We start from the raw sequence: 121,896 nt of genomic DNA, 5'->3' as shown, positions 1-121,896 counted from the left end.
GCAGTATAGATCTCCTTACCCATTTTAGGGATCTATGCGCTCTTTGGGGTGCAAACTCTCCCTTACCGTCTTAAATCTGGGACCCGAATAGAGGACATTCAGTGGGACTCCCACTTCTGTGTGCCCGAGGTGGGCCTTGGAAGGGGGCAGTGGGTGCTAGGAAGGCATCCCTACTCTTGCGGCTTCGCGCAGTCCCGAGCAACCGAAAAACGGAGGCCGAGGCCCAAGGGACCAGCCTAGCCGGGATGTCGGGGGCGGGGCAGGCTTAGCCCAAACTGGCGGCTTAACCCGGCTCCGACTTCTCGCTCCACAGTCTGGGACAGAGAGAGCCAGGAGGAGCCCGAACCGAGCTCCGACTCCCGCCTTGGCCTGGGCCCGGCTCCCTCTAGTGCCACTACACCTCCCTCCCTTCCTGGCCCGGCCCCTAGCCCAGACTCTGCCCTGGCCCGGCCCAGACCCGGCCCTCTGCGGCTCCTCTGGGCTCCAGGTTGGCGCAAACAAAGCCCTGATTGATTGCCCGGAGGGGCGGGCCTCGTTGCGGAGCCGCCTCCTCTCCTTTCGGCCCCGCCAGGGATTTGCCGGGAAGGGCGGGGGTAGGGGGATACGGGGGGTGGGGTGCGTGTAGGTCAGTGGGGGGCCAAGACCTGGGGCTCGAGAAGATTGTGCCCACCCTCTGTCCGAAGCCCAGGCTGTCCCCTCTGGGTCGCCCCCTCAAGCCCAACTGGGGACATAGGGACTCCTGAAGGCAGGGTGGGGTCCCTCACGGGCTAGCTGTCGTCTTGGGCTCCCCAGGCACCCCAATTGCAGGCTGCTAGTGAGGAAGAGGGAAGGGCAGGCAGGGTCTTTTCTGGGAGACTCGGGGTTGATCAGTGCGGGTTCTGGAACCTGAGGGGAGAAGAGGGCAGAGAAGCAGAATAGTTTGTGCTCTTTTTTTTTTTTCTTTCCCTTTTTAAATTCTTCCTCTACTGGGCATCTGGACAAGGAGAACAGGATTCAGTAGTTTGGAAGGGGAGTTTAGGAGAAGCAGCGACGGCTAGAGTAGGTAGGCGAGTAAGAGGAGGAGGAAGGGCTGGGGAGAAGAGCGAGGCTGTAGCGGCTGCCTGTTGAGGGAGGAAGAGGTGGGGGGAGGAGGAGGGGGAGGAGAGAGAGATGACATGGGGAGAGGAGGAGGGGGGTTGGACCGGGGCGGAGGAGGAGGAGAGGGCTCGAGGGACCGTCTGTCGCGGGACGGGCTGGCCAGCTGGGGCGCGGAGCCTCGAGGAGGAGGAGGCAGAGGCAGAGGCAGTGGCAGCAGCAGTGCTAGGAGCAGCAGCAGTAGAAACAAGTACCAGCCACACAGAGGCTCCTCCGGCCCGAGAAGCCACAGTCCCCCGGCCGCGATGGCGAAGCAAATCCCAGCGAGCGAGGAAGCCAAGGGGCCCTGGCAGGAGACAGACCAGGAACAGCAGGAGCCGGTGGGTAGTCCGGAGCCGGAGCCCGAGCCTGAGCCTGAGCCCGAGCCCGAGCCGGTGCCAGTGCCTCCGCCCGAGCCCCAACCAGAGCCCCAGCCCCTACCGGACCCCGCACCCCTGCCGGAGCTGGAGTTTGAGCCGGAGCCGGTGCACGAACCCGAGCCCACGCCCACAGTGGAGACTCGCGGCACCGCGCGTGGCTTCCAGCCTCCCGAAGGCGGCTTCGGCTGGATGGTGGTATTCGCTGCCACCTGGTGCAACGGCTCCATCTTCGGCATCCATAACTCCGTTGGGATCCTCTACTCCATGCTGCTAGAGGAGGAAAAAGAGAAAAATCGCCAGGTGGAGTTCCAAGCAGGTGAGTAGCCCCATGCGCCCCACTTGGCATTCTAGGCAAGAGTGTGTACTCCTGCTTCCACCTCCATACCTCCTGGTACGAGGCGCCCCTCCAAAGCGCCGCTGCTACTCCTTCCCTTGTTCTGCCCATGGCCCTGCTGAGACGCGGGTTGCCGGGCTCTGGGCAGCCTCAGCTGTGGAGACTAGGTGCAAGACGTCCTGGGAGTGGGAACTGGGACATTCATTGATCACAGGCAAGCAATGAACTTTTTTTTGCCCTGGGACAAATCCAGACTCACCTTTTGGATTTGTTTAAAGTACTTTGCCCATGTGTGCTGGAAGAAAATATTTTCAGGAATTTTGGGGGGCAGAGGGGGCGAAGGCATGAAGACTGGAGAGAATTGGGAGGTGGGGTGGAGAGAATTGGGAGGTGGGAGAGAAGCACGATACCACGAATCTCCACAGCAGCCCTTGTTCCTTTGGAAGAGCGGAGGTGTTTTCTGTCAAAAACACTTCGGGAATCCTGGTGACTCTTTGCTGGGAGTCAAACACATGGAAGGCGTGTGTCTGTAGGAGGGAAAGGGAGGGAGGAGAGAGGGAGTGTGATTGGGGGTGTGTACGCGTTTCTGCCTGCCGTGGTTACGGCCCAGCCAGACCACGGCCATCCCAAGCAGCCCTGGGGGAACGAGCAGATTTCGGTGTCCTTTGAGCTGAGCCCCAAAGTTGGCAGGGAGGCGGTCTCCTGCCAGAGAGGCGTGAGACTTGAGGCTTGAGGCGCCGGCAGGCTGGGCCCTGTGGCTCACTTCGCACCACCCCCAACTTCAGCCATGCCCCTTCACCCCAACGCCGTGCCTCTTTGCTATGGCGGGGGTGGGCAGGGTGCCCTTTTCCATCTGAAGCCAGAATATTGGCCCTGCCACTCCCGCTGTGACTTGGGGCTGACTTGGTCTCCTTCCCTAAGATTAGCAGGATTGGGGGCATAGCCCTTTCTCTCCAGGCCAGTGGCTGCAAAGCTCGTGCAGGATCCTCACACTGTGGCCCCCTGTGAGCTTGGAACAGTCAAAGGAGCCATCTGCTTTGCCGGAGAAGCCCTTTAGGCAGTTCTTGTGAGACGTCTCCCATGAGTCGGGGGCTTGGAATACCCCCTAAGTTTCACTTCCTCTGGTGGCTCCAGGACAACTCTATATATGCCACCACCTCAAGTTTGCAGCTTGGAAAATGTGGATTTTCAGTGTTGGTTTGGAGCTGAAGCTTTCTCTGCTCTTGCCAATTCCCAGCATGTACTTCTGCTACCATCTGAGGGGGCTTGGAGACTATTAAGTGAACATAGAAACCTTGAATTCTGGGGCATCCACCTGTGGATTCCCCTTGGAGAGCTTCTCTCAATGCCCTCAACTGAGAACTTGTGTTTTTAGTTTGCAGCTTCTTTAGACTGCCCTGGCAGAAGGGGCTTTGGGGCTTTTGGTGCCCCAAATCTTGTGACTCATTGGCATAGCAACAGTGTGCAGGTCCCTCTTGAAGAAAGTCTGAGTCTATGTCAGTAGCTATCAAGGGCAGCTATCAAGGGCAGTCTCAGCACTACCCAGGCCACCTGATGCTGGAATGGAGGGGGTCCCTGGCCTATGTGGAACAACTTCTAGGGGGAAGGTCACAGCCACACTCATCCCTGGGACCACCTTTTTTTTTTTTTTTTTTTTTTTTGCTTTGATGTAGTTCAGGGGCTCTTAGGAAGGCAGCCAGGGTAGGGCCTCAGGCTGTTGCCTAGGTTATTGGGGGGTGTGTGTGTGGGTAGATGGGTGGAGGGACCTCCTGAATGTTGCCCTGTGATTGAGAGCAGACTGTTGGTCTTGGGGATTAGTGGCAAAGTTTGAGTGCAACTTGAAGAGAAGCAGCAGAGGCTGGACTGAAGCTAGGCCCTGGCATTTATGTGGTGTGAGCAGGCCTAGAGCTGGGGCCTTAGGAGTGTGTAATAAAACTTGGAAAAACCACTATTTTACCAGGAAGAGGTTCACTGCTGGGGAACAGACTTCAAAGTAGGTGATCATAGGGGACTCAGGGGGAGGGCTGGCTGGGACTTTCCGGTCAAGACCTCACGGCAGCTGGAGGGGGGCGGTGGTGCAGTGGTCTATGCAGAGGTGTGGCTAGTGTGTATTCTGACACAGACCAGGTCCACTGAGGAATTGAGGTTACTAGCTTAAATTATGGAGAGTAATAGGTCAGGAAGCGACAGAAAGGAATTTGGTATGTCCCCAGGGTCTCAGAGTACTTTGGCTTGGGTCCTTGCTGTGGTGTATCTTGAATTCACTAAAGTTATTTATGATACAAGAGCCTCTCAGGAATACCTCAGTTTTTATTTTGGAAAAGTCAGGAACACCCTACTACATTCCAGAAAATCTCATTCTCAACACTACCTTTCTTTATCTCCTCAGCTTTCTCAAGCCACCATTTAGATCCTGAGATTCCAAATGTCTCTGCCTGAACATACTGTCTGCAATTTACTCAAACTGTCCTGGCCACCTGTGCTACAGCCTTGGTGTCCCAAAAGGACACAAAGCCAAATAGAAGTTTGCTATCATTTTTATCAGCCAGTATTTGCCCAATAGCCATTATGGGGGTCACTCCAGGAGGTTGATGCATGGTCCATTTCTATTAATGTCTAACATGACTTCCATCTCTAAACATCTATGAAATTACTGTTTGGAGGCACTTCATAATCCAGATTGTTTTTGGTTAGGCTTAACATCATTACAACCCTAAAGCTGTCCTGATTGGTTTTGTAGATCTAAGATTCTACAGATGTGAGAGAATCCCAGAGAAAGTTAGTTTTGATGTTTGGGGAATAACTCCGCCTTAGGGGGCCTTTGGACATGGGCAAAGGCCACAGGAGGTAGGAGGGAAGTGGAATTCAGGACATACTAAAGCATACAATGTACAATCTTTGTGGACTCTATGATGTGCATGGTTCTGTAGTGTCAACAGAAGTATATGTAGTGTCCTGTCTTCACCTGTTTAGAGGCAGAGCCAATTTTTCCTGGGTTCTAGGCCTGGGAGGACTGGCAGGCAAAAGGTTTTCGAAAGTGAGGCAGGTAACCACGGTCTGGTTTAGGGAAGAAGCAGTAGAGATCAGGTAAGAAATGTGTCTATACTTTTGTAGAGACTGTGGGGAAATTTGGGAGTTCTCCAACCCAGATCAAGCCACAGATAGGATAGGAGGCAACCAGGCAATCTGTAGAAACTATAGGCCCAGAATGGTTTCCTGGGATGATAAGTGAGGCTTTTAGGGAAAGAGGAGCAAGGTGGCATAGGTTGCAGGCCTCAGCTCACTATCAAAATCCTAAATGGGGGTAGGGTTAGGGTTGGCGGCTCAGGATAAGGCAGAACAAGACAAAGTTGCTAACATTGGATCCAAACCAAAGTTTTTTTGAAAGTGCTCCAGAGTAAACCCATTACCCTGTATTTTCCACCTCAACTGTGAGTCTAGTACTGACTGGTAAAATATGATGAGAAGCGGTTTTTTTTATTGGGCAGTTTTTTTGGGGGGCATTTGACTATTGAACCACATCCCCAGCCCTATTTTTTTTTTTTTTTTTAGAGACAGGGTCTTACTGAGTGAGTTGCTTAGCATCTTGTTTTTTGCTGAGGCTGGCTTTCAACTTGCGATCCTCTCCTCCTGTCTCAGCCTCCAGAGCTGCTGGGATTATAGGCATGCACCACTGTGCCCGGCATTAGGCAGTTTATAAGCATGGCCCTTGCAAGCTCCTGAGTGAGGGTAGAGTAAGGTTCTCACTATTAGGGAAAGGGAAAATGGTCAAGAAGCTTCACTACTCAAGCTGCTGGATCACTCTGATGGAGACTGGATTTTCTAGGCATGGAGAAGAAGGGTCCACTCTGTCTTCAGGTGAACCCAGAGTACTCAAGATGGGTAGGGCTAGAGCAGAGTAGGCTATCTTTGTCTTTCCCATCTTAGGGGTTTTCATTGCTGACTTTGGGATTAAGGTATCATTTGAGCAAATCTGCCAATCTTTTTTAAAAAATATTTTTAAAAATATTTATTTATTATTTAGTTATAGGTGGACACAATATCTTTATTTTATTTTTATGTGGTGTTGAGGATCAAACCCAGTGCCTCACACATGCTAGGTGAGCTCTCTACCTCTGAGCCACAACCCCAGCCCAAATCCACCAATTGTTTGACTTTGGCTGAAGGCTACTGTCCAGCAGAGCTAGATCATGTTGACTCAGAGCCTACTGTGGAACTTCAGGTCACAGGGCCATCAGCCAAACATCTTTTGAGTTATTCCCCTGCCTCCTCTCCAAGAAAACTGGATCCCATACTACAACCTTGATTCATTGTAAAGGATGAGAAAGAGAGGTTGGGGTGTTTGGAAGCCAAATAAGAGGATGCTTGTTTGAGCTGGGTTAACTGGTTGAGGCTGTATCCCTGGTTCACTGAGCAGTGGCCTCAAATGCTTATTCTAAATCTTAAAAAGGAAGACTTCAGGCCAAATATGGACCCCCAAGAAGCTGGCAATCTCAGTGATATCAGCTAGTCAGTGACTAGGAGTTAGATAACTTGTGCCCTTAACTGTTCAGTGACTTTGAGCAGGCATTCTACCTCTCAATATCTCAGTTTATCTATCTGTAAAATGAAAAGATTTGACTATATGAACTTTCTAGCTCTTCCATCTATCCTTCTAGAATTGTGTGATATCTTATTCTTTACTACTTAACTACCATAAATGTTGACTTGTTCAGGCAAATGGAAATTTGTAAATCTTCCTGAATGGAGGAGGAAGGATTGGGAGGAGATTAGGAAAGCAAGGAAAAGCCATTTAGATATCATATTCCCATGCATATGGATATGGTTCATTTTCATTGATGTATGGAAGCTAACCCACAATAAAGGGGGAGAGGGGAAGAATAGATATTTAGTAAACTGGACAAAGGGAAATGAAGGGAAGGGAGGGGGAATAGGAAAAGGAAAGACAGTGGAATGAATCTGAAATAATTTTCTGATGTACATACACTGTAGCAAATCCCACCATTGTGTACATCCATAAGAATAGGGTCCTAATTAGAATAAGATATATTCCATGCTTGTATAATTATATCAAAATGAATTCTATTGTCATGTATAACTACAAAGAACCAATAAAAAAAGACCCATTCCTTTTTATTGAGTATATCAGGACAACTCTGAGCATATGGCTGCATCTCCCATAGTGCCTTGCTCAACAGAAAGCTGGGCCTCCAAGAGAAATCCCTCCACTTGGCCTGCTTCGGACTAGCAGGGTGGGTCTGTATGTTCCTGTTTCTCAGCATTTGAATCTCTTCTTTAAAAATATAAACTATAAGTATTTCCTCAGGCCTCAGTTTGGACTCCTCTTCTGAAATTTAGTTTCCCACAGCTTGCTCTCATTTCTCAGAAATGCATGGTCAGTGTGACCTTGGTTTGCTGTTACTGTAGGCTAGAAGAGTAAACCAAGATTCCTAAATGTGATACAGAGGTTCCCTGTAGAGGGGTTCAGACAGCACAGGGCGTCTTTATAGCTGGCTCAGGGCTGCTGCCTGGATCCCACTGTGGTGGGGGAGGGGAGGGCTGCTGCTTGTGTGATCTTAGAGAAGGCCCTCTTGGGTGTCCACAATCCCTGGTCAACTTCAGCTTCAGCTTAGCTGAAAGTATGCCTAAGGAAGTAGCATGCACAGAGCTCACTCATTTTCTTTAGATTTACATTTTGTTGTCATTGACAATATTTCCTCCAGCCCCATGAAGAGTAAACAAGCAGCTGAACTGTTGACAGTGGCAGAAGTACATAAAAGATGCTCACAACATTTGGAGTAGTCCAGTTTCCCAGGAGGATGCACTGTTTTTCCTACCAGCATCTTTTTGCTTTGTTGCATTTTGAAAAGAAAGAATCATTTACTCTTTCAGATTATGTGAATGATGAGGTGGGATTTACTGTGTTGAAAGAAGCTGTTTTACCTGGAATTGAATGAATAAATCTTAGAGAAAGGGTTTTGTTCTTAACACACACACACACTCACACACACATTCACACACGGATTATGACTATTCCATCTGTCTGTGGGTCAGGTTTAATGTAACAGGGGCTTCTAAAGAAGGTTCTGCAGGACTAGTGTAAAGGACCCAGCCTGGGAGACTTGCTAGGTGAGAATGATAGAATATGGGCAGCCTGGATTGTACTTCTTGACCTAGACCCACTTTCTACTCCACATGGGATTGGGAAACATTTATTGAAAGTTTCTTTCTATCTTCATCTTCCCCTATTCTTCATCCCTTTTAGTATTCAAAAGTTTCTGGGAAGAGGGTTTAGGCCCACCCCAGACCTCTCTGGTTTCAGAGATAACAGAGGACTAGCAAACCTAGGGTCATGTAACCACTTGCTCTGAAGGTGGGTGCTGTGGCTAATGTAAAATCACTTGGCATCTACTTGAGAGTGGGGAATGTGGCATGTTTGGGTGCTTTGAGGGAGTGCAGCCTCTTCACCCTGGTAGTCTTGCCCTCTTTTCGCTCTACTTTGCTCCAGTTTCAGGGTTGCTGAGAGCAAAGTATGAAATTAGCTTACCACCACATATTTTCTCAGCTTCTCCTATTTTTACAGTGCATTTTTATCATGTTTGCTGGATGTACCACCCTCTTTCCTCTCAATACTGTTCCCCTACCTCTCTTTCTACCACTCAGAAGAACATCTGGGGTTTACATGTTAAACAGGCCCAACTCCAGCTGGAGCCCCAGGCCAACCCCTATAGATCTCACAAACACTACTTCCCTTCCCCTTTTTGCCTTTCTCTCCACTTTTGCTCTCTACTTTCTGAATGAAGGATGACTTTCTGTGGAGTACTCAAGAGTATGGAAGTCATTAGCTCTGGATATTTGCAGTAAGATAACTGCTATAAAATCTTTTTGTCAGCTAGGAATACTGGTGCACTCCTGTAATCCTAGCAGCTCGTGAGGCTGAGGCAGGGGGATGGCAAGGTCAAAGCCAGCCTCAGACACTTAGCAGGGCCCTAAGCAACTCAGACCCTGTCTCTAAATAAAAGACAAAAAGGGCAGGGGATGTGGCTCAGTGGTTAAACGCCCCTGGGTTCAATCCCCAATACCAAAATCCAAACAAATAAATAAAACAAAATACATAAACCTTTTTTGTCATTTCCATACTTCCTCTTTTCACTGCCACAGGACTCCTGCCCAGAAGATAGTATTATAACTGGTTTGTACTCAGTAGTATTTAAAAAATGTCTTGGTCACTTGAGTCTCTTTATCTTCAAGTCCTCACTGTCATTGTTCCCCATCTCCTGGGCCAGTGGAACCTCTAGATTTCAGATTTTTTTTCTTGGTACCAGGGATTAAATCCAGGGGTGCTTAACCACTGAGCTATGTTCCCAATCCTTTTTATTTTTTATATTGAGACAGGGTCTCACTAAATTGCTTAGGGTCTTGCTAAGAGTCTCAGGCTGGTCTTGAACTTGCTATCCTCCTGCCTTCACCTCTGAGTTGCTGGGATTACAGGTGTGTAACACCATGCCCGGCTTCAGATTAGTTTTTGGTAACTTTGGAGGGTTCTGGTTATTATATTTTAAGCCTCTAGCATCTTTCTTTTTGCCAAAAAGGCCACAAAGTTGCTTGTAGAGGGGTCACTGAAGGTAGGACACAGATACTCAAGCACCTAACTTAAGTCAGAAGTGCCTTTAGGGAGGGTAGAGAATGGGGTAGTGAAGCACCCAGGTCAGATGCTCTCCAGCCTCTGTGCAGCTGAAGAGAAAAGGGGAAGGTAAGTGTTGTTAAATAAGCAGTCCCCACACAGACTCTTTGCTTACATTATCCTGGGATCTGACTGTCCACCCTCTCAACCAGGCTGGAAGGGTATGCACATGTACCCATGTGTCCAGATGTGTGTGTATGTGTGTATAACTGGTGTGTGGTGTGTGTCCCAGTCAATTAACACAATTGCTAAGATCATATTGCCTATGAGATTGAGGTCACAGGTTCAGCCACTTGTTTGGGTCACTGAGCTTCTCACAAACAAAAGAACTCTTCTTCTGTTCATGACCCATGCCCCTCATGCTGGATTGTCACTAATCCCAAGGGGAACTGGGTAGAAGAATGGAGATGACTTGTAAGACTTCCCTGATACTGAAGAAAAATGTGAAGCACTGAACTTGGTGATGGCTACCTCTGGAGCATTCCAAAATGAAATTTTTTGACATTTAGTTTCTTACTCCTATCAAACACCCTAGTAGTAGTAGTTGTAGTAGTAGTAACAATGTTTAATTAACACTTAGCAATGAAATGTGTAAGGCACGAAACACTTTCATGTACCAATCCATCTTAATTTTCAGCAACCCTATGAGGTAGGTACCATTACTTCATTCATCTTGTAGATAAAGAGAGGCATGGGAGTTATGTATCTTGTCCAAGTTCATATGCCAAATAATAGCAGACCCAGCGCTTGGACCCAGACAGTATGAATTTAGAACTCCTGCTTTTAGACATCATCTAATACATAGTGAAGATGTGGGGGGAGCTACCAAGGGAGACTGCTACAGAGTTTTTTCATTCCTATAGCCTCTGGACATCATTACGATTAAAAAATAAAAAGGAATGACCAAGAAGGGATTTAGTAAACAAAAAATAGACAATCTCATGATACAAGACATGATCTTCTAACTACCCATTTTACTTTACGTCTTTATGCAAAGGGTCATAATCCTTGAGTCCAAAAAGGACAAGGGAAACTGTCACTTCTTAGCTGTTTAGCCTGAATAAGTCACATAACCTTTCTGGGCTTTAGGATTCCCATTTATGAACCGAGACAAATAGTATCACTTTGATAGGACTGTAAAGGGTCAAATGAGATTATGTGTATATGAAAGATCTTTGTCAATTGTGAAATGAAATGGTTATTATTATTATACTTTTCCAGCCCCTAGAAATGGATTCATACTTGTTTCTAAATGTTTCCTCGCCATCTGTCGCCTCCTCCCCACTCCATCTCTTCCCCATCTCCCCTTGTATTCTTCTGCAATTTGACCCGGGTGTCCTGTAGCTAAGGACTGCCTGTGTTTTCTTTGTTCCTCAGCTCTCTGAGAGCCCAGAGAGAGAGAGAGGAGGGGCCAGATCCCAGGTCATATACATTCAAGGAAACAAGGCATGTTGAAATATTTACAGCACTTGGCAGGAGCTCACAAACCTCCCTAGTTTGTCAAGGACTAAGTTCTTTTAGTAGCAATTGCTAAGGATGGGGGGTGGATGGTGGGGTGGAGTTAGGGTGTCACTTCCTCCCGAGGGTCTCTAACAGAGCCTCTGTTCTCCTGCAGGTAGTAAGGAAGAAGGAAAGGGATATTTAGGGTCAGAAGGTCTGGGCCAGGGGACATTAAGTATAGAAGGAGTTTTGCTGCTTTGTACTCAGTTTTGGTGTAGGCCAGTTTCCTTGTGTTCTAAACAGGATAGCCCCAGAGAACAGAGGCCACAGAAGGATTGTGGACTTTACAAAGGAGGATTGCAATAGCAGTTTTGAGCAAGCATTTCAATGGCCACTTAAGGAGCCTCCATTAAGTATAACTAGTTGGCAAATCAGAATGGAAACGTTTTTCTTTTTTTGTTGCAAAAAGCAAAAACAAAATCTCCAAGCCCTTTTCTGAGACTACGATTTCAAATACACTAGGACTCTCTTGATTTTCAGGTTTTTAAATGTCTGCGCTGAAAGACATTTTAAAGATCACCTAATCCTATTCTCTGTGGTTCCTATCTTCCAGGTAAAGAACTGAGATCTGAAAAGAGGTGACCTTAATCACATTGTGGGTAGCTGCTTGTAGTGGAGGTTGGTTTTTAAGAGTGTTAGTAAATGGGTTCCAGGGGTGGACTTCTGGCATACTAAGCATTCCCCAATTTGATCCCCAGGTACTACTATGTGGAAAGAGATAGAAATAAAATTCAAAAGGTACAATGGTGAAAAGTGTCTTTCCCACTCCTGTTTTCCAGTGACTCTGTTTCCTTCCCCAGAGGCCACCAGTGTTATCTGGTGTCCTTTAAGAGATATTCCATATGTGTATAAGCAACTATGTATATATCTTGTTTTAATTTTTTAGTTGTAGATGGACACAATATCTTTATTTTATTTATCTATTTTTATGTGGTTCTAAGGATTGAACCCAGTGCCTCACATGTGCTAGGCAAGTACTCTACCACTGAGCCACAACCCCAGCCCTATATCCTGTTTTTAAAATACAAATGGTGGACTGTAATCCACATTATCTTCTACCTTGCTTTTTATACTTCAAAATCTATCTTGGGTATTGTTACACATCCAATCTATAAAGCCCTCATTCTTTTTTATAACTGTGCCATACTTAATCATAATTTATTTAATCAACACCTTACTAATGGACATTTGAGCTGTTAATCCATCTTTGACTATATGCTTTAGAATCAAACAGCACTACATTCAGATAGATGCCTTACCACATGGCTGTACTTGACAAGGTTTTTAACTTCTTAGAGTCTGAGTTTTCTCATATGTACAATAAGGGTAACAATAACATGTATTACTACTGATGTAGAGATTAAGTGAGATGACACATGTAAAATGTTTAACTTACAGCTTGGCTCCTACTAAGTGTTCAGTAAGTGTTAGTCTCTCTCCCTGCTCACAAGTCCTCCCCATACCTTCTCCCTCCAATTCAATTAATGTAGGTTCAGTTCTATTAAGTGCTGGGCTGACATTGGATGAGCCAGAGAAGGCCTTAAGAAGTTTATAATTTCTTTGAGAAGATATAACATTCCAAACAACCATAGATCACTGCTAAGTGTATTAAATTGAGTTTTTTACAGTTTTCATGTGGTGATATGGAAAAGGAGAGATGTATGTGAGTACCAGAGGAATCACAAATCTTGCTGGTCGAGTTGGAATTTGAAATGGGGTGGAAAATTGAGAAATGGTGGGATAGGAATTGAAAACTAGATAGTTTGGTTGTTGCTCAGATTCTGGGTCTTTGCCCTCTGGGAACCCAGTGAGTCACTGTTCCCCATCAAGCCCTATCCAACAGGTGGGGTGAGGTGGAGGGGCAGAAGGAGAGAAAAATACTAAGGACATTTGGAGAGAAGGGCACAGGGCAGGGGGATGTCTGGGCATAGAGCCACAGAATGAGATGCCTGTAAATGGCTTGTAGCACAGCCTGCCCAGCCCACACCACCTGCTCTTCCATGTCAGCAGCCCAGGAACTTTTTTCTAAGAGGTCTGAGAAGAGTATAACTAGAAGCAGCTCTTAATCCCTCACCCCGGATCCCAAATGGACCTCCAGATCCTGTGAACCCCAGAAGAGAGAAGTCTATTGAATGATACTGATCCCCTCTGTGTGTGGCACATTGTAGTTTACATCTTAGCTTTTGTTGATCCTTGCAACAGAGACAATTATGAAATAAAATAGCTGAATCCCATATTGTGCCATAATGTCTCATAATGTGACCATAGCACTTGGTCACATCAAGTGCTGTGTTGAAGGGGCTTAGAAAATGAAAAGACAACATGATTTGTTTTTATTAGGGTAGAGATTCATGTTCCTGTTTTATAGTGGCAGAAAATGGATAACAGACTGAGGGTAAGTGTGTGGCCTAAGGCCACACATTTAATATTCAGCAGAGCTGAGACTACAACCCAGGTCTTCCAATTTCATGTTCCATGGGGTCAGAAATGTAGGAGCTCCCAGAAAGCTGGGATAGATTTTTTTTCCTAAATTGGTAGCAGCCTGAAGTTTAAGGATAAAAAACAGTACATATAGTATGATGAAACACACAACTAGGAGTCACAAAGTTCAGGGGCATGGGAATTGGCGGGGAATGGAAAGGAGGATCTGGGCATAGTTAAATCTTGCTGCCTGGGATCAGGAAAAATGCTTTCCCTAGCTCAAAAAAAAAAAAAAGAAAAGAAAAGAAAAAGCATGGAAAGAAAGAACACTTGTGGACTGGGATTCAGGAGATCTGGGTTCTGGTTCTGGTTCTGGCTGTGTTACTGGCTGTCTTTGTGACCTTACCAAGCCCATCCCCCTTTCTGGACCTCAAGTTTCTCTATTTATGAAATAAGAAAATTGGACTTCCCTAGATACTTGGGCCAAGTTTGTGTAAATCAAAGAGGTCTTGTGAATTTACTAGCAAGGGCCTAATGAGGGTGATTGGGAGTGGTCGGGTGGTGAACAGAAGAGAACAACTTCTTTGATGAAAAAGGAAAGCAGATTCTCCCAGATCTAAGCAAAGATGACTTCTGAAAAGGTAACTATCCCATGATCTCTTATTATATCTCCTTGGAGAATTCCATGAAGAGGAGCAAAGAGAAAATGTGTTTGTAAGTGAGCAAATACCTCAATGCAAAAATGAGATTTGGTGGAATAGATTAAGATATACTGAATCAATATCTCTGGAAATTTCTGCTAAATAATCTTCGAGATCACTTTTCTAAGACCTTGATTTTGTTTTTCAAAAGGGCTTTATGTCTTATGGGTGGGGTACCACTGGGAGTCTTCCTCTCATGAAACCAGCTTGATGAGAAATGGCCTAGAACCAAACTATTTGAATAAATCCTGGCTCTACCATTCACTAGCTGTGTGTCCTTGGGCAAGGCACTTAACCTTTCTGTGCCTCATTTGTAAAAGGAAGATAACAAAAGTACTTACAACATAGGGTTGTTAAATGAGCTGATATCTGTGTCTCTCTCTACATAGCTAATAAGCTTAGAACAGTTTCTTGCACATGGTAAGTGCTATATATATGTTCACTGTTCTTATTATCTCCGTAGTAGGCTACAGCTGAGCCTTAGAGAGCAAGTGTGATCCCAGGTGAGCCTAAGGGAGCACAGTATTACCCATTCAGGAACTCTGGATGGTAGGGATGTCTCATGAAGGCACCATCTGGGCTGCTCTGATGTTGCTCATGCTCAAGATCCAGATTAAGACCTTTAAAGGCCCTAAGCACTATTTTTTTCCGGATGCTACATTTCAGAAAAAAAATTCATTAAATTTATACTTTTCTCATTTTGGAGTGGGCCTGCTTCGCTGGTATTCCATGCTCATGCTTAGTTCACATGTTGGGTGATCCTGCACTGGCTCCACCAGCGTGTAAACTCCTCTCTAAGTTCTGGAGGGAACCATTGACTGTAAGTGCTCTACACATTCACAAACAGTTCTGAACCCAAGCAGCTCCATCCACAACAGGCATCCCAGCTCCTAAGAGCTTATTCTGCTGAGCTGCATGAACTCACATCTATTACTCACATCTATTAGGACCTCACATCTATTACTTGGAATGATGGTTTATCTTCTGGGTGGGGGCAAGAAAGAAGAAAACCTGGAAGTCTCAATAAGGCACCTGGCAGTAAGCTCTAAACATTGGCAAGTTAAAGTTTTGGTAACAAGTTGGGATGACTGAGCATGCTCTTTATTGAGAAGAGGAATGGTGAGGCTTTTCTACTTCTAGATTATTAGGAGACTAAGGCCCTCCCCTGAGCCCTGACTCCTCCAAAGACTTTAAAGCAGTGATCCCAGAAACCTTGGTATCACTATCAGTATCTCCATTACTCTATGAAGTTGACCAGGTTCTAATCATGCAAATGGTGAACAATAGTTCTAAGAGTTAAAGGTTTTTTTTTTTTTTTGCCTTGACCTATATTTTGCCTATGGAAAGACTAGCCCAAAGCAAATTTTCCATAGATCTGTTGACTAAACAGCTGGACGGACCTGGTGTCTTGGGTAAGAGAGGTTAGCAGGACCCAGATGGATTCATTTGCTGCCTTGCCTGGGGATGGCACCACTCACATTCAGGCCTACTCTGGCCTGTCCTACCTGCCTTCTTCATAGAATGTCTCAAACATGGAAGGCTCAAGTGGAACCGGTCAGACCAGATGCTGGGAGCTTGTGGCTTTTAGGAAGAAAATGACACATCTACAGACAGCCAGAGGAGAGAATAAGGAGGAAACAAATTTATTATTTCAGCTTCTAGCTCCAGGAAACCCCCTCACTCCATGGGTTTCAGGGTATCACCAATGAATACCTGCTTAAGGAGGCCATAGCTCATCTGTGTCTTGTGAGTGGACTTGGCTAGTATCTCCAGGCAGGCCCAGCAACCTGAAGGGTATTTCTAGGTTGGCTTGACAAAGAATAGCACTGTCTTCTTTTTTATGGAATTTGTTTTAGCACTGATGGAAAATATGGCCTTGGGATGGGAAGTCATAAAGAAGACCCTAAAGTTCAGCTCTTCTTTGCCTCACTTCTCTTTGTGCTGTGTAGTATATGGTAGGCAAGTGCTCTACCACTGAGCCACAACCCCAGCCCCTGCTGTGTAGTATATGGTAAGGCACAGGATCTGACATCAGATAGGCCAGTGCAAGTCCTAGCTTTGCTATTTGCCTGATCTGCAATCTTGGCCAAGTCTGAGCCTCACTTTCCCTATCTGTAAAAAATGGCCAGTGATAGGATTATAATTCCTATCTCATTGCCTCTTGATGCAGTTCAAATGACAGAATGGATATGATAATCCTTTGAAAATTGCTTGGAACCTTCCATATGAATTATCCTCATGGTCACCACATTAATAAATTAATCTGTAGAGTTGCATATGTACCTTTGCATGTATAGGTGGGTTGAGATAACTCCCATTATATATATCTTCCCATATGTACAAAACTTCACATATATCTCTGACTTTAAGCCTGAACTCATGACATAGATAATTAAAAGCACAACCCCCACAGGCATACATACATGTTTATCCACATGGACAGATAGCCTCTTACTTTTTTTTTAACATTTATTTTTTAGTTGTAGTTGGACACAATACCTTTATTTTGTTTATTTATTTTTATGTGGTACTGAGGATTGAACCCAGCCTCGCACATGCTAGGCAAGTGCTCTACCGCTGAGCCACAACCCCAGCCCCCATATAGCCTCTTACTGTTTTTCTCACTAACACAAGCAGATGTGTATGTATCTGTGTATTTATGTGTATGCATGTGCGTGTATGTACAGCTTCATAGCTATAAAAGGGCATGCCATATCACCCAGATTTCCCCAAGACTGTCTAGTTTTCTAGGGGTCTGACACAGGCTCTATTTGTAAATTCCCCCATTTCATTCTGATAATGTCCGTTTTGCCCTTGCTGAGGCCTCTTCCCTGCCTCCATCTTGTTTGCACATTAGCACAGCTGCTGCTAAAATTCAAACTCCAGTATGTGTATCCACATGTCTGGAAAACACGGATCCCTGTCCAGTTGCTCTGTGAATAGCACTAGGACTCTATCCTGCACAATATATTTTTAGCCATGTTTGCAAAGAGCTGACAGCATTTTCACATTTTTTTTCAAAATACAGTTAATCCAGCCACGAAAATAGTCACTGGCCCACATGCCCTGAAGCTAAAAGAAATTAGGCAACAGGCCTAATGAAAATTAGTCACAGAGCCTAAAAGAAGTTGAATCTCTCTCTCTTTATTCCAAGGGTTTCTGAGTCTAGGGTGTGGCAGTGTGGTACCATGGAGTATATTTGCTTCAGAGAGAGCCTGGAGTCATCAAAGTTTTGGGAGAAAGGAAGGGGATAAAAGAAGGAGGAAGAAAAGGGTACTGAGGATTATAAGCAGCAGAGGGGAAGCTGAAGTATTAAGTGGAGGGGGAGACTGAGAGGAGGAGGGCTAATGTCCATTTTGAGGCCAACTAAAATTTTGGTGGCTGGATTACTTCTCAAATCAAATGGCAGAGTGTTCCAGCCTTCCCTCAATCTCTGGGACAGGGATCAGTAAATTGTTTTGCTTATTTGCAAGGTTAGATTACTAAAAAGCATCTCTAGTGATAGAGTTGAAAAGGAAAGCATGATTAGGGAACAAGATGGTTTCCAAGGAAGAGAGTAGTCCTGGGTCTAATATGATAGGCCCCATCATAGGTAACCCAACAATGGTCCTGGGTGAGGAGGGGTTTTGGTATGATTTATCATATCATTTATTATGCAAACTTGGATGCCTTTGAGGGTGAAAAAGGACACTGTTAACATTTTATTAAGACAACAGTTGGGGGCTGGGGTTGTAGCTTAGTGGTACAGTGCTTGCCCAGCATTTGTGAGGCACTGGGTTTGATCCTCAGCACTACATAAAAATAAACAAAAAAAGGTATTGTGTCTATCTACAACTAAAAGAAATTTTAAAAAAGACAACAGTCATAGGATTGTCAAATTAAAAAATTTAAAAAATAAAAAAAATAATCAAAGTATTTACTAAAAATTAGGATTGTCCTAGAAAACCAAGGTGTGTATTCATTCTAGGTTTAGGACATATTGTTCAAGTTTTCTGGGAAACGATCCTCACAAGATATACTGAAAAGTATGTGTATGATTGTGTGTTTGTGTGTTGTGGTTGGGCAGTGGAGAGTAGAGCAGAGAGATTTAGTCTTTTCAGCCTTAGGATTGGGGATCATTTACTCTGAGTATAAATTTCTTTTCTTGTACCTGTCCATAAATATATAACAGAGTGCCTTTTCAAGTGTGTTGATTTCTTGGTCAGCTTTAGAAGAGATGCTTTGTGTGTGTGTGTTTTTCAGTCAAACTTGTGAAAATATGTATGTATGAATGTGAATGGGTATTTGAGTATATCCAACCATGTGCAAGTACAGACATGTGTGTATATAGATGTGTGTCAGTGTAGATGTGGTGAGGATGCACAAGGGCATATTTGTACATATTCATGCACATGCAGGGTAGAGCCTGTGACCACTTGTTCATTGAGTTGTGGACTCAAATTCCAGATAGCCATCACATAGACCACCATCTCATTTTACATATGAGGAAACTGAGGCATGTGTCTTCAGACCGACACAGTTTTGTTATTTGCTTGGCAGTAGTAAAGGGTAGACTAGCAACAGTCACTATCATCCTGATTGGGAGCCAGCTGCCAATCCATGCATTGGTATAAAAGCCCAGCTACTTCTTTTAAGTTTTCACAAACAATAGTTGCTTGACAAGGCCAAGAAGAAGCTTCTTAAGGGTTACTTTGAGGTGCCTGCAAGGCCTAGACTTGAGTGCAAAGGGAAGATTTAACAGATGGGTGATTCCGCCTGACCTGAGTCTCTGAAGGATCCTATCAAGTGATGGAAGATTTCCAGGGCTTTGAATATCATTCAGTGCCCTCCTCTTCATCCCACAACCTACAGATGTGGTTTGCCTTGGAGACAAACCTTGATCTCCATTAGAGATCCACTAGAGGCCTTCAGAGCATACAGGCCAGACATAAGCCAAAAGTGTCCTTAGATCGTGCAGTAAGAGACAGGAAAGCCTCTCTCCCCCAGACCCTGAGCTCCTTGCTCTTGCCCTCTCACTTTGGGCTCTGACAGGGAAAATAGCTAGAGAGGTCTAGGAGTATCAGAATGGGAATGTGTGCCCTCAGAGAATGGTAGGTGGCTATCTCATTAGACTTGGTCTATTTTATCTGTGATTGAGGAATTGGTCATGCAAGTGAGGATAGTCCAGTACTAATAAAGTCCAAACCCCAAACTGTGGTTCAGTCTTCATCTGAGAAAATTCAGCTTACTTGAGCCTGTTTAGGCTGTATCCATTTTTCTGACACGTCACACAAAGGATGAGGCAAGAGTTTGGGGTGCTGTAGCACAATCCTGGGAAAACATTCCAGGTCTTAGGGGCTAGGGCTATAGCTCAGTGGTAGAGCCCTTGCCCAGTATGTGTGAGGCCCTGGGTTTGACCCTCAGCACCACATAAAAATAAATAAATAAAGATATTGTGTCCATCTACAACTAAAAAATATTTACAAAAAAACATTCTAGGTCTTATGGATAGTGACACCCAATTTAGACTCAGGCAATATTTATTGAGTATTTACTGTGTGTTTAGCATCATACTAGATTTGCATTATTTCACTGAGTCTTCACAAAAACCATGTGAAGTAGGATTAGTCCCATTAAGACACTCTAAGAGGTAGAACAGTTTGCTCCAAGTAAAATAGCTAGTAATGAGGGAATAAGAATTCAACCACCACTGTGCTTGACTACTGAGAACCTACTGCATGCCAGGCATTATGCTAAAATTTTTCTATGGATTATCTCACTTAATCCTCAAAATACCTTTATGGGGGGGGATACTTTTCCCACCTTTTTTTCATATAAGGAACAGAAATATTAGGTAAGTTATCCAAGGTCAAGTGCTAGTACTCACAGTAGAGCCAGGATTCAAATACAGGCCTGTTGATTCCCAAGCCTAGGGCCATCTCTCCCCTGCTTCTCTGTGGATATCATATTCCATATCCAAATGATTCCCAAGCCCCTTCCAACTCTGATATCTTAGAGGTCAGCAACTCTATGGTAATCCTTTCCCATGCACTCAAGCAGCCTTGGGGTCACTTGGCTGTGGTCCACTTTCATTCTTCCTTGTCTAGGGTCTCTCTGTGTATTGTACAGGGGTAGAATGAGTGAGTGCTCCTGCCTCCCAGTCAGCTCATTTGGATTCAGTCTGGGACTCTGACTCAACTCCCTCACTCCTGGCCCCAGATCTTAGGTAAGATACTTTCTGTAACAACATTCAGAAGCTGTTCTGGGCTCTAAGCAGGCCTGTAACTCTTTCCCTCTGAAAAACAGGAAACATCTCCTTACATTGCAAAAGGGCCCCAGGGAAGTTGCCTCCATGCCTTCTGTAATTGTGCCTGTGCTCATATCAGTGTGTGTACTTCTTGGGGTGCATGATACAGTCAGAAGAAATTACAGACAGAGGTCAACCTTGATTTTGCATTGTCCATAGCCCTCCTTGATGGGCTGAGATGAATATTTCCTTCCCTGCCCATCTCATCAGCCTTTTCCTATGGGAAGCTGATGATGGGTTTTCCATCCCCTTCTGAATATTGAGCAGAAGAGGAAGGCAGTTTGGCTCATAGAGTGATATTGGCCAGGGTCAGGTACTTGGTGCACATATGCATGTGTGTCTGGGGTAGGGGCAGGGAAAGGTGATGATTTTTGTTTGGCTTCAGTAGAGCATTACCCAAGTGTGCCCAGTGGCGAGGATCTGGGAAGAGCCAGGTTGCTTCTGGAGGCAACATCTGGGAGAGAGGTGTTTCCTGGAAGAACCCTAAGAGGCCCTTAGAAAATTACTAAAATTTCTAAAATGTCTCGGGGAGGGGTTATGGTTCAGATGCCAGACCCATTCACTCTTCACCATCCTTTGCCCTCACACTCTTTGTCTTCCCCTTCCATATTGCTTCCCTCTTCAATCTCTGCAGTCCTGGCACCATATCCTGCCACTTACACCACCCTTGTTATTTGGTACAGGGGGAGGAGCACACCACAAGGAATCAGAAAACATGGATTCTGTCACCCTCTGCAGACTTCACCACTATCCCATGTGACTTTGGGCAAAGTGATTTACTGCCCTGAACTTCAGTTTCCTCATTTATAAAAATCAGCCTGGTTTTAAAGATTTGACCCAAAGTTTAAATGTAAAAAAAAAGTAGGCAAAAACATCCAGATTTCTGTTGCTCGTCTTAAGAATCAAATGAGGGAATGATCTGGAAATACTTGGTGAGCCCTGAAGTCCCATTGGCACAGGAGAAGTTGCTGTTGTGAATATTCTGTGTTCCCTGGCTGCCCTTCCATACACACAAGAATTCAAATTTGCCCAGCCTGGCCAATGTCCTGTCCCCCTATCATGTTTGCTCTAAAGACTTGGTGGCTGTCTGCTTCTGCAGTCTTTGTGTCTATAACAGAGAATCACAGGCTTCCCACGAGGTCCCTTTCCCTCTCTTAGGGACAAACTTAGCTAGGCCTTTCTATACAGAAGAGCCTTACCATCTCACTCAAAGGAGCAATGACAACTTTGAGTTTATGCAAACCAGTAGGACAGGTCTATTTGGGAAAATGCAGCTTGTGTTGGGATGTTATTATTAGCCCATTATTGCAGATGAGGAAACTGAGCTCAGAGAAGTGAAGTAAAGGGCACATAGACAACAGGTGGCAGACTTGAAGTTGTGTGTGTATGTGTGCACATTGAAGTGGGTAGTAAGTTTATCTACAGGCATACAAAAGGTGAGGAATCTGGATTTGCTATTAAGATAACCATCAGTTTCCAGGAATCCAATAAAACCAGGCAGCAAGCCCAATAAAAATTAGGCAGTAGACCAAAAAGATACTGACTGTGTACTCTTTCTGCCTTTCTTTCTCTCTTTGGCTTGGGTTCCTGCAAGAAGATTCATTTCACTTCATAGATACAGCACATTTTGCTAAGTGCTATGATGGGAGAGAGTCAAGGAGAAACAGAGAATGAAGTCTATATGAACACACACACACACACACACACACACACACCATACTTGAATCAAGGTAGACCACGATGGATAACAATAAGAGGTTACCATTGAGTATAATGCATTATAAGGAGAAATAAAGTGATTCTGGCAGCTAACACAAGGCACTATAATGGTTTGTGCTTGACTAAAGTGTATTGAAATGAAATGAGGGAGAACACGATATGTTTGGGGAAAGGTTAATGCACTGTGGGCAAGAAGACCCACAATGGTTTGTGCCTCTCACTCCAGGCAGGCTAGACAAAGCCACGATCCACTGCTGACTTCTCAGCCCTTATTTGCAAGGCTACTTTTCAAGGTGTAATGTGTTTGGATTTGTTTTCCAAATCATTGTTTTTAGCAACCAAGGTCAGGGTTTTTGGTTTTTCCTTTGACTGCTGACCATACCTCTCTGCCTAAGAAATCCCACAGGAAGCCCCCAAGATTCACTTTGCTTCTGGACACTTGGAAAATGACTCTCCAATTTCCTTACCCTGTCTATGGACTCTAATTTTGAACTGTGGAGGCCAAGATTTTTTTCCTCCTCTTCTTCCACTGGGGCCAATCAGATTTCTGAATTCCGGAGTAAAGCCACACTCTCACCCATCCTCTGGCTGCAGTCTGGAATTACCAAGGCACCATGTGTTTCATCAGCATTCCAGGTGTAGCTAGACAGGAAAAATTTACATCTGTCATGTCCTTCCCTTGACAGCTTTACCTCCTTAGTCCTAGTTTCCAGATCTAACCTAAGTCAATTCTTTTAATTATTCCCCTTCAGGAGAAAAGCTGATTGGGGAGACAGGCTCCTCTCTTGCCAGCCCAGTGACACTTTGAGTGGGGCAGTCATTTAGCATCCTGAGTTCAAGTGAATTCTGTCACATAATTACCCAGGAAATGGCTATTTAAACTTGTCTACCTTTTACCCAAAGACCAGAGTACTGGTGAGGTTTGCTTGTAGCAGAAGAAAATAAACCTAGAGGAAAGAACTTCTCAACTTAGAATTCTAAGATGCTATGACATATAGTTCTCCCTAAGCCTTTGGGTTCAGCCTCTTGCCTCCAGTCATGCCAGAAAGATGGTCTTTGCCTATTCTCTTAGAGCAGGAAGTACAGATTTTGGTGCAAGGCCCTGGTGAAGATGAGATTGACAGAGTTACCTAACTGTTTGCAACAGAGAATGCATTCCTCCCCACCCATTCCTGCCCCAACATGTAATTGAATACCTCTCCCTTTGCCACCCCTCAGTGTGCTTTTGCCCTTCTCTTCCTTAATAAGGTTATTATTGACTTTCTTTTTCAAATAAAATGTCATCCAATATTCAAGAGACTTTAGGTATGTTCTTAAGGTCTGAATACATAATCAATTTCAATCTTTGTGAATTTTCAGAGGCTCACTAACTTCCTCTGTGAAATGCCCAGGTCTGAATCATATGGAGGTAATTGCATGATAAAAGCTTTTTCGATGATGATATTGATAACTGTGACAAAGTACTTGCTCACATCAGGGCTAGAAACTCCTCAGTGGTCATCCAGTTCAGTAAGCCATCTTGGGAAGGACTGGGAATGAAGCTCAGTGGTAGAGCACATACCTAGCATGCGCAAGGCACTGAGTTTGATCCCCAGCACTCCAAAAAAAAATTACCTAGGGAGTGTATTAAAAATATAACTTCTCTGGGGCTCATAATAAACTAACTGAATCAGAATCGCTGAAGAGGGGCTGTAATCTCTGCATTTAAAATAATATAATCAGGTAATTCCGACAATAAGACAATTTGGAAACCCTATGTTTGGTTGAATCCTTTGATTTTTTTTAAATGAGGAAACTGAGGCTCAAAGGGTCTGTAGCCTGTAGCAAAGTGCCAGACAGGAAAATAAGAGTAGAGCACCTGTACCTTGGTTCTCATTATCCCTCCTTTGCATAGAACACCCATATAATATTTCCTTATCTGCCTGATCAATTACTTGTCTTTCTATGTCTTCAGAATTGTGAGTACTTTGATGGTGGGATCATGTCAAGATCCATATCTGAGGATTCCAAGTCTTTCAACCTGATCCTTGAAGCCAGGATTCCATCTCTCTCTCTCTCTCTCTCGCTCTCTCGCTCTGGCTCTCTGACTTCTCTTTGCTGGGGATTGAACCCAGGGCCTCATGTATACTAGGTAAGCACTCTACCACCAAACTACACATCCCCCCCCCCAAAACCAGCCTCTTAACTTTTGGGGGCAGATGTACATTCTTAGACCCTACGCCTCCATTTTCCCAGAGACAAACGGTTGGGGCAGGAGCACAAAGCAGGGAAAACTGCAAAATTTAAAGTGTGTGTGCTGGTAGAGATCTGTCCAGAGCCACGTGGGAGCTAGAAGTCCAGTTCTTGTGCTAAGGGAGCCAGAATGTCTGGTGGCAACAGGTTACCTGAAGCTCAGGCTGGAGCTGAATGTCTGTTTGTTTATCTTGGGGAATTTTGGCCTCATTCCCGTTACACTATCGCCGGCGGCAGCCTTAAGTGCAAGGATAATGACATGTTTGAAAAATGCCTCAAACTTCAATTACCCGGCATTGAGACAACCCCTGGGAGTTGTTTCTTCATGTCCACATCTTTAGCTGTGCTTATCACTCTCACAGCACTGTGTTTCACCCTGCCTAAGTCTGCAAGGCTGCCCAGAGCCTTGGTCTGCTGTCTTCAGGGCCCGGGTAGAAAGTAGAATGGAACGATGGCTGGTGGAAGGCAAGGCAGGGCTAGTGGCATTTTTTGTGTGCATTGAGATGAGTTCAATGCCAAGTGCAAGAGAGGATTATGGAAGAAGTGCTATTATTAGACCTGAGCTCTAACATTACCACTGCCATGTTCACTTAACTGTGTGACTATAGACTAGGCTCTTACCCCTCTAAGCTTCAGTGTCTCTACCTGCACAATGAGCATAGACTTGGAGCCTTTCAGATATGACTGAGTGATGTTAATTCAATGATTCAAGTTATAAGGTCAGGGGGTGATGCTCATTCCCTGTCCTCACGGGTCCTGTTCGTCTCATATCCTGAGTTCACTCTTAGAGAAGATATATTATCCTCAAATGCTCAAGATATGACTTCTGAAGCAATTTGCATATGTTTGTAGCCCACCTTGGTTGACAGTGTTTCAGCTCAGGCTGGCTATACTGCACTCTGGATACTCTAACTTCTCAAAGGCAACATCTGAAGACTGTTTTTCTACCAGACCTGGGTTCCCGAGGATGTAGCTAACTTGACTTTTCAGGATCCCATCTGTGGTGCTCTCTTGCCCTGTTCTGCAACATCTGCTGGTCTTTTGAGCACATTGACTCCTTTAGCCACACACCCCTCTAACTAGGTCTCCTGCTGGCACCGGCTCAGTGCCAGCGGCCTGTGGTTTCTCTGACTGGAAAGGCCTTGATTCATCCTCTTGTGGGGAACTCTTAAATTTGGCAGCTGTTTTGCTCTGGGGATTTCTTCTCAGCCTAACCCTTCTCCTCCTAACAACCTATACTCCCTTCTCCTCCTACCCTCCAGGAATAAGGGGATGATCTTTGTCTTGAAATAGGGCACTATCAGAAAGATCTATCCTTCCTCCATCATCAGTGATAGCATCAAAGGCTAGCTTGGGAGAATTTTAGCATCCCCCAAAGCCATGACTAATAAATAGATAATCTAAGCAAAACTCATGCCAGCAAGCATTAAGACAAGTCCTCTAGTCACCTCCTTCCAACCAATTGCTTTCCCTAAGTCCTTCCTATTGAGAAATTATGGACCCCCCCATTATATGCTCCAGGGCCTAGCACAAAGCCTGGCAGGCACATAATAGATACTCAATAAATATTTGTTGAATGAATAATGACTGAAAAGATGAAGACTAAACAGACCTAAAGCCCAAAGGAAATAGTGCTAGCTGAGTCACGAGACTTGGGTCAGTCACCAATCTATCTTGTAACTTTGAGCATATTCTTTCCTTTCTTTGAGCCTGTGTCTCTCCCTCTAGAATTTTATGCTAAATTCAATGATCCCATAGGAGTTTTCTATCTCTGGTAGTTCATGACTTTGTGATCTATGCTCATGTGCCAAATACCACTTTACTCCCTCTTCTCCAAGAAGCAGAAGAAACATTAATCTAGTCATCAGATAGAATTGGGCTCATGATGATGGAAAGAAAGGGACAAAATTCTGGATTCAGGACCAAGCCAATTTCAGAGAGGTCAGTGCCTCCCACCATGCCAATGGGGTTGCTAACCAGGTTTTGCTTCCATGACTTAAAGGCCCCCTTTGCCTCCCTTACCGTGTCTTTTGATGTCCAATGAGAAGTATGTTGAATGATATATCCCTTGGGATTTGTTAGTGGTTGGAGTGGCAGGCTTATGGAGATCTGGGAATCCTGATCATGGCAGAAGAAAATACTTGTCCCCTGTTGCAAGCACATAGATTTTGAGTTTGAAAGTCTTGTCCATGAAATATGCATATGCCAATCTTCCTGGTGTTAAAGAAAACCAGGCAGAAACCCAGTAAAGGTAGAATCTATCTTAGTTTGCCTTTTTCTTCTTGTCTCTCTGGATTGAGTTTCCATGGGTTTTATGGGTAAAGCACATGAACTTTAGTTTTTTTTTTTTAAATTAAGGATGACCTATAACAGACCTCCCAATCCTGGAAATCTATGATTCTCTGATTCCAAATGTGTAACCAGTAGAAAGGTGGTTTGTTTTGTGTAAGTTATTTTATTGTGGTGAGTCAGGCTGGAGCTGGAATTGGGCAATGACTATGTGTATATGTGCTGAATTTCAGATGGGAGGTAGAGGCTGCTGTTTGAGGAAAAGAAAAGCATATTTATTTATCAGACAAATAGTATCAGAAGCCTAAAATGTGTAATCAATAACTTGAGAAGCTGATCTCTCACACCTTCCTCTTTCCCTCATATATGATTAGTCTCTATGATCAGATATCAGTTAAGCTAAATATTTTTTTTAAAGAGAGAGAGAGAATTTTAATATTTATTTTTTAGTCTTCAGTGGACACAACATCTTTGCTTTTTGTATGTGGTGCTGAGGATCGAACCCGGGCTGCACGCATGCCAGGCGAGTGTGCTACCGCTTGAGCCACATCCCCAGCCACCTAAATAATTTTTGAGGTTTGTTCCAGTTCTATTGGTCTTTCTCTGAATCTATGAAATTATTCAGACTTTCAGTGTGTTTTTCCAGGGACTTCCCTGTGGTTAGTTTCAACGTTTGATTCCAGGCAAAGAGCAAATGACTGTGAAATGGCTAAACTTAGGTGGGCTTGATCATAAAGTGAGATAGAAGGTTGATGATTAGTGATGAGTGATGGGGCATGCGCTATGAGGTAAGAGAAACTTTTGGATTCCCAGGGCCCAGTAACTAAAAAATAAGTCATAAAGGAAGTGTGTGGAAGAGTATAGGGAAAATCTGTTATAGGTATGTGCCAATTTATTTATTTTTATTATTTTTTTATTGGTTGTTCAAAACATTATATGCCAATTTATATTAAAATATCATTCCCTGGGGGTTCCTCCTCCACCTGTCATGGGACAAATGTCTCATGAGAATGTGACAGTAAATGTGTCACACTGATCAAATGTTTTTGGCTTACTTGAGCCTTCCTGGTGTTATAAATAGGAGGGATGAGCTTGAATTCAAATGTGTCATGCAGTCAGAAAGAGAAGTGATGTATTACTATTAAGGGGCTTGGAGGATTTCATAGTTGGGAAAGGGGCCAAAGGAGGCCCTCTATTTCAAGAAGGGAAAAGTTCAATGTCCCTGTCCGGGCACAATTTGAGCTAAGTGACTAGCAGCAGGTTGGTCCTTGACCCCCTTGGACCATAGTGAAATGACCAGAATAGAGTTGGCAAGCCCCCCAGGCATCCTCTGGACTGGACATGCATTGAGGTTGTGCCAGCCAGTTCCCGCCACTCCTCCAACTGCCAGTGTGCTCTCTCCTGGAGCATCACCACCACTGCACTCAGCAGTGGATTTGGTTACTGTCCTGTAGAGTGGCAGGCTTTCCCTCTTGTCCTGTTGGAAGCAGTTGTGTTGGCTTCCATTCTGGGAAAACAAGAAGGGACTTGCCCACAGTCCAGGTACCATTTTGAATTGGAGAGTAAAAAATGAGCAGCACAGAAGGGGAAGGCCTAGTGCATGTGGGGACCTCAAAGGTCTTCTGTAACAATGTTTTTTCAAAATCTGCATTATAACCCATTAGTGAGTCATAATATCAATTTAGAAAGACACAATTTATATTTGAAAAAACTAAAGTGCAATAGAAAATGTCAATTTGTCACATAGAGTAGGAATAATTACTGTTTTGTGAAATTTGCTTAAGGTGCATATAAATATCACATATATAATTTTAAATATGTATATATGATATACATGTGACACATATATTTCTATAATACATATACATATTATTACATATATGGTTATACACAGATATATAAATATACACAGGCCTCCCTTCACTAATGTTCACATAACACAGTTTCAAGTGTCTTCAGTCACAGTCTACTCTCCTCTGGACACACCCGAGTTGGTTATAAGATATGGGGCACCAGAACCAGGCAGCCTTGTAGATGTAGTGTGCTCAAAACAGAAGAATACACAGCTATTTCCTTTTTTATTCTGACTAGTACATTTTAAACGACTGAGTTCAAGATTTCCAATAAGGCAACACATTGCAGGTTGCTACCTAATGAAGTGACACTTGTCCAAAACCTTGAGGTGTCTCTTACACATGTCTCTGCTAAGCCCTATCTTTCTTATCCTACTTCTGTGCAGGTTGCTTTTTAATCCTACTATAGAAACTATCATTTATCTCTGTTACAGTTTACCTTTCACCTGACTCACCTTTTTTTAATCCACTTACACATCCCATCCCTGACTGTCTTCATGCATATTTAAATTTGGTTTCATTGGCTCAGAGAGAGCTGCATTTAAACCCTACATAGCTATTGCTCAGCAGGTCATATTTATTTTTTCCAGACCATTCATCTATCCTTTGTCTATCATGATGCCCCCACTCTAGCCAAACTAGTGCTATCATTACTTTCCTTTCTGTATCTCAAACATATTTCTACCTCTGGGCTTTTGACTAAACTAAGCCCTCACTTATGATACCTTCCCTGCTCTAATATATCTTTCATGACCCAATTTAAATCATTACATCTTACATGATATTTTATTTGATAGCTCTAGATAAAATTGATCTATCTCTGAATTGGTAAACTTTCATTGTATTTTTTGTATATTTTAAAGCACTTAATTTTATTTAAGAATTATATATGTGAATGTCTTATTGCATACATTGGAGATATGTGACTGAGTCATATAAGTGGTCACTCCAAAGCCAGACTACCTAGGTTCAAATCAAATTCTACAGTTCTGTAATTCACTAGTTGCATATCCTTGTGCAAATTATTTAATCTCTCTGTGTCTCTTAGTGTCCTCAAAAATCAGGATAATGAATCCTGATTGCAGAAGGTTGCATGGTGGTTTCAGCATATGTGTATGTGTGTGTGTGTGTGTGTGTGTGTGTATACATGTAAGTGTTCAATAACTATCAACTATCATTATGATTATATACTATATACTTTTACATATTTTATCTCATTTGATCTGGTAGGAAAAAGTTAGAGTGGGGCTTTTTATCCCTGTTTTAAAGATGAGTGATTAAAGCTTGAGGAGTTAAGTGACTTGTCTAGGATCATACAAGTGAGTTATTTTAGGGTTATTAGGGGATTAACTATAAAGTATAGTAGAAAATGCTAAAGGCCAAGATAGAGGGGGGAAAAAGGCCCCTGGGAATTTGGAAGATCTTCTTTTTTATTATAATCATTAATACATCTTAATCATACAAATTTATGAAATTTATTATGATGTTTTCATATGTGCATATTCTCATGCATTGATCATGTCCATCCACCCTTTTTCTGCCCTCTCCTCCTACCCTCTCCCTCCTCCTTGGCCCCTTTCCCATTCCCAAGAGTTCCTCTTCTGCTCTCAGGTTATCCTTCCTTCCTTCCTTCCTTCCTTCCTCTATCCCTCCATCCCTCCATCCCTCCATCCCTGCTTCCCTCCCTTCCTTCCTTCGTTTCTACTTTCCTTCCTTCCTTCCTTCCTTCCTTCCTTCCTTCCTTCCTTCTTTCCTTCCTTTTGGTACTGGGGATTGAATCCAGGGGTACTTAACTACTGAGCCACATACCCAGCCCTTTTAATATTTTATTTAGAGACAGGGTCTCACTAAGTTGCTGAGGCTGGCTTTGAACTTGTGATCCTCCTGCCTCAGCCTCCTGAACTGCTGGGATTATAGGCGTGTGCAACTGAGCCCAGCTCCTTCCTTCCTTCTTTTCTTTTAGTTGTGAAGTTCTTTTGGCTAGGGAGAATAGGGAAGGCTTGCTGATGGTGATAGGAAAGCAATGAGAAAGGGGTAGGATATGACTGACTTTGATAAGGGTCTGTCTAGCCATTCTAGGCAAGGGGGACCCAAGTGGGGTAATGGTTAGAGTGAGATGTGGCTCCTCCTGCATTTTATATCTGGTATAGAGGGTCAGAGGTAAAAGCAGAAGGAATCTGAAGTGGAAACACTAGAGCATGCATATGGGGAGCAGCCAGGAGTAGTTCTATGATATGGGCAGAGTATGCTCTGTGGGAGAGGGAGGAAAAGAACTTGCAGTGGTAAGCCAGTGTTTTGGACCTGGTGTTCCAAAATACCTTCTCATAAAATTCATGACTATTTGCTTACTGCATTGGGTTCTTATAATCCTTGATTGATAAGGCCTGGCATCTTTATCAGATGAACCAGCTGATCTCTTTGAATGGTACCCACTGTGTGCTCACTTCTGTGTTAGGCTGTGGGACACTGAGGAGAAGGGAGAAGCAAGGTGTCTTTTCCAAGAAGCTTCTAGTCTAGGTAATTGACTATGGTTGATTATGTGTGAGTTGTGGTTGTTCCATAGTGGAGTTGTTATTCATTGATTGTGTTCTGTAATTCATAAGCAGGACAGGGTTGGGGGGAGAGGAAAGAAATAGGTGGCAAAACTTCCAGGTAGCGCAAGGACATTGGCTGGGGAACAAAGTGCAGAGAATGGAGGTTAAGGGTTGGATTGGAGGTGGGAGAAGACACTTTGCACCCTTCCCAAATGGGCATTGAGCCAGTCTTAGAGTCCAATGTGTGGACCAAGAATCTTGGCCAGGCCTGGGCTTAGAAATTAGTGAATTAAAAACACAAGATTTTTATTTATTTATTTATTTATTTTTTTCCCCAACTGATTTAATAATTTATTTTTTTTGGTTTTGCTATGTATAGATTATATATATATATATATATATATATATATATATATATATATATATATATATATATATATATTTAATTTTTTATTGTTGGCTGTTCAAAACATTACATAGTTCTTGATATATCATATTTCACACTTTGACTCAAGTGGGTTATGAGCTCCCATTTTTACCCCATATACAGATTGCAGAATTACATCAGTTACACATCCATTGATTTACATATTGCCATACTAGTGTCTGTTGTGTTCTGCTGCCTTTCCTATCCTCTACTACCCCCCCTCCCCTCCCCTCCCCTCCCCTCCCCTCTTCTCTCTCTGCCCCCTCTACTGACATTCATTTGTCCCCCTTGTATTATTTTTCCCTTTCACTTCCTCTTGTATGTACTTTTGTATAACTCTGAGGGTCTCCTTCCATTTCCATGCAATTTCCCTTCTCTCTCCCTTTCCCTCCCACCTCTCATCCCTGTTTAATGTTAATCTTCTTCTCATGCTCTTCGACCCTACTCTGTTCTTAGTTACTCTCCTTATATCAAAGAAGACATTTGGCATTTGTTTTTTAGGGATTGGCTAGCTTCACTTAGCATAATCTGCTCTAATGCCATCCATTTCCCTGTAAATTCTATGATTTTGTCATTTTTTAATGCAGAGTAATACTCCATTGTGTATAAATGCCACATTTTTTTTTATCCATTCATCTATTGAAGGGCATCTAGGTTGGTTCCACAGTCTTGCTATTGTGAATTGTGCTGCTATGAACATCGATGTAGCAGTGTCCCTGTAGCATGCTCTTTTTAGGTCTTTAGGGAATAGACCGAGAAGGGGAATAGCTGGGTCAAATGGTGGCTCCATTCCCAGCTTTCCAAGAAATCTCCATACTGCTTTCCAAATTGGCTGCACCAATCTGCAGTCCCACCAGCAATGTACAAGTGTACCCTTTTCCCCACATCCTCGCCAGCACTTGTTGTTTGACTTCATAATGGCTGCCAATCTAACTGGAGTGAGATGGTATCTTAGGGTGGTTTTGATTTGCATTTCTCTGACTGCTAGAGATGGTGAGCATTTTTTCATGTACTTGTTGATTGATTGTATGTCCTCCTCTGAGAAGTGTCTGTTCAGGTCCTTGGCCCATTTGTTGATTGGGTTGTTTGTTCTCTTATTGTCTAATTTTTGGAGTTCTTTGTATACTCTGGATATTAGGGCTCTATCTGAAGTGTGAGGAGTAAAGATTTGTTCCCAGGATGTAGGCTCTCTATTTACCTCTCTTATTGTTTCTTTTGCTGAGAAAAAACTTTTTAGTTTGAGTAAGTCCCATTTGTTGATTCTAGTTATTAACTTTTGTGCTATGGGTGTCCTATTGAGGAATTTGGAGCCCGACCCCACAGTATGTAGATCATAGCCAACTTTTTCTTCTATCAGACGGCGTGTCTCTGATTTGATATCAAGCTCCTTGATCCATTTTGAATTAACTTTTGTGCATGGCAAGAGAAAGGGATTCAGTTTCATTTTGTTGCATATGGATTTCCAGTTTTCCCAGCACCATTTGTTGAAGATGCTATCCTTCCTCCATTGCATGCTTTTAGCCCCTTTATCAAATATAAGGTAGTTGTAGTTTTGTGGATTGGTTTCTGTGTCCTCTATTCTGTACCATTGGTCCACCCGCCTGTTTTGGTACCAGTACCATGCTGTTTTTGTTACTATTGCTCTGTAGTATAGTTTGAAGTCTGGTATCGCTATACCGCCTGATTCACACTTCCTGCTTAGAGTTGTTTTTGCTATTCTGGGTCGTTTATTTTTCCATATGAATTTCATGATTGCTTTCTCTATTTCTACAAGAAATGCCGTTGGGATTTTGATTGGCATTGCATTAAACCTATAGAGAACTTTTGGTAATATCGCCATTTTGATGATGTTAGTTCTGCCTATCCATGAACAGGGTATATTTTTCCATCTTCTAAGATCTTCTTCTATTTCTCTCTTTAGGGTTCTGTAGTTTTCATTGTATAAGTCTTTCACCTCTTTTAAAAAACACAAGATTTTAATGTACACTTTTACTTCACCTCCCTGGGCTTTCATTCCTCAGGGAGAGCGATGATAGGGATGAGAGAGAGAGGAGAGGAGAGGAGAGGGGAGGGGAGGGAGAGAGGGAGAGAGGGAGAGAGGGAGAGAGAGAGAGAGAGAGAGAGAGAGAGAGAGAGAGAGAGGGAGGAGAGAGAAGGAACATGTTTTCAGCTCCTGGGATGCTGCTGTAGACACATTTGAACTGTCATTATTATAGAATGGGAAAGTTAAATGTCAACTTAAGATCCTCATTACTGCTGCCATTACTACTACTACTACTACTACTACTACTACTACTACTACTACTACAACTAATACTACTCTACTATTTCTACTCCTATTACTACTACTAAATATAAGTAGTGTCACCACTGCTACCAGCATTCTAAAAAGCCTAAACCTGGGCACTGACCCTGCTTAGTGGGCTTACAATTGAGGAAACCCTGAAGACCATTTCTATGCCTTCTACTCTGGGCTCTTGGGAGGCACTTCCCTGGGACCAACAATTTCCAATGACTGGGTTGGAAGTGCTCTTTTGCATCTCTCTGCAGGCTAAGCCCATGCAGTGCCAACAAGGGTACCAGGTGTTTCTTCTACCTGGTAAATTCCTAGAATGTTGAGGAATTCAGAAAGACTCTGAGAGGCCATTGAGTCTGACCCCTTTATTTTAGTGGCAGAGAAGCTCAGAGAGAGACATGGACCTGACCAGGGTCACATAGTAAAGCAGTGACAGAAATGGCCTTAACCCATTTTCTCCTGGCTTATAGGCCAGCGTGTGCTTTCCACAGCATCCTTGTCTCTCTACTTTGTATCTCTCTACCTCCACCAACTTCCTGTCCCTTGATCTGTCCCCCAGTGTAGCCTCATACTGTGTCTATGGGCTTCCTTTAGAGCAGCAATTTTCAACCTCAGCAGACCATCAGAATCCCCTGGGGGGCATTAAAGAAATACTGACATCCTGGCCCTACCCCAGACCAATTTAATCTTCATCTCTGAGGGATGGTGTGATGTTTTAAAAAGCTCCCTAGGTGATTCTAATGTACAGGCAAGATAAAAAAAAATCATTGCTCTAGAGAAAACACATCTCACATCTGTGAGGAAACCTAAAGGACAGACTTCCAATGAAGCAGGCTTCCCAGCCATGGCTCCATGCAGTCCAGACTGCCCTTACCTCAACATAGCCCTGAACTCTGGTATGCGGAGGGCCTCGGAGTCTGGGAATAGGAGTTTCAGGGTCACTGGTGTTGTCCTGAGCCCCATTAACACTCTTGTCATTGCCTTTCCCCTCATCACATCTTATAAATGTTTCATTTCCAGCCTTCTTACTCTTTTTTTTTTTTGGTTCATCACAAAGGCCTCTGAAGAAACTGCCTGCCTCTAACAGGAAGCCCATAAACAATTTGCCCATGTTTCTGACTTTTCTTGGCATCCTCCATTTGAGTCATGCCATCTCCCTGAGTCTTCCAAAGGACTTGTGTTGAGTACCTGAAACCATCCAGCAGTCTTCACCCCTGTCTACTTCCTATTCTCACATATACAGCTTGCTTTTTAAGCACGAGACTATTAGGGAGACCCAGAACAGATCAGGGAGAAGGGAGACGCTGGGCCCTGGGATACTCAATGCCTGTTCATTTCTGCCTTATTGTCTTGCTGGCTCTGGACCAATAGTTATGTATGAGCTTGACTTGCCTGAGGATGATAAAGTACATATGTGTGCCTTTTCTACACTACCAATGGTTTTTCTTTGTTCAGAAAATAAGATTTACTGAAATATTCCACTAGTAAAATTAACCATTTGGTACTAAATAAAACATCTTCTTCAACATACTACATAAATCTTTCCTCAAATACTAAGGCTGAAGGGGGTTATTAATAGTGTTCATCAACATATAGTCACTTTGCTATTTTAAGTGGTCTTCTCCCCAGTTTTATTGAGGTATAATTGACAAATAAATATTGTATATATGTAAGTTTTACAATGTGATGATTTGATATATGTGTAAATTGTGAAATGGTTGCAACAATCAAATTAATTAACATATCCATCACTCATATAGTTATTCTTTTTTTCTTGCTGGTAAGAACACTTAAAATCTATATACTTAGCAAATTTCATTTATATAATATAGTATTATTAACTATAGTCTCTGTGCTTATTAATGTTGTAACTGAAATTTTATACTCTTTGACCAACACCTCCCTATTTCCCTCACCTCCCAGTCCCGGGTAACCATCATTCTACTTTTTGCTTCTGTAAGTTCAACTTTTTAGATTTCACAGACACTTGAAATGGTATAGTATTTGTCTTTCTATGTCTGTCATATTTCATGTAGCAGAATGTCCTCTAGGTTTATCCCATGTTGTCACAAATAGCAGGATTTCCTTTGTTTTTAAGCCTGAATAATATTCAATTGTGTATATGCCACATTTTCTTTACCCATTCATCCATTGAAAGACACTTAGGTTGTTTCCATATCTTGGCCATTTTGAATAATGCTGCAACAAACATGGGAGTGCAGATCTTTCCTTGAGATACTGATTTCAATTCCTTTGTATATATACTCAAGAATACGATAGTTAGATCATATAGCAATATTGTTTTTAATTTTTGGAAGAACCTCCATACTGTTTTCCATAGGCCACCATTGTACAATGGCTTATTCTTCTATTTAATGCAGTGGTCGTGAGTGGTCTGGAGAGTCCAGAAAGTCCAGCTGGCTCACCAACATCTCCCTGGATCCTCTCATGGTAGTTACAGACCTCTGCTCTGGCCTGTACTTGTAACAGTGTCCTGACCAGAGTCTTAATCAGGTTTTCCCTGCCTCCTATCAAGACCACAGGTGAAGGACCCCAATGGGCTGGAGCTGGGTTGAATCATGTCAGTCAGGAGACAGAAATGCTGATAGTGGTGGCCTGCAGTGGAAATTGCTTGCAGAGAGGACTGCAACCCTGCAAGTTCTTGGGATTTGGAAAGAAGAAACATTCACTGGAGGATGAAGTTTGTCCCCCCCTGACTGGGTTTCTGGTTCTTTGTGAAATTTGGGGCTCTTGTCACTACTGTGTGACTGTGGTGAAGTGTCTTACATGTATTCTCAGTTTTTCACCCATCAAGCATGTATATTAATACCTCTCAGTGTAGTTTTATGTGAAGTAAAGCAGGTAAAATACATAGAGGATGGAGGGTAGTGGGGCATAGATGAGCAGGCCTATAATTCCAGCTACTTGGGAGGCTAAGGCAGAAGGATCACAAGTTTGAGTCCAGCCTCAGCAATTTAGTGAGATTCTGTCTCAAAAAATAAAAAGGACTAGAGATGTAGCTCAGTTACCACTGGGTTCAATGCCATTGGGTTCAACCCTCAGTACCATTTTTTTCCCAAGAGAGGAAAGTGTCAACAAAATGTTAGTTTCCTAAACTTTCCCTACCATACCCACTGTTGGAAGAATTAATAGTTGCATCTGATGTTCTCCCAACTCCTGCCCCATTGACTTGGCCGTTATGCTTTGTTCTGTGTTCTCCAGACCTAGGTGATTAGGAGTGTAGGAAAAGGAAGGACAAGGGATGTCTGGAGCAGAAAAGGGCCTCTACATTCAGTGTACTTGGAAGGGCCATATGAATTGAATGGCTTTGCTCAACAACTAGCCTTGATAGTATGAATATGTTAGTCCACATCAGAGCAAGTACTGGGATGTCAGATGGAAAGAGCCAAGGTTCAAGGTGGCTCTAACTTCATGCTGCAGGTAAAGGCTTGCTGGTTCCCATTTTCCTCTGTTTTTGCCCTCTGTGGGTGTGTGGAAAAGACCCTCACAGCTGGGCAATGAAGGGGTATGATAGATACTAAAGGTGAAGCTCTGTGGCTGCCATGAGAATATGCCTTGCAGACCTCCAACTACAGAGAGCATGATTGACCAAAAGCTTGGTCCTCATGCTCTGAAATCTATCCCAGCATTTGCACTGAGGTCACTCTTGCTAGATGGCAGGAATACTTAGGAAGGCCCATTCCTAAGAAACGCAGAACTCCTCTGACTGATGACTGACCACCACCTCATGAATCCCTGACAGCCTTGCCAAACCTTCTTTATAGTTTAGGGGAAGCTAGGATGTTTCTACCCAACCTTCCCTCCCTCTCTCCTTCTCTCAGAGTCAGATTTACATTATGGTCTTAGGGCTATCCTGGCCTTCTCAGACTTCTTCCATATCTGCTCTCATTTCCCTTAATAAATTCTTATATGTTTAACCCCACTTTAATTAATTAATTAATTATGGTACCAGGGATTGATTAAGGGACACTTAACCTTAATCAATCCCTGCTACCATAATGATGTTGACAAATCATTGTCAAACCCAGCCCTTTTTATGTTTTATTTTGAGACAGGGTCTTGCTAAGTTGCTTAGGGCCTCACTAAATTGTTGAGGCTGGCTTTGAACTCACAATCCTCCTGCTTCAGCCTCCCAAATTGCTGGGATTACAGGTATGCACCATGTGCCCAGCTGTAACCCCATTTTATTTTTAAATTTTTATTTATTTATTTATTTATTTGTGGTGCTGGGCCTCAGTGTTCTATCACTGAGCCACATTCCTATCCCTGTTTAACCCCATTTTATTGTCTGCCTCTTTAAGGTCTCAGGTTAATACAAATTCTGACCAAGCTAAAATCAAATTGGCCTGAAATCAGGACCTTTACCCAGGATCCTGTGTAATGGGAAGCTTTGAGTCACATTTAGAAAAATGCAAGTTTCTAAACATTGAAGAAGTAGCTCTAAAGTTTAGAGAGATTTGTGAGGGATCCAAATTTATTACTTTACTTACTCCAAATCACTGTCTTAAAAATTATTTGTCTAAAAATTGTTCCAACTCAGTGTCCTATGTGCCTTGTTATGGAAGAAGATCTTTCTTTGGTTTGACTGTAGTATCACCTAAGAAGCACTCATTTCTTCCTATTCTTCATTCTGCACTGGGAATCAGGGAAATCATTGTCAAACCATGTTAACTTGGACTAGATCCCACACTCCCTATGTCTTCCCCTTTCCTGGTCTTAGCTCTCTTTCTTTCTTTTTTTGGTGACTATCACTCTCTCTTTCTGTTTTTACCCAACAGGGCCTTGTACATTCAAGGCAAGCACTCTACCAACTGAGCTGTATCCCCAGACCCAAACTACCTCTTTTTCTATTACCTCACTTGCATTCCTCAGAACTTGTAGAACTCAAGTTCTTCTAAAAGGCAGTGGCCTATTGGAAAGGGTGTGTAAGAGATGGTTGGGGAGGCAGGAGAGAGGGGCTAAAGAGGGAGAGAGCGAGCTCGGAAGTGAGACATCTTTGTGCAGTTTCTTTCCAGCTTTGCTTGGCGGTTCCCTCACATGCAGTGCTAGGCAACACACATGGTGACCTACTTTTGCAAGAAGGCTCTTCTCGGAGTTACAGTCTTCTTTACCTTGCTCCTTTGCCCAGGATGGGTCTGGCAGATACAAATGTAAGGAACAGAAGATCTGTGACTCTGGTATAATTACCAAATTAAAGAAATTTTAAGGTTGAAAGGCATTCCAGCTCTTAGCTTTGTGTTTCCAGAAACCACCCTAGAGATTTGAAACGTAATCACTTACAACTCCTCCTAGGAGGGATTCAGGCTTAATCCCATCTCCAGCTCCATCTGGAGAGGACAGGATGCTTTGTTCCAAGCCCCTGACTCCTCTAAATCTAACTCTGTCCCCTGAAGTGGCCTCCACTGTCTTCTGTCTCCTCACACAGAGAAGTGTCTCCTCCCAAGTCTGCCAGTTGGGGCCTTTAATAGGGGGCGTCTCCCCTGAACTCCCTCTTCCTGCCTTCTCTTCCCTCTAGTGACAGAAACCTTGCCTCTGTTGTTGGCCCAGTGTCTTTAAAGAGGGTCCTGAGGTGTCCTTCTAAATTTGGGTGGAGCCCTTTGCTGAGATGAGTCATGGTTGGTTGTGCTTTCTGGTTCCCAGCCTCTTTTAGGGGCCTGAGGCTCTCTTCATAGAGGTGGGTCTGAGGTATTTGTTTCCTGGGTAGCCTCCTGTCTACCAGTGTTTCACCCAGAGCTTTTAGTTCTAGTTTGGTGTTCTTATCCCAGCATCTCACAACTTCTTTTTTTAAAATTTTTAATTTATTCTTTAGTTTTCAGTGGACACAACATCTTTGTTTGTATGTGGTGCTGAGGATCGAACCTTGGCCCCATGCATGCTAGGCGAGCACACTACTGCTTGAGCCACATCCCCAGCCCCATATCACAACTTCTAATAGCAAGTCTGCAGCAGATCTGTGGAGAATGGGCTCCTCCAAAGGTAGGGGGAATGTTCATAGGCTTGGAAGACCATGACCGAAGAAAAACAAGAATGAGCATGGGACAGAAAAGTAGTTGTGCTTAGAACTAGGGTTATAGAAATTCTTTAGGGGCTCAAGACATCTGTGAAGAAACTGAAGCAAAAAAAATCTCATGAAATGAAAGGCCTTGAGAAATGCCACACACAGGCTCAACAAGAGGACCTGAGTCTGAGATACCTAAAACATTTGGGCCACCAACTTGAGCTTCTGTCTTGTAAGACCATGTGTAGGTCACCTCTTTACATCTTTGTGACTCACTTTGTATAAAACAGGACAGTTAGACTCTATCATCTTTTAGGATAGAAGTGAGATAGTAGCTAGCCTAAGAAAGAAGTGATCTGTATAACTCTAGAGATTGCTGAGAATTCCTTAGTGACTACTGCAGAGGGAGAGGATGGGTGGCGTGTTAGTCAGACTTTCCTCACTGTGAAAAACATCTGAGAAAAACAACTAAGAGGAGGAAAGATTTGTTTTGTTTTTGGTGCCAAGATTGAACTCAGGGGCATTCGACCACTGAGCCATATCCCCAGCCTTTATTAAAATATTTTATTTAGAAATAGGGTCTCGCTGAGTTGCTCAGCGCCTTGCTAAGTTGCTGGGGCTGGTGTTGAACTCATGTTCCTCCTGCCTCAGCCTCCCACTCCCAGTTGCTGGGATTAAAGGCGAGTGCCACTACACCCAGCTAGAGGAAGAAAGATTATTTGGCTTGTAGTTTCAGAGGTCTTGGTCCTCTGAAATTGGTTGGCTGGCTCTAAGGCAGAAACATCATGGCAGAAGGGCAAAGTGGAAGAAAGCTCATTGTCTCATGGCAGCCATAAAACCAAAAAAGAGAAAGGGAGGAAGGGGCTAGGGACAAGATATACCCTTCCAGGTGACCTACTTCCTCCAACTAGGCTCCACTTCCTAGTTTCTACCACCTTCCAATAATACCATCAAATTATTAATCCATAGGTGGATTAAACCACAGATGAAGTTAGAGCTCTCATGATCTAATCACTTCCCAAGAGCCTTGCTTCTGAACACTGCTGGTTTGTGGACCAAGCTTTCAACACATGAGTCTTTGGGAGACCTCCAAGATCCAAACCATAATAGGTATAGAGAAAGTAAATGAGAAAGTCAGTGGAGACTCCAGTAAGCTGAAAAGCACCCCCATCACACCAGAGCATTCCTGCTTTTCTATGATTTATATAATATACATCAGTGAAAGATTTCAGTTGGAAAAGAAAGAGGTTCCATTGATTTAGCTTTCTAACTCCTACTTGTTAGTGAGTCTGAAAAATAAGCATTTAATTTTGTAGCTTCTGTAACAGTGACAGAAATAAAGAGACTTGGAAATGGATATTTAGTCAGCTCAACAGTATGTATTAAAATTAATATTTCTGCTCTAAATCTATTTACCTTTTAACAGCTTATTAAGGTATAATTGATATATAATAACAGCAGATATTTAAGGCATATAATTTAGCAAAATTTGGCAAATCTACACACTTATGAAATCATTGCAATAATCTGGATAATGTCCATATCCATCATCATAGCCCAAAATTTCTTCATACTCTTTTTGCAGTCAGTTCTTCTCTGCACCTCTATCTCCAGGCAACCACTGATCTTCTTCTGTCACTATAAACTAGTTGGAATTTTTTAGAATTTTATATGAGCAGAATTATACAGTATGTACTATTTTTGTCTAGAGATTCTTTCACTCAGCATAATTATTTTGAAATTCAGAATAATGTGTGTACCAATATTTTTTCTTTTTTATTGCTGAATAGTATTCCATTGTGTGACCATACCACAGTTATTTTCCTCTATTTACCTGTAGATGGACATTTGTGTTGTTTCCTGTCTGGGTCTACTATAAATTAAGTTGTTCTGAACATTTATATATAAGTAATTTAATGCATTTTTAAATTTTAACTGATCATTGATCACTTCCATTAAAAATTTTTTTTAAGCAGAAGCTGACTTGGCATTGGTGTTTCTCTTTTGTACTGAAGGCTATTTTTGGCAGTTTTTGTTGTTGTTGATATTTTATATCCTTTGATGTTATCACACATCCTACAGTAGCACCTCCCTAAGCATTGTGAATGGATTTCTGAAAATCCATGAAGGAAGAATTTCAGTTGAAGAACTTAAGACTTTATGTATAAAGAGTTGTCTTAGGGGGAAAATGAGAAGCAAAGCCTGAATAAATATTTTTTATTTACTAAAACAAACCAATAGATTATAATAGCAAATACAGATGGTGTTAATTTCTTTTTAAATTCACTAACCTAAATAAAGGCTTGAGTGTTCTCCCAGTTAGCAGAGACTACAAGATCATGAGTGGACAAGTGACAATCTTAAGGTAGTTTCAGACCTATTGCTCCTCCAATGAGTCAGGAAATATGGAAGCACAGAGGACTCTGGACTACAGCCAGTAAAAGCTGTTGTTTTGGGAAAAGGGTTCAGAGAGAGATTGCATGGTGTAAACACTGTTAACAGAACAGGATATGGAATCCTTTCATGTTTTCCTTCCAGGCAAGCATCTCCAAGGAAATGGCCATACTTGTATTTCATTCTTATTTTATATTTCCTTAATAAAATTCAAAATGGCCCTAGGGGGCTATTTGGAGACCAAGGGTGACTTTGCAGGCCACAAGGAATGTGTGGCTTGAGGAGATTTTGCCATAGTGTGGAAATGGGCAGCCTAGAATAGGGAATCCAAGCACAAAAACTTTGCCTGGACTGTAGAATCCTTGCATGTGTCCTTTGTGTTGGGTGCAGAGCAGGCTGAACTGTGTTGTCTGCTGGGCAGGCTGAACAGATGTTGGCTGCAAGATAGCCCACGCACTCAAACCCCCCTCTATCTGGTCCTTTATCACCTGTTTGCCTCAAGTCTGAACATTCAACCCTGCTTAAGGCTGAACACTTAACCCCCCTTGGGCCAACAAGGCAGCTTGCAGGCCTAGAGGCCCTATTAGATTTGGGCTATAAAACTCCCTCCTGCCAGCCCCCCCCCCTTGCTCTTTCTCTCTTGCTCTTTCTCTCTTGCTCTTTCTCTCTTGCTCTCTCTCTCTCTTGCTCTTTATCTTTCTTACGCGCGCTCTCTGTCTCTCTCTTGCTCTTGCTCTCTCCCTGTTCATCTCTTCTCTTTTCTCTCTCTCTCTTTCCTTCTTTCCTTTCTCTTTGTTGCACTGCTGCAATAAAGATCTTTTGGTTGCTCCGAGTGTTGTGGTCACTTTCCTTTCACTTTGGAGAAAGAATTACTGCAGATAAAGGCAGAAACACATCCCTTTGAGAAGCACTGGCCCATCCGATTCTGTGACACCACAGTTTCTTGTGGCCCTTGCCCACTCTTCAGATTCTTTTTCTGGGACTAAGATAGGCCTGAGCAACATTTCACTGTCTGGACTGCCAGGGAGGATGGGGGTGGTGCTCAGGCAATTTTGTAGATTAGATAGCATTTGTGCAGCAGGGCAGTCCCCACTGGAAGGTAGAAAAGGGATGGACAGAGTTGGGTAGAAGCAGAGTGAGAAGCACATTGCAATTTTCTTTCCCAGCCAACCTCAGTACTGGGGTGACAATTCTGGAGAGGTGAAATACATTGTTGTTAGCTTGCAGCAAGTCTCTGGGCATTGAACAACAGAATTGAATGGCCAGTGAGGAAGCAGGGTAAAGATGGGGAGGGGACCGAGTGGGAGGTGGTGGAGGATATGGGGACCAGGAGCCCCTGGGGCTGCCCAAACCACTGACTGATCTGCTTACAATCATCAGAACTTCCCCTCTCAGGCCCTCCCAACCCCCGGGGAATGAAGACTGTTTTGCTCTCCTAGATCAGGAAGAACAAGACTTCCTTATCTGGTGGGAGAGGGTTGGTCAATACCACCTCTAAGGAGAGAGGAGAAGGGATCCAAGAGAGCCAAGAGTACCAGAAACCCAGCAGGTAGCACCATTCTTGGGGAAAGCCTAGGAATAAGAGGGCAGGCTCCATCCAAGGCCCCCAGGGTTCCAGGAGTCCGGATGGGCGGTGGATTCAGACTTCATACCCTCCCACCAATGCTTCAAAGCCTTGATGCTTGTGGCTGGTGTGGATTTTTTTTACTTTGTCTTTATGAGATTTTTCTAGACCTGGCTCCTAAAAAGCTTATGAAAGCCAAACAGCTACTCAAGCTCCAGCATTCTCTCATACCCTCCCCTGACTCCCTCCTTGCCATTCCTCTCACCTGGATATATTTTATTTGGGGTCTGCTGCAAACCCATGCTTCTCTCAGGACTTTCATTCTCTCTGCTTCTCCTTGTCATACATCAGTTGCTTCCTTGTATCTGGTAAAAACAAAGTTGCCCTTCTCTAATTTGCTTTAACAAGCTCTACCTGGGCCAGAGCCATACTGAGTACAAGTTTAGTGACGCTGGGGGCACAATAAAACACTTATCTGGTAAGAAGGATCGAAGAATTCTGGAACCTCTAGTTTGGGTTTAGACCAGGCTGCGGTCCTAACCTAAGTTAGGCTTGCCATGGTTTGGCATGGTCCAGAAGTCCATGGCTTTGTCGCAATGCTCACTGGTAAGAGACATGGCCCTAAAGGAGTTTTAGACGTTTTAGCCCAGTGCTATGGGACAAATATGGTCTGTCCCTTCCAAAATTCATGTTGAAATTTGATTCCCAATGCAATGGTGTTGAGAGGTGGTGGGAGAGATTAATACAACTCTTGCAAGGCTAGGTTAATTCTTATAGGACTGAGTTCTTGCTCTGATGACTGGATTAATTTTCATGAGAGCAGATTGTTATAAAGTGAGGCTGCCCCTCATATTTTGTCTCTTCCACATGTGCTCACTTGCCATTCCACTTTTCTACCATGAGATGAAGCAGCATCACCAAACACTGCTGCCATGCAGGTGGACTTCCCAGCCTCCAGAACTATGAGCCAAAATAAATTTCTTTCCTTTATAAATTATTCAGTTGCAGGTGTCTTGTTGTAGCAATAGAAAACAAAGACATCCAGATTCTGTTTTTTTAGTGCCATTCTGCCAAGCTAGATCACTTTAGGCCGTGGTTCAATCAAGTCAGACACTTTCCTGGCAAAACTGTTGAGTTTCATACAATTCAACAAAACTTTCCTGGGCATCTACATTATATTGTAGAGGAGCAGGCAGTTTTAGAATAGAGTGGAGTAGACAAAAAAGGGTTCTAGCTGATGGTTAAGTGATCTGGGCTTCAGTTTTGATGGGACCATTCACGATGTGACTCTGGACAAGTTACCTCTCCTCCTTGGATCTTGGTTTCTTCATGAGTAAAATGAAATGTATAGGTTCCATCAGCAGTTGCCAATTTTTTCCCCTTTTAAAATATTTCTCCTCCTGAGCCATGTATTTTTTAAAAGTTTGCTTACCAATAAATACATTGATTATACAATAATTTATGTCCTCACTTTACTAGCCAAAGATACAACTGCCAATTAGAACTCCTAATCAGCAGAAGATAATGACCATTACAACCAGAAAGAAATTGCAATTTAGTGAGCTTTTGCCACATGCCACCTCATCCTGGGTCAACCTAGAATTTCTTTGAGGGTTTTGGATTCACTTGAAGTCTTCTTTTTTTGTTTCCATTTCCACTTACCTTATACCATTCTTATTTAGAAGCTGCTAAAGTAGATGATCCCTAAGCTTCTGTTAGTTCTATGGGGCTCCAGGAGTCCCTGTGTCCTTTGCCTGTTCCACTTTGGTTGCTACCTCCAAACGTGTACTCCCTGTACTGCTGTACAGACCTCCTAAGCCATGGCTCCCTGTGCAAGTGGTAGGCCTTTTTCTCTGGGTCATTTCTCTGTATTAGTAGGCACTTTATGAAGTATGGACTAGAATCCAGAAACCCTTTTAAGAAAGGCAAGAGGGCCCAGGGTAAGGATCCTCATTGTAGTTCAGTCAAGCCCAAGTTCTAATGCCCTTTTGGTTCTACTTGCATTATTCAATGGATCATTCAGGTTGTTAATGAAGGACATGCTTTCCTAGCCTACCCAAAACAATATGCACTGCTGGGAAATATGCTCTCGTGAGATTTGGGGCTACAGAAAACAAAGGAAAATATGAAATGCATTTTGGATTGGAAAGTGGAAAATCTTAGGGCCGTAGGCCAATTTAAGGTAAGCATGCTTAGCTTGGGAACAGTCCCCACTCTTCTAAACTAGGTCACGTAAAACCAGATAGTTCTCAGCCAGAAAGAAAGATCTAAGGCCCATTAAGGGCTGACGCCTGTCTTCCATCTTCCTGTTTTTCTCCATCTTTCTGTCTCTCTGTCTGCTCAGGCTTAGCTCCATCTAAGTAAAGTTAAGCTATAAAGTGGTAAGGAACTTTAGAGATAATTTTTTTTTTTTAGAATCTTCATGATATAGACAAACCACACATCAGGTTAGTGGTAAAGCTTGGAATTGGGGTCTATGGCTAAGGGTAGAAGGGAAGCTTATAAAACAAAGAGGATATCCTAAATTAGTGTATGTATTAGGGGAAGGGGATGTAGAAAGCAGGTCAAGACCCATAACCTGGACTTTATAGCCCCATATAATGTTGGTTAGCCTGGTAGACTCTTGGCACTGACACACAAAGCATCTCTCAGAAATAGAAAATCTGCCTCTGGGTTAATTCTTTTGGAGCTTGAAGCCTTGCACATTTAATTTTCCTAAAATAAAATCCTACAATAGGCAAAGCCCTGTGGGAACAAGGCTAAGGGCAGGCCCTGAGGGAGGTAGCTCAGAGAAGACAATTAAGAAAGCCCCCATTAACAGACTTTGGAAACTATACAATTTACAAAATCCAGTTACAGTTTACAAAAGGTATTCTTGCCTCCTTCCATGTATTCTGCAGACTGATTGTTGTCAGACATGCTCCATGGCATAGAAATCTGACTTTGTTAGTCCCCCTCCCAGAAACCACCCAATAATCTCTAAAGGCTTGATGAGGTTAGACCCAAACTCCTGAGGACACCATTCAAGTTCCCAAGTGACATTCCCCGGTTCATTTTGTTCTACCCAACCCTACCTGAACCATCCACAGATATCGTTTTTACTCACATTCTATCATTCATATCTGAAGCCTCCAAAGTGTTGTACATACAAATCCACTGCTTGAAATACCTTTCTCTACATTTTTTCTTTTGGTACTGGAGAGGGTACTTAACCACTGAGCCACATCTCCATCCCTATTTTGTACTTTTTTTAGAGACAGGGTCTCACTGAGCTGCTCAGCACTTCACTAAGTTGCTGAGGTTGGCTCTGAACTCACAATCCTCCTGCCTCAGCCTCCCGAACTGCTAGGATTATAGGAGTGCACCACCACCACACCTGGCTTTTTCTCTACATTTTGATTACTTGATTATCATTCAGGATTTAACTCAAAGATACATTCTATTCTATTTGGCTTTTTTTTTTTTAAATATCAGCTTTACCAAGACAATATTCATGTTTCACTTAAAGTATAGTTCTATGATTTTTATTAAATTTACAGAATTGCAACCCCAACACAATCAATTTTAGAACATTATCACCCAAAAAGAAACCCATGTCCTTTAGCATCATCCTCCAATTTCTTCACTCTTCTGACCCAACCTTTAGCAAATAGTACTGTATTTTATGTCTCTATAAATTTGCATGTTCTGGACATTTCATGTAAATGAAATCATACAACATATGGTGCTTTTTGACTGTCTTCTTTCACTTAGAGTGCTTTCAAGTTTATTTTATATTCGGCATGTGTTAGTAATTCATTTTTTTGTGGCTGAATAATACCTTTTGTGTGGATGTATCATGTTTCATTTATTCATTCAACAATTCACAGATATTTAAGTTGTTTCTACTTTGGAGCTATTATGAATAATGTTGCTATGAACAGGTTTGTTGTAGATGTATGTTTTCACATATCTTGGGTGTATACCTAAGAGTAGAATTGTTGGGTTATATAGTAACTTTCTTTAACATTCTAAGGAACTGCCAAAATATTTTCTGAAGTGGCTAAAACATCTTGCATTCCTACCAGAAATGCCTGAAAATTTCAGTTTCTCTACATCCTCACCAACATTTGTTATTTTTTTAAATTAGTATCCTAGTGGGTATTAAGTGTTATCTCATTTTGGTTTTGATTTGTAGTTCCTTAATGACTAAAGATGTTAAGTATCTTTTCAGGTGCTCATTGGCCATTCCTATATCTTCTTTGGAGAATTCGCTATTCAAACCCTTGGCCTGTTTTTTAAAGACTATTTTTAGAGCAGTTTTAGGTTTGTAGCAAAGTTGAACAAAAGGTAGACACTTCCCATATACCTACTGTCCCCACACATTGTACAGCCTCCCCACTACTAACATCCTGCACCAGAATGGTATATTTGTTACAATCCAGAACCTATGGTGACACATCCTTATTGCCCCAAACTTTTTGTTTACACTAGATTCACTCTTGATGTTGTACATTCTGTACGTTTTGATAAATGTATAATGACATGCATCCATCATTAGAGTATCATACAGAATAGCCTCACTACCCAAAAAATCATCTGTACCTATCTAGTCATCTGTCCCTCTCTCTGAACCAGTGGCAATCACTAATCCTTCTACTATCTCCATAGTTTTACCTTTCCCAGAATATCATATAGTTGAAATCATACTGTATGTAGCCTTTTCATATTGGCTTCTTTCACTTAACAATATGTGTTTAAGATTCCTCTATACATTTTTATGACCTGATAGCTCATTTCTTTTTAGTGTTGAATAATACCCCATTGTCCGCATGAACCATAGTTTATTAATCTAATCATCTACTGAAGAATATTTTGATTGCTTTCAAGTTTTCACCATTGTGAATAAAATTGCTATAAACAAACAAGTGTAGATTTTTGTGTAGATATGTTTTTGACTCATTTGAATAAATACCAAGGAATGTGATTGCTGGATTTTATGGTAAGAGTATGTTTAGTTTTGTAATAAACTGCCAAACTGTCTCCCAAATTGGTTGTACCATTTTGCCTTCCCAACAGCAATGCATGAGTTTCTGTTGCTCCATGTCCTCTTTAGGCTTTGATGTTGCCAGTGTTTTGGATTTTGGCCATTCTCATAGGTTTGTAGTGGTATCTCATTTGTACTTGTCTAATGACATATGATATCATATGCTCATCTGCCATTTGCATATGTTCTTTGATGAGGTGCCTGTTTTTAAAATCTAGTTGTTCATTTTCTTTTTGTTGAGTTTTGAGAGTTCTTTGTATATTTTGGTTAATAGTCCTTTATCAGATGTGTCTTTTGCAAATAGATTTCCCCGTGACTTTTCTTCTCATTCACTCAACAGTGTTTTTCATCAACCAGGAAAAAAAGTTGTTAATTTTAATAAAGTCCGGTTTATCAATTCTTTCTTTTATGGATTGAAACTTTGGTGCTGTATCTTAAAAAGTCATCACTCAAGGTCATCTAAATTTTCTCCTATATTATCTCCTAGGAGTTTTAGTGTTTTACATTTAAGCATATGATTAATTTTGAGTGAATTTTTTGTGAAGGATATAAGGTCTGTGTCTACATTTATTTGTCTGCTTTTTCATGTATATATCCACTTGTTCCAGAGAGACTGTTGCTACATTGTATTGCCTTTGCTTCTTTGTCAAAGATCAATTGACTGTATTCATATGGGTCTATTTCTAGACTTTCTATTCTGTTCCATTAGACTATTTGTCTATTCTTTCAATAGTGTCATACTGTCCTGGTTACTGTAGCTTAATAGGAAGTCTTGAAGTCAGTTAGTGTCACTTTTCCAGGTTTGTTCTTCTCTTTCAATATTGTGTTATCTATTCTGGGTCTTTTGCCTTTCCAGACAAATATTAAAATCAGTTTCTCAGTATCCACAAAGTAACTTTCTGGGATTCTGATTGAGATTGCATTGAAGTTTAGGAAGAACTGACACCTTGACAACATCAAGTATTTCCATCCATGAACTTGGAATATCTCTACAATTACTTAGTTTCTTGATTTATTTCATTTGAATTTTATAATTTTCCTCACCTAGATCTTGTACATATTTTGTTATATTTATACCAAAGTATTTCATTTGGGGGAAGTAAAAATGTAAATTATATTATATAAAATTAAAATTATTCTTTTAATTTTAAATTCTACTTGTTCTTTACTGGTAGAAATGAAAACAATTTACTTTTGTATACTGAACTTGTATCCTACAACCTTGCTATAATAATCACTTATTAATTCCAGAAGTTCTTCTGTCTGTTATTTCTTTCAGATTTTCTACATAGACAATACTATCATCTGCAAAAAGGACAGTTTTGTTTCTTTGTTCCCAATTGGTACACATTTTATTTTATTTATTTTACAGTATCATTGGCTAGGATTTTCAGTACAATATTGTAAAGGAGTGGTAGGAAGGGGAATCCTTCCTTTGTTCTTCACTGTAGTGAGGAAGCATCCAGTTTTTCACCATTAAGTATGGTGTTAGCTGTCAGTTCTTTGTAAATGTTCTTTATCAAGTTGAGGAAGTTCCCTTCTATTTCAGGTTTGCTTGGAGTTTGTATCAGGAGTGGGTTTTGGATTTTGCCAAATGCTTTTCCTGCATCTATTGATACGATCACCTTTTCTTCTTTAATCTCTTGATGTGATGGATTACATTAATGATGTTTGAATGTTGAACCAGCCAAACATACCTGAGATAAATCTCACTTGGTCATGGTATATGATTCTTTTTGTACATTGTTGAATACAATTTGCCAATATTTTGTTGAGGACTTTTGCATGAATGTTCATGAGAGATACTGGTCATTTTTTTTGTAATGTCTTTATCTGGTTTTGATATTAGGGTAATGTTGGCCTCATGGAATGAGTTAGGAAAAAGTCCATCTACTTTTGTCTTCTGAAAGATAATGTAGAGAATTGGTATAATTTCTTCCTTCAGTGTTCGGTAGAATTCACCAGTGATCTCATCTGAGCCTGGGTTTGCTTTAGAAGTTTTAAAATTATTGATTTAATTTCCTTAATAAATATAAGGCTATTCAGGTTGCCTACTATGTCTAGTGTGACTTTTTACAGATTGCGTCTTTCAAAAAATTGGTCCTTCTCATCTAAGTATTAAATTTGTGGGCATTGAATTGTTTATAATGTTTCTTTATTATCCTTTTAATGTCTGTGGAATCTGTACTAATGTACTCTTTCACTTCTGATATTAGGAGTTTGTGTCTTCTCTCTCCTTTTTCATAGTTAGCCTGTCTAGAGGTTTATTGAACTTGCAGATCTTTTTAAAGAATTAGCTTTTGTTGTATTGGTTTTCTCTATTTCCTGCTTTTGATTTTATTATTTTCTGATCTAAATTTTGTTATTTCTTTTCTTCTGCTTACTTTGAATTTAATTAGTACTTTTTTCTAATTTCCTAAAGTGGAAGTTTTGATTATTAATTTTTAAATCTTTTTTCTAAAATATCAATTCAATGGTACAAGTTTCCCTGGATATACTGTTCTTATTGCATCCCACAAATTTTGATAAGTTGTATTTTCATTTACTTCAAAATATTTTTAAAATTTCTCTTAGTTTTTGGCCCATGTGTAATTTACCAGTGTGTTGTTTAATATCCAAATATTTGGAGATTTTCTAGCTAGCTTTCTTTTATTAATTTCTAGCTTAACTCCATTTTAGACTGAAGGCAGATGCTGTATGATTTTATTCTTTTAAATTTGTTAAGGTATATTTTAGAGTCCAGAATATGGTCTATCTTGGTCAATGTTTGGTGTGAGTTTGGAAAGGATGTCTTACTAATTTTCTGCCAGCTGGAGTGGTCCATTTCTAATAGAGGAGTGTTGAATTCTAAGCCTCCAACTATAATAGGTTTGCTTATTTATTTCTATAATTCTGATGGTTTTTACTTGTGTATTTTGACACTCTGTTGTTAGGCACATATACATTAAGGATGGTTATGTCTTCTTGGAAAATTGACACTTTTATCATTATATAGTACCCATCTTTATCTCAGATAACTCCTTACTCTGAAGTTTGCTCTGTATGAAATCTTTTAAAAATATTTTAATTTTAATTGAAACATAATACTTTTACATATTTATGGGGTACAGTGTGACATTTCCATATATGTATATAATGTGTTATGATCATATCAGGGTAATTGGCATATCTATTGCCTCAGACACATGTCATTTCTTTGCATTAGGAATATCCCCTCTAATAACTACTCAGAAACATTCAAGTAATTGCCGTCAACCATAATTATTGTGTTATAGAACATTAGAAGTTATTCTTAATATATAACTGCATTCCTCTACACCCATTAACCATCCTCTCTCCATCACTCTCCCTTCCACACACACCCCTCTTAGGCTCTGATAATCACTATTCTATTCTCTACTTCAAGATCAACTTTTTAGCTTCCACTTATGAGTAGAGGGGATGTTTCCCAGCACAAAGAAGTTATATGTGTCTCAGGTGATAGATATGCCAATTACCCTGATATGATCATTACACATTGTATAATGTATTTGCCTTTCTTCACCTGACATATCATTTGCATAATGTACTCTAAATTCACCCATGTTGCTATAAATTCTGTAATGACAGAAGTTTGTTCTTTTTATGGCCAAATGATATTCTATTTTATCTATATCTATACCACATCTTCTTCATTCATCCATTAATGGACATCTAGGTTGATTCCATATCTTGGCTATTGTGAACAGTGCTGTAATAAATGTATGAGTGCAGATGTGTCTTTGACATACTAATTTCAATACATACTCAGTAGGGGATTGATGGGTCATATGGTATCTCTATTTCTAGCTTATATAAAATGTAATATAATATAGTTGCTCAAGCTTTTTGATTAATGTTAATGTGGTGTATCTTTCTCTATCTCCTTACTTTTTTGTATTTTTGAAATTTGTTCTTTTTAGTTATACTCTGACAGTAGAATGTATTCTGACATATTATGCGTATATGGAGTATAACTTCCCATTCTTGTGGTTGTACATAATGTGGAGTTTCACTGGTTGTGTATTCATGTATGAGCACAGGGAAAGTTATGTCCAATTCATTCTTCTCTTTCCCATTCCCATCCTCCCTTCCTTCCCTTCATTCCCCTTTGTCTAATCCAAAGTACTTCTGTTCTTATCCCCTTACTTTTAATCTATGTGTGTTTATATTAAAAGTGAATTACTTAAAGAAAACATATATCTTGTCTTTTAATTCACCTTGACAAGCTCTTTTAATTAGGGTATTTACACTATTGATGTTTAAAGTGATTGTTGATATAGTTGAATTACATCTACCGTATTTGTTACTGTGTGCCATTTATTATCCTTGTTCTTTGTTTCAATTTTTGTATTTCATTTTTTTCTGCCTTTCATGGTTTTAATTTAGCATTTTATGATTCCATTTTCTCTCCCTTTGTTGTATATCAATTATATTTCATTTTTACTTTTTAATAGTTGCTCTAGAATTTGCAATATACAAATGTATATTATATACATTTAAAATTGATCTAAATCTAATTTCAGATAATAGTATATCACGTCAAGGGGTACTGCAAGTACTTCATAATAACTAAATAATCCCAATACCTCCTCCCATCACTTGTATCATTACTGTCATTCTTTACACTTACAAATAAGCCTATATCAAATACATCATTGATATTATTTGAATGAATAGGTATATGTTAAAACAATTAAGAACAAAAAGTTTTTATTTTACTTTCTCTTATACTTTTCTCCAATGCTGCTCCTTTCTCTATGTAGACCTGAACTTGTTTTTCACTTTTATGGTACTGGGGATTGAACCCAGGGCCTCACATATGCTAGTAAGTGCTTTACCACTGAACTACACCCTCAGTCCCTAGACTTGAAGTTTCTGATTTATATCATTTTCCTTTTCTATAACAAACTTTTTTTTTTTTTTTGTACCAGGGATTGAACTCAGGGGCACTCAACCACTGAGCCACACCCACAGCCCTATTTTGTATTTTATTTAGAGACAGGATCTCACTGAGTTGCTTAGGGCCTCGTTAAGTTGCTGAGGCTGGCTTTGAACTCATGATCCTCCTGAGCTGCTGGGATTACAGGCGTGCACCACCAAACTTCTAACATTTATTTTGTGGAAGTTCTACTGGCAACAAATTCCTTCATTTTTTTTTTCTGAGAAAGTTTTCTTTTTCACTTTTATGGGATAATTTTACAGAGTACAGAATTCTAGATTGGTCTTATTGTTGTTGGTTTCCCCCACCCCCCCGCCCCAGCTCTCTATTTTATTTATTTTGGTACTAGGGGTTGAACCCAGGGGTGCTTTAATACTAAGTTTCTGAGGCTGGTCTCAAACTTGAGATTCTCCTGTCTCAACATTCCTAGTTGCCGGGATTATAAATATGTATCACCATGTCCAGCTTTCTCAACACTTTGAATATTTTATCCCACTCTTTTTTGTTTGTTTGTTTGCATGTTTTCTTCCCAAAGAGAAGTCAGATGTAATTCTTACCTTTATTCCTTTATAGCTAAAGTGGGTTTTCTTCTGGCTCCTTTCAGTATTTTTTTCTTGTCTTTGATTTCTTCAGTTTAACTATGATATACCTGCATGTGATTTTTATTTGGGGGCATTTATCCTGATTTATGTTGTTTGAGTTTCCTGATCTGTGATTTGGTACCTGACATTAATTTGGGTGAAATTCTCACATATCATCACTTCAATTGTTTCTTCTGTTTCTTTGCCTTTTTTATCTTTTATATTCATTACTCATTATACCTTCAATAGTTGTCCCACCATTCTTGGACATTCTGCTTCATTTTTTTTCAATCTTATTTTTCTTTGCTTTTCCATATTAGAAGTTTTTATTGACTTATCCTCAAGCTCAGACATTCTTTCCTTAGCCATGTCCAGTTTACTAATGATCCTATCAGAAGCATTCTTCATTTCTGTTAACAGTGGTTTTTGTTTTGTTTTGTTTTGTAGTGCTGGGGATAAAACCCAAGAACTCACACATTCTAGGCAAGTACTCTGCCATGAGCTGCATCCCTAGCTGTTATAGTGTTTTTTTTTTTTTATTGCTGGTATTTCTTCTTGATTCTTAGAATTTCCATCTTTCTACTTACTTTGCCCATCTGTTCTTGCATGCTGTCTATTGTATCCATTAGCATATTTGTCATAATTGTGTTATCCTCAGTCTGATAATTCCAGCATCCCTGCCACAACTGAGTCTGGTTTTGATGTTTAGTCTAATTCTTCAAATTGCAGGGTTTTTTTTTGCCTTTTAGAATATGTCTGGAAAGTTTAAGTTGAAAGCTGAGCATGATGTACTGAGCAAAAGGAACTCTAGTAAATAGGCTAGGTAAATAGTGGTGTGGTAATAAGGTGTGGAGGGAGGCGAGAAACATTCTGTAGTCCTATGATTAAGCCTCAGTCTTTAGTGAACCTGTGCTCTTGGGCTGTCAACTTCACAAGTGCTTCTCAGTTCTTCTCATCCATGTGAAACAGGTTGGCTAGAGTGGGCTGGAGTTGAGTATTTCTCTTTCCCCAGGTCAGTTAAGCTCTGTTAAACCCAAGTAGTTTAAGCTCTGCTAAAATATTTTCTCTGGAGTACAGACAGGCCGTGTTAAGAAGAATACAATGCTCTAAAGTATTTAAAAATGGTTAATTTCTCCTTCTCTCTGCTGGAAACATAAGTTTTTTTCTTCCAATTTTCACTATGAGAACATGCTCCTAGTGGCAAAATTCAAAAAATGCGAGGTGGGGGGGAATCCTTCTATGATTAGGCACCCCCTGGAGTTTTTAGCTCTCTGACTTGTGTACACTGAACCTCCAGCAGTTTGTCAGTTACAGTTCGAATTGTACTACTCCAGTGGTGGTTCCCGTAGTTTTCTGCTCTGGTATTGTGATCTTTTGTATTCTCTTGTCTGTCTCAATTTTTTGGTGCATTTGTTTACCCTGTGAATTCATTTTCTCTGGTGACTCTAAGAACAATTATTTATTTTGTAAATGTTGGTGAGGATGTGGGGAAAAGGGTACTCATACATTATTGGTGGGATGGAAAATTGCTGCAACCACTCTGGAAGACAGTATGAGATTCTTCAGAAAACTTGGAATGGAACCACCATTTGACCCAGTTATCCCCCTCCTTGGTATATACTCAAAAGACTTGAAATCAGCATACTACAATGACACAGCCATGTCAATGTTTGTAGCAGCACAATTCAAAATGAGTAAGCTGTGGAACCAACATAGGTGCCCTTCAACAGATAAATGGATAAAGAAAATGTGGTGTATATACATGATGGAATATTACTCAGCCATAAAGAAGAATGACTTTCTGGCATTTGCCAGCAAATGGATGTAACTGGAGGCTATGATGCTAACTGAAATAAGACACTCCCAAAAGGTCAAAGGTCAAATGTTTTTGCTGATACACAGAAGCTAATCCAAAATAAGGTATGGAGGGATAAAAAAAACAAATAGAAGAAAGATCAGTGGAATAGACAAAGAGGAATAAAGGCAAGAAAGGACATATGGGACTGTGGAATGAATCTGAACTAACACATCTCTGTATATATATGAAATATCACAGTGAATCTCACCATCAATATACATCCACAAGATACTAATTAAAAAAAAAAACTATAATAGCAGAAAGATCAGTGGAGTAGAGGGAAGGGAACAGGGTTTGGAGGAAGACAGGGAAGGGGAAGTACTGGGGACTGAATTAGAACAAATTATATTTCATGCTTTTATACTTATGCCAGAATGAATTCTATTTTCATGTAATAGAACTAAAAAGAACAAATTAAAAAAGAAAAAATGTTTCAAATTCAAACTTAAAATATAATTTTAGAGTTATTTTCTTTGATTTTTACATTTGCTTCTCTTATAGTAAAATCTTAGTTCCTTGTTGAAATCAAAATAATTATCCATTTGTTTCATAATATATCTATGCATATATATATATATATATATATATATATATATATATAAAATGTATATGTATATCTATAAAACCATCAATATGGATTGAAGTTATAGCTCAGTGGCAGAGTCCTTGCCTAGCATGTGTGAGGCACTGGGTTCAATCTTTAGTACCTAATAAAAATAAATAAATAAAATAGAGGTATAAAGATATAACATTATAAATACATCATATGAGTAACAGTATAGCTGCCAAGTACAAAAAAAGAGAATTATTGATTTTTCAGTTAGTTTAGCTTTTTATTTATTGTTAGGACAGAGTGACAACTTCCAAACTCCTTAAATGTTACTATTTGTCTTTCCATTGCACAATCATATGAATTCTTTATATATTCTGGATATTATCAGATAAATAATTTACAAATATTTTCGGTCATTCTATGGGTTGTCTTTTAATTTTCTGGCTTGTATCTTTTGAAGAACAAATTTTTAAATTATTGTATTGTGGTCAAATACATATAACATAAAATTTACAAGTTTCAGCATTTCAAATGTATATTTCAGCATCAGTAAATGCTTTCACATTGTTATATAATCACCACCATCATCCATCTCCAGAAAATTTTCATCTTTCTGAACTGAAATTTGGTATCCATTAAAAAATAACTCTGCATATTTTCCTCCTTTCAGCTCATGGCAACCATCATTCTACTTCCAATCTCTATTAATTTGACTACTCTAGCTATGTCATTAAAGTGAAATCATATAAAATTTTCCTTTTGTGCCTTTTTAGAAAACTGAACATAGCTGGGCTCAGTGTGCACACCTATGGTCTCAGTGGCTAGGAAGGCTGAGGCAGGAGGATTGCAAGTTCAAAGCCAGTATCAGCAAATTTGCAAGGCCATGAGCAACTTAGTGAGATCTTGTCCCAAAATAAAACATAAAAAAGCTCTGGGAATATGGCTCAATGATTAAGCACCCCTGGGTTCAATCCACAGTACCAAAAACAAAACAAAACAAAACTGAGCATAATGTCTTCAAAGTTCATCCATTTTGGCAATGTGCCAGAATTTCCTTCTTTTTAAAGACTGAACAATATTCTATTGTATGTATATATCACAATTTGTTTATCAATTCATCTACAAATGAACACGTGGGTTTTTCCCATCTTTTGGCTATTGTGAATAGTGCTACTCTGAGCATTGGTGTGCAAATATCTGCTCAAGTCTCCAAATTCAATTCTTTTGGGTATACACCCAGAAAAAAAACTTTTAATTTTCATGAAGTCCAATTTATCTATTGTTTTCTTTTGTAGCTTGTGCTTTTAAAATCACATCAAAGAAACCAAAAGCCTAATCTAAGGTTATGATTCGCTTCTATGCTTCCATCTAGTTCTGTAGTTTGAGTTCTTACATTTAGGTCTGTGCTTTGAGTTAATTTCTCTCTGTGATGTCATGTAGAGGGTCCAACTTCATTTTTGTTCATGTGAATATCCAGTTATCTCATCATCATTTGTTGAAATGACTATTTTTATCAAATTATCTTGACATCCTTGCTCCCAATCAGTTAACATTAAATGTAAATTTTTAATAGACTCTCAATTTTATTCCATTAACCTATCTGTATGTTTTTATGGTAGTACCACACTGCCTTGATTGCTGTAGATTTGTAGTGGATTTGAAATCAGGAAATGTGAGTACTCCAACTTTGCTCTTCTTTTTTTCAAAATTGTTTTGGCTATTTTAGTTCTCTTGCATTTCTATGCAAATTTGAGAATCGATCTGTCAGTTTCTACAAGAAGATGCAGATGGAATTTTGATAGGAATAGTGATGAATTTGTAAGTAAATTTAGAGAGATTGCTATCTTAACAATATTAACTCTTTTGATCCATGATGATGGGATGTGTTTCCATTTATTTCTGGTTTCTTTCAACAATGATTGTACTTTTCAGAGTGTAAGTTTTATACTTCTTCTGTTAAAATTATTCCTAAGAAATTTGTGTGCTTCTGGATGCTATTGTAAATGAAATTGTTTTATTAATTTTTATTTTCAGATTGTTTATTGCTAGTGTATAGAAATAAAATTGATCTTGTGTCTTGAAACCTTCCGAACTAATTTGTTAGTTCTAATAGTCTTTTTGTAAATTCCTCAATATTTTCTATGTACATGATCATGTCATCTTAAAACAGAGGTAGTTTTATTTATTTATTTCCAATCTGGATATCTTTTTTTTTTTTCTTGCCTAGTTGGCTTGGCTGGACCCTCAAGTATAATGTCGAAAAGATATAATGACAGCAGACATTATTGTTTCATTTCTGATCTTAGAGGGAAAGCAATCAGTCTTTCACCAGTAAATATGATGTTAGACTTGTTTTTTTATAGATGGCTTTCATCACATTGAAGAAATTCCTTTCTATTCCTAGTTTGTTGAATGTTTTTATCATAGAAGAATGTTATGTTTTTGTCAACTGTTTTTTCTTCATCTTTTGAAATGATCATGTGTTTTTTTTTCTTTTATTCTATTGATGTGGTATATTACACATCAGATGTTAAGTCAACTTCACATTCCTGGAATAAATCTTACTTGGTCATGTGCATAATCTTTTGTATATGTAACTGGATTCAATTTACTGGATTCTGTTGGGGAATTTTATATCAATATTCATAAAAGATATTGATTCATACTTTTCTTGTAGTACATTTGGCTGGTTTTGGTATCAGGATAATACTAACTTCATAGAATGAGCTGGGAAATATTCCCTTCTGTTCTGGAAAAGTTTGTAAAGAATCAGTATTAACTATTTTAAAAATGTTTGGTAAAATTCACCAAAATGAGGTTATTTGAGTTGGGATAGGGAGTAATGATTTAATTAATAATTCTACCTCTTGTTACAGTTCCACTTAAATTTTCCGTCTTGCATATATTTTGGTAGTTTGTGGCTTTCTAGAAAATTTTCTACTTTATCTAAATAATCTAATTTAGTGCCATACACATCTTTATTTATTTATTTATTTTTGGTACTGGGATTGAACTCAGGGACACTCGACCACTGAGCCACATCCCCAGCCCTATTTTGTATTTTATTTAGAGACAGGGTCTCACTGAGTTGCTTAGCACCTCACTTTTGCTGAGGCTGGCTTTGAACTCGCGCCATCTTCCTGTCTCAACCTCCCCAGCCGCTGGGATTACAGGTGTGCGCCACCGTATCCAGCTCCATCTTTATTCTTAATTTTACTAATTTGAATCTTTTCTCTTTTTTCCTTAGGAAGTCTAGTTAAAGGTTTGTCAATTTTATAGACTTTTACAAAGAATTAACTTGTGATTTCACTGATTTTCTCTATTGTTTTTTTATTCTCTATTTCTGTTCCAATCTTTGATATTGTCTTCCTTCTGCTTACTTCTGGTTTAGTCTGCTCTTTTTTTCTAGTTTATTTTGGTAGAAAATAAGGTTATTGATTTAAGATATTTTTTATTTTTTTCATTGAGAAAAAATTCACAGATCACAAAATTCACCATATTTCTAATGTTATACGACCATTGTCACTATCTGATTCCAGAACATTTTCATAGTCCCCCAAATTAACTCTGTACCTTACCTCCATCTCCCCTTACCCCCATCCCCTGGTCCATGATGATTGGTAATCTACTTTGTCTTTATAAATTTGCCTATACTAGACATTTCATATAGAGTGTTTTTGGCTGACATTTATTTTCTTTCATCACTTTTAATATGTCATCCCACTGCCTTCTGACCTCTATTATTTCTGGTAGAAGTTAACCATTAATCTTATTAGCATTTTTCTTGTACAAGATGAGTCATTTTCTTTTGTTTCTTTCAAGATTTCCCTTTATTTTGGGGTTTTCAGCATTTTTTTTTTTTTTAATTTTTTATTGTTGGCTGTTCAAAACATTACATAGTTCTTGATATATCATATTTCACAATTTGATTCAAGTGGGTTATGAGCTCCCATTTTTACCCCATATACAGATTGCAGAATCACGTCAGTTACACATCCATTGATTTACATATTGCCATACTAGTGTCTGTTGTATTCTGCTGTCTTTCCTATCCTCTACTATCCCCCCTCCCCTCCCCTCCCCTCCCCTCCCCTCTTCTCTCTCTGCCCCATTTACTGACATTTGTTTGTCCCCCTTGTATTATTTTTCCCCTTCCCCTCACTTCCTCTTGTATGTACTTTTGTACATACAAGTACATGTAACATGTAGTTGTAGTTGGACACAATACTTTTATTTTATTTATTTATTTTTATGTGGTGCTGAGGATCAAATCTAGGCCCTTGCATATGCTAGAAGAGCACTCTACCACTGAGCCACAACCCCAGCCTCTAAACATTTTTGACTGTGGTTTAATTGAGTGTATCTCCTTGTGTTTAGCCCACTTTTTATTTGTAGAGTTTCTTAGATATGGAGATTAATGTTTTTCTTCAAATTTGAGAAGATTTTATTATTTTTGAATATTTCCTTCTGTCCCATTCTCTTCTCTTTCTGAAATCCCATTGCATGTATTTTAGTATGCTTAATGGTGTCCCACATTTCTCTGAGGCTCTGTCCATTTTTTAATACTGTATTTTCAGTTTTACTCAATTTGCATAATATATTAATCTATCTTCAAATTTGCTAATTTTTTTTCTGCCACTTCAAATCTACTGACAAGCCCCATTATCAAATTTTTTAGTTAGTTATTGTATTTTTCAATGCAGAATTTTGGTTTGGTTATTTTTTGTTATTTCTCTTTATTGATATTCTCTTTTGGATAGAACATTGTCATCATGCATTCTTTATATATATATATATATATATATATACACACACACATATCTATCTATCTATCTATCTATCTATCTATCTATCTATATATATATATGTTGTATATGGATGCAATACCTTTATTTTATTTATTTATTTTTATTGGTGCTGAGAATTGAACCCAGTGCCTCACACATGCTAGGCGAGCGCTCTACCACTGAGCTACAAACCCAGCCGTCTTTTAGTTATTTAAGCATAATTTTCTTTAGTTTTTGAACATATGTATAATACCTGCTTTATCTTTTAAGCCCAACATGTGGCCCCCTCAAACTACTTTCTGTTACTTGCTTTTTTCCTTTTTATTTGCCACACTTTTCTTTTTCTTTTTCACATCTCATATATATATATATATATATATATATATATATATATATATATATATATATATATATTTTTTTTTTGTTGTTGTTGTTGTTGTTGTTGTTGTTAAAGGCTGGACATTTCAAATAAAATAGCAACTCTAGATGCTATCACTAACTTTGCTAGGCTATTCAATAAAGTCTATTTCTCTGCAGTATACAGCCTTTATGTTGTTCCTCAGGGGTCAGAGTCTTGAGCATGTCTGCAGTATCTACCACAGTGATTACTATGGTTTTTGCTAGGTTCTCTGTCTCTCTCCCTGAGATCCCTTTTTTAGTGTCTGGATGATCTATCACTAGTGATATCACACCCAACTATTAACCTCCACTAATTGTTTTTTAATTTCACTATTTTTTATGGGGGGGTACTGGGGCTTGAACCTCGGGACACTCAACAACTGAGCCACATCCCCAGCCCTATTTTGTATTTTATTTAGAGACAGAGTCTCACTGAGTTGCTTAGCCTGGCCCACCATGCCCAGCTCACCATTGTTTTTTAAAGAAATGCTCAAAGTATAAATTATTTTATAATCTGATCCAATTAAAGTTGGGCACATTGCAGGGGTACATGCTTTGAGGCTTGTTCACATGTTAAGAGGATTCTTCTTAGTGTCATGTGCCCCCCACCATGGTTCTTTCTGTTAACCCTCTATGTGGTCTACTATTCTATAGTTGCTCCTAGAATCAGTGAACTCCCAATCCCCTCTTAATTGCTCATCCCAAGTGCTTCCTTGTTCCTGACAATTCCTTTAGGCAAAAATGTCACCACTCTTTTTTTCCAAGTAGAAGTATTCCCCTTAGGTAGAGTTAAGGAGCTGTCTATTCTTTTTTTTTTAAATATATATTTAGTTGTATATGGTTGTGTCCATACTTTTATTTTGTTTATTTGTTTTTATGTGGTACTGAGGATCGAACCCAGTGCCTCACACGTGCGAAGCAAGTGTTGTACTGCTGAGTTACAACCCCAGCCCCTGTTCTTTTTTTAAAAATATTTTGTAAATTGTTGATAGACCTTTATTTTATTTATTTATATGCGGTTCTGAGAATGGAACACAGTGCCTCACACATGCCAGACAAGTGTGCTACCTCTGAGCCCCAGCCACAGCCCCTGCCAGCCCCTATTCTTAAAGCTTATATCTTCTCATGGGAAGAACTTCTACTCACTGCACTGGTGCTGGAGACAAGAAGAGAAGCCTACTTTCCCCAGAGTGACACACCTGTTCTACGAGTAGGTGCTGGGTAGGAATGGTAGCCAATGCTTTTCTTAACTTCTTTCCCAGCATGGAACCTCCACATTATGAGTGAAAAGTATGGTGTATAAATTATCAGAGGCATAATATTACTGCCCTGCCATGCCTAAAGTAGAGATTCTATCCCATCAATGGGAGCTGAGTAAAGGAAGGGCTCCCTTGTCCTTTCAGCCGTGCTTGAGTGGAACCAAGCCTGTGCAACATGGATCTGATGAGGATGAGAGATCCCAGCAGCCTATCCCCCTGGAACAAACTGTTTCCCTATAGGAGGAGCTGGAAAAAGAGAGAGCTCCATGTTATTGGTCACACCCCACCAGAAAAGAACTTCAGTATGCTGAGCTTGCAGGTAGGGATGGGAGAAAGTCAGGGTTCAAAATTTACTAGAGTTCTTCATTATTCCTTTTGTAGTAGGAGAATTAGACAATTTACAAAGACTTAAAGTCTTTAAAATAAATTTCAGCAGTTATCGTTGTTTCTCCAGGGTTTACAGGGCTCTACATATCCCCATTCTGAATCTGGAACCTTCTTTGTTAAGTTTGTAAATTTCTCCCTCATAGACTTCTTCTGTTTCTCTGACTCACAGACTGTCCTATGGCAAGAGGGCCTCACCTAAGCAGGGCAGTGGGAGAAACCTTGAACCTGGAGTAAGACTTGGGTCCTAGACACTCTGCACATTAATCTATATAAGTGGCTCATCCTTTAGGAAGGGTAAAGACAAAGTGGGAGATCGGGGATCAAGTGGAGCAAAGTGAAGCCACCTCCCTACACTCCCCACACCAAGTCTGTCCTCCAAGAGGTGATGGGGTGGGGGATGGAACTCACAGAAAAGAGAAGCTACAGGTCCCTATACAGAGGCAGAGTGGAGTAGCTCACTTAGTTCTCACAGGAAGGAGCCACAGGGAGACTGATTTGGGTTGAACAGGACAAAGCACTGTCTATGTTCAGAAAGGTTCAGAAGGGCCACCTCAGGAGGAAGTGAACTTCCTGTTATCACTGTGGTTATTACCCAAACAAAGGACAGAGGCATATATGTGCAGGAGCCTCTTGTCATTCATCCAGAGAGTAGACCCCAGAACTTTGAGTACTACTGACCCTAAAATGCTTAGATCATCAGTGTTTGGAGGTCAAAATCTGCCCAGTCCTATTTGGCCCAGCCTGGGTTTAGAAAGACCCCAGGGACTGCAGGCCTTTCTGGGATTTCACAAAGGAGCACCATTAGCATTTATTAGTGCTCTAAACATCATTTTATTTGTCAACCTTACTCTAGGTCTTTATACTGATTACCTGGTGCATATTCACCTTCCGCCTGCATCATCCACCAAAGCTTGGGGGCAGGGATGAGCTTTCCCAAGGCATCTGCATTCCAGGTTTTCTCCCTCCCCCTTCCAGCAAGCTCAGGAAATTGATTTTAATCCACCAGGCTCCCGTTGCTTAGCAACAGAAGCACCAGCTCCTAGCAACCAGGAGCCACAGAGATGCTGCAGAAAGAGGGAGCTGTCTGGGCCTTGCTCTTACTTAGTTATTGACTGCTGGCCTCCCCGATGTTTTTCTTAAAGAGCATAGACAACTGTCTTTTCTTAGGTGCAGGGTCTTGAAAAGCTGATATTTGAGGCAACTGAAAAACCTCACCCTACACAATGCTGCCAGCCTAGAGCCTCTCTGAATCCCACCTCCTAGGCCACTTCCTGACCACAATAGGGTGGCTCTAGGAAGTACCCTCACTAAACAGAGACAGAAGCCATTGACTGTGTTGGTTCCTCCAGCTGGCCTGGTAGGTGGGTGGGGGGCAGGCAGCTTATTTTCACCCTGAGTAAGAGCAGTTCCTACTTGGGGTGAAGGCAGAGGCACACTGTAATCCCAGTTCATCTCAGCCTCAAAGTGGTGAGGGGCCATATGAGATAACTTGCTATTAGAGCTCAAAAAACAGAATCAGAGCTTGGATCAGTCCCATATAGCCTTTCACAAGATCTGACTCAATGCCAGAACAAAGGATCCCCCAACAGGTCAGTATATGTGAGACCGACTGCCAGGCCCCTGTGCAGCTCCTGAGCCTTCTGCTTCTTCCTCCCCAGAAGATAGCTAAGATAGATTTCTCACCCCCAAAGAAGCTCCATCCCTCCTGTCTTCTGGGATAATCCCAGCTCAAGGTTTTTACCAGTGCAGATTCTCCATTTGATGAGCTTGATTTCCAGGAAGTTTTGAAAACAACAGTTTGGAAGTGCCCAGAAGAGGCCTCTCTGGAATTCTAACTCTGTGCAAAGGGTGATCATGGGTATCTTCCTTAGTCACAGAGCTGCCTGGCTCTCACAGGAGGTGCAGGTGCTGGCATTCCCCACCCACTACCCAGGACTTGAAGCCCTGACAGTGAGGCTGCCCCCAGGAGCAAACCACAGAAAGTAGGGCCCTGAGAAAACTGGAATCAAGGGACACCCCATTTCTCCCCCAGGCTGGGTTCTGGGACAGAAACAAGCCTTCCATGAGGATCTTATTTCTTTTTTCTCTCCCTCCCCCTTCTCCCTCCCAAGAAAAGGGCTTCTGGCCTCTGCCTTCCATTGCCTGGCAACCAAATCTGCCACCACAAGCTGAGCAGAGCAGCACAGATGTTGTCAGAATGAGGGGGCTGAAATGAGGGGACACAAGCCACCTGCAGCAGTGCCTCTGGTACTCACAATCCCAGGAACACAAGGCTTTTCACACCTTTCCAATGTTGTTCTCCGTGTGAATGGTCTTCCAAAGGGGGACAGATAAGCCACATTTGGGTAAACACCTTCCCCATGCACCCTTCTCTATTTCATATGTAAAGCTTATTGTTATGGAAAATTTCAAGCCTATACACAAGTGGAGTGGCATAATGAGCCCCGCTGTACACAACACCTGCTTCAGCGATTATCAGGTCCTGGCTATTCATCTTATTGATGCATCCCTAAGAATTTCAGAAGGTAGCTCTGAAAGATTGCACCTCTTTAAACACTAGTACGATATCATTATAAAGCCTAAAATGACTATCATCCCACAATATGATCAAATACCTGGTCAGTATCCAAATGACTGTCTCATCAATGTAATGGAAGGCTTTGGTTTTTGTGGGGTTACTTTCTTTTTTCTTTCTTTTTTTTTGGGGGGGAGGGGGGCACCTTGATTATTTTATTTATTTTTTTAATATGGTGCTGAAGATCAAACCCAATGCCTCAAATGTTTTAGGCAAGCACTCTACCCCAGCCCCTGTGGGGTTATTTTTCCCTTTATTTCAGTCAGGATCTACATGAAGTCCACACATTAATCCATCAGTTTCCCCTCTTGAATAGTCTGAAGTTACAACAACTAGAATTGTCCCATAACCACTGACCTTCAGGCTCCTCCTGAGACCACCATGAGCTCTGCCTTCCTCACTTCAGGCTATACTAGCTCCCAAGTTTCCAGAAGAGACTGACATTCAAAGCAATGAAATGAAGAGCTCTCTGTCACCCAGCGAGGGAGTGACTGGGTCAGGTTTTAACTCATGTCGGGCATCCTGACTTCTGCATATGCCCTGACCCCCACATTCTGCCACCTGTGCCTGCCCAGCAGGAAGGTGAAGGCAGGGGAGGCTCCACCACTGACACCCCATGCCTGGTCCAGATCCTACCCAGCATCTGTCAAAGGCCAATGCAGCCCCACCTCCTGTGATCTCCTCTCATCTCTGGCCCAGCTCTGTCCTCCCACATATCTACCCTTGGGTGCATGTGCCTTGGTCTCCCTGGATCCAGCAGCCATGCACATGCAGGGAGGGACTTTGGCTCCTGGGTACCTGCGCCTCCCACCCCAGCCAAATCTCAGCCAGAACCATTTGGAAGGTGCTACCCAAGTGGGAGCCAACTGTTTATTTTCCTGAGGTCTTGGGGTGGGGTGGAAATTACTGGCCAGTCTTTGAGGAGAGATCCCAGACCCCAGACGGGAGCCAGCCATCACACATTCCAGAGTTACAGTGGCCGATCTTGTCCTCAGAGGAGGCAAGGCAGTGTCCAGGGAACAGCTTGGCCCTGACTATCCTAAAGATAGGGCTTTGATCTTAACCCTCCTGCCACTGGCCATTTACCTTCTGGGGACCACGGGGAGTTCTCACCTGCACAGTGAAGATGCTCCAGAGTCAGCCTGGCTGTCCTGCAGTTGAGGAGGCTTCTCAGCTTAGAGTAATGGAAACCACTCTGGCCAGTGAGTCCTGGCTTCAGGGCTTGGTCTCCGCTCTTCATCATGCAGCTCTGTGACCCCCAACAGGCAACTTCCTCTCTGTGGGTCTCAGTTTCCTTATCTGGAAAATGAAGAGCCTAGGCCAGATGATCTTGAGAGACCCATTAACTTCCAAGTTTCTATCACCTCCAGCAAAAGGAGACCCTCACATGACTTGGTAAATGGTTTCTGGCCTTAATGACCTTTCTGTCAGGAGGGTCTTCCTGCTTCATGCCTACTGTCTCTTAGCCTTGTCTCCTCTGGTCAAGGGCTGTGTATGTTGATCAGCCCAGAAGTGCCTGAGTGAGTGACAGGCATTTTCATCACCACAACTCAAGGCACAGTGGGAGAGTGAAGACTATGCCCTTGAGTCTCTCTCTGCTCCTGATCCCAAGATTCAGGAGGCAGCAGTGTCTGGGCAAAACTCTGCAATTAGCCCTGCTCCCCAACTTCCACACAAGGAACTGGGAACCTGCTCTAGGTGGCACAGAGCTGAGACAGGGGGAGCCTGGGGTACATGAGGGATGGACACTTACCCCCTCAGGGGAGATCCTTCCTGGGCAGTAAGGAAATTGTGAAATGGAGAGCCAGTCACCTAGGAGAGAACAGTTGGGGTGTGAACTAAAACCAGTCTGTAGCCCCCACACTCAGGAGCTCCTGAGTCCTCCTGGGGGAGGACCAGACACATGCATGCCTGCATACATGCACATAGCAGGGAAGAGGCCAGGTGTGTGAGCTGAGACTCAAACCTGACCACCCCACCCAAGAACCACTGAGTCTCCCGGCAGCTTCATTATTCAACCAATAGTGGCTGCGTTATTGGGAACTTTACAGTGAACAAGAGAATCGGGCCCCCACCACCACTTGGAGCCTGTACCCTAGTAGGGAGGCAATTCCAACCCAGGCTAACCCCAGGAGGCAGTGGGAACCCAGAAGAGCCCATCTCAGGGGTTCATGGGCAGTCTTATGCTGCCGACACTGCCCTGGCTATGTCCATTTCTAGAGAAGTTAGCTCTGATTGGTCAAGGAAGGTAGCCCTAAAGAGCAGTTGGTCTTCCATCTCCAGGTTAGACAAGGAAGGCCAAGGATGTGGCTGACCTTCAGGTACTTTTGTCATGTTGGGAAGAATTGGGTCACTTCTGGGACTTGGGGCAGAGATAAGGCTCCCCTCCTTTAGGCCAGATATTCTCCAAGTAGCAGGTTGTGACCTTAGTACTCATCTATGGAGGTTTCACGGACCTTTCCAAGCAGAAGCTAACTTCTTTTCTGTTTTTTTTTTTCTTTTTGCTTCAGTGCTCGGAATTAAACCCAGAATCTTGCCCATACTAGGCCAGTGTTCTACCACTGAGCCATTCTGACAGCCCCTGAAATAGCATGGGAACTGGACACTCTTTCTCTTGCTGGCTATCATGATATGAAGTATGTTCTCAGGGCCCTCAAAACATGACACAAATTCAATGGTTCTGAAAAGAGTTTTCTTTTCTTTCCCTGCTAATGCAGAAGGCCAAAATGTTTCCTACCTCAAACTTGTATCTGTGATGTAGTGTACTTTGTCCTTGACAATTAACATGTCAGCAAGAATTGGGCAGCTTCTGGGACTTGGAGGAGAGGTGAATTTCCCTTTCTTTAGGACAGAAGTTATCCAAGTAACAAGATGGGACCCCAAAGCTCAATGTGGAGGTTTCAGTGATCTTTCAAAGTAGAAACTGCCTATATATTTCTTTCCTTTTCTTCTTTTCAATGCTGGGGATCAAACCCAGGACCTTGCCCATGCTAGATTACTAGGCAAGTACTCTACCACTGAGCTAATCCCCTATCATTTATATTTCATTTTGAGACAGGGTCTTACTAAGTTATTGAGGCTGGCTGCAATCTGGAAATCCTCTTACCTCATCCTCCTGAGTCACTGGGATTACAGGTGTGTACCACCTCACCAGGCTTGGCTCCCCTTCCTTAGGCCAGGGCCCTGGGTTCACCTCCAGGTAGCAGGTTAGAATCCCAAAGCTCACTGTGGAGGCTTCCATAGATTTTCCAAGTAGAAGTGTGGACGTTTCATATTTCTTTTATTTTTTCCCACTACTGGGGGGTCAAACCAGGGCTTTGCACATGCTAGGTAAATAGTCTACCATTGAGCTATACCCGCATTCCCAGAAGTCGCATGTGAACTGGGTACCCTTTCTCTCATTGGCTTGTGATATGAAGTATGTTCTTAGGGCCTCAAAACATGGCACAAGTTCAATGATTCTGAAAAGAGTTCTCTTTTTTTTTCTCTGCTGATGCTGAAAGCCAAAAGTATCCTTCCCCAAATTTATATCTGTGATGTAGTGTACGTCGTCCTTGACTTAATTGTTATAAAGGTGCCTGAGCAAGATGCTCATGTTGTCCATCCCTGCTGCTCTTCTCCTATGTATGTAGGGACCGGGGGATGACACTGGAAGCCATAGTGAACACGTGGGAAAATGTCCTGTGAACTTTGCATTCACTGTCCTCAGTGACATACAAAGGTGTTTAAGTGAAACTTACAAGGAAAAACTAAGGAAATGCCTATTTTAGTTGTCTGGTCAGTCCCATTATTTGGTTTCTGAACCTTGTTTTCCAGGCTGATTTGTAAATACTGAGCTGTTGAAGAGTTGTGTATTTTCTTGGACAAGAAGAGAATGGGCCCTCTAGTCCCTAGCATGTCCTCTACCTGCTCCCTAGCAATGTGGAAGTGTTCTGTCTTTGCTGTTGGCACTAGCAAAAGCTCTATCCCCTTGAAAAACAGTGGATGTCCAGAATTTTGGGCCCTGGGTTCACCTCTCTTTTCTCTTCCATGCCAAGCCCTACCCCACCAGACCTTGGATAAGGGAGAAAACTGAACAGGGTGGTATACATCATGTTCATCCTCAGACCTGGGAGCTGAGGACCAGAGAACATAGGGCACTTGCCCTTGTTTATGGGACCTGAAAGCTGGAAACCCCCATTTTACAGTTATTAGTAATTTAAAACAGTGCTTGTTGCAGGGTTATATTCTAGAATAGAATGCACAATTCACAATGAATCTCAAAGTGTAATTTTCAGCCTACCCTTTGCATTCTGTTTGCTTTGTTTCACAGTTGGGCAAAGTTAGTTCTAGGAAAGGGTGTTCATTTGCTCCAAGTTCCACAACAATCAATTATAAAGAACTCAAACTCAGGTTTTCTTTCTTTTTTTTTCCCCCCTCACAGTCCTGGGGATTGAACTCAGGGATTCACTCATTCTGGGCAAATGCTTGACCACTGAACTACATCTTCAGCCCAGGTTTTCTAAATAATATGTAATCTTTATAAATAGAATGACTGGATGTCTCAGTTTGTGACAATTGTTCCATTCTAATTGTTAACATTTCCTCTTAAAAGTGCCATGGTTTAGGGCTGGGATGTGGCTCAAGCGGTAGCGTGCTCGCCTGGCATGCGTGTGGCCTGGGTTCGATCCTCAGCACCACATACAAACAAAGATGTTGTGTCCACCGAAAACTAAAATAAATATTAAAAAATTCTCTCTCCTCTCTCTTTAAAAAAATGTGCCATGGTTTAGATCATAAATTATGTGTTTCTCCTATTAATGTGTCATTCATTTTTCTTCATATACATCATTTTATATAGTCCTTACAATAATCCTGTAATGTAACTATAATTCCCCTATTTTGCACAGTAGGAAAATGAGTTCTAAGGGGTTAAGTTATATGTCTGAAGGAATGTAGAAGGTAACAAGTGAAGCTAACCTTTAGATTTAGTTTGCAGAGGTTCAGCCAGGCACTCAATTGCCACAGTATTCTTTACTGTCTCTAGACCAATCTTTCACTAGAGGCCAGGGAAATGCACAGAACAACTTTGTTGGCCTCTATTTGTACCCTGTTGGAAATGCAGTGTACCTGGGCTTGGAGGGTAGTGCAGACAGCTAGCAGGTTAGGTGGGTGGGTAGGGGCACTATTTCCAGGCCTGGTGAAGAGCCTTTTTAATGGCACCTGCAACAATGGTACAGACCAGTTGAGTGGGGAGGTTGGAAAAGGTGTAGCTGTAACCCCTGAGCAGGTAGGGCAAGATGCAAGAACCCCATTCTGCTGCTGCCATCTCTGGTGCACCCCACATCTGCTTCAGATCTGTTTGCTATCAGTTCCTGGGAAATCCAATTTTGTAAAATCTCTGAGGGCTACTGAAAATATTCACTTCCCACCCTTCCATCTAATTTGTTGCTTTCTCCAACCTGGTACTACAGGCTGCAAAAATTCATCCTGAATTGAGCCATATGTCTTTCTATGAAGCCCCAAACTCAAACCCATGATTAGTCTTTTATGTCAAATATTTATTTCTGAAGGAGTTTGTCTTGGCATGGAGGCCACCCCATCCAAAGAGCACATGTCTTAACAAACAACCTGTACTCCTCTTTACCTTGGTGCTTGCTAGTTTGTTCACCCCACCCCACCCCCACCCCTGGGGAATGCCACCCATATAGAAGAATGCAACAGGCCGCCGTAGGGGCTAGGCAGTCTGGCTTTTACTAACACTTGCTGCTCCACCCAAACCTACCAGATGGGCACCCTTCACCAGAGCCCAGACCGGCACCTACCCAGCACATGGAAGAGCCTCTGGGATCTTCCAAGCACCCAAGACTCAGTCCTGAGGGCAGAGCAACTCTCTTCAAAGTGTTCCTCCAAATTCCGCCTACCTTCCAAAGGCCAGGGAACATGTTAGGGGTCCTGTCTTCAAGCATTATCCAGGATGCAGGTACAGGCTTGAAACCTTGCAGTCCTTCTCAGCTCTCTCCTCCCCACTTCTCCAGACAGAGTCCTGTCTTGTTTAATATCTTGTCTTTGTGTAATAGAAAAATACAGTATGGCACCAACAGATTGGTGCCTTTGGCAGTACATTTTCACTTCCCTGGATCTTGGTTTCTCCACGTGTAAAATGAGGAAATTGGTCTAGATGAGCACTAAGTGTCATTTCTCTAAACTCTCATCTGTTTGATTCTGTCTTACCTCTCCTCCCAGGGCAGATCCTCAGACCAGGCTGCCTCTTACCTTCCCTAAAAAAAGTGACATCAATCTCCTTGGTGGTAGCTTCCGGTCCTACCCCCACACCTCTCAGTACACAATGACCACTGCTATGGTGTGGATATGGTTTGAGTGTGTCCCCCAAAGCTTCACATGTTGGAATTTAATCCTCATTGTGATGTAGAAATTTCATCTGACTATGGTGTTTACATTTGGGGCCTTTGGGAGGTAATTATGATCCGATAGTCATCAGGGTGGAATGCCTGTGATTGAATACTGATGGCTTTATGAGTGAGAGACCAGAGGAGACACACAGACAACATGTGCACTCCCTGTCTCTTGCCATGTGATGTCCTGTACTGCCTCAGGATTCTGCCATCAGCAAGGCCATCACCGGAGGCCAAACCAATGGGGCCTACCCAATCTTGGATTTTGAACCTCCAAAACAGTGAGCCAAAATAAACCTCTTTTTCTAAAAACATATCCAATCTGTGGTATTGTGTTATTAGCAACAGTAAATGAACGAATTCAACCAGTCATCTTTTTAAAATTCCACTTGGACCTTGTGTATGGCATCTAGTACCTTAAGATCCAAGTTCATTTCCTGACACTGTCATTCATAGCTCTCCACATTCAACAGTTGAAGAAAGACGCAGGACACATCAATTTTCTGAGGCTTTGTGGATATTCTAAAATGAAGAAATGTCAAAATACAGCACTAGAAGTTGTGGCACTTTTTGAAATATTTACCTTTAATAGCTACATATTCTAACATATATCACAGAAATACAATGCAATATATATCATTCACAAGATAATTACAGGATTAGTAAGGTCTACACTGGAGCCCTTTTCTGAAGGAGTGTTCCAGCCAAATGGTCTTTCTGACCTCCTCTTCTGCTCTCCTCAGTCTCCACAAGGGACCCTGACAATACTAGTTGATTCAGCCCAGTTCTTCCCAAAACTGGTAGTGTCCCTGGACTACCCAGGTGATGCAGAGGCAGCCCAAGCATGGGCCACAGGTTTGGCATTCAGCAATACTGAACAAGCTTCCTTTAAGTTAGCCTTCTGCTTGGACTGGCCAGACCTTTTGGCTTGCATTGCTCCATAGCCACCGCATCCTTGAGCGCCAGGCCCAAATCCTGGCAGGTTCTTAGTGTTGGTTTCATGGCTGTGGACCAGGGTGGAAATGTGTTTACAACTCTGCCTGTACTCCTGCCCTCACCCTGCCCTTCTCTGGGACCTCACAGAATCTCTACAGAAAGACACTCCAAGCCTTTAAAAAGACCCTGACATTACCTTCCCTCTACCTCTAACCAAAGTATATGATTTTTCAAACTTTTCTTGTCCTCTCATTGTAGGCCCCTGACCTTCTTTTTCTTCAGCCACCTCAATTTTGTGTCAGCTCTATTTGTCCCTGCCAGGAGGCCTCTACGACCCAATTAAAAGGAGACTGGGAACAGACTGGGCTTCTTTTGTCTGATTTTCTTTAGACCTACACTGCTTTCTTTGCTGCCCTGTGGGCACATGCATAGATATTCAAGTGAAACAAGCCCAGACTTGAGAATTAAGAACTTCGAGGAATTTCTCTGCTCCTGGTACAGTGGGGAGCCACGGTAAGCTGCTTGCCTTCTTTGCACCTTGGTTACCTCATCTACTGAGTGGATATCATAAATAATGAGATTAAACTCTGACATTGCCAGAAGATGGCATGTTTACATTCCAAGGTCATGGTGACCATAGGATGCCTGGAGCACAGTTCCCATGGGTGGGAAGGCTTGCCATTGACGATGCAGTTGGGAATAAGGGAAAGAAAATTAGAAAAAGTAATAAAATTCAGTTAGGCCTATTTCTGGTATTAGCTTTCTGTGAGCAAGCCAGTCAATCTCTTTGACTCTAATTTCTTTGCAAAACCATACTATGCTATGGTTTATTGTATTGAACATACAATAAACCATAGCATAGTAGCTAAGAGCATGGCCTTTAAAGTCAGGCAGACCTGTATTGGGGTCCCCCCTCTACTACTTCCTAGCTGTGTCACCCATTCTAATATGTTAGTCAGCTTTCCATTACTATAACAAATATCTGATATTATCAGTTTGTAGAGAAAAGGTTTATTTTGGTTCATAAACTTGGAGATTCCAGTCCATGACCCATTGACCCCATTGCTTTTGGGCCTAGTGCGAGGCAGTGCATCATGGCAGGGAGCATACATCAAAGCAGAACCACTCACCTCATAGCTAGGAAGGGAAAGAGATAAAGAGGAAGAGGAAGGGGCTAGAATCCCCCTACCCACTTCAAGGGCATATCTTCAAGAGACCTGAAGACCTTCTACTGGGCCCCACCTCTTAAAAGTTCTACCACTTCCCAATAGCACCACCCTGAGGACCAATATTTAAACACATGGCCCTTAGGGGACATTTAGGACCCAAACTACAACATCTACTCATCAATGTCTCTTTGTTTGTTTATTTACTTAGGGCAAGTAAATGAAACACCAATATGAAGTTGTTTTGAGAATTAAATGAGATAAAATAACTAAAATATGTAAAAATTTTGACATGGTACCTGTCATTTAGTAAGTTCTATATATGTGTTAACTATTACTACTACTGCTTTTTATGAAGGGAAAGAAGATGTATAGGAAGACATTTGCTGGCCTAATTCTCACATTTATTCTGAGGATCTAATGAAATAAATTCTAGAAAAGGATTTTGGAAGATAAAAGGACTCTTCAAATGTACAGTGGAATTACATTAAAAGACAGAGGCATTGGGTCTTCCCGCCTTACTGTCAAGAGGTTTATCCTGAGTCTATGGACTCTGTCTTGCTCAGTACTGGTGTGAGTGGCTATTGCCTTCCCCTCCTCCTACCCATGCATCCTGCTTTTGTGATGATTTTCTCCTCCTGACAGTGGAGGAAGGGATTAGAAACTTTGACCCCCATCCTTCTGCCAACTCTGCCACCTCCCCATTACTGCAGAGGTACTTCTCAGACAAGTAGCCAGTGCTCAGCCTAGGCCCAGACTTCACTTTGTGCTTGCTCTGCTGAAGGCCTAGCTCCTCCTTACCAGTGATCAGGCTTCCTGCTGCCACATTTCAGGTTTTAGGGCATGCTGGAGCCCATGCAGTTGTGTCAGGACCCACCACACTGAGTGATCATTAACTTCTGCACACAAAAATACTCCATTGCATAACAGTCATTTGATAAACCTGGACTAGCTAAAGGAGCGGGTGTATGTTTGAGGTAGGTGGGTTCATTTTCTGTAGCAGCCTCTGAGGATTGACTGTCCTCATCTCTTGCCTCAGGACAGAGTTTAATTCTAAATGCAAGATATCGTATGTTGCCTTAATCTTCACAAAACATTTACTTGGTACTTTTGTAGGGTCCATTTTCCAGATGAGGTAACTGACAGAGATACGAGGTAAAATTTCTCAAGGTCAACTAGTGAGTAAGTAGATCTTGTTCTTAAACTTATGCTTGGGCTAGGAGCATGGCTCTTTGGTAGAGCACATTCTTAGCTTGTGTAAGGGTTCAATCCCCAGCACCAAAACCAAATGAAAACCAAACCCATGTCTCTCTGACTCCAGAGCCTGAACTCTTAACATTATAGAAAGATGAACTCAGCCCAGAACTCTCCTGTAGTGGTACAGCTTTTAGCCTTGTTTCAGGTTCCTTGTTTCAACAGGGGAGCAAGTTACAAACCACTGTAATATTCTCTGGCCTGAAGGGACTTTTGATTTCTTTCCTCTTTCCCTCAGTTTCCTCACCTCCTCAGAGAACACTTAAGAGAAAGGGGCAGTATACCCAGGAAAGACATTTTAGATAGAAAAATGAGCTCTGCTCATATTTTTCCTGTCTCTTTTTTTCTCTTTCCTCCTATTTCCATACTTTTGCTTTAATAAGGGATCCAATGACCTAGGAATTGTCAGCAGATTCCTGCTCAAAGGCAGAAACATGGCTGAATTGTCCTCTTGATATTTCTTCTGGGCTTTGATGCTTCATGACATCATAGCAGCAGGCCCCCGTGAAATCAATGTTAATGCTTGGCTCAGCTCTGAGGATCAAAGCCATATTGATCCTGGCAGCCAATCTTCCCTAGATTGATTAGATTGTCATCTTCCCCAGGCAGACTATCCCAGGTTTCCTTTCTAATACTGAACTACAAGCATGAAAACAGTTGCTTCTGGAGACAGAGTGGTTACTTGTCTCCTTGGTGTCACTGCTGGAAGCAGCTGCACAAACTGGCTGTCTCTTTAGCTCAAAAGTGTCCTTAAAGGTGAGTCTGGGGCCTGATCCAGGTACTGTCTTAGGGTAGGAAGGGGATCATCATTTTTGCCTTTGTTTCTTCTTGTTTTAGCTCTGCAAAGGCACTGATGCTTGGTGAAAGCAAAACTTAGAAAATTGGCCATCTGACCCATGATGCTTCTTTTCTGGTGGTTGGACAGATCATTGAAGCTGCCACATGTTTCCAAGGAGGGTGTGGAGATTTGCTAATCTAGTAGGGAGCAGCTGGTGAGCTCTAGGCACTATTACCCAGGCCTAACTACACACTTGCTCCTTCTAAACCATGGGTTTGGGGTTCCTTTTCCCAATCTCACAGAACTCTGGTTAGGATAAGGCCTCTAGCTACCACCTAGAGGTCGCAAGAGAGAGATGCTAAAATGGCAAGGAGCCAGACAAGGGAGTAGACAAGGCATAGACCCTGCCCTGCCATGAACTAACTATGTGAGCCTTGTTTCATCATCTGTAAACAATAGGGAGATCACTGATTAGCCTTCTTTTCTTTCTTTATTTATATGTGGCACTGGAGGATTGAACCCAGGGCTTCACACATGCCAGACAAGCCCTCTACCACTGAGCCACAACTCCAGCCCCTGATCAGTCTTTCTTAATGCCACAAGATTCCTATTGATTTGGGGCAGAGCGTTTGGAAGTGGGACTGTGGAGACCTTGAAGTAGATCCAAGCTGAGAGGCACTGCCCTAGAGTTCAGGAGTGTCAAGGCCATAGAGCCATTGCCTAATTGAGCACAGGAAGAGCACCCCTGAAGCAGGCAAACCTGGCTGAAAGGAGAGGCAACTTGGAATTTGGTTAATGTCTAAGTTAAGAGAGGTCAAAATAATTGGATGAGTAAGCAGAGAAAAGCAGATCTGCAATGGGGGTGGGATATCTCAGGGACTTTCCCATGAGTCTTCAGGAGAGAAACACTCAGAAGGGTAGGGCAATGGAAGAGAGGATCTGAGAACAGCAGTCTTACTGAAAGCCTATTAGGTATCATGATGCAGTGGAAGAAACACTGGATTAGGAATCCAAAGCTGGGGGTTTTAGTTCTGTCTCAGCAATGAATTTGAGCCTCAATTTCCCCATCTGTGATTTTTCCCAATGCTTTATTGAGGAACATTGAACATACAATAAACCACACATATTCCAAGTATACAATTTGATGAGTTTTGGCATCTGTGCACACTCAGGAAACCATCACCACAATCAAGGTGGTGGACATACATATCATCCCCAAATGTTTCTTCATATCTTTTTTTAAAAATAAACACAATGATACACTTTTAAAAAAATTTGTACTTATAGATGATTAGCATGCCTTTATTTTATTTGTTTACTTTTATGTCGTGCTAAGGATTGAACCCAGTGCCTCATATGTACCAGGCAAGCACTCTGCCTCTGAGCTACAGCCCCAGCCCCTCCTCATATCTTTTTATAATTCATCCCTCCCATCTTACTCCCTGTTCCTCCTCACACCTAGACAACCACTGAGATGCTTTCTGCCACTATAGATTAGTACATATTTTCTAGAGTTTTACATGGTTGGAATTATACAGTATAGTATGTATTTTATGGCAGGATCTGGCTTCTTTTATTCAATATGATTATTTTGATATTTATCCATATCGTTGCATATATTAGTAGTTTCTCCTTCCCTCCCCTCCTCCCATCCTCCCATTCTTTCCAGTGTGGAAGTTTGAAATCATGGAAAGGTCTCTAAAACATACATCAATTTTTTTCAAGGTAAGTAACATTTTAATACAGTAGTTTTAAAAGTCCAAATTAATGTAAAAATCCATGATGAGCAAAATACTATTTTAGTTAAAAACAAGATCTGATTTGTCATACCATACCATAATACAACTTAAGGCAAAAGGAAAAGTGCTCATCTCAAGCATATTTTTATGTGTTTTAAATGTTTAATTATAATAAGTGCTATATAAAAATATTTTATACACATATAATTTTTCTAGAATATTAAAGTAGTTAAAAATATTGGACAATATTGAAAATTAGGTATATTAAAATATATAATTTAACATAGGTCAATTTTAAAAGTAGATAAAGTGGTAAGTATGCAATATGCTGTCTTGACAAAAGTGTGTGTGTGTGTGTCTATCTGGAAGAATACATACCAAGGTAAAAATATTTGTGTCCTAGTGATTAGAATTTTGGATTTTTTTCCTTGCTTCTCTGTTTCCTATTTATTTATTTATTTTGGTACCAGGAATTGAATCCATGGGTACTTAACCACTGAGCTACATCCCCAGCCCTTTTTTATATTTTATTTAAAAATTTTTTTAGTTATACATGGACACAGTCTTTGTTTATTTATTTTTTATGTGGTGCTGAGAATCAAACAGTTCCTCACATGCTCGAGGCATGCACTCTGCCACTGAGCCACAATCCCAGCCCCCCTTTTTATATTTTAGTTAGAGACAGGGTCTTGCTGAGTTGCTTTGGGCTTCACTAAATTGCTGAGGCTGGCTTTGAACTCATGATCCTCCTGCCTCAGCCTCCCAAGTCACTGGGATTACAGGCATGTGCCACTGTGCCTGGCCTTATTATACATGACCATAGAATCCATTTTGACATAATTTATAGAAGCATGGAATATATCTTGTTGTAATTCAGTCCCCAGTACCTCTCCTTCCCCTCTGTTCCCTTCCCACGCCCCCTGCTCCCTTCTCTCTATTCATCTTTCTGCCATTTACCCATAGTTGTTTTTAAAATTAATTTCTTATGGTTGTATATGATAGTGAGATTCACTGTGAAGTATTCATATGTGTACATAGGAAAATTATGTCAGATTCATCCAGTTATCTTTCCTTATCCTATCCCTCCTCCCTTTTCTTTATTCCCCTTTGTCTAATCCATTGAACTTCTATTCTTTCTTTATCTCCCTCCCCCATTGTGGTTTAGCTTCCACATATCAGAGAAAATGTTCAACCTTTGGCTTTTCAGGATTGGCCTATTTACTTTGTAAAAAGTTATAGCTATTTTAATAAGTAGAAAAATGTTACTGTATCTTTAAAGTCACTTTATTGAGGCATAACTGATATATAATAAACGGCCTATATTTAAAGTGCACAATGTGATAAATTTTATTTATGTATATATTATGAAGCTGTCATTGTATTCAAGATGATGAGTATATCCATCATCCCCAAAAGTCCTCTCCTTAAGCACAGGCAACTACTGCCATTCTTTCTGTCACTGAATGCAGTTTCTATAATTTTATATAAATGGAATAAAAAGTAGTTACTTTTTTACTCTGGCTTCTTCTCACCATAATTGTTTTGCAATTCATCTATGTCATTGCATGTATCAATAGTTCATTCATTTTATTGTTGAGAAGTATTTCTTGGTATTTCTATATCACAATTTGTGCAACCATTTACATCTTGATGGACATTTGAGTTGTTTCTAGTTTTTGACTATTACAAATATAGTTGCTATGGATATTCATTCACAAGTCCCGATGTGGACACATGCTTTCATTTTTTTTTAGGTTGTCGGGTCTGTGTTTAACCATTTGAGGGACTTCCAAACTGTTTTCCAAAGTGACAGCACCATTTTACATTCACAGCAGCCATGCAATTGGAGCTGACAGTTCCAGTTGTTTCAAATCCTCATCAACACTTGGTATAGTCAGTTTTAAAAATTTTAGATGTTTTAACCGGTGTGTGGTAACTTACTATTGGGTTTTGACTTGCATTTCTCTAATGACCAACGATATTGAACATCTTTTCATGAGTTTTGTAGCATTCGTATGTCTTCTTTGGTGAAATGTGGATTCAAATTAATTGGGTTTTTTAACTTTCTTATTTTTGAGTTTTGAGAGTGCATCCATGTGCATGCGCTCGCGCTCTCTCGCTCTCTCTCTCTCTCTCTCTCTCTCTCTCTCACACACACACACACACACACACACACACACTTCTTTACCAGATATATAACCAGCAAATATTTTTTCCCAGTCTGTGGCTTATGTTCTAATTCTCTTAAAACTGTCTTTGAAGAGTAAATTTTAAAATTCAATTAGGTCAATTTCATGTATTTTCACACCTCATGTTATTTGTGTTCTCTTTAAGAAATCTTTGCATAACCCAAGATCACTATGATTTTCTCCTGTTTTATAGTTTCATTTCTTACATTTACATGTCTGAACCATTCTGAGTTAATTTTTGAATATTGTGTAAGATAGAAATCAACTTTATTCTTTGCAATGTATATATTCAGTTGACCCTGAATAATAGTTGAAAAATTATTTCCCTGTTGAATTGTCTCAACACATTTGCCAAAACCAACTAGATTTATATGTGTGGGCCCATTTCTAGACTCTCTATTCTATACCGTTGATCTGTATGTCTATCTTTATGCCAATAGCACACTGTCTTGATTGCTATAACTTCATAAAAAGTCTTAAAATCAGGTCATATAAGTCTCCCAAGTTTGTTTATCAAAATTATTTTCTCAGCTCTAAGTCCTTTATGTTCACATCAACTTGAAAATAAATGTCCCAAATTCTAAAAATCCCCACAACTTTGCTGGAATCTTTATTAGGATTACATTGTATCCAAGGACAATTTAGGGGTGAATTGACATCTTAACAATATTATGTCTTCTAACTCATGAACAAGGTGTTTCCCTCCATTCATGTAAGTCTTCTTTAATTTTCTAAGAACCATTTTATAATTTTCAGGATAGAAGGCTTACACAATTTTATCAAGTTTATTCATAAGTCTTTCAAATTTTTGTGATGTTGCAAATGTTATTTTTATTTTAATTTTTTTGCCATGAATTGCTGATATATAAAAATACAATTGATTTTTGCATGTTGATGTATCATGGGATCTTTTTCTTTCTTCTTTTTTTTTTGGTACTGGAGATTGAACCTAGGGGTACTTTACCACTGAGCTACATCCCCAGCCCTTTTTATTTTTTTATTTTGAGACAGAGTCACACTAAGTTGCTGAGGGTCTTGCTAAATTGTCCAGGCTGGCCTTGAACTTGCAATTCTCCTGCCTCAGCCTCCTGAGTCACTGGGATTATAGACCACTGCACCCAGCATGTGTCCTGAGGTCTTGCTTAACTCATGTGTTAGTTCTAGTAGCTTTTTGGTAGAGTCTTTTGAATTTTCTAGGTTGATAATCATGGAAACGGTTTTTTTAATATTTATTTTTTAGGTGTAGTTGGACACATACCTTTATTTATTTATTTATTTATTTTTATGTGATGCTCAGAATTAAACCCAGGGCCTCGCACATGCTAGGTAAGCGCTCTACCGCTGAGCTAAAACCCCAGTCCGGGAAACAGTTTTACTTCTTCATTTCCAATTTGTCTGTCTTTCATTTCTTCTTGTTTTCTTAGTGCAATAGTAAGAACCTCTGGCAGAATGTTAAATAAAACTAGCGAGAGCAGACATCTTTTCTTTATTCTTTATCTTAGAACCAACCTTTCATTATTATGATGTTAGCTATAGGTTTTCTATACTTGCCCCTAATCAGGATGAGAAAGTCCCCTTCTACTTCTAGTTTGCTGAGAATCTTTAAAAATCTTGAATGGCTATTGAATTTTGTAAGATGCTTTTTATCCATATATTGACATGATTATATTTTTTATTTTTAGTCTGTTATAATTGCATATTGCATTGATTTATTTTTTACATTTCTTGGATAAATCCTACTCAGTCATGATGTTTTGTCCTTTTTATATATCATTGAATTTAATTTGCTAAAATGCTATTAAGGTGTTTTTTAAAATGCACTTATAAGGGACATTTTCTGTACTTTTCTTGTGATAACTTTATCGGGTTAGGCTTCTAGAATAAGCTGGAAAGTGTTTCCTTCTATTGGGGGGAAGAATTTGTGTAGAATTGGTATCATTTCACCCTTAAATGTTTGTAATACACCCATGAAACCATTTTGGTTGTCCCCTCTATGATTCTTAAGGGCCCTTTCATCTTGGACATTCTGCAGTTCTAGTAAGATTCTTTCCAGTTTAGATGTGTATCTCTCCTCTGTCTCTTTATATCTTATCCGCCTATCTCTACCTCCTTCTAGTTTCCCATATCCTCTATTAAGTGACAATCTGAGTCTGACAGTCTGAGTCTATAGGCATTTGTCCTGTCTTCCCAGAGGAAAGTGGAGGAAACTCTTTCATTTCATAGTTTATTCCAACTCTGGTATGTTTTGGTCATATAACCACCTGTAATCTGCCTTAGTAACTAGAGTAGATAACTGACCATTGTTTGAAAAACAGTGGGTGCCAAATCAGTAAGCCATAGGCCATTAGGTAAAGCCAAGTTATACCTGAAGGACTGGGACAGTAGTTAGCCTGCTATCTCAAACTTGGCATGGTCACTCCTTGAGATGGGTCTCTGTGGGCCTCTGTCTATCTGTAAAATGAGGAACTAGACCTCTAGATTTTTGTACTCTGAAAAAGGAAGTAAATAAACAATAATAGCAAGGGAAAGGAGGCCAAATGACCCAATAAGGGATGAAACATTAACATATTTTCAATGATTATTTGATTTCAAAAGTTTTGAAACTGAAAAGTAGATAATCCATGTATTGGGACAAGGCATGGAAGAATAAAAGTGGGGTTTGTTTAGGTGTCGAATGCTTGGAAAAGAATGTTTTCCAATATTGCTGGGTCATACCATAAAAAACCCTCACTACATTTTAATATTGAAAAAAAGAACACAGGGAAGATCAAATGCCAGGGCAAATATGAATGTAGTTTTTGACTTTTTAAATAAAGGTGTACTACAAATCTGGAGCAGAGTCCCAGACACAATGGATGGATCATGAGTTGCTAACAAAGCAAATGGGTTTAGAGAAACTGGGAGCTGGAAGAAAGAGCTCTTCAACATAATGTATGTCAGAAAATGGAAAAGGGGGCTGGAGGGGTTGCTCAGTGATAGAATACTTTCTTAATATGTGGAAGGCCCTGGGTTTGATTCTGAGCACTGAAAAAGGAGAGAGAAGAAGGAAGAGGGGAAGGAGGAGAAAAGGAAGGAGGAGAAGTGAGGGCAGAGGAGAGGAGAGGAGCAGAGAGGAGAGGGGACAGAAAAAGATTTTGTAATCACCTTCCCTGAGCAAGAGTATTTTATCTATTCACTGGTCAGCTACATAGCACTTAACTGTGGGCCCTGCACAAAGCTAGGGAAATAGTTAAAATTTGAAGCTCAGCGGGTGGTTCTTTTCCTGGTCAGCCAAAGAGAAAATGGAGGTCAGAGATCTGACAGCTCAGTCCCTATGGAAAAAGTAGGGTGTTGCATTTCTCCCCTCTGAAAGTCCCCAGCTGATGCCAGAAGTGCTTTTACCTGCATTGATCAATTGATTGATTGACTGGATATTGTTATGTGACCCAAGCTGATCTCAATCTCCTCATCTCAAGCAATTCTCCCTCCCAAGTATTTGAACGATAGTACATGCCACAATGACCACCCACCTGCCTCCTTTTAAATGCGTTCCACTGATGCTTCCAGTCATCTAGCTAATGAGTGATGATCACCTGACCAGATGTGCTAGCATAGTCACCACAGTCCTGACCTGCCTGCCACCTACTCCACACTCTCCCCTTACCCTGCCTATACCATTCCAGCCACCGTCACTTATTCCCACTAGATTTAGACTCTCCACCAGGTTCTGAGAACTCTGAAAGCATATGGAGATGAGACAGAAGGAGAGGGATACTTCTGGCAATACAAACTCCAATTCATGGTGCTATTCTCTCCACTTAGCACTGCGCATAGCAGCTGTATAGCTAAGCTTCGAATGAGATCTCTTAATCCTATTTGCTATGCTTTCATTATACTATGCACCTTGTCAGGAAGCAGCAGGGGGCTCTTGAATAGAGCCACCTCTGCCCTCATGTCACCCCTCCTTACCTCTCTCACCCATCTATCCCTTAACCAGTTTTGGCCTTTCATTGGCTATGCTCCATCATTTCCTTATTTAAACTTTTGTTAGTTTCTCACAATAACAGGAATTTGTGAAAGCCTGTAATTTATTTGGAGAGTTTGGCTCTTGGAGTACCCTCTCTCCCTCTTTTAACTCAGGGGGAGAGCTTGGAGTGCTTGGTTTTTGGCAAACAAGAAATAAGGAATCTGGTCCCACATTTGAGTTCTTTTTGAGCGGTCTCCCTATACTTCAAAGACATTTGCCTGAGTGCCTGGGTAAGGATCCAGGGCACTAATTGGGCACTTGAGTGAAAAAAATGTTGAGGATGAGGAATCTGGAAGGCCAACAGGTCCAGGATAGAGCTAAAAAAGCCAGGGTTCTGACCTTGTGTTGCCCAGGCCCAACAGAAACCCCACAGCTATGGGTGCTTAGAGGAGGAAAGGAAGGGCTTGCCTGCTGAATACAGCCATTGTGTTCATTTCAAATACAGGCCTTTTGGGGTGAACTGTCATTCACCTGGAGGTAGTGGTTGAGGTTGAAAAAAATTTCTGGGGACTACTAGATGAAAGGAGTGGATGGTGGGTGTGTTAGTCAGTTTTTCATCATTGTGAACAAAATACCTGACAAGAACAACTTAGAGAAGGAGAAGTTTATTTTGGCTTATGGTTTCAGAGATTTCAGTGCATGATCAGCCTCTTCCATTGTTCCATTGCTTGGGACCCAAGGTGTAACAGAACATCATAGTAGAAGGGTGTGGATGAGGAAAGCTGCTGGGTTCATGGCAGTCAGGGAGAGGGAGGGAGAGAGGGAGAGAGAAAGGAGAGAGACAGAGAGCATGGGACAGAGGGAGAGAAGGAGGGAGGGAGGGAAAGAGAGAAAAGAGAGAGAAGGAGAGAGGGGAGAGAGAGAGAGAGAGAGAGAGAGAGAGAGAGAGAGAGAGAGAGAGAGAGAGAAAGAAAGAAACACAGAAAGTCAGGAACAAAATATATAATCCACAAGGACATGACCCCAGTGAACTACTTCCTTCAGCCATGCCCTATCTGCCTATAGTTACTGCCCAGTAATCCAAATTATTAATCCATCAAATGGATTAATCCACTAATCCACTAATTAGGTTATAGCTCTCATAATCTAATCATTTAGCCTCTGAACATTCCTGCATTGCCTAACACATGAGCTTTTTGGGGAGGACACCTTATATCTAAACCATATCAGTGGGTTTATATATAGTTGAACCTCAGAGGCCAGGGCTTTGTTGCAAAGAAAATTTGTCAGAAATTAAGCACTTCCTTAGCACTTGGTACAGCTGTGAATTGAAAATAATGCCCTCTGCATGATGGAAAATTATGGAGTCCTGTCTCTGATTTTTCCAAGTTTGTTTAGAAAGATGGTATTCTTTTGTTGAAATCTGCTTTTCACTCTTCCCAACTCTCCCATAATCTCAACTGTTTCATCAAAATCTCTTTGTCCTCCCCATGTGACAGCAGGGGTAATAATAAGAAACAAATAGAATCTGGACTTTGAGTCCAGATTGAAAACTGTCAGAGTTGTCAAAAACTTTGACTACTCCTTGCATTTTCCAAAAAACAGAAACCAAGTGGAAAAAGGGCAAAGGCAAGTAATAATGCTCATTTATTAGTGACATGTTCCCTACCCCACTGTTAGATCCTTGAAGTCAAAGACCATATCATTATTATATGATTGTTGGTTCTATTCTTTTTGGGGTAGGGGTACCTGGGATTGAACTCAGGGATAGTCAACCACTGAGCCACATCCCCAGCCCTATTTTGTATTTTATTTAGAGACAGGGTCTCACTGAGTTGCTCAGCACCTCACTTTTGCTGATGCTGGCTTTGAACTCTCAATCTTCCAGCCTCAGCCTCCCAAACCACTAGAATTACAGACATGCGCTACTGTGCCCAGCTGTTGGTTCTTTTTTTCAAATTGTCCATTGCTTGGTTATTTTTCTCTTACTAAATTTCCTCTGATAACCTATCCCACTATCCTTTAAGTCTTATACTATGTTGTTCTTCATTCATTAATCTATTAGGCTACTTTTCTTTCCCTTAATATAGTAAATTTTCCTTCACTTGGAGTGTTTGATTTCTTTAAAAATACTTAGACAATTTAATTCTGGTCATGAATCACAGGATTTTATAAATTGTATTGCCCTATTATATAAAAAAAATGTTCCCTACCCCACTGTCAGATCCTTGAAGTCAAAGACCATATCTGTATGTTACTTATTTAGCATCCTCAATGCAAGTGGGATAGCCATGTGTCTGGGCCAAAGATAATGTTAAATAACTGTTCAATAAATGAATATTATACATGGGTGACTTAATTTAAAATACATACACGTTTAGCATTAATAACTGTATCAAGAGCTGGCATTATGGCTCAGTAAGAGAGCACTTGCCTTGCATGCATGAGGGTTCGATCATCAGCACCACATAAAAATAAATAAATAAAGATATCATATCCATCTACAACTAAAAAAAAAGTTTTAAAAAACTATCAAGGCACTTTTTCCTATTCCTTGCATGAAATACATCTAAAACTGATGGACCAGAAATGCCAGTGGAAGCAGAAAAAAGATTGATTCTTTAGCTAAATGACCAGGAAAGGGGCAGCCTAGCAAGACAGAAAACCTTTAGACAACAACCTCTCTACTCCAGGCAAACACCGTGGAGGAAAAAATGCACGCCACTCACACTTTGTCAGCAAAGGCCTAGGAGGGATCTTAGATTTCTACATTCACCCAGCTTCAGAAGGTGCCCCAACATGCCAACCTCCCATGCTGAAGTGGTGTCAGAGAAAAGTAAGTAGGGATTCAGAAGTTTCTTCCCCTCTCAGTGGTAACAAGGCCTACCCCTCCCCCACAGCGTCAGTGGAGACCTTGTAGGGAGCCTGGACTTTTACCCTTGCCAGACTGTAACCTCTGACCACCCCTCCTGTTCCTGGAAAAGTGCCAAAGTGGTGTCAGTGAAGGCCAAGTAGGCCACTGGGACTTTCACTATCACCTAGTATAGTGTCAGTTGATACCACATGGGAAACAGTAACAAGGGACCCCTACTCCTTTCAATAAAGAAGGTATCAGAAGAAGCCTAGTGGGGATCTTGACCAACTGCTACACCTGCTCAGCAATATCAAGGCAACCTTCCTCCCCAGTGTATCAATGGAGGCCGAGCTGGGAACATGGACTTCCACCCTCATTTGGCAGTGCTGCCTGGTGCTGCCTGGCTGGCATGTTGTCAGAGGAGGCCTGCTAAAGCACAAGATTTTAATAAGCTCTGGAGTCTCACAACAAAATGCCCAGGATACAATAGAAAATCCCTTGTCACACCAAGGACCAGGAAAATCTTGACTTCAATTTAAAAAGACCATCAAGACCAAGATGACACAGAAATTAGACTTGGCAAGGATTTTAAAGCAGTTATCATAAAAAAATGCTATAACAAGCCATTAAAATCATACTTGAAATAAATGAAAAAAAAAAGCCACAAAGTCTCAGCAAGTAAATAAAAGTCATAAAGACAAAACAAATGGAAATTTTTAGAACTGAAAAATATAATAAGCCAGGCATGGTGACCCACACCTGTAATCTCAACTTTCTCCAAAGGGTGAGGCAGGAGGATCACAAGTTTGAGACCACCCTGGGCAACTTACTGATACCCTGTCTCAAATAAAAAAAATACAAAGGGCTGGGGATGTGGCTCAGTGTTAAAGTGCTTGCCTAGAATATGCAAAGCCCTGAGTTCAATCCTCACTACTGAAAAAAATACTAACCAAAATCAAATAAGCCTTATGGGGTAGATTCCACAGCAGACTAGAGAAGACAGAGGAAAGAATCAGTGAACTAAAAAAATAGAACAATAGGAATGATAAAATCTGAAAAACTTAGAGAAAATAGATTGGGGAAAAATGTGAACACAGCTTTGGGGACCTGTGATGATATAACAAAGGGTCTCACATTTCTGCCATAGGAGGATTCCCAGAAGGAGAGGAGAAAAAAGATGGGGCTGAGAAAGTACTAAATAAAATAGTGCTGAAAACTTCCCAAATATGGAAAAAGATATAAGTGTCTAGTTTCAAGATGCTGAGTAGACCCCAAAGACACATCTATGCCAAGACACATCATAGTTAAACTTCTGAAAACTAAATACACACATAAACATACATACACAAAAAATAATCTTGAAAACAGGGAAAGAGAAATGACACATTAACTCTAAGGGGGAAACAATTCTAAGACAATAGATTTGTAATTAGAAATCATGGAAGGCAAAAGGAAGAAGTGGCACGATATTCTAAATGCTGAAAGAAAAACCTAGAATTGTATAATCAGTGAAAATATCCTTCAGGAATGAATAGGAAAACCAAAACATTCTCACATGAAGGAAAACTAAGAGAATTTGTTGTTTATAGACCTACCCTAAAAGAAAGGGTAAAGCCAACAAATCCCACTATTATGTATAATTATAATGTACCAATAAAAAGTAGAAAGAAAAAGAATGGCTAAAGGAGTTTCTCTAACTAGAAAAGAAATAATAAAAGAAGGGATAGAAAATATCAGGGAGTGTCTTAGATTTTTTTTTTTTTGGCTGCTGTAACTAAAAGAGTCCACCAAAACAACTGTAGTGGAGGAAAAGTTTATTTGAGGGCCACAGTTTCAGAGTCTTAATCTATAGAAGGCTGGTTCCATTCCTCAGGGCCCGAGGTGAGGCAGAATATCATGGTGGGAGAGCGTAGCAAAGGGAAGTGGCTCACATGGTGATCAGAAAGCAGAGAGAGACTCCACTAGCTAGAAACAAATATATCCCAAAGCCACGCCCCAATTCCCATCTCCTCCAGCCACACCCTACCACTTCAGTGACCACTCAGTTAATCCCTATCAGGGCATTAAATCACTGATTGGGTTAAGACTCTCATAACCCAATAATTTCACCTTCTTGCATTGTCTCTCACATGTGAACTTTTTGGGGGACACCTCACTTCTAAATCAAAACAGGGAGAAATAACAGTGAAAAGGGTAAAATAATGGGTAAATATAATGGGGTTTCCTTCTCTTTTTGTATTTTCTAAATTATGTTTAACAGTTAAGGAAAAATTATAACTATAACTGATGTGGTTATCAATCTATATAGAGGAAATATTCAAGATGACTGAGATATTATATACATATGTGAATTCTTTGAATTTTTAGTAGCCTCTTAAAAAGTCATACAAAGGGATGCACTCAAGCACTATCAGTTAAAACAGAATTCTAAAAACTGTTTAAGTAAACTGCATGTAGGCAAAAGAAACTAGAGTTCATAAGAAACAAAAATAAAATGGCCCTAACATATATGTGATTATATCAAATGTAAAAGCTCTAAATACATCAATTAAAAGACAGAGTTTGGCAGAGTAGGTGGGGGGAAAGCCATGCTTCAACTATATATTGTCTCCAAGAAACCCACTTCAAATATGTATTTCCAAAGGATTATGTTGGGTGTCAAAATGTCAACATCAAAGGTTAAGCCAATGTCAAAGGTTATATACTATACGTCTCCATTTATATAACTTTCTTGAAATAAGAATATAATAGATATGGAAAACAAATCAGTGATAATTTCTAGGAGTTAGGGATGGTGGGAGAATGGGCTGGGTGTGACTACAAATGGATGGCACAAAGGAGACCTTAGTAGTTTTGGAATTCTTGTGTACCTTGATTGTGATGATGGTTATAGGAATCTACGCATGATAAAATGATACAGAACTATACACATACATTATACCACCATCAATTTCCTGACTATTATATTGTACTATAGTTACATAAGGGGAAACTGGGTGAAGGGTTCATTAAACCCCTTTGAGCTACTTCAACTGTTTTCTGTGAATCAATAAATTATTTCAAAATAAAAATATTTTCCAAAATTAAGCAGATACCTGGGCATGGTGGTGTGTGCCTGTAATTCCAGAGGCTCAGGAGGCTGAGGCAGAAGGATCGTGAGTTCAAAGCCAGCCTCAGCAAAAACAAGGCACTAAGCAACTCAGTGAGACTCTGTCTCTAAATAAAATACAAAATAGGGCTGGGAATTGGCTCAGTGGTCAAGTGCCCCTGAGTTTAATCCCCAGTAACGCCCCCCTCCCCAAATTAAGGTGTGGTGGGGCACACCAGTAATCCCAGTGACTCAGAAGGCCAAGGCAGGAGGATTGCAAGTTCTAAGCCAGCCTTAGAAATTTAGTAAGGACCTAAGCAACTTAGCAAGACCCCATCTCAAAATAAAGAACAAAAAGGGCTGGGGGTGTAGTTCAGTGCTAAAGCACTCCTGGGTTAAATCCCCAATACCAAAAAACAGACAAAAAAGCAGATTAATTTTTAAAAGCTACATTAAATTCAATTTACACTTTCTTAGACTGTACAAAAAGTACCTTACAAGCTGAATCATCAGTTTTCATTGTCTTGTATATACTCAGAAGGGTCAATCAATAGAGTTCAGACTATAGAATGTCAGTAAAATTATTTACTAAATTCAGCTATGTTTTCCTCTTCAACAAAGCATCTAAGCTATTTTTTTTTAAATCTGGCCAGAACAAAAGTATATATACCATAAATGAGATTTTTTTAATATTTATTTTTTAGTTGTAGTTGGACACAATACCTTTATTTATTCATTTTTATGTGGTGCTGAGGATCAAACCCAGGGCCTCACACACACTAGGTGAGCGCTCTACCGCTGAGCCACAATCCCAGCCCCATAAATGAGATCTCTAACTGGTACTTCCTGTTTTTCTACCTTCCCCTGCCCACTTTTTGGTGCTAGAGATTAAACTTCAGGCCTCACACATGTTAAACACATGCTGTGCCACTGAGCTACACTCCTAGCCCCTGACCTCACTTTTTAATAACATCAAATTTAGAGATATAATTTAAGTATGATAATATTTATGCTTTTTATATACTTGGTTTTCCAGTTTTATTTTTGGTGCTGGGGATTAGAGCCCAGGCTTCCTGCATGCTAAGCACTTGGTCTACCACTAAGCTATATCCCCCAAAGAGTACCACTACCACAATCAAGATATATAATTCTTCCATTATCCCCCAAATTCTCTCATGCCTCGTTCCATATTCAACCCTCTCATACCATCCCCTCCCCTGATACCAACCAATTTGGCGGGTTTTTTTGTCCCATAGTTTTGTCTTATCCAGAATTTCTTATGAGTCACTTGAGTTTGACTTCTTTCACCTAGTATAAGGCCTTTGAGAATTGTACAAGTATCAATAGTTCATTCTGGTTTGTTGCTGAATTTTATTCTGCTGCATTAATGTAATACCCATTTGTCTATTTATTCATCAGTTGAAGTATATTCAGGTTGTTGCCAGGTTTGAGCAATTATGCAAAAAGCTGCTATAACCGTCTAGGTACAGGTTTTTGAATGAACATAAGTTTTTGTTCATCTTGATTAAATACCCAGGAGTGGTATATGATGTGGTAAATATATGATTAACCTCACAAGATGCTGCCAGACTTTTCAAAAAAGTGTACTATTTTTCATTTCTCCCAGCAGTGTATAAGATTTCCATTTCCTCCATATCCTCCCCAATACTAAGTATTATCATTTTTAAAAGCCTTTTTAGTGGGTATGTAGGGGGTATCCCACTATGGTTTTAATATGCATTTCTTAAATGATTAATCATGTTGAGCATCTTTTCATGTGTTTAATTGCTATTCATATTGTGTGTGTATGATGTCTTTTCAAGTCTTTTGCCCATATTTTATATCAGATTGCTTGCTTTTTTTTCTTTTTGAATTGTGAGAGTCAATTCACACTTGTGTGCTGGATACCAGTCTTTTGCCAGATATGTGCATTGTAAATGTTTTCCCCAGTCTATGGCCTGCCTTTCACTTTTGTAACTATTTTTTCAAAGAATAGAAGTTTTAAATTTTTATAAAGTCTAATGTGTCAAAATTTTCTCTTATAGATCATACTTTTAAAAAATATTTATATTTTGGTTATAGTTGGACACAATACCTTTATTTAACTTAGTTATTTTTATGTGGTGCTGAGGATCTAACCCAGGGTCTTGCCCATGCTAGGCAAGCACTCTACTGCTGAGCCACACCCCAGCCCCTGGCTCATACTTTTTTATGAATATCTGGAAATCTTTGCCTTACCAAAAGTCAGAAGGATTTTTTCTCCTATACTTTCCTCTAGAAATTTTATAGTTTTTTACATTTAAGTCAATGATCCATTTTACGTTGTTTTTTTGTATATGATGTAACTGTTAATATTTCCAAAACACTCTCTCTCTCTCTCTCTCTCTCTCTCTCTATATATATATATATATATATATATATATATTTATAATAATTTTTAAAAACTTTGAGGAAGGCACAGTAGGAATTTTAATCCCTATTTCACAGATGAAAAAATTAATTAGAGAAGTGCTATGTAACATCTCAAGGTTCCACAGCTGATAAGAGGTAAAATTGTAATGAAAGTCCAGATTTCCTGATGCCCTCAGCCAGTGTTTTGGGAGTCAGGCATCATGGGCTCAGGACAGGGCCCAGAAGTGAAGATTCCTGGTGGGGATTTGAGCATCCTACTTGGCACTAAGGTATGGGACACAAGTGGTAGACTAGCACTAACTTCACTCCAGTTGTGCTCCTCTGGCCTACCTGGGGCTCTACGGTTGAAGAGAGCCAGAAGCTGATCCAGAGCCCTACTTAGCTGACACTCAATGAATACTTTTTGATGATGATGATGATGAAGACTTGGAACCTGTTCAGAAGAGAATTCTGAAAATACGGAGTTGGAAATTAAAGCTAAGAAGAAAAATTAAGGAACTACGATTATTTATCCTGGAAAAGAGAGGCTCAAGATGAAACTTGATAACAGCCTTCAAACAAACAAATGAAAAAAGAAAATTTAGGTTTTCCTTCTGAGGGCTGAGCAAGGGGAAATGGTCTGGAAGAATCTAAGTAAAATGGCAAATTTCTTTCTCCCTGGTCAGGATTGTTATAGATACTTAGATTTTATTTTATTATTATTATACTAATAATAGTAATTATTATTATCCCCAGCCCTTTTTTATTTTTAATTTCATGACAGATCTCTCTAGGTTGCTTACAGCCTTGCTAAGTTGTTGAGGCTGGCTTCGAACCTGCTATCCTCCTGGCTCAGCCTCCTGAGCTGCTGGGATTACAGGCGTGTACCACCACACCCAGCTGATACTTAGCTTTTAAAAACAGGATACTCTCACTGGGCATGGTGGTACATGCCTGTAATCCCAGAGATTTGGGAGATTGAGGCAAGAGGATCACAAGTTTGAGGCCAGCCTCAGTAACCCTGTAAGATCCTGCATTAAAATAAAAAGGGATAGGGGCATATCTCAGTGATAGAGTGGCCCTGAGTTTAATCCGCAGTACCAAAATAAAATAAAAACAGGACTTACTGTTTGAGTTGGAATCAGAGATTTGCCAAACATGGGTTCTGATGGAGGATTTTAGGATGAGGTTACATAGCCCTCTTGCACAGTGTCCTTAGAAATCTTTAGGTGGCCCCTGAATCTTCTCTATACCCTAGTACAATTCCAGAAGATTTTTGTCTTGGCCTTCTCTGCTCCTTAGTCTTAGCATCTTCACAGAGTTGTCCCAATGACTGAGACAAACCTGACTATAGCTCCTAAAAGCTAACCCCCATGCTCCTTGCCCTTGAATCCAGGCAGCCCAGTGCCTAATGCTACAGATCTGGCTTAGTGTCCCCCAGAAAGGCCTAAAATGTTGGCAAGTCCAAATGTGACCCCAGCATTGGGATCCCCTGTTTTATAATATCTAGCATCTGCTTGCATACCTTTCTGACCAGCAGAGACCAGCAGGCTGACAATGCAGACCAATGCAATGACTCCCCTGAACAGCCAGAGAAGAAGAACTGAGATACCAGCAGCATAACCAAGTACCACATTAACCTACAGTGTCTTTGTGCTTCTTTTCTCTGCAGCATGGGTAGGAGCCCTTGCGATGGGTATGATCTTCTTCTGTTCTCCCATTGTGAGTATATTCACTGACCGACTGGGCTGCCGAATCACAGCAACTGCGGGCGCTGCTGTTGCTTTCATTGGCCTCCATACCAGCTCCTTCACCAGGTAAGGCTAGGAGTTGCTGGCTGTTTCTCCACTGGCTTCTTTTTCGACTTCAGCTAGAGACACTCTTCTCATTGTAGGATCCTCTATGGCCCTGGCCATGTGGGACTCTCAAAGACCCTGCTCCCAGGATTCATAATGCAATGGATTCATCTAGGTAGGGTCTGAAGGACACATTTGAAGGGAATATCCCCAAAGAGGACCCAAGAGTTCCAAAGAGTTGGGAGGAGCCTAAGCCTGATAGTTCATAGACCTGGGTCCAAGCCCAGTTTTTGCCACTAAATGGCTATGGAAAACTGATGGGTATCATTCCCCTGTCTGTGCCTCAATTTGTCTATCTATAACATGGGAGAATTAAACCAAATGATCTTTCCAGGATTCTCCAAGCTATACCACTCTATTTCCTTTCAATGTACCACACATGTCATGAGCTTGCCTTTCTTCCCAGGAGTGAACTCTTGAGTAAGCCTCTAGTATTCGAGAATTCTTGAAGGGATCCAATCCTGAAAAAGCAGTTAGCTGAGCCCAAAGCTATTTAACATGTCTGGCCCTTTCCCAGATATCTCTGGCTGTCAATGGATAGATGATTTGGGGCAGATAAAAATTTATGTCTTTGACATGATAAAGATGTTTAACAGGGCTGGCATTGTGGCTCAGTAGTAGCGCGCTCGCCTAGCAAGCGCAAGGTCCTGGGTTCAATCCTCAGCACCACCTAAAAACAAATAAAGGTATTGTGTACAACTACAACTAAAAAATAAAGATTGAAAAAAAGATGTTTAACAGCATCCCTCATTGAGTTACAGACCCAGAACCCAGCAGCCCAGCTGGGTATAGGCTAACATACTAATGTTGATCAAAGGTAAATTTGAACCCTAGTCCTACTGCTCCCCACTGGCAGAACTAAGAAACAGGCTTTAAGTTCATCTGTGCTTTCTAACCAGTCCTGCAGAAGTATGTGTATAGGGGATGGGAGAATAAAGACCCTACATCATAGTTGGAGGAATATGGGGTTCCTAAAGAACTCCATTTTCTTTCTTCCAGACACTTTAGAACTTATGGCACCTCCTCCTTCCAGTCTTCCTGGGCTGATGTAGGAAAATGCTGGGCTGGAGACAAGGAAGTGGCCACAGTAACATGTTTGCAATGGGGGCAGAGCTAACTTGTCAGAAACTTGCTCTCAAAGCATAAGGTTCCACTCACGGTAGAGAATGATAATTGTGTTCTGCCTCAACTGGGCTCCTTGAGGGTGAGCAGCATTTTTGGCTGCTCAGCCTGCCCTCCAGCAGAGCTCAGATTTGGCTTGCAATGATTTCTTGGCTCCATCCCATCAAATTGGGACAGAGGAGGGAAAATCATGCCCTGCCTGGAACCTGCTCAGCCCTCCCAGGACAGCAGCTTCAAACATTTTCAAGACCCCTCTAGTGGTCAGCCTCATTTGCCCCCAGCAAGCTGGTGCCTGGTTTCTTGTGGGGAGGAGCTAGCAACTCCATTCTCAGTACTGCACAGCAGAGGCCTGTTGCTTGAGGCACAGCAGAGCAAAGTGTAAACAAATTAGCAACATATGGATCCCATTTCCTTTCCAATTCACATGGGCTCAGTCACAGGAGGGGAAGGAGCTCAGATGTGGTATTTTCTTCTGGAATTCTTCTTTAGGCACACTGGAGTAGGCGTTCTGTTCTCTAGCCCCTGACCCCTTACCCCATTTGCTCTTTCTGTAAGAACATTTCCAGAGCCAAGAAACTTTCTGGATGGCTTCACATCTAGTGGAAAAATGGTTCTACTTGTGGCTAGAGCTCCAAGTCATCCTTCCTGTTGTCTCAGTCAGAGCTCTGAGTTCCTCTGGATGACATGGAACTGGGTAGAGTACAGGCAGGGCTGATGAGGCTTTGGCAAGCCCAACTCAGGAGCCTACTGTCCTGTGGCCCAGCTAGAAACAAATTCACCACACAGCACCCTAACTAAATCTCATGTTTTGCCCATACAGGCCCCTCTCTGAAGGTCTAGCTTCTCTCCCTAAGATAAGTCCCATCCCAGACCAATCCCATAGAGTACCTAGAATCTAATGGAGGAAGCCCCAAGGAACCTGACAGAAGAGCAATTGGCTTAGCTATGTGTAACAGGTAGAAACAGCCTGTTTGGAACCAGAACCCCTGCCCACATCCAGTGATTACAAGCAGACAGAAAGTAACAGTTATGAAAGCTATCTTGGAATCATGGGGGCTAACACCACATCTTCTCTGCAGCATAGGCTGAGTCCTTGAGTATGAAGACTGGGTCTATCTCTAGGGAAGAACTGCCTGGCCAAGAAGAGTATTGGGTAATAAAGTGGCCAGATAAGAACTCTTGCAAAATATATGGAGGCATCAAAAGGGAAACAAAACTCTTCACTAGGTTGTGCCAATATTGTCTGGGGGCAGATGACTGGCCAAGCTGACCTTCCCATGGCCTTTCCCCTTCTGACACTTTGCCTTCTGTTACAGAGGCTTATGGCCACAACAGGGCCTAAGGGTTTTAAGGCAGGACCTGTCTTACTTGGTCAGGCCCACAACTTCTTTGAGGCTACACTTTCTTTCAAGCAGCCATTCTACTCTGGGAGAACTAATAAATACCATGTCCAGAAAGATAGGCAGTACTCTGGAAATTAAAGGGACTCCTTACCCTGTTATCCCCATGGATATCATCCAAGACCTAGGGTCGCTGGACCTTGGGAAGAGTTGGGGAGTGGCTATCTCTCAAATCATCATCCATTCTCTGAAATACTAAGGTCCCTGAATGTGGAGAAAGACATTGAAGAATCCTATGGAAGTTTCAGCCTTCAAGGATTTTGGCTCCTTGCAGACCTTTGTTGTTACTTGGAATAAAGCTTTGGCCACCAGCCAAAGTGGTGTCTAGGTGAGCAGTAGTCATGACCAGTTCCATGTCATCCAGAGGAACTCAGAGCTCTGACTGAGATAACAGGAAGGATGACTTGGAGCTCTAGCCACAAGTAGAACCATTTTTCCACTGGTTGTGAAGCCATCCAGAAATGTTCTTACAGAAAGAGCAAATGGGGTAGGGCATCAGGGGCAAAATTGCTTTAAGGTACTGACTTAACTCCCTGTAGCCCCTTATATAGCCTTTGTATAGGCTGGTTATGGCTTTGTTTTGAACAACCATGTTTGCTAGGGTGCTGCAATTCATGCTAGATACACAAAGACGTGTACTCAAGTCCAAGCATTATTGATCCCCAGTTACATTACCTTGGGTAAATCACCTCTCTGAGCATCTGCCTCCTCACTTGCAAAATGGGGATCAGAAGGTCCAATTCCTTTGGTGTAACACTCTGGAAAGCAGTATGGAGATTCCTCAAAAAACTAGGAATGGAACCACCATTTGACCCAGCTATTACACTTTCAGTATATAACCAAAGAATTTTAAAATCAGTTTACTATAGTGATGCAGCCACATCAATGTTTATATCAGCTCAAATCACAATAGCTAAGTCATGGTGCCAACTTAAGTGCCTTCAACAGATGGATGGATAAAGAAAATGTGGTATATATACACAATGGAGTATTACTCAGCCATAAGGAAGAATGACTTTATGACATCTGCCAGTAAGTGGATGGATTTGGAGACTATCCTGCTACGTGAAGTAAGCCAGTCCCCCAAAACCAAAGGTTGAATGTTGCGGTGAGGTGAAGAATAGAAGTATAATATATTACACAAAGGGGAATAGAAGGAAGGGAGGGGGGATAGGAAAAGGAAAGACAGTGGAATTAATTTGACATAATTTTCCCATGTACTTGTATGAAAACATCATAGTGAATCCCACCATCATGTACATCCATAAGAATAGGATCCTAACTAGAATAAGATATATCCCATGCTTGTATAATTGTATCAAAATGGATTCTACTGTCATGTATAATTAAAAAAAAAACAGTAAATAAAAAAAGAAGGCCCAATTCCTTGCCTGCTCTGAGGGTCAATGGCAAGTGGGGCTTGGGTTAAGGGATGGAGGTCTCAAGAGGCCAAACTGGGGAGGCAGATGGTCAGGCTGCTGAGGATAGCTCTCTGTGTCTCTCCCACAGCTCCCTAAGCCTGCGCTACTTCACCTATGGAATTCTGTTTGGTTGTGGCTGTTCCTTCGCCTTTCAGCCATCCCTCGTCATCCTGGGCCACTACTTCCAACGCCGCCTGGGTCTGGCCAATGGTGTGGTGTCTGCTGGGAGTAGCATCTTCTCCATGTCCTTCCCCTTCCTCATCAAAATGCTGGGGGATAAGATCAAGCTGGCCCAAACCTTCCAGGTGCTGAGTACCTTCATGTTTGTTCTTATGCTGCTCTCACTTACCTACCGGCCCCTCCTGCCCAGCTCCCAGGACACCCCAAGCAAGAGAGGTGTCCACACCTTGCACCAGCGCTTTCTGGCTCAGCTCAGGAAGTACTTCAACATGAGAGTGTTCCGCCAACGCACTTACCGCATCTGGGCCTTTGGGATTGCTGCTGCTGCCCTTGGCTACTTCGTTCCTTATGTACACCTGGTGAGGAAGACCTGCCCTGAACCTGCCTGGAGTCCAGAGGGTAGGGGTGGGGGATACTGAAAGGGCAGAGCTGAGACATTTGGAAAAAGAAACAGAACAGTGGTTGGAGATAACCAGAGAGGGACAGAGCACAGATCAAGGGAGGACCCCAAAGGAAAATGGGGGGAGTTCCTTATGGGAAGGTCCATACATTATGGTTTCCCTCACAGTGAAAAAAATTAGACAAAAAAGCCTGGTTGTCAATAAAATATTAAGTAAATAAAAATAAGATGCAAAAACAATTAGACAGATTTTGGGGAGATACGCAGATTGGGATATAGGAGACTGGCCCAGATGGTCTGACAGAGTTTTCTATTTTTTTTTAAACTATTTTTTAAAAATATTTTTTAGTTGTAGATGGACACAATATCTTTATTTATTTTTATGTGGTGCTGAGGATCGAACCCAGTGCCTCACACATGTGAGGCAGGCGCTCTACCACTGAGCTACAGCCCCAGCCCCTGAGAGAGTTTTCTACGACTGTGTGGAATGCTGGTCTTTGTGGTCACATGATTTTGTTTAAAAAATAGCACATATTAGATCTAACTTCATGATGTGTAGTAACCTCTTTAAGGTAATAACAAATCCTGTATTAAAAGAACCCATTCAGCTTTGTTTACTCCAGCATTCACTAAACTTCTATGCCACAGAACTTTCAGTTGTTTCAGTAGAGAGTCCTGAATATGCCAACAATTAACCAGTCAGCTTTTCTTCCACCTTGTGTTCTGAGGGTCCTGGTATCCTGCTTTTCAGATGAAGTATGTGGAAGAGGAGTTCTTGGAAATCAAGGAGACCTGGGTGCTCTTGGTGTGTATCGGGGCTACCTCAGGCCTTGGGCGTCTTGTGTCAGGCCATGTCAGTGACTCCATTCCTGGACTTAAGAAGATCTACTTGCAGGTGAGTGTGACCATATGTACACTGTGAGGAAGAATAGCTTGCCACAGGTTATCTCTAGGCTTTGGAACAGATTGGTAGGGTGTGCCACTGCAGTTCCCTGGGCCCTTGTGTGACACAAGAAAGTCAATCCAATTCTCTGAGCCTCAGTTTCCCTTGTTTTCAAGCAAAAGCAATCATCCTTGTTATGCTTCCTTTACCAAGATGGAATGTGTACCCAGTAAAATCAGTGTATATGGAAACTTTTAGAACATTTTAAAAAATTAATAATAGGTGTTCATCTGAAAACAAGAAACTGAGGCCGGAAGTTAAATGCAGACCCCAGTAAGGACTGATTTCATTGCTACCGTACACTCTCTTGGAGGACTGTAGGCAACTATAACACTCCGTGTGATCCAGCATCTCTCTCCTCTAGGCCCAGGCTCAAGCCTATCATGTCTCATACTTCCAGAGCTACTTGGCATCAAGCACTGGTTCTCTTCCTCTCTCTGGTACTAGGGATTGAACCCAGGGGTGTTTTGCCACTGAACTATATCCACAGCCCTTTTAATTTTTTATTCTGAGACAGGATCTTGCTAAGCTGCCGAGGCTGGTCTTGAACTTGTGATTCTCCTGCTTTAGCCTCCCAAGTTGCTGAGATTACAGGTGTGTGCCACTGTGCCCGCCCAAGCAATGGTTCTCAATTGCCATCCTCTCAGTGGAAATCAAAAACAAAAGGCCAGAAAAGGCCAGACCTTACTTCCCCTCTTTAGTCCTCACTGTACTAATTTATGCAACGAGATAATTCTTTGCTTTCCTATCTCACCTTACAGGTGAGGATCAAAAGAAATGCAGTATTACCAGGTTTTAATCCTTCTGACAGTGACATAGTTTCCTCATATTGTGGGCAGCAGAAACATGGATGCTCCAGAGGCCTCTTTCTGTGTGCACTGGGCCCTGTTTTGATTCAAATATAGACTACTACTACTCAGGTTGTCCGTCTTTGGCTGGCTGGCAGCAATAATGTCTTCCTGATCTGTCTCATGCTTTTTGCTCCTATAGCTGGTCTTATCAGAAGGTTCCTAAGTGTGGAACCCTGTGGGAAGGGCAAAGGCAGCCCCAAGAAACAAATAGTCATGAATTATCCATCCAGAAGGTGGTTGTGTTTGGACTGAATGCCTGGGAAAGCCCTAAGGGCACTTCTAAGGGGCCCTGAAGATACTCACAGCAGGGATTTATCTGTCCCAAGTGTGTTCCTAAATACCCTCAGTTGTTTTGGATAAGGACATGATTAATTTTTTCCTGTTGTGTTTAACTCCTGTTAGTTTGAGAGATCTGGCCAATCTTCTTTGCCAGAGCTGTAGATGCCCTTCGTGTCCAGCCAGGCTAAATTCTCATGGCACTGATGGAGAAACTGAGGGAAAGGCTTCTCAGACAGTAATGGCAGAGCTGAACTCCTGTGAAGCACTCTTCTCATATCACACCTTACCCTAAGTGACGGATGACAGAGTCAAGTTTCAGAAATAATAATTGACTTGACCAAGGTCAAACCAAGAGCCTATGATTGGGATTATGAAATTTTGAATTTCTGTGCAAATATCAGCAAGTGCTTTATCTGGGTGGCTTTCTGCATTGGGAATATGCATGTTCTTCCAGCCTCTTTCACAAGCCCCCACTCGCCATGGGTCTTCCCTGCCACTATTAGCCAAGATGCCAAAGGGTTCTGGAAATCAGAGTAATCTGGCACTGAGCCAGGGCTTTATCTTGAGGAGAGGCAGCAGCCCCTGCCTAGCCATATAGCTCACATGCTTCTCATTATAGTCTGCAGGAGAGAGATGAGGCCCCAGCAGCTTTTGCTTTCTGTTGTACAGCAGGATTTCCAAGGGACTGGGAAGCATTGCTGGATGGAGGCCAAGTTAGGCTGGAATTCAGCGTTTCTGCTAACTTTTCCCACCCTCTGCTCCTGCTCCTTTTCCTTAGTCTTACTTGACCCAGTTTTACCACTTAAAATAATATAAAACAATCTTAGAACATTATAGTTGAAACACATCTTCATCAACTTATAGTTCAACTCTTTCATTTTGCAAATTGAGTGTTTCAGGCCAAGAGCACAAGACAATGGATAAACTGCCCCTTTCTCTTGAGTTTCTCAACAGACTCCATCACAGGAATTGGTTTTTTATTTTTTTGTCTCTGGGTCAGTTGCAGGAGTACAGGTCTGGGAGAGAAAAGGAGGATATACAGCCTCAGGTTCTGAAAAACCACCCATTAGACCCTGTGGTTCTTACTATTCGTGAAGACAGGCATACATGCCTGGCATTTAGCCTCTGCACAGTTTGTTGGCAAGAAAATGGTGACAACCTGCAAGAGAGCCCCACATTGGACCAGTTCTTGAGGCCTAATTCCCAGTTCCAAGAGGGATTTTTTTTTTTTATTTCTAAACTTTGGCAAGGCCTCCTAGAGTATGTTAAGAGGCAACTAGATACAATAGGTAGCAATTAGAGCTGATTAAAATCAGTTAATGCCATCCTTTGTGTTATATAATGGTATTAACTCTTAATTACCATAATGGGCTTGGTTGATAGGTGGATCTGGTTTTATCTCATAGTTGTGTGTGAAGCTAGAGTGTCTCCTGTTCTTATTCCTAAATTCTGCCTACCTACCTCAAAACAACGTGGTCAAGTTCAAAGTTTCCCCAAAAAAGAGATGTCCTCAGATGGCATTATCCTCTCAAAAACCCAACTAATCCACCTAACAAACCCACTGTGAGCAACAATATAGAAAATCTTTTTTTCTCTTTGTAGATATGAGGATTGAACCCAGGGGCACCTACCACCCAGAACATTCCCAGCCTTTGTTTTCTGTTTTTTTTTTTGTATGGGGAGCCACACCCCCAGTCCCATTTTGTTTTTTATTCGGAGACAGGGTCTTACTGAGTTGCTTAGCACCTCCATTGCTGAGGCTAGCTTTGAACTTGCAATCCTCCTATCACAGCCTCTCAAGCCTCTGGGATTACAGGCATGCGCCACAGTTCCTGGCCTCCCCCAGCCTTTATTTTTACTTTTTGAGACGGGGATCTCTAAATTGCTGAGGCTGGCCTCCCACTTGCAATCTTCCTGTCTCAGCCTCCTGAGTCTCTGGAATTACAGACATGCTCACCACACCTGGCTGCAACACAAAAAGTCTTTAGAACCTTAAACAGACTTGACCTTCACTCCTCCCACAAGTTCCTGGGCAAATTGGCCTGCTTATTGACCAACTACGAACTATTGGCAAATCCTTGGGCCTCTTAAGGCCTTAGTAAACAGATCAGGTCTTAGCCTTGGCCCTGGGATAACCTGACTCTGCTGGCTGCAGAGATTGGTGGAGGGGCAGGCAGTGCTCCTTTCTCTGCCTGCAGCCAAGGTCTTCAGTCAACTTCACAGGCACAAGTTGCAAATGACCTTTATCAAAAGATCGGCTGTTTCCTGTGGCCCTTCTCTGTTGAGAGAGAAAAACCAGCCACTGCAAAGTGATTGTCTTTGTTTTGGAGTCAATTTTTTTTCTCAGCCCAAAAGAAGGCCCAGTGACTAGTCAGTGCTCCTGGTCTGGATTTAAGCTTCCTAGACACCCACCTACTAGCTTAGTTTTCCTGAAAGGCCCCTTTGTCGCCTTCTCAGGGTGTCCAGCCAAGCCCAGAGGCCCCCAGGGACATGCTGCCTGAGGTGTTTGAGACAGGTGATGTGTCGCATGTCCTAAAGCATAAGGAACCTGGGTGAACCCCCTAATGGTTTCTTTCATGTCAAGGTGTTTTCTAAAATCTACCCCCACCAAAATGGGCATTGGCTCCTTCCACATTTTAGAAAGCCATACCTTTCTTTATATCCCCTATCTAGTCATTGTGCAAGCCATCCTCCCTCTTCCCCTTCCTTTTCCCATACCTTACTTGAATCTGAGAATATCAATATGACCTGATCCCAGGTCCTGATACCTGAGACACTCAGACATAGGCTCAGAAAAAAAAAACAAAAAAAAAAACAGCATTCCCTTTATCTCAGGATCCAATGCAAAGACCAACTTCTTGAGGCCAGGGGCCATGTCCTCCCTTTCTTTAGTCCTGCTAGATTCAGTTAAGTTGGGGCTCTCACAAAGACTTTGAACCCTTCATTGAAGAACTTAGAAGGGGCCTGAGTAACTGCTTAATCCAACTGCTGTCCTTGTTGACACCCTGCTTCCCCCAACCCATTTTATAGATGGTAGAAATGAAGATCTGAAAAAGGACATGTTATGTGCTATGTGGTCTTGCCTGGTCAGCACAACATGACCACAGGCCCTTGCTCCCCTAGGTCCTCTCCTTCCTGCTCCTGGGCCTGATGTCCATGATGATTCCCCTGTGCCGGGACTTCGGGGGCCTCATCGTTGTCTGCCTCTTCCTGGGCCTGTGCGATGGCTTCTTCATCACCATCATGGCCCCCATCGCATTTGAGCTGGTGGGCCCAATGCAGGCCTCACAGGCCATTGGCTACCTCCTGGGCATGATGGCCCTGCCGATGATTGCTGGGCCCCCCATTGCAGGTGAGGTTGATTTCCAGGGAGGGCATGAGTCAGAGACCTGTTTTCCATAGGCTCTATCTCTGTTTAAGGTCCCCTTTCCTCATATTTTCTGCATAAGCAGCCTTGTCAGAGTGCATGAAACCCCTTACCACCATTGGTGAAGGAGATTAAACACAGTACACAGGCATGGATTCATTTGGGGGGGATGGGTTTTCCATGGTGGTGTTTCAGTGGGGTTTTATTATAGTCAGCATGGCTCCTTCCAGGAAAGTAGAGGGAAAAATGGGTTTGACCTTCTTGACCATTTTATTTGTCCAGTGTTCTCTTGCTCTCCTCACAGTTAAGTGATTATTTAAGGTAGCTGAGTAAAAGAGGTAGGGAAAAAAAGAAAGCTGGCCCTAGTTTTATTAAAACTTTGAGATGTCCTTCTCTTCCTCCTCCTCTACTGGCTTAAGAATTAAACTTATTAAGGAAACACCCCAAGACTGAGCCAGTGAAGTTCACCTCCAGCAGGCAGCAGGCAAAGTGCTGGTGTGCCATTTTTCAGCACTCCTAGTTTCCCCCTCCATCCTCCCAGGAGAGCACTGTTGGTAACCGAGGGAACATACGAAATAAGAAACCCAATGAAAAGAGAAGTTCATTTCCTTTCTAGGGATTTATTACAAACACTGATTCATGGGTTAGCCTCCCCTAAGTTGGTCAAATGGGCTAATTCAACAAATACTCCTTGAACACCAATTATGTACAAGGTGTTGTGAGGGTGCCATGTGACAGTGGCAAAAGGTTTCATTCAGGCTCTTGTGCAACAGTCACACTGCTTACTGGGGGAGGGGAGACTCTATCCAGTCCCTGATGGCAACAGTGGTCCAGAATCAACAACTCTTTCCTTTTTGCTTATCTCCTGAGTAAGCAAAGGGACAAGGGCATCCTTGCCTTTGCTTCTGGGCTCATCCTCCTTATGAGGTAGCTCATGTTAGCTTCTGGAGGTGAACAGGAAGAGGCCTTGCATCCCATGCCAAACACATCCATGGTATTGGCAGCTTAGAGGAAGCCAGAGGGGCCAACCATATCTATAACTGAAAAAAAAAAAGACTTGTGTGACTTCTTCCTAGGGGAACTGGAACTTCAGAGAAAGGGAACCTCAGAGAAAAAGTAAATAGGGACTCAGCTAAATTGTTCCACGAGAATAAATGGGAGTAGGGGTGGGGAATATCACTGTGAACAGACACAAGGCTTGGCCTTCCTTCCTTGGAATTATTTTAAACTAGATTCCCTCCTAACACCATCCCTAGGAATGACTGGAAGGTAGCTATAGCTTGATGAAAGTTACAAATGTGGAAATCTTAAGAGGGGCTTCATTCTCTCCTTCCATAATAAGCATTTAGCTCAAGGGCCCATAGCCCCATTACCTCAGGGAGGAACCACTTGCCTTTAAGTTGAGGGAACTCCCAAGTCAAGACAGTGCAGGCCAAGATTCTCTGGATAAGCACTGGGATGGCCCCTAGAAGAGGCAGAGAGCAATTTTGGGTGGTAGGGAAAAGCCGAGCTTGACTTGTGTCTCTTGACTGTTTCAGGCCTCCTCCGCAACTGTTTTGGGGACTACCATGTGGCCTTCTACTTTGCCGGTGTGCCCCCCATCATTGGGGCTGTAATCCTCTTCTTCGTCCCTCTCATGCATCAAAGGATGTTCAAGAAAGAGCAGAGGGATTCCAGCAAGGATAAGATGTTGGTCCCTGATCCAGACCCCAATGGGGAGCTGCTGCCAGGCTCCCCAAACCCTGAGGAACCAATCTAATGCCTCTTTCTTGCCATTGTGTGCTCCTCCCCAGCTCTTCCCCTGCTCAGCATTTACATTTTTTTGCCACCAGCACACTAGTTCCCAAACCTGTGCACACAGCATTTCAGCCACCTGACCACCCCCTTGGAGCCAAAGCTCTAGGTGTTCCAAACTCATTAACCAAATTTTCCCCATGAATGCCTTCAAACTTGCCAGGGCCCTTCTCCCAGGAACTGGGAAAGCTTGAGATTTCCCCCTGGCCTTTGGAACCTCTCCATATACATTCTAACCCCTGGGGGAGGAGGATGATAGAACCTCCAGGCCCCAGCTTGTTAGTCGCCCACTAAAATTAACTGCCAAAGGTGCTACTGTGTCCCCAGGAGCCTAGTGGGAGAGACTCAAGCCTCTGATTACTGAGAAATTTATTGCCATTCATCCTTGGAAGCCATTTGGGTGGTGGGGGAAGGGAGGCAGAATGAGACAAGGAGCCTTGTTTAGTCTCACAAGTTCCTGAGGTCTGTGGCTTCCCGAGAGCTGTATACAGGTAGTATCCCCATGATATGGTTGGTTAACAGTCTGCTTCTCTCTTCCTTTCCTTTGATTTTTCTCTACTGCCTCCTTTCCATTCTTTTCCCTCTCTATTTCTTTTTATGATTGTCACAGATTCATAGGTGCTTGGAGAAAGGAGGGACCCAAAGCTTGGGCCAATCAGCCTCATATTGGCTCAGTCCAGCCCTAACACTAGCATTAATCCCGTTCATCTCAGGCTGAGCCTCATCTCACTTTTTGGCTCAAGCTGATATAATCATAGACTGGAAGAGTAGAATATCACACAGGGAAAGGACCTTAAACACCACAGAGTTCCATGTTCCACCCACTGTTTTTTACAGATTTTCCAAGTCAATGCATTAACCTGGAGGCCTTCCCAGTCCCCCATCCTTGTATCCACCTGTCAAATGTGAATAAACTCCTTTCATCTCAGCAGGCAGAGGAGGACTAAGGACAGTGAGCTGGCGTGGTGCATGGAGGGCCAGTGGCTATTGACATAGTGAAAGACCAACTCCTCCATCTCTTAGTTTTCATGGCAGGTCAATATTTCCACCTGGCCACGACAGGAAATGGACTGTTTTAGGAAAAACCTCATTCAGAACCTGGATCCCCAAAGGTACAGGCAGCAGCTGCACACAGGGTTGGACACTTTCTTTTAGGAAGGGGAAGCCACCCTAGCTTTTACCACCAAGTGTTTCCCCCATGCTGGACATCCTGGGCCACTCTGCTTAGTGGGCATTAATGGTGCCAGGAAAGGTAGATTCTGGACCACCTTCTTCCCTCTGAAGTAGGTACCAGATGCTTCCCTATACCCAGGCTCTGTGCAACAATCTTACTGAAGAGCATTCCAGGTGCTCCTGGCTAGGGGCAGAGGGCTCTGCCAGGCTGTGTCCAGGTAGCACAGCTCACCTCATTAGGAGCTCAGCCTCTCTCTTTCCTCTGTCTTTGTGTCTCTTTCTCCCCTCTCTGGGCCTTTGTTTATTGTGTTCCTGTCACCCAACCTTTCATCATCTTTTTTGCCAGGCACCCCTGGCTGTCACTTGGAGCCAATAGTAATTTGCCACCCTAAACCAGGGTCATCCTATGGCCAGGAGGATGAGGTTGCCCTGAGGGGCTCCAAAGAAGACAATGGTCCCCACACATGAATTTTTCCGTTACAAACAGGCAGCTGGGGCATGGTTGGCCTCTGAAAGTTTCATTCAAGGCCAAAGTCTGAGCCCCCCCCCCACCTCTGCTGGTCTTAGTCCAGCTCTTATCAACTCCCTGAAGGAAAATCCATTGGTTCTTGGCTCTGTAAGTAGGAAAGGGCCTAGTTAGTAGCCTGTCAGCTCAAACAGCAGTGAAACAGGAGAAGATGGACTGCAGGAGCCCTGTAACTCCTGAGAGAGACCATTGGAAATACTAGAGCAACAATGCCCCTGCTTCCATTCCTCCCTGCCCCGCCCCCACTGAGATGCTGGAGGGTGGTCCTGCAGGGCCTCCTTTGTTGCTCATGACTGGATAGCTTTTAAAAATCAGGCTGCCACCCACTTCTCTCCAGTTGAAGGAAAGATATTCACAGGTCCCAAATCTGCCTATTCAGGTGTCACTTAACATTGACAGGGTGTCAATTTACTTCTTCCACACATGTGCATGTGCATGTGTGGGCTTGTGTGCTTTTGGAGAGAATTGTTGGTTGGCAAAAGCAGCACAGTATTAATATTTAGAGTAGGATGCAGCCTCTTAAGCACCACAGTTAAACCTAGGAGAACGAACAAAATTTCAGAGCTTGAGACCTGGGACATTTAAATCCTCAAGGGGTTTGGAACAAAATAAACAGATCTAAAAGTTTGGTTTTGGTATGGATGTTGCCTACAAGGGTGAAATAGTCAACCTGGTTAACAGCAGGAAGTTTGGCTTCAGAACTGAAGCCTCATTCCAAATCAGATTTCTGCCAGGGTCTGTGCTCTCTGAAAGAGCGGACATTTGAAAAGGAGAGGAGCTATATAAGGCTTTGGGTTTGGGTGGACTGTTTGAAACTTCATTTTCTAGGGAGCTCTGAAGTGGAAAAGTGGCTACTTTACAAAATGAGAACATGGTTACTGGCTGAGTCAGAGTAAAAGCCTGCCAAGGCCACCACCTTGCTATAAATGTGCCTTCCTGAAAATTGGCAATGACCTTAGCAATATTACAATTCAACCTCTTCTCTCTCCCTTATTGGTAGGGAACCTGAAGAGAGTAGTCTAGCTGGGTTACATAGCCCTACAGTGACAGCCTGGAATGGAGGGTGATACAGCAGAGAGACCTACAAGAATGACAAAACTAGGAGTAAACTTAAAGTCTCACTTGTCCATATTCTGCATTGAATTTAAGTGGGGAAATTGAGGCCTAGAGAAACGAAGGGCCTGCTGCAGGTTCACACAGTTCATCAGAACAAGACTTGAACTCAGGTAATTAACTTCCAGTCCAATCCAAACCCCTTGTTTGCTAGATGAAGACACTGGCCCTAGAAAGGAAAAAAGGAGTTGTCCACTTCACTCAACCACACAGAAGCCCATTTCTAAAAGGGTGTCAGCAGGACCAGCTCTTAGTGGAAATAAAAGCTGAGCAGTGTGACTCTCAGCATACCCCATTGCTTCACAATTACTCTCATTCCCAATCTACACAAACTTTTGGTTTCTCCCTCCCATTCATTCTAGACCTTCAGGAAGCCTTGGCCTTGGAAGCTTCTTTCCACCAACTGCCTTTCTACTCTGAACACCAAGAGCAACGAATAAAATCCGTCTCCTTCTGGCTGTGCAATGGCCAAGACAGGGACAAAGAGAAGAGACTGGCTTTCTTTGGGAGTGGGTGGTTTACCACCCAGTTCTTAGCTATTGCTGTTTCTCCTCTGCTTAGTGCAGACACCCTCAGGCTGCCGGCCTCCTCATCTCCTCCCACTGAGGCTAATTACTTTGTCCAGCTGCCAGGCCTCAGGCTCTCCCACCCAAGATCTGCTGCCCCTCCAGTCCCTCCCCCAGCAGCCCGAAGAGCTCAGTCTGTTTGATCACTCAGGATCGTTAGATTTCAAAGCTGTGGAATCCCATAATTTTTATGAGCATATGCTCTCCTCCAGGGCCTTTTCATGTCTGAAAAGGCAGCCAGCAGCTCCCTGCCACTTCTCCACAGTAGCACAGCAAGCCAGCTGACGGGGATTACAAATCCCGGGTGTCTGACAGCTGGTGCCCCATAGAGTGAGACTGGTTAGAGTAAGAACACTTGAAACAAGTTCTGCAATTGTAGCAGAGACCCCAGAGGAACAAGGAAAGGGATTAGATACCCAGGAGGTTGAGGAGGCTGTTCTTCAAAGGCCCTTGATTCCTGCCTTTCAGCTCTCTCTAGTGGTCATCAGATACAGAGCTCCAGGCCTGGTTGTCATGTCTTTTCAGCAGTATTTCCTAAGAACCTGATGTGTGTCAGGCACTGCTAGAACCCAGGGACTTCAGAAATGGAAAAAAAAAAAAAGAAAAGAAACAGAATTAGAGACAACAATGTGAGGCAACACAAGAAGGAATTTGTACTATCATTTTTCCAAAATATCTTCCTCCTCTGGGCCTTAGTGTCCTGGAGTATTATCACCCCCCACCCCCGCCGTCAAAACTCGGTCTACTTTGGGGCAGAGAGGGGACACCACGCCCCCACTCCCACCGAGGCGGGCGCGTCCCCTCCCCCCTGTGCTCCCCGAGACTGGCCTCCCGGGGGCCAGAGTCGCCCGGAAGAACAAATCTAGCTTCAGCGTCGGTTTCCTGCTGAGCCAGAGCCGGATAAAATTAGCCCATTGCTCACATCTAACAAGTGTCACAGCCGCGTCCAGCTGGGGGAGGGGAGGCGGAGCCAGCCGGGCCTCTTTCGCGCCCTCCGGGGCCAGTGCCACCAGCCGACTGGCAGCACCTGTCGTGCGGCCCCTGCCCAGGGCCCCCTCGCTCCTCTGCTCCTGCCAGAGACCATGGCCCCAACCGACCTAGAAACCCGCGGGGCGACCCTTGCCCCCCTTTCCTACCCACCACACTCCCGCTCTATTTGCCCTCGCAGCATAATCGGGATCCAGGGGTGCTAATCGGTACCCTTCCCCCCCAGGTCCCCTGGCCCGCCCCGCACTCTGGGGATGCCTGGGATGGAGACGGGGCTGGGGACCCCGGCTATGGCTCCTGGTCTTGTCGCCGGCTTCTGGTCATGTTGGGAGGGCAGCGGGGCGTGCACGGGGTTGCTGCCCCTCGGCGGGCCTCTCTCCGTTCCCTCATCCGGGAGGGGTGACCACCCGGGAGCCGCGCCACGGAGACGCATCTGCCCCTGCTACTCAGACGGGAATCCGGCCCGCCCAGGGGCAAGGGGGCGGGAGAAGGGCAGGAGGAGCCAGTCTCCGCGCGCCAACTGGCCCGAGGGCCCGAGGGGTAGACGGCAGCTGCCCGCTAGCCCGGGCTCTGCTCCTCCCGCTCCCCCACCGCCCGGCTCGTGCCACCGCCACCAGTGGCTGCAGCTGCAGCGGCGACGGCGCCCCAAACTCACCCCCGCCAGCAGGGCGACTACTACACGAGGCGCTCCCCTTGGGCCCCTGAGAGCCCCTTCCGAGGGCCTCCCTCCTCCCTCCACCCGAAAGCGCCGTCCCCAAGGCCCCAGGGGTGAAGTCTGGCCGCTGCTAGCGAAGGGCCTACGTGAGCCCAGGCTCGAGGCCGCCAGGATGAGGGGCCTGGGGGCGGGGACCGCCCGGAGGAAACGCTCCTGCGGTCCTCTGCCCTCCTTTCCGACCTCCAACGCTGGGCCCGCCCCGCGGGGCCGCCTGCTCTCTGAGGTCAGCCAGTGGCGCTGCACCAGCCAAAGACTTGGCCCACCGCTCAATCCCCCGCCCAGCCTCGAGGAGACAGTCCCAGAGGAAGCGGGTGAGTGGCTCAGGGCTAGAGCGCACGCTTTGCATGCTCGAGGCCCGTGCACGCGTACACATACAGAACATAAAGTGAAACGAAACGACAGAAACAAAACTTCCTCAGAACTCTGGGCTTCCACCTCACGGGCTCAGGCCGGCTCCCCCACCACACAGTCCCACCAACTGCCCAAAGATCACACAGGTGAGCAGGCACAGTTGCCTAGGCTGGAGAACTCTCTTCGTGGTAGTGGTGGGAAGGAACACCTTGTGTCTGAGATCGGCCCTCCTCAATTTGCTCCTCACAGACACCCCTCCACCCACTCTCCACCAACCTGCTTCCTTAAGCCGAGGAACCTCCACTCAGGTGGATTGGCAGCCACCTGCACTACCCACACACTCACATAACACTCCCTTTCCCAAGGTGGAGGCTTCTGAGGAGGGCCAGCCTCACAGATCCTTCTTTCTTAAGGCCAGAGTTTCCTCCTGTCAGTCTGGGATCTCCCAGCTGTCTGCTTATTTCACACCTCTGCACTCTATACACACTACAGACACTCCATCCCTCAGCTCCTGAATGAAGGGCCTCCCCCAGCGTAGCTGGACACAGAGGCCCCCTCTAATGGTAACAAGGGCTCCCTCACCTGTGGGTGGGCAATTTACAGTTCACATGTGCTCTCCTATCCTTCATCACACTTGACCCTCTCTCTTCAGCCAAGAGAGGCACCTGCTGTGTGTGTGTGTGTTTGTGTGTGTGTGTTTGTGTGTGTTGCTGGGGATTGAACCCAGGGCCTTGTGCATACTAGGCAAGCACTCTATCAACTGAGCTACACCCCCAGCCTGAGGCAGCTGCTTTTAAGTTCCTTTCACAGATTGGGAAATTGAGGCCCAGTGGGAGCCAAATGCCATTTGTTGACTTTTGTTGTTAACATTATGTTGACAAAGCATAGGTGCTTCAAACAAATATATCTTAATTAACTTTTTCTATCCAACTGAGTTTTTCACAGTCCTTGCTAAACACAGTTAAGGGTTAAGCTAGTAGGAAGAAATCAAGGGCCAAAATTAAGAACCCCTTCTCCAAAGTGCTTCCACTGAACTTCATGGAATGTGAGAAAAATCTTTTTTCCCCCCTGACCTCTCAGAAAGCCTGCTTGCTGCTTCTAAAGTCAGTACCTGCCCCACCCCATGCCCACTCTGTTCCCCAGTGAAGGATCTGGACAGGGAGTGGGAATATAGCACCAATATGGAGGTATGAGGGACAGCAAAACTGAGCTAGAGTCCTTGTGCTTCTCCCTTCCCAGCCTCCCCATTGGAGGGCATGAGGAAAAGGAACTAGGGATCTGTCATCTGCCTTTCTTTTGGAGTACCTATCACTGCCTTTAGGGGTCCTCTGGCCTTCAAAATTGGGGTAAAACTCCAAATGAGCTCCCTTACACCTTGCTTTCTCAGTCTTTTTCTCATCATATAATAAAATCATTACAACTTAATTTTCAGGGCCTTGCTTGATGTCTGTAGGCCAGAAAAAGGTCCTTTGTCTGGTATAGTTATGGCAGGGGGAGGGGGACATGGAGTAGTTCCTGGGAGGCTCTGCTTTCCTGAAAAAGAACTTGTGTGTCTAAGATATCAACACTAGCTCAAGGGGTCTCTCCCTTTGAGAATTCCAGCACTGGGCCAAGCTACAGAGGGGAAGGGAAAGAGCAGCAAATGTTATGCAAATAAGGGTAAAGGAGCTCCCAAGGTAGCATATGGGGAAGAGAAAAGGGTAAAACATACCCAAACCCCTGCCCACATGCTTTATTGAGGTGGACTTTTACTGTCTGTGCAGCTCCCCACCCCCATCCCCAAACTGGGGCTGTTATCTTCCACCTGAATTCCACTGACTCCAGTTGACAGATTCCTTATATTTGCAGGAGAGCTTGGTGTTTTCTAGTATCCCCCACCCCTCACTACTATTTTTCTTTGGGTTCTAAATCCCCTGATCACAATAAGTCTTTGCCTAAGGATAGGAGTATAGCTCAATGTTAGAGCCTGTGCTTAGCAAGCCCAAGCCTTGGGTTAGACCCCTAGCACCAAAAGAAAAAAAAAAAAACTTTGTCACCTCAAATAAGGCCTAGCCTAAGCCTTTCCTTCAAGGTGAGTAGTTTCAAGCATTCAAGGTTAGTACTCACCTGTCAACCACAATGGCTGGGTCCACAAAGCAGGGAGAGCCAAGTTTGATACAGGACCAAGTTTCTGGGAAAGTCAAGTTCCAGGTAAAGCTAGTTCCAGTTCAGTACTTCTGTAAATAGTTGTAACTACTGAATTCCAAAAGCACTTTAACATTATGTTGACAAAGCATAGGTGCTTCAAACAAACATATCTTAATTAACTTTTTCTATCCAACTGAGTTCTTCACAGTCCTTGCTAAACACAGTTAAGGGTTATCCTAGTAGGAAGAAATGGTGGAGAGCTTTTAAATTGCTCTCTGTGAATCAGAGGTACCTCAAGTCCACTGTAATATGTGGAATGACAGAAGATTATATATAGAGTTATGGGCCTCTCTTCCCTTTGAGCAGATTAAGTTTTATCATTGAAAAATGGATTCTGCTGTTAAAAATTTAGGACAACTTTATAGCAGGGTGTGGTGGTGTATGCCTGTAATCCCAGCACCTCAAGGTCAAGGCAGGAGGATGGCAAGTTTGTGGTCAGTCTCAGCAACTTAGAGATACCCTGTCTCAAACAAAAATTACAAAAGTTGGGGATATAGTTCAATGGTACAGCTCCCCTGGGTTCAATCACTAGTATAAAAAAATTAAAACAATTTTTAAAAATTACTTCTAATCAAGACTTATGCTTCTGGAAAGACCGATTTTATGTATTTTTCTCTGTTCCTTCCTTGAAGAACAGCTTAAAATGCTACGTAGTATATAAAACAAACCCGAGACTCTGAAATGTGTAGAGAAGGCTGACCAGCTAGGGAACTCAGAACTTCAAGAGCGACTCTCCTGAGGTGAGTGCTCTGTGTTTTCTTTTTGCCTCATATATCCTAGAGTTGGTACTAGAGAAGCCAGAAACCCAGAAATACTAATGGTAATAAAAAGCCCAAGAAAATTTTGCTTTCTCTAGCCAAGAACCAGAAAAAGAGCAGCCCAACAAGACTGAAAACTTTCACACAATAGCCACTCTACTCTTGTCACACATTATGGAAGAAACTGGTCCCATTCTCACTCTAGCCAACAAAAGTGAAGTGGAGAGCCTAGATTTCCACCTTCATCTTACTGTGACAAAGCACCTTCCCTCTCCATCATCAGGGTGGCATCACAGAAAGCCATATAGGGAGCCCAGACTTTTATCCCTGACAGTAAGGTGACATCCCTGCCCCTCCCAGCAGACTGGGCATTCTCAGTAGAGGCCTAATAGGGTGCCTGAGCTCCCACCCCCACCAAGCAGTAATGAGGAGTCCCTCAACAGTTGGATGGCAACAGAGGTCCCATGGGAATCTGGACTTCTACTTTGATTTCGCAGTAATGAGGCAGTGCCAGGCTGTCAGAGGAGTCCTGCTACAATCGAAGATTTAAATAAGACCAACAGTATTATTACATATCACTCAAAATGTCTAGGTTTTAATAAATACTCATCATACCAGAATATCTTACTAGAATTGAGAAAATATCAACTTGTAAGAAAAAAAGACAACCAATGCCAACAGTGAAATGACACAGATGTTAGAATTATCTGAAAAGGAACTTAAAGCAGCCATCATAAAAATGCTCCAATGAGTATTTATGAACATGCTTGAAATAGATTAAAAATCAGAAAATTCCAGTAAATAAATAGAAAATATAAATAGAAAAACAAATGGAAATTTTAGAACTGAAAGCTAAAATAACCCAAAAGGAGCCAGCTATGGTGAGGCACCCTTGTAATCCCAGCTACTCAGGAGGTTGAGGCAGGAGGATGGCAAGTTTGAGGCTAGCCTGAGCAACTTAAGGAGACCCTGTCTCAAAATAAAAAATAAACAGGGATGAGGATGTAGCTCAGTGGTAGAGCACCCCTCGGCTCAATCCCTGGTACTGCAAAAATATTTTTAATTAATTCAATAAAATTTAAAAAAGGGGTTGGCGTTATAGCTCAGTGGTAGAACAGTTGCCTAGTATGTGTGAGGTACTGGGTTTGGTCCTCAGCACCACATTAAAAAAAATTAATAGGGGCTGGGGTTATGGCTCAGTGGTAGAGGGCTCGCCTTGCACATGCAAGGCCCTGGGTTTGATCCTCAGCGTCACATAAATAAATAAATAAATAAGATAAAGTTATTTTAAAAAATAATAAATAAAGGTATTATGTCCATCTACAACTAAAAAATATTTAAAAATTTTTAAAAGAAAATAGACTGGAGGGCTCAAGTGGTAGTGTGCTCGCCTGGCATGCACGGGGTGCTGGGTTCAATCCTCAACACCACATAAAAAAATAAAATAAAATAAAGATTGTGTCCACCTAAAACTAAAAAATAAATATTTTTTAAAAAAGAAAATAGACTGGAAAAAATAATAGAAGCCAGGTATGGTGGCATATGCCTGTAATCCTGGTGACTTTAGAGGCTGAGGTAAGAGGACTGGATAGGATAGAATGAGATAGGCTAGGCTAGGCTAGGCTAGGATAGGATAGGGCTGAGGATGTAGCTCAGTGGCAGAGCATTTGCCTAGCATCCACAAAGCCGTGGGTTCAACTCTCAGTTCTGAAAAAATAATTAGTGGTCCCTAAGGGAACTGTGGGACCATGACAAAAGATCTAACATTCATGTTATCACAGTTCTAGAAGGAGAGGAGAAAAAGGTAAGACTGAAAAAGTGTTCAAAGAAATAAAGGCTGAAAACTTCTTGAATTTGGCAAAAGACATAACCCTATAGATTAAAGAAGCTGAGTGAATCCCAAATGGAATGAATTCAAACAAATATATGCTAAGACATATCATAATCAAATATCAGAAAACTAAACACAAAACGAACAAAACTATCTTGAAAGCAGTGAGAAAACTAAATCATGACACCTTATAGTTATAAAACTATTGACACCTTAGTTTTAGGGAAAAACCAATTCAAATAAGAGCGGATTTCCTATAAAAAATTGTGGAGGGCGGAGAAAGATTTCACAATTTTTTCAAGTACTGAAAGAAAAGAACTGTCAACTCAGAATTGTATCTTTGAGGAAGGAAGAGGAAATCAAGACATCCTCAGATGATGGAAAATTAAGAATTTGTCACAGCAGGCCTATCCTAAAATATGGTTAAAGGAACTTCTTGAAACAGAAATGACAAAAGAAGGAATCTTGGAATATCAGGAAGAAAGTATTTGGAAAGCAAAAATATGGTATTTTAGGAGATCACTAGGCCATAGGGCTCTGATTTCACCAATGGATTAGTGTTCTTATAAAAGTGCTTAAGGGAGGAAGTGCATTTGGTCTCTTATGCTTTCACCTTCTACCATGTGAGGACATAAAAATGGCACCAACAATGAGACCCTCACTTGACACTGAGTATGCCAGCACCTTGATACTGGACTTCCTTGCCTTCTAAACTGTTAGAAATAAATTTGTATTGTTTATAAATTACCCAGTCTCAGGTATTTTGTTATATTTGTTATAATAACACAGAATAAGACACACAACATATCAAAATATGTGGGACAGAGCTAAAGTATTGAAAGGGAAATTTATAAAATTTATAGCACCAAATGCTTTCATTAGAAATTAGGAATGGTGCTGGGTGCGGTGGCACATGCCTGTAATCCCAGCCCCTCAGGAGGCTGAAACAGGAGGATCACAAATTTAAAGCCAGCCAGCCTCAGCAAAAGCAAGGCACTAAGCAACTCAGTGAGACCCTGTCTCTAAATAAAATACAAAATAGGGCTGGGATGTGGCTCAGTGGTCAAGTGCCCCTGAGTTCAATCCCCAGTACCAAAAAAAAAAAAAAAAAAAAAAAAAAAGAAAGAAAGAAAGAAAAAGAAATTAAGAATGGCCTCAAATTAATAATCTACATTCCTGAGGAGTTTAAAGATGGCGGCGAGGGGAGTGCATTGCCCCCGTGTGCTGCTTCACTGTGTGGGAGTATGACAAGTCAGGACGGCTAAAGGATATCTTGTTAGGAATTTCCAGCAATAGTGGGGTGCTCCGGAACCTGGAGGAAGGATTTCCATCGCACGAGGATCAGCTACGGGGACTCAAATGCGAGAGGTTTGTCGCACTGCTTATTCAGCAAATCGGCCCGAGGCTAGAATCTGCAGCGTGCGCTGGGATAGAGACGCAGGGTCACAGCGCTGCAGTTTCTGCCAGCCGCGCAAGCACCGTACTCAGGGCTGAATTCTGGGTTCGAGACGGGGGAAGGAAGCGGTCCATCTCGGTTCTCCACACCGGTCAGACCACAGAGGAGGCCAGCAGCCACCATGTTGGTAAACTGACGTCACCACCGCTGTTTTCGACTGACCGCAGCTCATTCAGCCATAGAACAGGTAATTTCAGGCTGCAATTCGCCTGCGGCTTGCAGACAGATTGCTAGGGCTCAGCGCCTGGGTGCTTCTTAGAACCTGATTTTATCGGAGTGAATACCCAGCGCGGAGCGGCTGCTGAGCCCGCGGAGGCTGCTTCTTGGACCCTGCGCCTACCAGAGCATACAACAAGCACTAAGCAGCCGAATTACGGCTCCCAGAACTGAGCCCGCGGGGACTGCTTCTTGGAGCTTACATTTATAGGAGCTTACACCGAGCACGGAGTGGCCGAGTTCCGGCTCCCGGAACTTCCCTGGCCCGGGGCTAGGAGCCCGCGGAAACTGCTTCTCGGTCCGGGTCCTGCTGAGGGCCGGTCAGGACTCACCCGGTGCTTTGGTTGCCCGGCAAGGGGAACGAAATGCTGCCATTCGCATAGGATACCAACATGGCAGAGATCTGATGTCTGCAGAAAGCGGCGGAGGAGGGAACTTCATCAATACCAGTGCTGACATAAGCAGTTGGTCTCCTGGTAGGGGGGGTGAGGCACAGTCACCCGAGTCTCCTCAATTTGTCGTCGAGCCAGAGGGAAGGAGCCGGGCCGCCGCCAGTGCCCGGAGCAGGCCCAGCGGCTTGCCAGCGTGGTGACCGCGTGACCCCAATTGGAGAGGGGGTGGAGCGGAGCCGCCACCCGCAACCGCAAGGTGGGCAGACCCGCGACCCGGTGGTACATGGGCGTGGTAGGAGGGGCAGGGCAGAGCCGCGGTTCGCGCTGTGACGAATGAGCGTGCAAGGTAAACAGACCTGTGACAGCCTGGCGGGTCAGGCCCAGTGGCCTGCCAGTGTGGTACACACGTCACCCCAACTGGAGTAGGGGCAGAGCAGATCCTTCTCCCACGCCCGGATCAGGCCCTGCCGGTGTGGTGGTCACGTGACCCCAATCGGGGGCGGAGCAGAACCGCCACCCGTGCCCGCAGGGTGAGCAGACCAGTGATCAACCTGTAGATCAGGCCCAGGGGTCTGCAGGCGTGGTAGGAGGGGCAGGGCAGATCCGCCGCCCGCGCCTCCAAGGTAGGCAGACCTACAACAGACCTGCGGATCAGGCCCAGGAGCCTGCCGGCGTGGTACAAACACCACCCTAATTGGAGTAGTGGCAGAGCAGAGTCGCCGCCCGTGCCAGGAACAGGCCCAGTGTCCTGCAGGCGGGGTAGTCACGACACCCCAATTGGAGTAGGGGCAGAGCAGAGCCTCCACCCGTGCCCGAAAGGTGGGCAGATCTGCGACCGACCAGCGGGACAGGCCCAGTGGCCTGCCGGTACGACAGACACGTCACCCCATTTGCAGTAGGGGCAGAGTAGAGCCTCCGCCCGCGCCTGCAGGGTAGGCAAACCTGCAACCGACCGGCGGATCAGGCCCAGTGGCCTGCCGGCGTGGTACACTCGTCACCCCAATTGGAGTAGGGGCAGAACAGAGCCGCCGCCAGCTCCCAGAACAGGCCCAGTGACCTGCCGGCGTGGTAGCCACGACACCCCAATTGGAATAAGAAGAGAGCAGAGCCGCCGCCCGCACCTGCAGGAAAGATACGCAAGCAGTATGAAAAGACAAGGAAAGAAAGGACCACAAGCAATGCAGGTCAACGCAACTTTAGAAGAGGTAACAGCTGCAGCAGATGGAATGTCAGATAAAGAATTCAGGATATACATGCTTCAGATGATCTGGAGTATCAAGGAAGACATTAAACAGCAAAATCAGACAATGAAAGATCACTTCGACAACGAATTACGCAAACAAATCCAGGAAGCAAAGGATCAACTATACAGGGAGATAGAGGTTATAAAAAACAAACAAACAGAAATCCTAGAAATGCAGGAAGCAATAAACCAACTTAAAAACTCAATGGAGAATACTACCAGCAGAGTAGAACACTTAGAAGATAGAATATCAGACAATGAAGACAAAGTATTTCAACTTGAAAAGAACATAGACAGCTCAGCAAGACTGTTAAGAAACCATGAGCAGAACATCCAAGAAATATGGGATAACATTAAGAGATCAAACTTAAGAGTCATTGGGATACAGGAAGGTACAGAGCTCCAAACCAAAGGAATGAGAAGTCTATTCAATGAAATAATACAAGAAAACTTCCCAGACTTGAAGAATGAGACAGAATCCCAAATCCTAGAAGCCTACAGGACGCCGAATGTGCAAAATCATAAGAGATCCACACCTAGACACATTATAATGAAGATGCCCAACATACAGAATAAGGAGAGAATTTTAAAAGCTACAAGAGAAAGGAAGCAAATTACATTTAGGGGTAAGCCAATCAGGATAACAGCTGATCTGTCAACACAGACTCTGAAAGCTAGAAGATCCTGGAATAACATATTTCAAACACTGAAAGAAAATGGGTTCCAACCAAGAATTGTGTATCCAGCGAAATTAAGCTTCAGGATGGAGGATGAAATTAAAACCTTCCACGATAAACAAAAGTTTAAAGAATTCGCAGCTAGAAAACCATCTCTTCAAAACATCCTCGCCAAAGCATTACAGGAAGAGGAAATGGAAAATAACAATGAAAACCAACAGTGGGAGGTAGGACAGTAAAGGGGGGGGGATAATCAAAGAGGAAAACAAACCATGTTTAGTAACAGAAATAAACAAATATGGCTGGAAGAACAACCCATATCTCAATAATAACCCTAAATGTTAATGGCTTAAACTCACCAATTAAGAGACACAGGCTAGTAGAATGGATCACAAAACAAGACCCAACAATATGCTGCCTACAGGAGACGCATTTGATAGGAAAGGACATACATAGGCTGAAGGTGAAAGGTTGGGAAAAATCATATCACTCATATGGACTTCGGAAACAAGCAGGAGTGTCCATACTCATATCAAATAAAATAGATTTCAAGCCAAAGTTAATCAAAAGAGATAAAGAGGGACACTACATACTGCTTAAGGGAACCATACACCAACAAGACATAACAATCATAAATATTTATGCCCCAAATAATGGTGCAGCTATATTCGTCAAACAAACTCTTCTCAAGTTCAAGAGTCTAATAGACCACCATACCATAATCATGGGAGACTTCAACACACCTCTCTCGCCACTGGACAGATCTTCCAAACAAAAGTTGAATAAGGAAACTATAGAACTCAATAACACTATTAATAACCTAGACCTAATTGACATATATAGAATATACCACCCAACATCAAGCAGTTACACTTTTTTCTCAGCAGCACATGGATCCTTCTCAAAAATAGATCATATATTATGTCACAGGGCAACTCTTAGACAATATAAAGGAGTAGAGATAATACCATGCATCTTATCTGATCATAATGGAATGAAACTGAAAATCAACGATAAAAGAAGGAAGGAAAAAGCATACATCACTTGGAGAATGAACAATAGGTTACTGAACGATCAATGGGTTATAGAAGACATCAAGAAGGAAATCAAAAAATTCTTAGAGATAAATGAAAACACAGACACAACATATCGGAATCTATGGGACACATTGAAAGCAGTTCTAAGAGGAAAATTCATTGCTTGGAGTTCATTCCTTAAAAAAAGA

The 121,896-nt window shown here is 42.4% G+C and overlaps 1 protein-coding gene and 1 long non-coding RNA gene across 3 annotated transcripts; one reads left to right on the top strand and one right to left on the bottom strand.

The window, feature by feature from the left end:
- Nucleotides 1–1,206: 1,206 nt before the first annotated feature.
- Nucleotides 1,207–108,806, top strand: Slc16a2 (solute carrier family 16 member 2). Its single transcript, XM_027922981.2, has 6 exons — nt 1,207–1,809; nt 94,540–94,684; nt 98,755–99,205; nt 99,998–100,141; nt 104,443–104,671; nt 106,225–108,806. The coding sequence occupies exons 1-6, from the start codon at nt 1,380–1,382 to the stop codon at nt 106,443–106,445; spliced, it is 1,620 nt and encodes a 539-aa protein (XP_027778782.1). The 5' UTR covers nt 1,207–1,379; the 3' UTR covers nt 106,446–108,806.
- On the bottom strand, nt 105,217–111,837 carry LOC114081512 (uncharacterized). 2 transcript variants are annotated; one of them, XR_003580815.2, is made up of 5 exons: nt 111,501–111,837; nt 110,275–110,434; nt 109,302–109,461; nt 106,080–106,151; nt 105,217–105,726 (listed from the first exon to the last, which is right to left on the bottom strand). It is a non-coding gene; the product is annotated as an uncharacterized lncRNA (long non-coding RNA). The 2 variants fall into 2 exon arrangements; XR_011705597.1 differs by having other exon boundaries at nt 106,080–109,461.
- Between the last annotated feature and the right edge of the window lie 10,059 nt (nt 111,838–121,896).

Source organism: Marmota flaviventris, chromosome X (assembly GCF_047511675.1).
Source record: "Marmota flaviventris isolate mMarFla1 chromosome X, mMarFla1.hap1, whole genome shotgun sequence".
Taxonomy (NCBI): domain Eukaryota; kingdom Metazoa; phylum Chordata; class Mammalia; order Rodentia; family Sciuridae; genus Marmota; species Marmota flaviventris.
Note: the sequence above shows the minus strand (reverse complement) of the source record. Positions and strands in the feature narration are given on the sequence as shown.

Excerpts from the sequence above, each read along its gene's own strand:
- Slc16a2 (XM_027922981.2), top strand. The coding sequence starts at position 1,380 with ATGGCGAAGCAAATCCCAGCGAGCGAGGAAGCCAAGGGGCCCTGGCAG. Across the intron at positions 99,206-99,997 it reads TCGTTCCTTATGTACACCTG|ATGAAGTATGTGGAAGAGGA; the intron begins GTGAGGAAGACC and ends CCTGCTTTTCAG. Across the intron at positions 104,672-106,224 it reads TGCTGGGCCCCCCATTGCAG|GCCTCCTCCGCAACTGTTTT; the intron begins GTGAGGTTGATT and ends TGACTGTTTCAG.